This window comes from Ursus arctos, unplaced genomic scaffold (genome assembly GCF_023065955.2).
Source record: "Ursus arctos isolate Adak ecotype North America unplaced genomic scaffold, UrsArc2.0 scaffold_15, whole genome shotgun sequence".
NCBI classification, from domain to species: Eukaryota; Metazoa; Chordata; class Mammalia; order Carnivora; family Ursidae; genus Ursus; species Ursus arctos.
In genome coordinates this window covers 22092329-22236507 of record NW_026622819.1, presented here as the reverse complement: position 1 = coordinate 22236507, position 144179 = coordinate 22092329, and the positions used below count along the sequence as shown (strand labels likewise).

General features: G+C 34.6%; 2 pseudogenes; both read right to left on the bottom strand.

The window, feature by feature from the left end:
* Positions 1 to 1174: 1174 nt before the first annotated feature.
* LOC113260722 (ectonucleoside triphosphate diphosphohydrolase 6-like) lies at positions 1175 to 1970 on the bottom strand (annotated as a pseudogene).
* Positions 1971 to 76578: 74608 nt separating this feature from the next.
* On the bottom strand, positions 76579 to 142583 carry LOC125283373 (phosphatidylethanolamine-binding protein 1-like; annotated as a pseudogene).
* Between the last annotated feature and the right edge of the window lie 1596 nt (positions 142584 to 144179).

The following is a 144179-nucleotide window of genomic DNA, read 5'->3' as shown; positions in this document are numbered from 1 at the left end:
TCAGAGAATGTAGAGGTCTACTCCTCCAGGAAAAAACCAGGCAGGGAGAACCAGGTAGAAGGGAGAACAATAAAAGACTCCTTCCTCACAGGGATGCCCTGTCACAGCAGCAACAACCCTGGAGACAGAGGGGGCAGTGTGGAGGGAGAAGCTGAGTGTCACTGGTCTGAACTTATCTTGCCCCAGTCTGGTCCACGGCTCACTTCCAGCCAACTGATAGACAGAGGCTCTGAGACCTGCACCTGCATTTTACCCCTTCCTCTGGAACCTCTCCCAAGCACTGGTCTTCAGGTCACATGAGACAAAGCTGCCATTCCAAAGCGAGGCTGCTGTGCTGTCCAGGTGAAGAAATAAAGCGCAACCCAAGAACCATCACACGGCGAACTCTGAAAGTCCCTGGGGCAAGTCTGCACAGAAGTGCCCCCACCCAAAGTTAGAAGGGAGGACGGTGTGAGGCTATGTTGTGGGCCCTTCCAATATCTCAACAGTTAAGTAAAGGACAAAATCACATTGGCTGATGTCTAGTCAGCTGACAGACCAGGCTAGGGAGTTCCTCAAAGGTATACTGTTTTTCTCTGTTTGTTTATTTTAAAGAATTAAAGTCGGGGGGGAGATTGCCAAAACCATTTGCCCACGCTTCAAAATCCATTCTAAGGAATATAGTCAGCATAATAAAAAATTATCTTTTTTTTTTTTTTTAAAAAAGGAATATAGTCGGCAGATAGAGGCAAACTGTGGTATAAACCTCACAGATAGGTGTCCCAACAAATGTGTCCTCATTCCTTTCTTGTGTGCAATATCTGTTTCTGGTTTTGACTTTTTTCAGCTTTACCGAGGTATAACTAACTAGTAAAATCAGAATAAATGTAAAGAATACAAGATGATGATTTGATATATGTAATCCTTGTGAAAGGATTCCCACAATCTAGTTAATTAACACTTTTGTGTGTGTGAAAGCACTTAAGTTCTACTCTCCGTAAATTTTAATTATACAATACAGAATTATCAATTTTGGTCAAGATGTTTATACATTAGATCCTTAGAACTTATTCATCTTAAAATATTTGTTGTTCTCATGGAGACTGTCACCACTTTGGGGAGGATGTCCCAAGGTAAATCTGAGTGTTGACTGAGAGATGGGGGGAATAGGGCAGCTTGGCAGTAGGAAGCTGGGCTACCAAGAGGCTTGACTTTTCTGTCGGTTCAGTGAGTTGATGTAATGAAAAATGGCTCCCAGAGCATAGCTAGTCTTAACATTGTCAATTTTCTGAGTCAGCTTTAGCACTTTGTTCCCCAGAAACATGAATTCTTGCAGTAGCAAGCTGACATAGGTGAAATCCATGTGTACATACAAAAGGGTTGTTCTGTGGATGAGTCTCCATTGTCTAACACACACACTTGACTGAAGTTTCAAAGTCTACAACCGCAAGACTGACTCCTTTCTCTGCATCTATAAGTCCAAATTTTGCTGCAAAATCATGGTGGTAGGAAAATACAGAAAAAATCAAGTTCTTCACTTCTTCCATTTTGTTCACTGTGTTTTGAAGGATTTCTGCCCCTCTGCCAACAAACAACTCTTAGAGGCTAACCCTTTGGCTGTCCTGACAGCCTGTATATTATTTCAACATGTTCTTGTTCTCCTTTGAAACTGGGAGACAAACCAGGGCTGATCAATTCCTTTCTACCTTTAGCAGACTCTTTCTATACCATCCCAACCCACGAGTCTTACCAACATCAATACAAGACCCAGTAGATGTAGAAATGGAGACTATAGTTTCTGTTAAACATCTAGAATGATGTTATGCTACCAACTGGGGATGTCAGAAGGGTGCTCTCAACTCTTAGAAGACCTGAGTGGCTCTTGCCCCCAAATCCAGCATGTCTATGCTGTTTCTTCCTGGGGGCCTTCAGCTGCCTGTTAGGAAGCTGACTGTGAGCCATGTTGAAATATCTTCATCTATTCCATTCATGATAGAAACATAGCCATCTTCCACAGTGAAGGAGATGCTTTCAATGCTTCTTTCTCCTTGTGTCTCTTGCAGTTGCTTCTGAGCTTTTTCTCCTAATAATAGGTTTAAATTTGCTCTTCCCATGAAGACCAAAGAAGTGACCTTCCAGAAGACAAAAGGAGTTTCTTGTTTAACATCATCTCTTATTGCTCTCCCAAGATCATGTGAATAAGCAGAAAGGCCTGACTTCAGTGCTTTGAAGTTTTTTGGGTCAAATTGGGAGTTTCTCTGGGCTACTGTGCAAACTAGAAGATGAACATGTGGGTACCAGTTATTCCTATGCCAGACATGACACTGTAGAAGACCTCATGACCACTTTCAGCTGTGGGGAGATCAGTGCAGGCCCACTGAACCCTCCCTGCCCCTGCAGCCACCTCCATGATGCTGAAGAAGTCCTGAATGACAGAGACCACTGCCCCCTGGTATACACCACATCAATAAACAGACACACAAACAGGCCCAGAGGTGATGCTTTCTTCAGCATCTTCAGGCTCCCATTATCTTGCATGCTCTCATTTCTTTGTCTGAGGACTGTGACTTAGTTAAGATGGCATAGCTAGTACATGGCAGAGCACAACCATGAGTCACCAGCTTCTCTCTCTAATTCAATGCACTTTATCATTTCATTTTTTCTATTGTTTCCAAAGCCTTTTACAGAATTCAGTGGTAGCAGAGGCACTACCAAACTTCTTTACCCAATGGTTGTTCAGATCTCTGGTTTCCCACATGAGTCCTGCATGGTCTCCTTTGTGCCATCCATGGATGCCAGTGTCATTCCTTTGGTGCAAGTAGGTGCAAGTAAGTGGAAGTTCCTGCCAGTTCTCCTGCCACATTCCCTCAGTACACTTAATTTTAAATTAAGCAAATTATACTTGTTTTAAATTAAAGATAAATCATGACAACACTTAGCTTGAACACATGCAAATATTTTAATCTAATAGACACATTTTTGTGTATAATGTTAATACAATTCTAATATTTAAACACCATACACAAACTCATAGTAGATAGTATACCATAGTTGAGTGATCTTAAATATCTCACAATGTTTTATTGACATATTTTTAAATTATGAAGTAAAATCATATGTTTAAATTCACTGTTCTTCTGTTGCAAAGACTTCTAACTCCAACTATCCAGACTTAGGCCAGGCTTCAGAGATTAAGAATGTGGTCCTCCATAAGCCCTCTCTTTAGACAGCAGCTGCAAGTCTGAGGGTCCTTGGGCAACAACCAGTTCTGACCAGCTGGCTATAAATTGGGGAGTTTTCACCACCTCTTCATGTTGGATAATTTGCTGGAACAATTTACAGAACTCAGGAAGAGCTATACTTATGATTACAGTTTTATTATAGCAAAAGGATACAAATCAGAACCAGTTGAAGGCAGAGAATATAGTTCAAGGTCCTAGAGGATTCCAAACACAAAACTTCTGTTGCCCTCCTCCTGTGGAGTCGGGTAACAACCTCTCAGCACATCATTATGTGATAACACACAGCAGAGCCAACCGAGACATTTACCCAGGTTGTGTTGTCTAAGGTTTTTGCTGGAGTTGCAATAGTTGTAGATTGTTGATGGCATCAACATGGTCATGTTAGTGAACTGAAATTCCAGCTCTTCTCCACTCTCTAGGATCTGGCTGGTACCATGTGATGCAAAGCCCTAAGCCTCATATGATTGGTCTTCCTTTCTGGCATGGCCAACCTCTGTCCTGAGTCATCTTCTTAGCACAAACTATGCTAGGGCCCACCCTGAGCCACCTCAGCATAAATCATAAGGTGTGCTTGAAGTCCACCGTAAATAACAAAGACACTCCTATCACTGAGGAAGTTCCAAGGATTTAGAGGTACTTCTCAGGAACTGAGACGAAGGGCAGCCAAACTTGTTATTATACAACCACTTAATCATAACCAAAAATGAATTAAAGAATACTTTTGTAGTGCATGTGATCTTCTACTATAAAAATTGAGAAAAAATAGTATTCGCACTCATGCGGTAAGCCATCCAACACTACAGAAAAGTTGGCTCCAACACTCTCTGCCAGAATTGTCTTCTGGAAATATTTTTGGAAACACTGTAGCACATGGAAAAAACGGAAATATTTTCCTGCAGAGTTCCATACAATAGCAGGTGTCAGAAACAATCACGTTTCGAAATGCATTCCTGAACATTAGGTAGGACTCCCTGTTTGGAGGTAGAGGTAAATACTCAGGAATGACTCCATGGGCCAGCAAATTCTAAAGAGAATCACTTCTATGTATGTCTACTAAAGAAATTCAGACCAAAATCACACCTTAGATACTTGAGAAGCTTGTAATAATATGTAATATTGGATTATCTGTGACCTAGATATAGAGGAATTATGCTCTATATTATGGAATCCAATATAACAAAGTGCTTTAGAGTGCCAATTCTGAAAGCAGCTTGCCTGGGTTCAAATACTTAGTCACTTACCAGGTGTGTACCTCAGGAAAGTCAGTTAACTTATGGTGTTGATATTAACAATAATCTCTCAAAAAATTGTGAAATATTGTTAAAGGGAGTTCACCTGAAGTGATTAAACAATTTTCAGCTCACTGCAAATATTAAATTAATGGGAGCTAATAGTAGTAATAGCAGTAGTGGTAACTCTGATATTGGAGATTTTAGCGTAATTTCTTTTATCTAAAATATAGGATTCTTTCACCTAAAATGTAGGATTATCTTTATTCAAAATTAAACATCTAAAATATGCCTTTAAAATAGAGGAAACAATAATCTTGGTTGGAAGACATTTTAAAAAATATGTTTAGAGGGAATAAAACTCCAGCTTATGCCATTGGTGTACAGTTTTTGATAGTTCAACAATTGTCCCACAGACGGCAATGAGAAAGGAGACAGGGCACACGCTTGATAGTGAGGTTTTGAGAAAGGGATTCCTTCTCCCTTTCCCCTCTTCGTAGGGCCTGAATGCCTCTATTAAGGCTCATCTAATGTAGCTAAGAGATCACTTCCAAGTAGTGAATAACAGCCTTCGCTTCTTTATTCCTGGGTGCTGTTGAATTTGTAAGGATTTTGTTTTGATGAATACAGGTTTGTCCCACTTTGCAACCCCCTCTTCATAATACGGGGCCCAGAGTAGGGCTTCTTTCATCCTCTAGTCATCTAGAGTTCATTTTCCTGACCATATCACCAGTCCATTAGCTACTAAGGAGCTCTATAAATCCATACCTTACCATTGTCATTATTATTTATCTTCTGATGAATGAGAAATTATCATCTTAATTCTGCTCATTTAGGGAGCATACTTTTTCTTTTTCAGCCAAATAAACCTATCACAGGTCACAATGTAGCTGCCTTCCAGATTGCATGTTGGTTCTCTGCCTTTAGCCATGATAGTTGCTGGGAGTCCTCTAATAACTGATTATAGAGAAGAGGTTTTTTTAACTCCTTTTGGGATGTTTATGGGATCAGGTAACTTCTAAGAGGGAATTAATGTAGGGCCCAAAGGCATATCAGCTGCCTATTTCCTTATGTGACCCCTAATGCTAGTGGTCACCCCTGATGCCCATTCTTAAATATGTCATTTCCACTTGATGAGGTGAATCCTCTCTATTGCAATACTATTCTGACATAAACCCTGAGGTGATGAGTATTTCAGACACTACTTAAGCCCTTAAGAAGGGTTATAATTTGCCTTTCAAAAGGGTACTCCTGGAGGCAGCCTCGGATAATTTTTCGAGTTTTAAATCCCAGCCATCACAACTAGATGGTGCTTATAGGCTTTTGCCAAAGGCTCCAGTCAGCGTAAGCGCGTATTGCTGATACTTCTAATATCTTCTGATTGTCGGACCATATATGGCCTTGTATTATTTATCTGTTACTATGCAACAAATGAGCACACACATAGCTGCTGAAAACAACACACATTTATTATTTCATAGCTTTTGTGGGTCAAGAACCTTGCTATTGCCGGGTTCTCTGTATAGGGTATCTCATAAGACTAATGAAGATGTTGGCCCAGGTGGGAGTCTCAAATGAAGTCTCAACTGGGAAGGATGTGCTTCCATGCTCATGTCATTGTTAGCGAGATTCAAATCCTTGTGAATTATTAGAATCAGGGCTTCAGTCCCCTGTTAGCTGTTGCCTTGCCAACATGACCACTCACCTTGTCAAATCCAACAAAAGAGAGAGAAGAGGCAGAAGTCATGATCTTATATAGCCTAAGTGACAGGATGTCGCTTTTGCCATATTTTATTGATAAGCAAACCACAGTCTCCATTTAAAGGAGAGAGATTATAAAAAGCATAAATACCAGGAGGTGGAAATCCGATGTGAAATAAGATTCTGCCTGCTACAGTTACCAAAAGATCAGTGGAGCGATGGCTCTCTGAAGCTCAAGGGAACCTAGTGTTACTTAACCATTTAAATCCATATGTTTTCACAATTTTGTGGATTGGCCCTAAAACAATACATAGATATGCATCATGATTTCTCTTGAAACCAGACAACTGGACCAATCTTTCTGCATCCTCTTTTGATTTTGGAACTGGGGGGAAAAAAAGCAGTACTTTATTTTTGGATGATTGAAAATCTCTTTGTTTTAGCCCAAGTAATAAATACAATTTTACTGCTTGTCCTGGGTCCTGTACTTTAGTTACATTAATCAACATCTCCCTAGTAGTTATATCAATAATCAGGTATTTTAATTCATTCTCACCCTAATCTTCAGGTTAAGATATCGACATTATATCATCAATATAATGAATAACAAAAGTTTTCAATTAAACAAACCCAAGTCTTAACAGGTGATGTCAACACACACAAAAATTTAAATGTCCCTGTGGGAGAACAATAAATGTGTAGTTCATTCTATCTCAAATCAAAGCAAATTGGCTCTGGTGTGTTTCTGAAATATAAATTGAAAAGAAAGTGTTAGCTAAGGGCATCACAGAAATACCATTCTTCCTTAATGGAGTTAATTAGTATCATACCAGGCACAACTGATGTTATTACAGGCACCTCTTTATTCAATACTTGAGGGTCTGCAGTTAATCTACAGAATCCCTAGCTTTTCTCAAAAATCCTACTGGTCCATTAAATGATAAATTTTTAAGTATTCTTATGTCTGCATCTGGTATATCATTAACTAAAAAGGAAACTTCCAAATGTCTCCCAAGTAACCAACATTGTTTTCAATTAAGCATTTCCGTGGATTTAAATAATTCTAAACTCCTTATAGCATACCTAGCCCAAAGAGGATGGTCAATTTGGATAACATCCCTTCCTTCAACATTTGAGGTAAAGAAGAGTGCCCCATTTAGATATCACATATATCAAATAATACATTCGAGTGGATATGCCAAGCTTTGACGACATCATTCCTTGTCTTAGTATACTTTTATCCTTGGAGAGCTGTTTTATCTATATGGTTGATACAGTATGTGGAATTCAAGAGATTGCCATATTTCACATAAACATATATTTAAAGGGTAAAAACAAATGATCATTTATCTAGTATAATCCTTGATTTTCACTAAAAACTTATTATAAATTTCATAATAAATTTCAGTGTTTCCAATACATTTAAAAAATAGAAATAGGGATGCCTGGGTGGCTCAGTCAGTTAAATGTCTGCTTTTGACTCAGGTCATGGTCCCAGGGTCCTGGAATCCAGTCTTGCTCAGTGGGAAGCCTGCTTCATCCTCTGCCTGCTGCTCCCCCTTTGTGTGCTCTCTCTCTCTTTCTCTGACAAATGAATAAAATCTTAAATAAATAGAAATAAAAAATTAATGTAAATTTCTCTGAATTAATGTATTTACAATTACATTAACAAAACAATGAGATTTATGAATCTGTCTTTCTCAATGCTCAAGCTCAAGAACATCCTAATATCTTACTGATAGCAGTCAATGGTGCTTTTCTCTAATTACAGAATGCCCTCCATTCACCATTTCATGTATTTAGTGATTACATAATATAGATAAATCATTTAACAGCAGCACTGTAAACACCCTACTATGTTTGGTTTTGGAAAACAATATTTGATTTTTCATATCATCTTCATGTGGTCCTCATTACCATGTTTACTCTCAATCACATGGTTTGGTCCAGTTTCTTACCCTATCCAACCAGTGTTTGAATCACACTATATCCATAAGGTCTAATAAGTGTTTTGCATCATATTAAGTGGGTACATAAAAACAACTTTTTCATTTGTACTAACATTATGACAAAGCTTAACACATTTCTTCATATGCTATCATTAATATGACTTTTCTACTAAAATTCAAAGTATCTTTTATTTCCTTCATGTTTTCAAAACTAAAGCTAATAATTACATATGTTAAAGTTTATTCAAAATATCACGACCTATTACAAATGTTACTAGAGACCATTTCATGTTTCAGGAAGACATTTTTGGCTATCAACTTTTAAGACAAGAAAATACTGTATTTGTGAAGATGACTTTTTATAACATTAAAATAAGAATTAGAAGTTCACCTGGGTGGCTCAGTCGCTCAAGCAACAGACTCATGATCCCCCAGTGGTGAGATTGAGCCCCTGTTGGGCTCTGCACTTGGTTGGGAGTCAGCTTGAGATTCTCTCTCTCCCTCTACCCCTCCCCCTACTCTACCCCTGCATGGGTGAGTGAGCATGTGCTTTCTCTCTCTTTCTCAATTAAATAAATAAATAAATAAATATTTAAAATCTTTAAAAATAAAATGAGAATTCGAGTTTCTGGATATATCAATATTATGAAATGTTAATTTTCTACTTTTGGGTAGTAAAACCTTAGTTCATTTCTCAAATATTTGCACATTAATATAAATAATAGCACAGTGATATCACAAAAATGAATAGAATTCTTTGTGTATGCTCATCTATATTAATCCTTTAAAAATTTTTAAATCCTTCAAATACTTTCAAATGTTTAAATATTTTCAAATCCTTTGAATATTTCAAATATTTCAAAATATTTTCAAATGGTGATCTTGTGTCATCAGTGTGAATAAAAATTAGTCTGTGAAAGCAAAATCAGTTTTGCTTATATGTGAAATTTAAGAAACGAAACAAAGGAACAAAGGTGATAAAAAAGAGAGAGAGCGAGAGAGAGGCAAACCAAGAAACCGACTCTTAACAAACTGATCATTACCAGAGGGGAAGTTGGTGGGGGGATGGTGAAATAGGTGATGGGGATTAAGGAGTGCACCTGTGATGATCACTGGTGTTGTATGGAAGTGTTCAATCACTAAATCATACACTTAAAACTAATAATATACTCTATGTTAACTAACTGGAATTTAAATAAAAACTTAAAAAAAAAAGTGAAAAAAATGGAAAAAAATTGTCCATGAAACCATTTATGTATTCTTAAAATTATTGTAATCATACAATGTCACATTATATTAGAATTACTTTTGTACATAAATGGCATCTATTAAACCTGATTTGCATCAAAACTGAACATTTTCCAGTATTTCATTATATAATAAATATGGTAACAAATATGGGAAATATTACCAAATATGGGCAGATGAGTAGTTCATTGTGACAGCTGCTGGCTTGACAAAATCATTATATCTTATACCAATTTTTTTTCCTGTATCTAACTTGCTGTAACTAAACTTCATTAACACTTTAGGAAATATGAGCCTTTTTCCATCTGGCACATGGCTTTTAAAACTCATTTGCTGTAATTTAGAAAATCTGCAAACAGCTGGCAAAAAAATATATTTTTATTAAGTTCTTTAGCATCATATTTGAAAGATCTGTAGCTTGCCTACATTTTGAAACCCAGAACATTTTCTTCATTTTTCAATTCTGTAACCTCCACAATCTCTTTCTAAATTCTGAGATTCTAAGTGGCTTGCTATTTAATTATCAATCAGTATATTGATTTCTTTTATTTAAATTTTATATGTGATAATTCAACTGATCTTTGGCATTGAAAATATTAAAAGCATGAGTGGTTCTCTTTTGTTTGTTTTTACAACAAAGACTTCAGACTGTGCTTCTTAATTCATAAAAATATATTGCATGTTTCTGTTTTTAGGATTCCTTCTTACATGTATTATACACCATATGTATTTTTTCTATTACTAAAAATCAGCTCATATTCATAGTCATATCATTCTGATTTTCTCACAACCTTTCATATTAAACAATAATGTCAGTAATTTATAAGGACTTAGGATGTCCCTAAAAAGTATAAATAGTAGAATATATATGTTTTATATAAACACATGTGGTATCCTAAGCATATGGTTGATAAAGGGAAAAAATTGTAACAAGATATTCAAGAGCTAGTAGTAATAACTATAAATTACTTAAATAAATGAAATTGGCTCAGTTTAAAATAAAGAAGTGGCTAAGTATCCAGAAAACAACTAAAAATGTAGCAGTTAAGAGTACGTAAACTATTTATAAAAGTATTCTTAAGAACATTGATGAGTTGGCTAGAATATCTATATCAAAGTGGGAATCCAGTATCCGAGAGTTTTGTTCTGGAGACATTGCCACAAAATGATGAACTTGACAGGCACTGTCTCTCCAACACTCAGTATACACCAAAGGGATGAGGACACAGTCTCAACACCTGCCCAAATTGAATTCAAGACAATTCTTCCAGAAAACTGCAATCCCACAGGGCTATAATCTTTGTGAAAGTGAGAACTGAATCTACAACTCTTCCTACTTTCTCATCTAAAGAAGATTAAAATAAAAGTTGCTCATTGTAGAGCAGGAGGTCTGATGAGTGAGGAATTCCCCAAAAAGTTGAAATCAGAAGCAAATTCTAACATGGATCTGAAAGCCAAGATCACATCATATTATCAGTCCAAAAGACAATTCACCTAGATATCTACTATACACATAATCTTTGGACTAGTTTTTCTCAATAATTTCACAATAATTTCAAAGGAAAATGAACAAATCATGGTTAAAACCTCAAATGGATTAACAGATGTCCTGTATTCATAGATTAGAAGACCTAAAACTGTTAAGATATTAATTATCTCCAAATTGGGCTATAGATTCAAGAATATATAAATCAAAATCTCATTTTTTTTCAAAATGTCTTTTGTTGATGTTACTTGACAAAATCTTCTAGAATTTTTTTAGAAAAACAAATAACCAAGAGTATTCAAGGTATTATTAAAGAACATTAACAGAGTTGATGGACTTTTCCTAAACACAGGGCTTGTCATAAAGCTGGGTATTTACCCCAAAGATACAGACGTAGTGAAGAGAAGGGCCATATGCACCCCAATGTTCATAGCAGCATTGCCCACAATAGCCGAACTGTGGAAGGAGCCCACATGCCCTTCAACAGATGAATGGATAAAGAAGATGTGGTTCATATATACAATGGAATATTACTCAGCCATCAGAAAGGATGATTACCCAGCATTTGCATCAACATGGATGGGACTGGAGGAGATTATGCTAAGTGAAATAAGTCAAGCAGAGAAAGACAATTATCATATGGTTTCACTCATTTTTGGAACATAAGAAATAGCAGGGAGATCGGTAGGAAAATGAAGGGAAAAAGGAAGGGGGGGGGTAAACAGAGGGAGAAATGAACCACGAGAGACTATGGACTCCGGGAAACAAACTGAGGGTTTTAGAGGGGAGGGAGGTGAGGGATGGGCTAGCCCTGTGGTGGGTATTAAGGAGGGTATGTATTGCATGGAGCACTGTGTGTTATACGCAAACAGTGAATCATGGAACTTTACATCAAAAACTAATGATGTACTGTATGATGACTAACGTATCATAATAATAATAATAATAAAAAGCTACACTAATTAAGGAAGAGTTACACCAGGTAATAGAAATACTACGTCAGTGTAGCAATAAGAAAATATATCATGAAACAGAAAAGAGAGCTCAGAAATAGACCACATTGTATGGACACGATATTTAACTGAGATTGTATTGCAGATCAGCAAACAAGGGACAGACATTTAAAATAAATAGCGCTGGGGGATTGATGATCCAACTCCAAGAGGCTGGATAATAATAGGAAAGACACAAATATGGAGCCAGATGCCTGTATCCAAATCTCAGATTTGTGTTTACTTGGTTTGTAATCTTGAGCAGTCAGTTAATACTTATGTGCCTCAGTTTCCTTACCTGTAAAGTAGGGATAATAATGACATGCTCTGCTCAGAGGATTCTTGTGGAGATTAACTGAATTAATAAAGTATTAAGATGAATAACTGACAATCACTAAACCTAACATGTATTAATTATTATCCATAATTATTAGGATTACCTTCATCATCACCAATATAACCATCATTATGACACGGGAAAACAAACAGATGGCTAAAATAGGTGATGGGGCTTAAGGAGTGCACCTGCTGAGATGAAGCACTGGGTGTTGGACAGAAGTGTTAAATCACTATATCGAACACCTGAAGCTAATACAATACAGTATTTTAACTGGCATTTAAATAAAAACTTAAAAAAAAAGAAAACTGGATTTAACAAAATAGGCTTTAAAAAAAGCCACCTCATGAAATTACTAAATACCAGTATTTAATAAAGAAAGCCAGTGGGTAATTTCAATACTAGCGTGCTAGAATCAAATTATAGACATTTTAATTGTGATTGAACAAGGCTATGATCATTATTGTTTCAAATCCATAGGAACTAATTTAAGTTTTTTGCAAATACAGACCTAGCACTGCATGACTTTGGAAACTATAATGCATCATTTGTAAGAGCCAAAGGTCTATTTTCAAAGAAGGAGGCCTACTTACATTCCAAGGTGTGCATTGTTATTCATATAATGATTCTTGGACCCATGATATAACACCAGCAACATTTAAAATACTCTTTACTTATGTGGGAAAAATAAGAAAAAGTAAACAAACAAATTTGTAATCCTTCCTTGTTACATACACAAAACTATTTCCAGGTAGAATGAAGAGCTGAATGAGAGAGGCAAAACTTTAAAGATATTTTATTTCTATGTTTGAGGAAAGTAGGTGGTTTTGTTGGGTATAGAGATGGAAGCCTTTTCTATTGTGCTGTCTGAGCATTGATGAAAGACTTAATATTTTTCAGTCAGTTTCATGTCTACAATGGTGTTGTGACTGATCTGGCAGATTGTTGTTTTTTGTATATTTGTGTTTCAGTAAATTTTACAAATTCTTAAAATTCCACCCCACTCCTTCTCAGTTCATCTAAATCATTCTCATGTCTCAAAGAGAAAATACTGCTTTCCATTCTGCACGAAAACTTTCTGGCTCATTCACATTCGGAGTTACTTCTCCTCTATATTCCAACACCATTCACAACACTCATTTACCACTCATCACTTCCTCCTTAGAGCACTTTTAATCTGTTCAATGGCTAAAAATTCTAAATCTAGGGTAAGACATATCTAAATTTGAGAAAAAAATTCTAGCAGTTATTAATTGAGGATCTGGATAAATAACACCTCTCTATATCTCAGTTTCTTCATTTGTAATATAGAAATAATTATATCTGGCTTATGAGATTTGATTGGCATTAGCTTTAATGTAAGCGCTGTGCCTATCATAGCAGGTCTGATGATTTTGTCATTTTCTACTTTACTATAAACATATGAGCAGAAAATATTGTGCTATCTCGTTTATATCCAACTGAGCACCATCCAAAATATCTTGTAAGAAAAGATATTGTAAGTATTTACTGTTTGTTATGGGAGCCGGCTGTGTAAGTTAAAATTCAATCTGCCCATTTTACCATGCATTGTCTCTCAAAAGCCCCGAGAACTAAAGATAATTTCTTCTCCCCATACTTTCATTCATTTAATGCTACACAAAGATGTCCAGATTTAGAGTTACTGAAAACGAATTTTTTTCCTTCTATTGTTCCCACATAATTATAAAATAAAAATTGAAGGAGAAAGAATCAATGGCGTAAGAGAATTGTGCTATTGTGTGTGAAACGTATTGTAGCTAATGGTCCTGGGTACTCTAGAGTGTTTTCATTAGGTGTCATTACTTTTTTAAAATAACACCTTTACCTTTCTTTTTTATATTGTTATTATTGTATATTATTTGATTTTCTAAACTCCTAATATGCTTAAAAGACTTTTGTCTACCAAATGGAACACTCCAGAGGAACCTCTTTTTAAAACTGGTTTTTAGCTGATCACTGAGGTTCTCAAGCATATTTAATTATACAAGATTCTGAAAACAAATAACCACCAATCATCACTTTGTTAGTGAGAATGCCTCTTTTTTCCCTCTCTCTGTCTCTGTCCGTCTGTCTCTCTTTCTCTCTCTCTGGGGGAAAGCCTGCTTTATTTGCATTATATCATAAGGGTGGGTGAGATGATCTCTGCCATTATTTGATAAACAATACATTCAAGTTATCTAGGCAAGCTGTTTTTCACAGATCTTCCTCACATTTTATAACATTTTTGTATTCTTTATTTTTTCTGGAAACGTACCCAGTGTCTTTTAAGAGGCTAAATAGCTTTGCTTTGAGGGAATATTTATTTTCATGGAATCCATCTAAAATGTTAAGATAGAGCCAGTTAATTCCACATTGACTTACTGACCAGCTCAGTTAGAAGAAACCTTCACCTGTAATCCAGGAGACTCTCAACTTCACCACCGATGTGTTGGTATCCGGTCTCTACTTCAAAGCATCTTAACAGGGCAATAGCTACTGCTCAATGAGGCTCATTCAACTTCTACCCATATCTAACTTCAGAAAATGTTCTTTTATACTAACCCTGAAGTTTCCTTCTTAAAATTTTCACCCAAACAAATTATTCTTAATGTTGAAGTAGCATAAACAATGTGTTTTTTTTCATCAGAAAGATTAAGATTCTGGTTAATACTCTATTGGAAACTACCAATATTTCCATCATCACTGAAAGTTCTATTGAAGTTACTTCTCTGGATCAAGAGTAGACATTTTTTCCTCTTACTAGTTAAGAAACAAATATTTTAGGTTTTGCAGTCGATGTACAGTCTCTGTTGCATCTTCTTCTTCTTTTAAATAACCTTTTTTAGAACAGTAAAAGCAATTCTTAGTATGTGGGTAGGGTAGTATGAAAATAGGCTGTGTGTTGGATTTGGCCCACAGGCTCTGATTCGTAGATCCTCATGCTAGGTGATAATTTAATAGATAAAACAAATGTTGGATAAGCTTAGAAGAAGAGATACGAAAAGTACCGTGAATTAACTCAAAAGACCTACCAAACAGAGGTGCACCAGGAAAAGAAAAAAAGATGATGATATCAAATTAACTGAAGCAATAGTCCCCTTGATTTGTGGTCCCTCCTTTTTACCTCAGACTACTAGAGAGCATTGAACAATTGTTTCTGTGAGAATCTTGAAATATTTCAGTTGCACCTTGAACAAAAAGCATGCCAGCCCTCATCCCTTATTTACCAGCTGTGTACAAGGAAATTCTGTTTCCTCTGTAACCATAGCCCTAAAGCCACTGCAAAGTGAACCCTTCTTGAAGTTTCATTAAATTAAATTATATTCATTAAATTACAAGGTTTCCCAGGCAATGGAATAGGATTCTTAACATACTTTATGTTTTGCTTAAGGTTTACATGATACAGTAATTTCAGCCCCAATTTGAGCTCAAATTGTGTCAGAAAATTAAAGAAAAGAAAAAGCCAGGGGCAGATACCTGTCTGCAATCTGAATTCTATTTCTAAATTAGAAGTCTCCTCACTGAATAGAGCTCTTAAGGACTAGTCTAATCTCTATGAGTTTCCTTCTGGAAGGGGTCTCTCTTCCTCTACAAAGAGACTTCTATTAAACTACTTATTTTAGTTTCTAAAGTTGCCAAGTAAGTCTGGACTTCAGTACTGATAACAGTCAAGATTCAGTGATCTGCCTGCACGCATGCAGTAAGAAGGAATCAAATAACTTTTAAAATTCTGAAATCTTGACAACTCGCAAAACTAAAAGCAAAATAACTTTTATAAGATATCTCTAATTAGTATGTTAAATACTATATTATGTTATGATAAATATCAAATATATTACAGTTCAAATGATGAAACTGTAAAAATATTTCATTTTGCCATTTTATTGACAATATTATCTAATAGTAAAGAAAGCATTAAATGCTTAAATGCTAAAAAGAAGCTTAAATGCTTAAAATGCATCTTTCTACTTTATTTCCGTTAAATATCTCAGCCTGATTTGTGGTGTTTAAACTATTTTCAGTATTTAAAATTGGCCATTACTTCTACTTGTAAGTAGTCTTTCATTCTATGTAGGAAAAAACTCTCCTATATCAGCCTCATTAAATTATTTGTCTGATTATGTAAATTGTAAACGTTTTAATAATGGAGTTATTTGAAATACGTAATGCTACCAACAGCTAATTATATTGTAAATTGCACTATGGCATGTTTGCTATTTCAATTTTACTCCTCAGCCAGGAGGTATGAAATTTGTAGCTAAGTATTCAGAGTATAATTACTTTAATAAACGTGTCATACCTTGCATATAGTATCAATCTCTTATTCATTACAAGAATTGTAACTATCCTACAACAACAACAAGAAAAACTGATTCTTCCATATCAGAATATAATTGAATTTTAAAACTGTAACACTAAATGTAAAGGTGTTATCAGCTGTGAAAGCCTATTGATATACCTACTGAATACACAGATGTAAGTTAATGAAACTATCTTCATGTTGTATGTTGTTTACTCTAAGATTTCATTAATTAATTTCTCATCAAAAGTATAAACTAAAGAATATGAGAAATAAGTTGCATAAATATATATAGTAGCTATTATATAATACTATATCATATATATATAGTAGCTCTTGGGGCAGAGAACATGAAAAGGAATTAGATTATTCCTGAGGTGACTACAGACACCAACCACTCAGGTCAGAGTGCTAACCAAGGTGAGAATCTATTTTACACATTCACTGTTCGGTTGTTATTAAAGACATCATGCCTTGGCAATAGAGGAGGTCCGTTGCCTAAAGCAGACTCATCAACTGATGGAGCATTCACACTCTACAACTCAGAAAGTTAGCAGAAAATGTGTAACAAATTGATGCCACAGCTAAAAAGCTCAGAGCTTGGGTAGACAAAATAGTGTGCACCACACCCTATTTGAGGATTATTTTTGTTTGTTTTCCGTGTACTGCAACATTTCCACTAGAGTATGTCCTATTAGCTATATGTTACAGAAGAACAAAGCTGATAAAAAAATCCCGCTACAGCCTACTACAAAATCATGCAACATCGAAGTGGTCAGGTAGTCTACATGAACTTCAGGGCACACTTGCGAAGAAAAGAGTTAATGTTGCGATCTGGTGATGCCCATCCTAAGAAAGGTCTTGATGGTTGGTCTTTGGCGGGTACTTAGGAGCATGGTGGATGAACAGCTCCGTATGCTAGTATAAAACTTGCCTCCGTGGAAGACTGGCTGACTTTGCTAGAGCTGTGGTTGATGGTCAACATCAGTTTTCATCTAGGAGTCTGGCATTTTGGCATAGCATTTTGGGATGCCACCTTATTTGGCATTCCAGTAAGCTCCAGTAAGTTATCTAACTCAATATTTTGATGTTTGCAGACAGCTTTTAAACTTACTCTTTTAAGAGTAAGTCCCTCACTCTTACCCTGTTGTCTCACATCTGGGTAAGCTAATAAGAAAGCATGGTGCTCCATTTATTGGTGCTGGCAGGAGACTCAAACTATGCAACCCTCATCCCAGTGCATCCTCTAAACACCATAAAAACCCCAAGCCAGTCTCCTGTACAGGACCTGTCGAGCACCACCCTGCTCCCCTCCCACTTCCTACCCCCAAAATTCTCACTGTGTTAGTATAAACCTCTTCTTACACTCTTGGTGTGTGGGTGTGTGGGTGTGTGGGTTTGTGTGTGCTGCCATCAGTCTCGACATAAAACCCAAATTTTGTGTAAGGTTCATCCTGCTCCATAGGTTCATATCAAACCAGAGAGTGACTACACCAGCCCTTGTAAAAACCTTGGGTGCTGATGAGCTGAGTACACAGAACATGTTATATGTGTTACAGTCTTCCGCTGGAGGACTTAAGTATGTCCTGTGTGACTCTACTAAGAGACAACTCTTGAAATCTGGTACCTCCTTTCTTCCAGACTTTGCCTCATGTGTATTCCTTTTGCTGATTTCTTTAAAGATTTTATTTTATTTATTTGTCAGAGAAAGAGAAAGAGAGCACACAAGCAGGGGGAGTGGCAGGCAGAGGGAAAAGCAGGCTCCCCACTGAGCAGGGAGCCTGATGTGGGACTGGATCCCAGGACCCTGGGACCATGACTCAAGCCAAAGGCAGACACTTAACTGACTGAGCCATCCGGGCATCCCTGATGATTTTGATTTGTATAATTTTGCTATTATAAACGATGACCATATGTATAACCATGTTTTAGAACTGTGAGTCTTTCTACAGAATCACTGGACCTGATGTGGTTCTAGGGAATCTGGACATAACACATTCCTATAATTTCAGATTCAGAAGTGCACACAGGTATCCTCTTTGTGTCACATCCGTCTCCTGATATTGCTTGGCTACATTTCATTTATGTAACTGATCTTGATGCCATGTCTGTTCATTTACAGTCATTTCAGTAATGTATGCAGGAACAAAGAGTGGTTCCTCTATGGTCTTTTCCAACTCTCGCCAACTGATTTACGCTCATAAATTATCATCATGAGAAATGACAACATGCATTTGTCATTATCACTATAAATAGAGTTAAATAGATTTTACTTTTTAAAATATATTTTTTACTTAAAGTAAATACTAGAGTAAAAGTAAATACAGATTTGGAGAAATATTACCTTCCAAAAATAAGTTTTGGAGTAAAAATATATATGTACATTTAGTAGGACTTTGGAATACATAAAATAATTGCATTTATGCCATTATAAATATGGTTTAGAGAATTAGTTTTGATTGATATCTAACAAAATTATAAGCTTCTGTTTCAGTTTGAAACATTGTTCTCGCTATGAAAGCAATTCATATTCATATTAACCACGTAAATTGTGGGGAAAAGTCTTTAAGAACAAAATGATAGGCACTTGTATCTCATTTCCCTTTGATAACTGTTATGTTTTAATTGTGTGTATACTTTGCATGTATATGCCACATCTATTTTACTCTTTCTGTATACAAATTATCTAATTAGTAAAGATTTTAAAACACTTTAAAATGTTTTCACTTAAAAATATGTTCTAAGCATTTTATTGTTTTGCTTGTTTTTGTTTCCAAAGCATGATTTTTATGATCTCACATCATAGTTTTACTAGTACTATTTCTTCTTAGCCTGCAAGAAGTCTGCAAAGATATTCAGAAGATAAATAGAGCATATTAAAAACAACTTTATGCCAATTAAATTTGACAATTTGTGTGAAAGTAGTAATTAAAAAAAATACAATGTACCAAAACAAATAAAGGAAGCAATAGATAATCTGTAAGTCTGATGTCTACTAAAGAAATAGAGTTTATTATTTAAAAAAACCTACAAAATATAGTCTACAAACTTATGCCCATATGGCTTCCTCAGAATTCTTCCAATATTAAAAAAAAAAGGAATTACAGCAATATTATGCAAAATTCTCTAGCTAATAGGGGAAAAAAAGAAACAATAACATTATTTTTATAAGGCCTCAGTAACTTTGTTTTTTGGGAGGTTTTTTGTTTGAGTTTGTTTTTTTAAAGATTTTATTTATTTATTTATTTGAGAGAAAGGGAGCATGACAGGAGGAGGGGCAGTGGGAGAGGAAGAAGCAGACTCCCCACTGAGAGTGAAGCCAAGGGCTCCTAGTAGGGCTCCAAGTTCAGGGCTCCATCCCAAGACCCGAGATCATGACCTGAGCCAAAAGGCAGATGCTTAACCGACTGAGCCACCCAGGCACCCTAGTATAAGACCTCAGTAACTCTGATATCAACATCACACAAATATGTTTCGAGAAAAAAAAATACACAAACATCATCTTTATGAACACAGATTTAATAATTATAAACAAAATATTAGCAAAAGAAATCAGGCAGTAAACAAAGAGATAAATACATTGAACAGAGTAGGATAATTCCTAGAATATGAGTGATTTTAGCATCCACAAAGTATTCAATAAAATTTATAATATTAGCAGAATATAATATTCTACTATTTCTACAGATATGGAAAGTTCAATTGATAAAATAATTAACTCATTCATGATATAAACTCTAGTAAACTAGAAATAGAGTGACCTTTTTATTTCAATAAAGAGCTCTACCCCCAAAATTTACAACTGATAAATAATAGTAAAATGTGAAAATTTTAACCTTGAGTTCTGGGTGAGGCAAGGATGCCTACGTTACTAGTATTATAAAACATTTTACAGGAATGGACCACACCAGAACAATATGGCCAAAACCAAACCAAACCAAACCAAAACAAAACAATACAATGGACTGTCGGATAATGTGATATAATATCACAAGTACATTTAAAAAATTAAAGGCATGTGCTTTGGAAAGGAAGAGATAATTGCTATTATTTGCAGATGACACTATGCACCCATCAGAATGGCTAACATACCAAAGAGAGACAAAATAAGATGTTGGGGGGGGTGGGGAGTGGCCTGGATGGCTCTGTGCTCAGCAGGGAGTCTGCTTCTCGCTCTCCCTCTGCCTACCTTTCCCCCTGCATGCGCTTTCTCTCTCTCTCTCTCTCTCTCTCTGTGTCAAATAAATACATAAAATCTTAAAAAAATACAAGATATTAGAGAGGTCTTGAGCCGCTTGAAATATCATAATATGCTGTTGGAAGTGAAACATGCATGCCTTATAATTAAGCAATTTCATTCCCAGGTAAATAATCTAACGGCGATGATTTAATACTGTTAAAAGAATACTGTTACAAGAACATACAAGAATGTTCCTGAAGGCATTTGTTACAACCCAGAATAGAAACTACTCAAATGCCCATCAACACTAGAATGGAATTTTGTTACATACTAAGATGTTATTTACTAATTAGAATGAACAAGCTTTAAGTATCTACAAAAATATGAAAGTATCACAGTACATGTTGATGAGAGGATCAGACTCAAGTATTTTCGGTACAAACCAAAGGTAGGACAGGAAAAGCCCCCCTTCGTGTTGGGAATTAAGATAGGCCTTATCTTGGGGTAAGTGGTTTAGTGATGGGAAAGTAGCACAAAGAGAATGTCCATAATGCTGATGTTTTTCTAATTCTTGAGTGATTTGTGCATTTTTTCTTTCTCTACAATATTCAACGAAAAATTTATAAATATTTTTATTTGTACTCTATTCCACTCCAATTTTCCCTAAAAATGCATCTTAATTTAATGTTTTATTCTTGAAATATTTTGTATTAACTTCTTAATCAGAGTTTCATACAACAAAATAAATACATAACTTGAAGTCTATTCATAAAATATCCTGTTGTCCGAAGTCTCTAAGTTTTAAACTGTTTTTTCTCAATTGGTTTCATAAAATTATTATCAGTATATGATTATCAAAACAATGTGTATATGTATATATTTTAAATTTGATATTTATTAAAATAACACTTTATGGTTTACATATTCCTTAATTTGATAGAAGATACTTATTAAATTTTTGTATACACACAGAGATACTAATATTTGCTGGAATGAAACATTGTCTGACAATCTTCATTTTTATAGCTTTGGGTTCAGAAAATTTGTTGATATAAAAAAGTAAATGGAAGTGGCAAAGTTTTTTTTTATAGTGATGTCACTCAACTCCTTGTATACCTCCTGACTTACATGACAAAAGTGAGTTATAATCAAAAATTATTTTTAATAAGCTACTAGGTGAGAACTGAATTTTGTTTTCCATCCAATATGTTTAGAACAACAGCAACAAAAATAGACTGGTTTTAAAAGGTTCTATTATTCAGGACTTGGCATTTCCCATTTTTTCAACAACTTCATCCATTAAATACTGTATTTCGAAATGTCCCTTTGTTTGGTATGCTGGCCTTTTTTACCCTCGGGCTATTGTTCATGGTAAGATTCCAAATACAGGAGAAATATGTGAGAAGGGACAGTTGTAAAAGTGTAGGTAGAAACATCAGCAGATGAATTCCCATAAAGGACAGTTTTAAGGAAGACTGTTGAGAATAAGAATCTGAAAATTAGTTTTCTGAAGATTGTTGGTAGTCTCATGAACTTCAGAAAGTTTCATGTTAATTGAGTTGAGAGTACATCCCTACTAAGACTACTGCACTGTTCTGCTTTTCAACTTGATCCCTGTCCGCATCTCCAACACTCTTCAGTAGGCCTGATACACCAGTGAAGAGCATGGCACCAATTGCAGAGGGCTGAAGGACTGGTGAGTCAGAAAGAAGAAATAGTGTGAATTCTTAGAGGAATGGAAATTCAAGTGCAATAAAAAGTGACTTCTCTGGGACCACCCACAAGCTGCTTAACTTTTCTGTGGTTATAAATAAGAAAGAAGGGAGTGAGGTAAACATATATTTAAGTGATTACTTAGAAAATATATTACGTGACTGTTCATTGATTTGTTTAAAGAAAATTCTGATATCATTTGACCACAGCAGGCCACTTATACAGAAATGGGAGAAAATAATTAAAATGGCAAACACGCTCATTTCAAGTTTGTTTCTCCCTACCACAAACTGTTTGCATTCTTAATATAGAGATAATTTTTTGATTTGAGATAATTACTTTAATTATTGTTTTTTATAATGCATTTTTTAAATGTTACTGATATTGAGAGAAGAATCATGAAATACACATACGTAACAAAGTGGTTGTTATTCTATATATGGTTCAAAGAGATCAAAATCAGTTAACTTATTATTCTGTAGTGAAATAAAATTCCATTAATAGAAAGTGACATATTCCTAATTCTGCAGAAATATTTATTCAAATGTAATAAAATGCTTTTTCTGCCATGAGTAATCTTTTTTTTTTTCTTATTTCTGTTGAACTTGACACTTTGGTTTCTTTGAATAACATTTTAATTGGAGCCCATGAACCTTAAAAGCTGAGATTTATTTACTGACACTAGGGAAACTTTCTGAACTTTTTCATATGTCATCATTATTTCATAATATCTCTTTGACAATTTTGAATATTATTATGGATATTTAATGCATGCTAATCTATCTTGTCTTCCAACCATTTTATATGAATTTAACATACACTGTTTAGGAATTAACGAGAATTCGTTACATAATGGAGTCCCTTAGCTCAATCTTTCATAGCACGGGAGCTGTGTATATAAAAGTTTGCTAAAAATTTCCCGTCATTATGGTTCCCAATTTAAAGTCTTGAGATTGTCTAAATAGAAAGTGTGGGTATAGGGAGATATTTCTCACTCATGTTGGTTCTACTGTTGTCTTTGGTGTGTTTTTTGTGTAGCTAGTCTCTAAACTGTTCTGTCTCCAACCCCGTAAACCAATGTTACTTAAGAGACATTATCACGTCTTCCTTGCCCTGACATGGGTGTGGCTAGGATATCCATCCCCTATAAGATGGCAGGGATAAAATTTAAGAGAAAGAAAGAAAAATGGAAACATTTGCTCTTAGCCTCGGTATCAATTTGCAGAGCCACAATCTAAAGTGTTCCACTATGAAGAGGAATAGAAAAGGGACGAAAGTCTATTGTTTAAGAATGAGTAGTTATAAGCAACTAATGAATCATCTAACTTTACATCAGAAACCAGGGATGTACTGTATGGTGACTAACATAATATAATAAAAAAACATTAAAAAAAAAAAAAAAGAATGAGTAGTTTTCCCTGACTTGGAAACATTTGCCTTCTATCCAAATAGGAAAATTTACTTTACTTGTATGTTTCACTCCCCTGAAAAGCCTTCTGTTTACTTTCTTTTTCTTTCTTGTTTTCAGTCATGCCCCAGCTTTGAGCAAGAAAAGATTGTTGGGTAAAGTTATCTAGTGATTTACTAGACCATCCACTCCCTTCATTGTAGAAAATTGCATTCCTTTATTAATGTTATTACTTGCTAAGCAGCAGATGTCAAATGCTGTAGCTGAAACTGCTTAGCTTCCCAAATCAATCCTTTAAAAATCAACTTTATATTTAGTGTAAAATAACTTACAAAACTGGCTTCAAGTGAAGCTATGCTAAAGTCTACAATTGGGTTGTAAAATTATTAACCATTATATCCCCAAGTTCAAACCTAGATTAATATTCTTTTGGCATCTTCCATACCAATTATTTCTGACTTTAAAGTTTATCTTCTGTGGGAACATTCCTTAGTCTCTGTCTCTATCACTTTTAACTTATTTGTACCTACCATTATTCTTTTTCTTGACGATATGAACGTTGGGTTAATTAAAAAAAAAAAAAGCTAAACTGACAAAAACACAACTGAACTACAAATGAATATTTAACTGGAGAATCCAAATAACAATAAAAAGCAATGGTTAACATTGTGAACATTTACAAAGTTTATATTAACTTACTTTTTAAAACTATCACCTCGGTTTCTGTAAGTAAAGAATATGATCTAGGAATGGAATGGTCATCATTGTAAAAAAAGAACAGATAATGCATAACCTTTTTTCATTATATAAAAACAGAACTCTAAGTTATTTAATAATTTATAATTTAATTTTGTGTATATGTTATCATTAGTTTTAAGTAACTTCAATTTTAATTGTATATAAACTCAAATAGTTTCATTATATTTATTATAATAATTAAAATGGCCTGCCCAGTGCCTCTGTTGTTAATGAACTATAAAAGTATCCAAACTTGAAAATAAGGCAAAATAATGTGCAGTATGATTTCGATGTCATAGTAGCTATTGCTCAACAAGAGTCCCTTAGGATTATTTAATTATCTAAGAGAATGAACCTGTGGTGATTCTGCTATTTGTTATTTGGTTAAAGCCCAGAAAGTGTGAAGTGCATGCTAACATGCAGATTTCTAGCAAATATAGAAGACAACCCCAGAATTTATGGTTTTATTGCCCTCAAGGGTGTTTATTAGTTTTCTATCTATCTTGGCCATATTACTTTAACATCTTTTAATATTTTTTCAAAATGACTATTAATGCCCAGTTTCTCAAAATGTTCTTTGAATCAGCTTTATCATCTTATTGATTTCCTCATTGATGAGTTAATAAATATTTGACACATGTTCCTAGCGTACTTGTATAAGTCATGCTTTTAACTTTTTAAAAATTACATTTAAAAATTGCATTCCTCTATATTTTTCTTATGTTTCATTATTAAGTTGAATTTTATGTATTCAGCCACCATAATTAAAGTTGTTAAGTCAAAAAGCCCATTGCAAGTTTAATTTTCTGTGATTGATTAAAAAAAACTTTTTTAGATAAGTTTTGATTGCTATGATTTTACAGCTGACAAAAATGGTGCAAATTAATGTTGAATTCTCTGAAACGCTTATCTTTGATCTCAGTGCAGTTTAGCTCTAGACTTACCACAGCTCAATAACCATTTTAAGAGGCAGATTTTTCTCACTCATTCATGTGTCATTACTTCTTTTTGTAAGTGTATAAACCCTGAACTCATTTTATCCCATCCCTATGGTTGGCTCTTTATACTAATTTATTTCTTCTACTCTCGTCTGTCCTATGCTAGTTTTCCCGTAGAAATTTGCAATCAAGCGTATTTTCCTACTATTTTTACAATTCAACTTAGTTTATAAGAAGGATTTAGTATGAGCTTCTCTTATCTGTCAGGAGCCAAAGTATTGCTCATCACATGTCTCATTGAAACTATACACACACATTTAACTCAAAGGCAATAACAAATGGAAATTTAAAATTTATTTCATCTTGTTTACAACGTACAGTAAGCAGAATATATTTCTTAAAGCCTCCTCTATTGAAAAATGAGTAAAAGTATCAAGGAATAGATATGCAATTTTTAAAATTTGGATTGAGGAATTAGTGCCAGGAAGTAATGTCATTTGCATGGAGTATTCACAGCTTTTAAAGTCAAAGCTGATAAAACAGCAAAATTCCTCCTTCTTCCTCTATTGAGCATATTGCATTTCTGCTGGGGGAAATAAGTTTATTAAATTTCAGGAAAAATTATGTTGAAATTTTCAATTTTCAAAGTACCCTACTTGATAGGTTGATGTATTTCCTTATACACACACACACACACACACACACACACACACACACACTGGCAGCTCTGGGTTTTTCATCAACCCAGAATGGATTACTTATTACCAGTAAAAACATTGCCATACCACAAATCTGTCTTGCTGAAGCACCATCATTGTAAACTAGGGGATCTTATTCCCTACTTTAAAAAAGATAACATTCTAAACCAACCCAAGCCATCTTTTTTCCTTATGCAAATCATCTTACTGAAATGTTCTCTATTCTCTCTTAAGCTCTAGTCAAAACACCAGAAAGACTTCCCCAAGCTCTCCTGGCAGAGTGGATTGTATTTCCTCGGAAACCTTGCATGACTGATGGTTTAGATCATTATTTTTAATATTCCTATTTATATATTATCCTTTCCACATATAAATCAAGGAAATCAATTTATTTTATATCTTACCACAGTATTCTCTCCTGCTGTATGCTTTCTGTTAGCTTATTCTTGGAATTAGGATAGTTTATTATTATTAGTCAAACCATTATTATATTCTTTGTATTCAATGAGATTGCCATTCTACTTTAGAAAAATATATCTTTCAGGGTTTCATCAAAGAAGCAAAGCCACTATGAGTGATAAAGGAGATGTATCATGCTGGTCAGATCTTATACACTTGTGAGAGTGAGTTAGGTCCGCCATGTAAGTCTGTTACCCTGGCATCTGCTACAGGTCCTGAAGCGAGCAGATCTGGCTATCAGGGAGGAAAGATGAATATACAGAGGGGGTAGCCAGGAAACTGGACCCCTCCAGGGTGAGCTGACATCCACCAAAGTAACTGGAACCCAAGTTTTCCTTTGATCACTTCTATCTTTCAAATTCACTGAAGCCTGTAACTTACAGAAGACCTGCTACGCTCTACCACAGAACCGCATACGAACCTTGCCTAGGAGTTGAGGAAGCTGTGCAAGGCGATCTGGTGCTGTGGTAAGGAGATGCAGAATTTGGAGGAGATGCACAATTTGGAGGAGCTGAGATCCCCGAAGTCACCAGACACAAGCAGAGTGAACCAGCTGGGGTATGACAACGAGCTTGAGCCTTTGGAACACTGGAACTTCTGTGATATTTCTGTGCTTCAGTCCCTCTACTAAACCCTATGCACGTTTCTCTTGTAGCCTAAGAAGGCTGCTATCATTGCTTGGTCTCTTTAAATCTAAAGTTTCCCATTTATGATTATTTTTATTCATCTCTAATTTATCCAGATCTGGCTTGATAATATTTTTCAGGAAATCAATAAGAATGGTGAATTTCTACTTGTTGAGCATTTCAGAAATTTGCATTTCTCCTCAAAGTCCTGAGCTTTTCAACAAGTTTTTATTGGTGATGGTGGTATTGTTATTTTTGTTTCTGTTACTGCATTTTATGGCTCTGGTTATTGTTGACTTGAGACCTCTAAGGACATAGCTTCATTTATATTTTCTAAGTATTTGCTTTTGTTTTTTTCTAAAGATGATTGTAAGAGTTTATAGGCATTTTTGAAATTCAGCATTTTCAGCAGTATAGATATTATCTGTTCCCTTTAATTTTCATTATAATTATAAATGAGCTATTTTCATTTTCATATCCAAGTCTATTTCACCTAAGGATATTTGTTTCCATTAGTAAATTATTGAAGTGTCCTGTTAGTGGCTAGGGATTGTTTTTTTGTTTTGTTTTGTTTTGGTTTGGTTTGGTTTTTGGTTTTTATTAGGAGTGAACTATTTGTACATTGAGGTGCTATCCATTTTGACACATTCAGGTGTTAATTAGAAAATTGCAGCTTATATCATTGTAATTATCTATTAAGGAGAATATCTTAGGCTTCAAAGGCTCTTTCACCATATTAAGTTTTTCTTAGTTGAGTTTGTACTTTTCTGTGTTGATAGTTTAAATTTATTTCTGTTATGATTTGCATCATTCTATTTTTTTTTACAAATCTGATGATACCTTTATATAAAAATTCATATACATATTTATACCCTTTTTATACCTTTCCTGATCCTATAATCCCTTATAGGGATATAGGATATAGAGCCACTGGGCTCTAACTTCAATGAATTTTTATTTTTATGATTTCAAAGTTGTTCAGTTTTGCTTTACAAACAAGTCTTCTATTTTTTATTCATCGATGGAAATTAAAAATGTAAACCCATAAACAGTATAATGCCTTGACTTAAAACACACTTTTTCTATGCTGAAAATTATTATATGCTAGAGTTGCATTTTCTCTTGTATGCATCTGGAGTGTGGGTCCGTAGTTGACTAGAAGTTGAATGTCATTTGTAGACATTAATGTCACATATCTATTAACTGTTTAAAGACATGCCCACTTTTGAAATTTATACTTAGACGACTTTATTATGCATTTATTTAGTCTTTCTTTCTTTCTTTCTTTCTTTCTTTCTTTCTTTCTTTCTTCTCTTTCTCTTTCTTTCTTATTTTAAAATGTCTTTCTTACATTTACTATATTGTATTAGAGATATATACTCAATATGATTCAAATTCTGAATATATCTGCTTTCTAGTTTCCATAAATGATTGTCCCAGTTCCTCCTTGTAGAATGGGAAAGAGAACTCCTAACATCAGAGGATATGCAGAAATCATTCATTTTGTTTGTTGGTTGGCTGGTTGGTTTTTCATTTTCTCCATTGTCTGGGACTTCAGCCTCCTAATAAACTTGTAGCTATGTCAGTGGCTTTGGTGGGATCCTGCAGAAAAAAAAATTGAAGGGACTGAAAACATCTTCAATATTTGGGGTGGTAGTTCCAGGAGGATGGGGCCAACCTCTGCTGCTTTTCTTTTTTCACTGACCTTCTATCACTTAACCCTAGATAGAGTCTTAGTTGCTGAGGTGAATGGCAGAGCAAAAGAACTGTAGCTCTACTTTTATGGTTGGAAGAGTAAAATATGGAACCACAGGGAACCAAAAATTACTAGAGAGATCTAAAGAAGGGAAAGTCTCAGAAAAATGATCTCACAAAAATTTTTGTTATGAACTCCTTAGCTCACCACTGATTTGAAGAAGAGTCAAAAATAAAATCTTCTCCCTTTAGGAAGCATAAAAATATGAGCAAAATAAACCAAAGGAGGCAAGATAAAAGATGTAATAAGCATATGCTAATTCAGTAAAATTAGAAAAAAAAACTGCAATAAAGAAAAACAAAATACCCAGTATTTTTCTATTGGAAGAGGTCAGCACAATTGATAATTGCTTAGGAAGACTGACAATAAAAAAAGAGAATACACATATGACCAACATCAGTAATGAAAGGTGGCTGTTACTAAAGACATTATAGACATTAAGAAAATGAGGGAATATTATGAAGAAACCTACACCCATAATTTTGGTATCATAGATGAAACAGACTAGTATCTTCCAATCTACAAAATACTAAAACTTACTCAAGATGAAATAGCTCATTTCTATAGTCTCACAACTATTAAGAAATTGAAATTATAATTTAAAAAAATTTTGTACAAGATATAAGCTCAGGGCCAGATGGTTTTACTGTCAAATTCTACTAAACAGTCAAATAAAAAATAACACTAATTCTATAAAACTCCTTTCACAAAATAGAAGATCAGAACATTTTACAGCACATTTAATGAGGCTGGCATTACCCTAATTCAAAAATCAGAGAAAGCACAAAAAAGAAATAGTAGATTAATGTCTTTCATGAACATGCATACAAAATTCCTCAAAGCATATTAGCAAATTTAATCTAACAGTATATAAAATGAATACACCATAACCTAGAGTGGTTTATTCCAAGAATTTATATCAATTGACACAGAAAAGCATTTTGCAGAAATGCAACATCCAGGGGCGCCTGGGTGGTACAGTGGTTAGGCGTCTGCCTTCGGCTCAGGGCGTGATCCCAGCGTTATGGGATCGAGCCCCACATCAGGCTCCTCCGTTGTGAGCCTGCTTCTTCCTCTCCCACTCCCCCTGCTTGTGTTCCCTTTCTCGCTGGCTGTCTCTTTCTCTGTCAAATAAATAAATAAAATCTTTATTAAAAAAAAAGAAATGCAACATCCATTCTCAATGAAAATATTCACTAAACAAGGATTATAAGGGGATACACTTGACTGTAAAAGAAATCTACTTTTAACATCATGCTTAATGATGAATGACTAAATGTTTTCACTGTACAATTAAAAAAAAAGGCAAAGATGGGTAATCCTATTCAATATTGTACTGGAAGAAGGAAGGAAGGAAGGAAGGAAGGAAGGAAGGAAGGGAGGAAGGAAGGATGATATGATTGTGTAACAAAATCCAAAAGAATCTTCTACATAAAATTATTGTAATTGGTTAGCACATCATTAGATACAAGTTTAGTATTAAAAAATAGAATGGAAATTACCATATGATCCAGCAATTCCATTTCTGAGTATATGCTCAAAAATACCGAAAGCAAGATCTCTTAAGATATTTGTATACCCATGTTCATAGCAGCATTATTCACAATATCCAGTGGAATATTATTCAGCCTTAAAAGAAAAGGACATTCTGACACATGCTATAATATAGATAACTCTTGAGGATATTATGCTAAGTGAAGAGAGACAGTCGTAGAAAGACAAATAGTCCATGATTTCATTTACATGTCAAATTCATAGACAGAACAATAGCGGTTGCCAGATGCTGGGGTGATGGGGGATCAAAAGTTGATATTTATGGGTATCGAGGTTCGGTTTTGCAAGATGAAAAGAGTTCTGGAGATTGATTTCAACAACAATATGTATATACTTAATACTACTGAATTTAAAAATGGTTAAGATTGTAAATTTTGTTGTTTATTTAACCACAATTTTAAAAATTAAGTGCATTTTTATGTACCCTTTATAAGATCCTTTTTTCCTTCCCTTTGCCTTATAAAGTCCAGGGTCTTCTCAACTATGCTAACATTTTCCGACTCATTTTCTCCAGGTAGTACATCTTCTTTCTAACTATCCATCCTCTAAATATCCATAGCAATTTATTAATTTATTCATTCAGGTCACAACTATTAAGTGCCAACAATCTAGCCAAGTCTATATTCATGTATAAATATATATATTTATGTATATTTGAAATTATCCACTTAGATAATTTTAATTTGTGATAAGCACTATTTAAAATAAATGCGTAGAAGATAATGAAGGCGGAGTGCTCAGAGAAAGCTTTGCCTAGGGGGGCATATAGGCATAAATATAAACTACAGGTGGAAGGCTGCTTTGTGAATAACCGGGGAAAGCGTTCATGGGATGTGGAAGAAAAAAATATGGATCCCAGGAAATTGGAACATGTATAGGGTTTTCAAGGACCATAATAAGACCAATGTGAGTGGAATAGTTAATAAGGGATAAGAAAATTAGATTTGGTTGTAGGGAGAAGATAGACCAATCATCATGTGCAGTCTTTGTAAACCCTGATAAAGACTTTAGATATTTATTTATTTATTTATTTATTTATTTATTTATTTACTTATTTATTTGGTAGCAACAGAAGACATCAGAAAATATATTTGAAGAATGATACAATATATGACATAGTATATATTTTTTTTTCAGTGAACAATAGAATGAATGGTTATATAGTAAGATTGGAAGCAATTGAAGAGGCCAGAATTCTAGAGTACATGAAAGAAGATAACTCCATTCTCCATAGGATGAGTTTAGATGAGAGCAGAGATGTTTCTTCCAATGTGTCAGGAAGAAGTAGAAACAGAAAACAGAACAAAACCAGAAAGCAAAACAAAAAAGTTTTACCAGGAAGCTGATGCAATTAAGCTTTAAGACCACTCTTTTGTCTGGGTCCATAAGTGGCACAATAATGTCTTCATATGGGCCTGTGGTTTTTGTAAAATTTTTTAAATGACTTGTTTTAATCTGCAATTAGTTAGCATTGCTATTTCTCCCTGTCAATGTTTTCCCCCATAGTCACTATTGATAGTGTCGCGATGGTCGTAAGCCTTTTTGGTATCTATATAAAGCACAGATGGCTAAAAGACACACTGAGTTTGGATTTAGTTTTATATATTTATGTAGTTCACATTCATTTCTGGCTTCCAGGAATATTTCCACCCACTGTACTGATCTTGTTGCAAAAGTTATTTTACTCAACAAGTACATTATAGAGTAATGAAAATCATTTGTAACTTTGGCATTTATTCTAAACACAGGGTATGGTAGGAAGAGGTACTTAATTGATTTGGAAAACAAAGTAGAGGAAATGTTTAATGTGCTGCTGGAAGTATAAAAGCCCGAACATGTGTATGAGAAAGACTAACATAGTATACAAGAGTAACATGGAACTGAATTATTATTACTAGATTTTTAAAAATTCAGTTTGGATAAGAAATTAGGATTCCCCCTTTTAAATGAGGGAAAAAAACAGTGTACAAATTTACTAAATTATATAAACATTTCAACACATTATATAATTTAACAAATTATATTATTAAACTATTATATTGTGTCTACGAGGATAAATCTATTAAGAAAATATAGTTACAGCCAAATCCTTACCTTTGGATTCCTTTAAAAGGTAGTGCCACATAGGCACTTAATTACTCCTTCCAAAATTCCCCTCAAACTCACCAATCACAGTTATATAGTATACCATCATAAACTACCAAGAGATGCAGAATGGTGTGTCCCTCCTCTGCTTCCAATAAATTACAATCTTTTGACTTCTCTAGTAATTCTCAGGGCAATAAAAGTGAAAGAAAGAAAGTAGCTAGTATCTATTGATCACTGTATGTGTAATCTCATGAAGCTATATGATTTTTTTCTTTTAATGATGGATTACTATCTGTAGCCCACAAATTAGACCAAGTGCCATCTATATATTTTCTAAAAGGCAACAATGACAGAATTATTTTTTGTTCTTTGGAAAGAGAAGTGGTTCTACATTTTGGTAAAGCAGAGTGATGAAGTGGAAAAAGAACATAACCCAGATTCATGAGCTCATATTTTCAGTTACTAACTAGTCTTGCCGCTTTAAGCAAAATAATTCATTTTTGTGAACCTCAGTTTACCAATCTTTGTAATAATGTGGTTAGATTTATGTCCTCTAAATTTGTAGATAGGAGCAAATTATACCCCACTGGTGGTACAGAATTAGTCATTACATTTTATAAATAGAATTTCAATGAACCAAATAGACATTATTTTATATAGATTTACTTTGGGAATACTAGAGAGATTGGATATAGTAGGATAAGGTCAATTCTTAAATCTTTTAATAAAATAACTCAATAAGAAATAATATTGTTTTCATTTCTCAGGAACTGAGATATCTTATTTAAATGCTTTATATATTTATTGGGGACCATTCATATGCTTCATCCTAGGGGTATAGAAAAGTCTGTAGCATTACACTTATCCTTTCACAAACTACTCAAGAGGAAAGCTGAGAATCAAACAGGAAGATAGGTGCCATTTTCTAGGTGAGTCATTTTCTGATCCTCACTCTATGTAGTACAAAATTGGCAGATTACCAGCAACTTGGATGCAACAATTTAAAAAAGTGAAAATCTTGGGGCTCCTGAGTGGCTCAGTTAGTTAACTGTCTGATTCTTGGTTTTGGTTTAGGTCATGATGTCATGAGTTCTGAGATCAAGCCCAGCATCGGACTCTGCCTCTCATCAGGGAGTTTACTTGGGATTCTCTCTCTCCCTCTTCACCTCCCCCAACTCTCTCTCTGTCAAATAAATGAATAAATCTTTTTTTAAAGTGAAAATCTAGTTTTATATGATGTTTGAAAATCAGTAAATACCCTTCACTCAAGTAAACTGTTTTAACACACTTTTAAATCTTATGAAAGCTGCACACGTATTTTTGGAATGATGGCATAAAAATTTCTGTAGATGCACTCCCTAAACAACTATAATTGGTGAAAATCATAAATTGCCACAACTTTTAAGTCACTGGAAATTATCCAAAGGGAATACAGTAAATGAAAAAGCTTATCAAGTAAATCTACCAAATTTGTTAAGAACGGTGAAAATCTATGGCATTTGAGCCACGACTCTCTCCCTCTACCCACAAACTCAGAATGACAGAAGTTTCTATTCTTGCATGTACAACCAAGATCACAGGGCTTCCTATTCCTCAAGGAACGGGTCAAGGTCTATAGGAACTTCCCAGAGGAACGTGCCAGCAGCATTTTTCATCCACTCCCACTTCACACTGCAGAAGCTCTGTGCCAGCCAAGAACAGTTGAGAAAGCTGGAGTCTTCTTCTATCTAGCCCCAGTTGTAAAGTTGAAGCTTCACCTCCCCTATGTCAGGCTGAGAGTATGAGGGCCCCAATTCTCTGCAGCGCAAAGTAGGGTTTGTGGTATCGTGGGTGGAGAGGCAAGCCCAAAGACCATAAGCTACTGCCCTTGCTGATTAGTCCCACTTTTATGGAAGGGGTGTCGTTCAAGAAAAGTAGGCCACTGTATCCATGTTTGGGTCTGAGGCACTGGTACAGGATTTTTGCCCAGGGGGATCCTCTGAAGAAATCTCTGAAGAGCTGACCTTATTTGGAACAGTTTGGGCAAGATCAAGCTCAAGAGTACTTTAGAACGCGATGGAGATGTTGGTGGTAAGAAATTATAGAAGGCTGGTAACTCCACGAGGCAACAAGCCAACTCTACGTTAACTATATAAAGTTACCAGCGAGAACTAGGGAAAGAGATTGCTAATGACAGCCCTTCTTGGGAATACCCTTGAAAAGAGAGCCTAATTTAATTTGATCAGACTGTGCAACAATGTATACCTGAGGGCTTTGCCAAAAACAATAGAGGAATCAGCGGGCAATTAGTGGAGGCTAATAGCTGGATGTGTTAGCAACAGGAATAGGTCCATTAACAGATATATTAGAGATGGATACATTCAAAGGCAACGTTAGGGAAATCGGGGCCATCCCAGATTGACTATGTGCAAGTTCAAGGTTGTGACCTCTAAAGACTGAAATTTGAGTTTGCATCCTGCTAAGAAAATAAAAGGACATAAAATAGTACACCTATGCGCTAAACAAATAAACAGACAACATCAACAAGCTCTTAGTGGAGGGGGGCATGGAAGAGTGGGGTGGAGTAGTAGTGGACATATCAGAAATCAGAATTACTACAATATATTATCAAAACATTCTATCTCTAATAAAAAGTTATGAAAGAATAAATAAGCAAATTAACGACAAAAAAGCACTGCATATACAGAAAATAAAGCAGAAATTGCCCATGAAGGGACCTAGCAAAGACTCCGAAATAGTTTCAATTTAGCAAAGACTTCAACGTAGTTACTGTAAAATTTCAAAGAAAAAAAATGCTTAAAAAAGTTAAGGAAGGTTTAATGGCAGTGTCTCATCAAATAGAGCATATCAATAAAATACATAGAATAATAAAATGGATCAAATGGCAATTTTGCAGTTGAAAGTCATAATAATTGAAATGAAAAATTAACTAGAGGGGTTCAACTGACAGATGTGAACCGGCATAGACATAATAAGCAAAAGAACAGGGAAACCTGTAGATAGATCCGCAGAGATTATGCAGTCTGAAGAAGAGATGAGAAAAAAATGAAGATAAATAAACATCCCCAGAAAAATGTGGGACACTTATTCACAGCAACTTACTAATAATGGAGGCACAAAGTAAGAGGAGAGAGAGAGTAGATGAAGCATTAAAAAAAAACGGTAGGTAAAATTTTCCAAATTATGATAAAAACTTTGAGTTTTACACTTAAGAAACTCAGTAAATGGTAATTAGGATTAATTTAAGGATATTCTTATCCAGTCACATTATAGCAACTATACTGAAAACTAAAGACAGAGAGAACATCGTGAAAGCAGCAAGCAAAAATATACTATTCATATATTTGGAAACTTCAGTAATATTAACAGCTAACTTCTCATCAGAAAAAACAAAAAAAAATGAGATGCAGAAGTCAGTGGGATCATATATATATATATATATATATATATATATATATATATATATAATGGAATATTATTCAGTTATAAAAAAGAAGGAAATCTTGCCATTTCCAACAATATGGATAAAGCCAGAGAGTATAGTGCTAAGCAAAATAAGTCCATCAGAGAGAAAAACGCTATATGATCTCACTCATATGTAGAATTTAAGAAACAAAATAAGCAAGCAAAGGTATAAAGCAGGGGGGAAAAGAGAAAAAAAACAAGAAACAGACTTTTTAAAAAGATTTTATTCATTTATTTCAGAGAGAGAGAGAGTGGAGGGAGGAGCAGAGGAAGAGGGGAAGGAGCAGAGGGAGAGGGACAAGCTGACTCTGTGCTGAGCATGGGGCCCAATGCGGGGCTTGACTCAGGGCTCCATCTCACAGCCCATGATCTGAGCTAAAATCAAGGGTTGGAAGCCTAAGCAACCAGGTGCCCCAAGAAACAGACTCTTAACTATACAGAACAAACTGATGGTTACCAGGGGGGAAGTTGTTGGGGGCATGGGGGAAATAGGAGATGGGGATTGAAGAGTACACTTAAATTATTTAAAATTCAAATATAAAAAGAAAGAAAGAAAGAAAGAAAGAAAGAAAGAAAGAAAGAAAGAAAGAAAGAAAGAAAGAAAGAAAAACTATGACAAAGGATGCAAAATCTCTGGATCCGAGAGATAGACCATTTATTACAGAGAGAAGAACATCCAGAGCAGTGTCTTGCACGGGTTCCCCACACCCAAAGGGCTAAGTGATGAAGGCCAAGTGTTGCTTGTGCACACAGTGGTTGCAGCCCAGGAGAGGAACCCCAACATTCGGAGGCTGAGCTTTCATGGGGCCCTTCTCAGATCTTGAGAGAGAATATTCATCACCCTCGAATGAAAACAAATGTCTTTGGGAAGGGGAAAGAGGGGGCACTATAATTATTATCATGGGATGTTTCTGGGGAGGTGTGTCCTCACATTCCTCTGAATGAACCTCTGGTTTCCGAAGCTGTTATTTAAACACATCTTTGCTGAGGAGGCCCTAACCGAGCAGGTATGTGAAAAGTCCGTGGAGAATTATTTCCCAGCAGTTACCTACTGGTAAATTGGGGAAGAATATTTTGCCATGTTGGAGTCAGCTCTGTCTTTTTCTCCAGTGTCTTTTCCACTGGGAGCATTGAAACTTTACAGAAAACACTAGCTGAGAGGGTTAATAAGCGTGCCTGATTCTGGGGTTCTGAGAGCAGGTCCAACCGGCTCTCGCACAAATTGACATCAGATATTTTAGCAATGATTCATCATAAGGTTGATATTTCAGCCTTTCTTTTGTGTCTCTGGTTTCTTAATCAATTGTTTAGGGCCTTGTTAAGGAGGAAGGGTGCTAGCTCTTGGAGGGTCCCTAAAAGAATCTACCGATTCTTAGTTTCATTCTATATAACGGTTTAAACTGAAGCACCAAGTCACTGATGCAATTTTGTTCAATATGATTTATTTTAGAAGACAGGGAAGTGTAATTTAGTTTAGAAACTCTTCCATCCCAAATTATAAGAATAAAAGTTTCTATCATGTAAATCAGCAAGTTTTAGAGGTGTAGAATGTTTGCTTATGGGTTATTTCGACTAATTCCCAGAGGCTGCTGATTTTAAAAAGGGCTTCTGTATTATATAACTCTCATACTAATGTTGAAATCCATGTCCCCTTCTTAACTAAACTTTTCCAGTCACTTGGATGGTGGTTGTAGGGCCTATTAAAAAAAAAAAAAAAAAAAAAAGCCAATAACTTTACATGTGAATGGATTAAACAACCCAATCGAAGGACACCTTGGATAATAAAAACAGGATTGAACTGTATGCTTTCTACTGGAGACACAAACCAATGATACAAATAAATTAAAAGTAAAAGGACAGAAAAATCTTCATCATGTAAACAGCAAAAATAAGGAAGCTGAAATGAAGATAATACCTGGCAAAACACACTTTCTAAAATTAAAAAAAATGTTATAGGTGTAATATAGTATAAGCAATAAAAATGAATGAAATATGATGTATTCTACAATATGGATGAAGCTTGAAAACAGCATGGATGTTGGGGTTCATGGGGTTCATGGATGTTGGGGTTCATGTAGAGCATGAAATCGGCCGTAATCCGGACTTGCTACAATGTAACACGGAGGCCGCCGAGGGCAGGGAAAGTTTCAGAGAAGGGCATAGCCTTTTGGAATGCGGAGGCCTACGTGACCACTCTGCCGTTGCAGTGCCACAAGGAGTTGCCTTCCCGAAACTCTCCTAGCCCAAACAGTCGCGCTGTGATCCAAGAAATGTAGTCATTGTCCCTTGGGCTATGTTGAGCAGAACTCCTAGAATACGCTCAAATTAGCGTATCTTCCCGGTAAACAGATCTCCCAGCTTCAGTAAGACCGCTCGTCACACATCCTGTGCTTGAGGAACCGTGATAAGAATTTGTGATTATCCTGAAGGACCAATAAAAGCGGGAGCAAAGAAGCGCAAAGGGTCTTCGCCTCCGAGCATTGACCTCCCTGCTTTCTCCTCTCTTTCACCGCAAAGTTTGGAGTCATCCTTCATCCATTAGTACAGGGATTGCTGGCCATTCCCGGCACATGTTAAGTGAAAAAAGTCAGCCCCCAAACAACCACATTAGTACATTTCCATTTATATGACTTAACTAATGGTGAAATGATTTTCTTACGCTATAGCATACGCACTTCAGAACCTAGCACAGCTTTGTCATAGAGCGCCCCGCATCAACTGAACCAGCACCCGAGGAGCTATAGAAAAATGCCGCTCATACCGAGCATAGCTCTGTACCAAGCTCCGAATATTGTTAGTATATTGCCATCTAAAATGGTAAGAAACATTAATACCAATTTTAACAAAATTAAGAAGGCTTTCTTTTCTATCCTCTCATGGAACTTTGAAATTTTCCCAAATTAACTGGTATTTAAAAAAAAAAAAAACTTTCTAATATATGAAATATCAAATTACAGATAACTTAACACATAGATTCTGCTCAACGTTAGCCGAGTACCGGAGCTGCTCTGAACCACCGATGTGTTGCCAAAGCCTTTCAATTAATTAAGTCACTCTATTTGGCTCCGTCTCTGGTGGGTTTACTGCTTATCCCAAGCAGGTGTTGATGGATTAGGACATTTCTTTCTGGCTGATTCCTGATTAAATTTGAACAAAGAACTTGACAGCTGTCGTGTCTCTGTTTCCATAACTCTTTCCTCAAATCGGAAAGTACCCAGCCTACCACATGAGGAAAGTGTGGAGAGCCATCTTGTGCAGATAACTTCAAAGTTAGCAAGAGGTGTGAATAAAATACATTATTTTATTCACTTTCTCCTCAGGCATACGGTCCATTTAAGGTGAAGGAGAGTAGGAAAATTTTAAGAGTCTGATTTATCATGGCATTTAAAAATAAGGATGTAAATAATAATGCTTGTTTCCCCTTCTCCCAATTCTTTTACTGTATTAAAAGGACAAAATATTCTCCTCATCCCAGATTCTCACCTCCAAGATAAATGTGGGTGAGGGTGACTGTATATCTAATTTTCACTCATAAATTGTGACTTGTGACTTGGTGGCATTAAATTCCTTCTGAGGTTTTTTTGGTCCAGAGAACATTGATTGGCCTTCTATCTCTTTGTAGTATTTAAATTGTTGACACATACTTTGCTTTTTCAAAGGAAAATTATTTCAGAATAAAATTCTTATGTAATCTTTATGTTTTATACAGATCTGTTTCTCCTTTTTTAATAGGCAAGCATAAAATAATACCTTATAAACTAATTGCATCTGTTTATTGCTTTGGTTTTCTAGAAAGTGATAGCATACTTTCGTTTGCGTCAAGAAGTCTATTCATCTGCCTGTCTCCCTCATATTTCCTCTGACCAGAGAAAAACACAGTACAACTGCTGATGAAACACATGAGACATATTATATTTTAAGTATTTTATGCTTTTTCCTCTTTTTCACTCCCCTCCTGTGTGTCCTGCCTCCTCGTTGCTTTCTCTCTCTTCATTGAATGAGCAGTGCCGGTCACTGTGCACGCCACACGATCCCACCATTTGAGGCCAATAGAATAAAGGTCTGGGCTGGAGTTTAGTTAAAACATTACTCAGTACATGGGATCTGGCTTCCCCAGAAGCCGCAAAAGTAACCAGGTAATAATGCCCTCTGGTGGGTGTGGTCATGGCAGTGGCAATTAACTCCTCATGGAGAATCACGGAATTTCTCCATGAGAGGTAAGGGAAATGGGAAACAGCCTATTCTCCTTTATTTCCTACAGTGGTCAGTTTGGAGGTAGTTTTTGGTATGACCTCTTGGAAGACATCGCATGATGGAAAGACACAGATGTACCGCAGCTTTCTGAAACTCTCCATAGGTTGTGGTGAAATCCTGGCGGGTGCATTTGCTTCTCATCTTTCTCTACCTCAGTCTCTGTTCTCCTCACTCTCTCTGCTCTGCAAATACTTCAGCCAAGAAATCATTTGTACTTAAGCTTTGCTTTGGCTCAGTCTTCAAGAAAACTGAATATAAGACACAAGGGCAAGGAGTCACTTTTTTTCCCCCATCTGAGACAATCCTTCCATGAAATTGTGCTATGGAGTATGTAAGAGTCACCTACCCTATTGTGATGGTCAGAGAAAGCTTCTCAAAGGAAGTGAGAGATAGGCCATTATTTAAAGCAGGTTACTCAATAGCATTTAACCTATATGCCAATGTAATGATATATGATAACCTCAAAACCAGAACAAATGTTGGCACAATTATAATTTGATTTTACTCCATTAACAATAACAATACATTTTGTATTTTCACTCCAAAAAGAATGAAGGAAAACAGTAGAGAACATTTTATAGAGCATACATGAATCATCTGTTCCACAGACCATGAAATCAGAATGACTTGGATTCAAATTTTGGATTCTCTAGCTTGTGAAATTCTCTAAACCTCAGTTTTAGGTTTTGTGATTAGAAAAAAATAATAATTAAATAAAATGACTTTGCAAGAGCCAAATTAAATGAGAAGATATGTCAGAATATAGCAAGTGGGTAAACACTAAAAACACCATTTTCACTCTAATTTCTTATCTGGGTGGTGGTTGTCTTCTTTCATGAGGACCATGAGAATTATCTCCCACTAGCCATTTTTGGGGTTGGGAGCTTAGTCCCTCCTACTTTTTATGGGTTTGTTTAATTCATTCATTCTTCTGCAACTGTTTTTGATTACTGCACATATGATATGGCAGTAAACTACATAATGGAAAGTCTTTGTCCTTTTGGAGCTATGTTCTAGAAGATGGATGCTTTTCTGTTCCTTTAATCTTTTCCAAACCACAGGATTATTTTTCCCTACCCTAAAATGTGCTAAATTACCATTCATAAACAAAACAAAAATACTCCGTGTCTCTGTTCTTCTCTAACAATCTAATATATTTTATTTCAAGCCAAGATTCCACAGTCTGCAGATATTAGTCATTTTTCTGACCTCCATTAACTCCTCAACCTACTATAATAGAGCTTCTACCCTTCACATTTCTAATAAAACTGTGTTTTCCCCAGTTTACAAATTACCACTTAGTTTCAAAACATAATGAATCCTTTTCAGTTCTTGTCTCACTTGACCTCACTGCACTATTTAATTTGTGGTCCATTAATTTATTCTTGAAAATGGCATCCTTAGTTTCTGTGACACTACTCTCTACTAGTTTTCTCTCCATTCTTTTGGGCATTCAAGTTAAATATTGAATTTCAATTTCTTTGATTTTGTCTATCTGCTTAAGAATGTTTCTGCCCCAGGCCCTATTATCTTTTTCAGTGCACTACTCTTTTGGTCCCTGCACACAGGCATCTCTCCCCCACGCCGATACCACTTCAGGCGTATCTCCATCAGTGCATTTTTCTCTCTACGTGTTTAGCACCTCTGCACTGTGAGGTCCTGTGGGCAAGAGCAGAATTTTCATAAAGTTAGTATTATTAATTTCCTCGTTTTAAATATATTCTAGGCACTCCAGAAATGTGATTTTATATAACCTTAATTAAGTGAAATGAATAATGAGTGATTTTACTTACTCCCACGGCATATACTTTAACGAGTGATGTTACTCACTCCTGGATGCATACACCTCCTACCACTTCTGGTGCCTCCCTTACCCGTGTATCGTAAGATTCTTTCCTAAGGGAGCCACATGTCATACTCACAATGGGCTCAAAGTTATCATTGTAAAACAAGCTCAAATGTTGATAATTTTTTTTTGATTAAAATTTTTCATCTCCTCTTTTTCTAGGCTAAAACCTATACTCCTTAGCGGGAAATACAAATTTCTTCATTTTCTGACCTATGCCTAGAGGCTACATGTAATTTTTGTTTGTTGTTGTGATGTCCATTTTGAAGCATCTGCCTACGGAGGCTGTAATTCCCAGTTGTTCAGACACAAGCTTGGTGTTTTTGTGAGTTATTTTCTAGAAGTGATTAAACTCCATAATCAGCTCATTATAATCGGTTTGAGTAAGGTATGTTATTCTGTATAATATAAGTGAAACTGATTCATTTGATTAAAAGGCCTTACAAGTGAGGTTGAAGCTTCCTTGAAGAAGGAGAAATTCTGCCTACAGGCAGCACTTTCAACCTATGTCCCAAGCTCAAGCATGGCCTCCTGATGGCATGCCCTGTGGTCTTTGACACCTAGCTCCCTCAGTTGTGTAAACTAATTCCGTACAATAAATATCTTAGTATGTATTATTTAGTCATTCTGGTTCCCCAGAGAACCTTGACTGAAACAGATTTTGGTACTAAAGGTAGGTCTAGAGGAATAGAATCTTAATAATGAGTTTTCTGAATTGGCTTTGTGGGACACAAAATTAGTTCTTTAATTTCATTAGATTTAGAGATGCTGATTACTGTATTTATAGTGGGGAAGAGCGTACGGGTACCCGTGGCATAATAAGGCAATATATACACAAAATATCACCATTGGGTACTCCTAACTAAACACTTACATGACACAAAATTCTGGGTCACCCTGTATTTGATACCTTAAAACATTTTTTAATTGATTTATTTGAAAGGGGTGGGAAGGGCAGAGGGAGAGAATCTTCAAGCAGACTCTGCTGAATGTGGAGCCCCATGAGGGGTTCTTTTTTTTTTTTTTAAGATTTTATTTATTTATTCGACAGAGATAGAGACAGCCAGCGAGAGGGGGAACACAAGCAGGGGGAGTGGGAGAGGAAGAAACAGGCTCATAGTGGAAGAGACTGATGTGGGGCTCGATCCCATAACGCCAGGATCACACCCTGAGCCGAAGGCAGACGCTTAACCGCTGTGCCACCCAGGCGCCCCCCCATGAGGGGTTCTATCCAACCACCTTGGGATCATGACCTGAGCCGAAACCAAGAGTTGGATGCTTAGCCAACTGAGCCACCCAGGCACCCAAAAACATTTTTATCAAACTAATAATGAACATGATGAGGTTTGCTGGTTGCTACTAATTGAGCTGGACAATGTGGAAAAAGAAAATGAGCTCAGAGATTCAAATCCTTACTCAAGTTCTACATGCCTGGCCTAAAAAATTCCATATCTTCCCTGAAAGAAACCCTTTTATCCTTTAGCCACAGGACTGAGATTTCTTAAAATTAGAGTCTAATCTTACAAGTGGCTGAATTACAATACAAATTCTATTTTGCTTTGCAGGGTGTCTTCTGTTAAAGCAAGGACACTGATCGAGAAAGAAGGAGATCCTAAAAATTGTAATTGGACAAATGGACAGATCATGATAAAGCTGGGGACACTGCAGAAATGTATGGCAATGGCTGGTTGATGATGTTGTATCTAGGAAAATGAAAGATGGATGTATACGAAATTCTATAACCAGAAAATTAGGTCTGTTCTAGAACAGAAGACTAACTTAAATACTCCAAACAAATTTATAGTGATAATCTTTCCCAGCCTCTCCAAAGGGAACCATGGCCATTAATCGGATGACTGTGCATTGGGGAAAGTAAAATCATCAGATCTTTCAGTGATTATTGGATGGTGGCTCTGAACTGACATTAGTTCAGAAGACCCAAAACATTACTCTGGTGCACCAGAGTAAAGGCTTATAGAAGTCAGATGATTAATGGAGTTTCAGCTTAGGTCCCCCAGCCCATTGCATGATTATTTCCCCAGTTTCGGAATACATAACTGGAATGCATATACTCAGCAACTGGCCAGATCCCCACATTGGTTCCCTGATCCAAAGAAAGTATGGTATGGAAGGAAATGCCAAGTAGAAGTCCTTAAGACTGTATCTATATACAATAGTTAACCCAAAGCAGCACTATCTCTTTTAATGCAAAGGAAAAACTGTCGCACTCCTAGTGTAAAATCTTTGGATTTGGGAGGCAACATATTCCTCATTTGGATGTTCCATTCTGCTCGATTTATCGAGTGACCTGAAAAGCTGTTAGCTTTGAGTGGTGCCCAGAGAGAGAATGATCTGCAACAGGCTTAGGCTGGCTGGTCTGCAAAATATTTTACTCCTTGGCTCTATGTTACAGCAGATCCAAAGATGCTTGCAGTATCAGTGGTAGGGACGCTGTGGGGAGCCCATAGCAGGCCCTGGTGGTTGCATCACAGTTGAGAAACAGGTTTTAGTTTGCTACTGGGCCCTAGCAGAGACTGAAAGTTCAGTTGCTTATTATGAACAGCATGTTGTCTGATGAAACAAGTCATAAATATGAACGTGCACAGCAATACTTCATTATTAAATGGAAGTGCTAGATAAGAGATAAGCCTCCAGCTGGCCTCAAAGGCACAAATAACTAGCAATTGCAAGTGGAAAAAAATATCAGTGTCTCCCACTTCTGCTATGTTACCTTATCTCTCCAGACTGTACCTGTGGATTCATTAGGGATTCCCTGTGGCAGAGAAAACTTGAGCCCGGTTTACAGGGAGTTCTGAGTGGTATTCAGGTACCCTCTGGAAGTGGACAGCTAAGCACCACAGCCTCTTTATGGATTGTCCCCAGAGGACCCAGGTGAAGGGAAATCCTCACTGTGGGCAGAACTACCTGTATAACTGAAGAAATCCCTAATGCCTCATGCACGTTTCCTCATCTGTGAAGAGAATAAAAATAATACCCATGGCATGAATATTTTTAGAAAATTATTTGAGATGATACATATAAGGCATTTAGGACATGTGTTACATTGTAACCACGTAATATTTTTGCTATTATTATGTATTATTATTTCATAAAGTTCTTTGTTTCTTCTTAAATATTGTATATTAATATTGTCAAAAATTTCTAGTTTAAGAATTACTTAGATTTTGACAGAAGGAGCTTGTGAATTGGTAGACAGAACTGACCTCTCAGATTTCACACGAGGGCCTGGTAAATTGAAAGTTACCTAAATGTTAGCCAGACATATATGATTGATAAAATTGAACTATATCATTGAATGAAAAATGCACTGTTATGTAAGTTCACTTAAAAATTAAATATACAGAGTCTAATTGGATTGGATATTTATAATAATAAATGACTCACCAACTTTTTGTTTTGTTTTGGATGCGCAGAGTATGTTATCTATAGCAGCATAAGGGTCAGACATAAAAAGAGAACAACAAATATAAAAAATAAATGCTTGAAGGTTTGAATTAAATCAATAAAAGATAACTTAAAACTGACATCCTTTTAAAATACCATTATGAAACAAGAATTCACAACAGGAGTTAAAAATGTCAACCGCAAAGAATGAATTTCTTTGCTCTTGTCGATGTAACAAAAGGCCTAAAATATTGTTTTGAGTACATTCAATCTTTTCATATTTAAAAATATCTCAATGGTTGAAAAATTACTATTATCCTAATTTAAAAGCATATTACACATACACTCTTTATGCTTTCATATTATGGGCATTTTGCATATCTCCGTAGATTTTGACAGGCATTGTTAAGAGCTGAAATTATCTGCTGGGGTGTAAAGAACTTCTAAAAAACTTTTCTCTGAAAGAGGGCATGTTCTCTTCTCCTGTGGATTTAGATTTTCGTGTGTGAGGCTGAGTTTTTAAACGTTTTTTTCCATTTTGTAAACATGAGAAGTCAAACCTGGGAACAGAAGTCAGCGTGCTGAGGTTGGCAGAGGGGAAGAATTAGTATAATCTGTTCCTCGATGATATTTTTGAGCTCCTTAGCTAATTAACCCTAAAATTGCCTTCTCTCTCAATCTTTTTTAATTGAATTAACACATTTGCCTTATTTTAATACATTTCTAGTTATTTTCATTTACCTGTTAATTGGCCAAAATATCCTAAATGATACATATTCCAGAAGACATCCAAATCTGAATATTCTAACCCATCTCCAAGCTGTTATTATGCTTGTTATCTAGAACACTTGGTAATCCATAAGCTAAATCCTGAGGGCAGAATTGCACAAGTACCTGAGACCTGCATGGAAGATATTTGGGGGCATTGGCCGGCAACCTTACAGGAGTCAGGTAAGGAGAAAAGACAGTATTTCTGTGTGGGAGTCCATAATACCAAATTCCGCGGAGCTTGCTGGGATTTGGTGACTGGATTCAGAATTTTTGCTTTCAGAAATGTACCAATGGAGACCAATGAGGCAAAGCTGATAAATCTTGCTTATTTAAAAATTAAGATGTCCTAGGAAGGAAGTACAATTATGAGGTGGGTACGGCTAACTGTTAGAAAATGATGTCATAGTTTTCCTGATCAGACATGCATATCTTGGTATCCTATTCATACATAAAAATATAACTATTATATGTAACTTAATATATGACCTAATACAGCCAAATATAACTTCTATGAGACCACTTGAATGTTGACTGTATGGAACTTTTGTTTCACGTATGGTATTTTGGGGGCAATTGTTTATTCAACCTCAGAATCACTGTAACTGTGAATCTCCTTATCAGATATTTACATATTTGATTTCGTTTTGCTAGAATACTAAAATTATTAATTATATATACTATAACAATAAATATATATAATATACTTATTATATGTAATATATAAACATAATATAATTATATATAATATAAAATTTATATAATTATATAATATGTGAAAATAAATTAATATTTGTATATTAACTTCATATTATATAAGGTAATTAATTCACTTATTAGTTCTAGAAAATGGTTAAGGGAAAAATTTTTCTCTTGTTTCCTCACAGCTTAAAGTACTAAGGAAAACTTTGAAAAAAAGGGTTAAGGAAAAATTTATTTTCTTTACCTGAATTCTAGCAGGGGTGGATTATTGTATTTGGTATTCACTATAGCTTTATTAGGTTAGTCTCATGATCAGTTTTTTTTTTTTAAATGATGATTCAACCTACACTTAAAATGTTCCTTTATTTTCTTTTCAATTCTTTCATTAACTCTGCCAAATCACCTTTCCCCATCATTTATGTGTTTTGTTATATATATTTTCAGTTTCATACTGAGGAAGCCAAATAATAATGAAACTAGTTTAAGAACATAAAATGAATAAATAAAAGATATCTGGTTAACTTTATAGTGGAATTTTCAGAAGAAAGAAAGAGAAAAAGAAAATCACAAAAAGATTCAACTTGAGCTAAAATTAATTCACTTGGCCAGTTACTGTGTTTTTAATTTGTTCTCTATGCCAATTAGAAAGCTATAGGATATGTTTCAGGCATCTGAACAAAAATTCTATTTTTTTAAAAAATAGGTAAGTAGAGGTAAAGATTTAAAGAAATTTAAATGTAATTTTGCTGTTTTTTTCTACTGTGAGTAAAAGAGGTTTTGTTGCATTTGTGGCATTCAATTATAATGGGCTCTGGATCATGTCAAATAATTTTGTGACATAGCCTATCTTTACAAATATGAAACTTTACCCTATCTTGTATAGATGCTATCATTTCTGAACATATTTAAGGTAATTGTAGGAAGTCATAAATCATGATGATAATATTTCACAGATTTCACCTATTGTTAGTCATTTTAGATTTAGCTGAATTTACTTGTTGAATAATTTTTTCTATTTATTTGTCCCCACTCAACTTTTTTATTACACACGATAAAAAATAAATACACATTTGAGACTAGTATACTTAATGTTATTATATGCCAATTGTCCTTCAATTAAAAAAAACTCGTATAATTTTTTGGTATTTGAGAGAAGTTGTTTTTTTCTGCTGTAGCATTTTACAACAGAACTGAATCAAATTAAAAGTACTTCTTGTAAGTTTTTCAATCTAGAACACACCATAAAACTTTGTTCCTTTCACTCTACTTCCAGTATTTACTTCACTTTCCTTGAAAGTATAAAGGTTTTTTTCCCCCTGAATATCTTCTTTCAAAGTATACATTTCTGCTATCTCTAATACACTGCTTTTCTGACCAACTATGTAAAGTTAACATGTTTCCTTTTTGTAGGTTGATTCATGTCCTTGGTTTACTCATCCTTAAGCACAGACAGCTCTTCCAGGTTTGCAATCATGAAATAGTAACATGAATAAGTTTTTTCTAATCTCTTCTCATTTCCTTTGACATGTGGCAAGACCAGACAATAAGTCCAAATCCTTCCAGCACAGGCACAAATAACAGAACATTTCAAAATTTTTCTTTGAATTCTACATCATGTTAAACATTAAATGTGATATAATAGTTAAATTTTCATGTCATCTTTAAATTTTATTTGAGTTATTCTGTCTAAATTCTAATATTCATTTACATATGACGTTGTTGCCATTCCCTATCTTCATGTAGTTGAACATTTGTTTTTGTTTTGAGGATGTGTTTCAGAAAAGTGCGTTTAACAAATTTTCATTATTGTCCTATTTTTCCTAAAAATATGTCTTGATGTAGATAAAAGTCTAACTTCTTTAAAATATGTTGTGGTCTTTTTGGCAATTTAAACATAGGACATATACTTTCTTGTTCTGTGCATATGCTGCAAATAATAAAATACTTGTATATATACAGTATGTGTCTGGTGTAATTGAATACTAAAAATAGATTCAATGTAATTTTGGCTATAATGTATATTTAACCAACATATTATACAGAAACATAATCCTACTGTATTTTTTCTGAAGTCATATCAGAAATCATTGAAATTTAAATGTTTAATAGATGTAAGGTCAACATGTGATTATAAAGGGGATGTATAACTACAGAGAGAAAATATTGCTTGGGAAGATAATGAAAATTTTACATTATAGAAGAATAACATCTTATTTTGAGAATTTACTCTACTTTGCACAATTATCTGAAAAACTGAAATGTCAGTGTATCAATGGAAATAGAATACAACTACAAATAATTTTGTATAATATAAATGTATAATCATACAAATCAACATAGCCTGTTTTGTCATTTTAAATTCTTATTTGTATTTTCATTCACTATGTAACATATGAGACAGAGAAATGGACAGTAAACATAAATAATTTTATCCATTGAATTATGTCTGTCTTTGATTTATGTAGTAGTAGTATTTGATATCGCTAGAGATAAGTATATACTCTCCAGAATGAAAAGTTAGCAATAGCTACCATTGTGCATGGTAATAATTTCTAATTATTCCTTTCAAACGACTTGAATTTTTGTCTAAATAATGAGGTGGGGAAAAATTATTGAGTTCTCTAGCCAACGAGATGTCAATAGCAGGTTTATCATATGAAAAAGAGAGTGGAGAATAAGAGTAGATGTCCTAAAACAGATTGTTTCAATAACTTTTTCTTCTCCTCTATATTGCAGTGAAACTCGATAATAATGTGTATCAATTTAAACAACACACACACACGCACACACACTTCCACCTAGAAACTGGCTTTCAAAATGTTCTCACTGAATCAAACTTACTCAAATCTGTTTATTTAAGTAATCATAAACTACCTGATTTCTTCTGTTAAACAAAAAATACAACTTACAGATTTCATTTCTCTGTTATTTTGAAAGTAATTTGAACATCTTAATTTCTTCAGTGAGGAGATATATGTTTGGAATTCCAAGTGAGCTCAGTAAGTACCACATAGGAAATAGTTTATTATTCAATATCTACGGCAATCATAATTTACATGTGCAATGACACTTAAGTATTGTAAATATTATACTTAAGTCCTATAATGAATTGTGTGTTCTAATTTGTTATTTTGCTTTCACTGATTGTTAGAAACATATAATACAGCAAAAGAAATTATTCTTGCAATCTGCTTTTGTTGGAAACAAATATTTATACAGCACCCACTTATAATTCATCCTTTTCACAAGAGCACAATGCTTCATTATTATACTAAACTAATGTACTAAGTGTTTAAATAATACTGTTCAACAGGTATATTAACATAATACTTTTTGAAGGGTTTCTCTATGTTGTGTTTTATTAAAATGTGTACATATGTTCAAAGTATTTTAATGTATTCATTAAAAGTAGTTATATTTTCCTAGCAAATATTTCCCCAAGTTTAATGGTTTCATTTATATATGAGATTATTTTATCAATGTACTTATGGTCTGTAACAAATATTTTTTCTTTTCTATTCTTGTGAATTTTATTTTATTGTGTCTCTTCCTCGCAGTCCTTCATGCCATAAAAACGGTAATTATTCTTGGAATTCTTCTTTACCTTCCATCGTTCAATTACCAAAATTGCCAGTTCTAACTCCCAAATTATCTAGGATACTTCCTTTTCTCCAATTCCTCTACTATTACACTAGTCAAAGAAACCATTATCTCTCACTTAGGCAAGTTTAAAACCCATTTTTCTCCCTTCTTGTAATCATCCAAACTTATTGTATAAACTTTCTATCCTTCAGCCAAAACTCGATATAGTTTCCTAGTCAGGTTTAGCCCTTCTTAGGGGTTAATCTTCTCTCTCACTGATACATATAATAGCACAGTATTTCAGAAAAGTAATCATGTATCCAGTAAGATACAAGTATGTAAGTAAGCATGTCTACTGTATGAGTCATTTGTGAATAGAATTCATTTACTTTATGATAATGTAACCACTCCATGTAGACCTCCCCAATATAATGATGTATTTATTTTTGGAGGGTGGTCGATGGGAAATATACGTTTTTATGTTGGGGCTTGGGGAAAGAAAGAAAGTTAAGTCTTCAGCTTCTATGGTGGGAAGTCAATAGAAAATGCCTGAAGGATCAATCAAGCACAGTCTCTGGAGATATGGAAGTAAATCACAAAAACTCAGCTAACAGATTTGAAAATAGTTACCTGGGGAAGAAAAAAATAAGAAGCGAAATGAAGGAAACCTATTGACTGTCTTTTTTCTTAACAAACCTTATAAAACTGGTTGTCTCTTTACATGGGTGTATAACTTTGACAAATTTAATAATTATAATGATTGAAATCACAAGGTGCAGAAAATAACATCACCATCTCTATAAAAACCTTGAGGTATATATCACTTTCCAGAGCAGATGTGTCATAGGCAATCAAAGTAACAATTATTAGGACACTAATTGGAATAAAAGACGAATAAACTTTAACTTGCAACCAATTCATATGTGTAATGAAAAAATGATTATTCAGTGGGAAATGTGGTTGATAAATCAGAGAACTGAATATGCTTGTAAATTCTTTGATGATGCATGTATATTGTATTTGGCCTGAAGTGGTGTTAATAAGACCACTGGAGAAATGTGGTGGAGAGAATTCCTTTTAAGTATCAAGTGAATTAACATTTAATCTTCTTGATTTAGTCGATTCTCTCCTTTGTTCTTTTCACAAAATAAATTAATTTGTCTCAAATAAAGCTTAATGTATTTTTATAGAGTGAAGATTTGTTTTTGGAATATGTGTTCTCCTGCTCTGTCCTTTGGAATACATCAGATGGAAATTTTCATTTGACATTCTAACATCAAAGAATGTGTGCTAAAAGCATTTGGGGAACTATATACTAATCAGGAACTTAATAAGAGAATGATAAGATTGCTTTGTTGAATGCAAAACTGACTAATACCTCATAGGGCAATAAACTTGGGGAGTTATCCTTTCACCAGAAAGAAATAACTTGCACCTTTACCAGATAGAAATATACAAAGTAATATGTGATTTACTTAATTAATTATTTTACATTCATTGAATGGAATTTCTACTATTAAAGAGGAGGGAGCTTAGACATCTGATGCCTGGCCCCTTTGATTCACATGTATTTCTATTTTCTATCAGAAAGCCCCTTTGCATCCACCTTAGATTGGATGCATTTCCTGTTTGCCATATTCTGAATTTATTTATGCTCTACAGTTAGGAAATCCAGAAAGCTTTTCCAGACTAAGAAAGCCTTAACTCTCAGAATATGACTCAACTTCATCTACATCTTTTTTTCTTTTTGCATTTCTGTACTCCTAATCTTCCCTCATACAAAATGAAAGTGTCACACTCATTAAGACAAGGGATACATACAAGAATATATAAAAAATAAAACCATGTGATAGGACATATTAAATGTCCTACATAATTTTAGTTCCACGTATGTAATCCGTAGTATTTTCAAGAGTTAAGAGTTATTATCCCATTTCACATATGAGGAAACATGGGAAAATAAGGTTGAAGTACTTGGCCCAAATCATAAAGAAAGTAAAAGTGCAGCAATGTCTCTGATAAAAAGCTCCTGCCCCCAACAGGCTACGCTGATTTTCAAAGGATCTCTTGATTCAGATCTTAAATGCGACGCGTAGTTGACAGAAAACATGTCTAGTCTTCTTTTAATTTTCTAATTATCCTTTCTGACCTCGAAGATACACATGCTTTATTAAAAAGACTAAATCAACAACTCCATCAACCAAGCCAAGGGCAACAAAATAAAAACTTCACAAAGAGTGGAAAACCTTGTACCTATTATCACTTATTTCTGAGTGTATATTCTAGTAAGATATTCAATAATCATATTCTCACCAGACAGCATTGTTGATGTTTTTAGAAAATTTAAGTTACAAAGGTAAATTCATTAGCTTATTTTCATTATTTGCAGTTATCATATGAATTATTTAAACTGAAGTTTCTCTTAAGCTGATAATAAAAAATATGGCATTTGCTATTTAAATACTTGATCAATGATCTCAATTTGCCTGTAAAATGAATTGCAGATTTAAAAACTGTTTATTAAACCACACTATAATATATACACTGACAATTTGATGGATAATCTATCTTAAGTATAGATAAGTCTATACATAGTAAAAAATAATAAATTCAATTCAGTATAATAAATTCAATTTAACACCTTTTTAATACTGTTTCGATGCTAATAATGTTATTGTTGTCTCTGAGGGGTCCTTTAATTAATAGAATTCCTCCTCTGCACCTGGTGTCTAAGTAACCAAGGATGCAAATAAATAACAGATGGAAGTCCACACATCAGTTTTGGAGAGCATGGTTTAGTTTGGAACCAAATGGGTCAGCTAAGTGAACTCCAGAATTGGCAGATAAACCTCATTCCTAGACTGTACTGTACTTAGACTAACCCCTTGTGTAAACAATGTGAAGAATGGAACTAGTAAAGGAGAATAAATCCTAATTGCATACAAACCAACCCCACATTTCCAAATTTGTCAATAAATTCTGTCTGTGCACTCCCAAAGGAGCCTAGGGAGCTTGTATTAGGTTTAGGAAAGGTTTCTTTTCATGGATGGAAATCAGGAGATTTGATTTAGATTATTATAATTATAAGCATCATTACCTGCATGCAATATTCCTTACCAAGACTGGAGATTTGGGAAGACTCTGGTAAGAGATGTAGGCAAAGCCAGACTTTATTTAAAAAATAATAGAAGGTAAACCAATGAATGAAACTTTCACCCCCCACCTTAAAAAATCAAGTATATTTGCAAAGAGATATGAATTGTGAATTAAAATAGTATCCTGATATCCATGATATGAATTTCTCTTGTTATAAAAGAAATTTTTGCTTGAGATATTTTTCTCCAAATTGATTGAAGACTGTGTGGAAAAATCAAATTTTTTAAATAAATGGGTTGATACGTTTAATAGAACTGTCAGGAAGTACTAAAACAATCAATGTAAAAATTATTCAATTTTTTTAAACAAAGACGAATATATTGAAAAGTCATTGTTACTTATTTTTTCATCTCTGATGTATTTTCTTTAATTTGATGTTAGTTATTCCCGTTCCATAGAGATTCCTTTCACTCACTCAAATAGTCCAGAGTTGTTATGATGTGCACAGTAGTGACTTTACTATGTAGGTATTGATACTCTTTCTGATTTTCCAGGGAGTAAATTCAAATTTAGATGTAAACTTGTCTTATAAATATTACATTTAAAATACTTGATTATAAATTATCAAGGAGATACTATTTTATTATCACTTACTACCACGATTGCTGACCAGGGGTTTTTCCTGCAATTCCTTGGTGTTGTGATAAATTTGTATACTGAAGGGTTGGTATGATAAGTATATCCATTCTTCTCCATATATTTCGTTGGTTCCATATCTTTAAACTTCTTGATTATTACATAATATTCACGAGTAGTACTGATTACTACTAAGTGGAGCAGATATAATGCTTCTTTAGTTATAAATATAAATTAAAATTTCTCCTTTTTGTTATTGATTCATTCTTTTTTATTTTCCCTAACACTCCTTCCAACTTTCTATCCCATCTCTATACGGAAAATAATACATAGATTGATGCTTCATTGGAGGAAGAATTTTATATTGATTTTGCATTTTATTGCAAAAGTTTTCTTGTCACTAGGCATTATAATTCCCTCATTTTTTTTCTTTTTTTATTCTGTTCACATAAGCCATATCACAATTTCCTATGTGGTAAAACGTTCAGTACTTAAAACCACATGCTCTCATATTCATTAGCATTCAATTAAACCATACCTAGGGCACATTACCAAAGATAACTATTCTTTTTCTTTTCTTTCTTTTTTTTTTTTTTTTTTGGTCACATGTTTCCATTACTGAAAATAATTTCTTTGGTTTTAAACTTGATATCCAGCTGTGCCTAACTTCAGTAATTCTCTATTATAGAAGACATTACTGGGAGCCATTTGATTTATTTCTATCAGGTGGCAAAAGATGAATTAACAATGTCATAACACCCAATTTGTGGTATTAAATTGTTGAGGAACAAATGCATCCCTCAACCGGAAATTGACAGCTTTAGCATTAAATTGAACTAATCATTACTCAAATTCACAATAGCCTCCATTTCCTCAAGCTCTATTAAGTCATTAAGATGCCATGACAATTTTCTCCATAGGTGTGGAAAACCAGATCCTTGCCTATGGCAGACTTAATTAAGATAACAGCTGGATAGTACATTTAAAAGGGAGAAATCCAAGACATGATAATGTTTCCCAAGTGCCCCAAAGTAGTTGGGGAGTGGCCTAGTTTTTGTTATCTTATTCCAATTTTGTTGCTTGGAGGTTATCTATTTTATAGGTGCTTGCTAAATATGTAACCAAATTCTGATTGAAAGAAGTTAATCATAACTTTAAATGACATACATATTTATCTGTATTCAAATTATTTTAAACTTAGAGTTTATGGTTTTACTGAGAGCTATCAATACATGTATATACCTTTGCTATTGCATTTGTTTTTCCCCACTAAATGGTCTACTTTTCTCTCTTCCTCCCATGGTTCGACATAATCATTCCCAGAACAGTTTCTTAGACTTTCTGGCAAGGGGAAAGGAAGAACAACTAAGCCATTTAAATTGTATTGTGATGTTGAAACTATTGCTGGCTTACAATAGTTTTGGGTGTTCACAACAGCACCTCTCCCTTCAGGAAGTAAACTGCCTTGACTTTTTTTTTTTTTTTTTAGATTTGATTTATTTGACAGAGAGAGAAAGAGAGAGAGAGAGAGAGAGCACAAGCAGGAGGGGCAGCAGGCAGAGGGAGAGAGAGAAGCAGGCCCCCTGCTGAGCGGAGAGCCTGATGCAGGGCTCTATCCCAGGACCCCAAGATGATGACCTAAGCTAAAGGCAGATGGTTTTTTGTTTTTTTAAATAATATTTTGTATTATATTATGTTAGTCACCATACAGTACATCCCTAGTTTTAGATATAAAGTTCCATGATTCATTACTTGCGTATAACACGCAGTGCACCATGTAATACGTGCCCTCCTTACTACCCATCACCAAACTGAGGGCTTCAGAGGGGAGGGAGGTGGGGGAATGGGATAGGCTGATGATGGGTAAAGGCAGATGGTTAATCGACTGAGCCACCCAGGTGCCCCAAAGTTTCTGAATAGGGGTGCCTGGGTGGTTCAGTGGGTAGAACGTGTGACTCTTTTTAAAAATTTTTTATATATATTTTTAAAGATAGATTGATTGATTTGAGAAAGAGAGAGCATGAGCGGGATGGGGAGGGGCAGAGAAAGAAGCAGACTTCCTGCTGAGCAAGGACCCTTATGTGAAGCCCAGGACCCTGAGATCATAACCTGAGCCAAAGGCAGATGCTTAACCGAGCTACCCAGTTTCTCCAGCCTTGACATTTTTTTGAACAGCAAGATATAATAGAGAGTTTTCTGAACCTATGAAGTACAAGAAACTTGATCTTTTGCAAACAATTCAAAGTTCTTCATTTGAGTCTAGAATTGGCGTTTAGGGCAGAGTATTTTTTATTCATAATCTCAATTTAAATCTGACCTTATTAAAATTCTTCCTTTCTATAACATACAAAAACATTACAAAATCAGTGTTTCTGACTCTTTCCAGAATTCTCTTAGACAAAATCCAAGAGAATTAGAAAATCATATTTTTTTCCAAATATTTCCAATACTTGCAACTCTTCCTAACCAGTCCCTCTCTGTGTATAAGAATTAGGTTCTGAATTGCCTAGTCAATAAATCTGCCTTCTGGGAAATTGTTAATGATTCTATTTGGGAATTTCAGATATGCCCTGCTTTGGAATAGAGCTTTCATCAGGTGTTTGGATATCTTGTTGTTGTTTTTTTTTATATATACTATTAAATAATTGCTCTAGTGTCCATCTTATTATGCTTTTACATTTACCATTTTTACTAATAAATTGTTTTTGAAAGAGAGAGAGAGAGAGAGTTTATTCTTATTTATTCTTCTATGAGTTAAGTCCTTATTTTATGGAATCTAACACGTTGAGTGAATATATTAAAAATACATGAATTGATTATATTTGTTCAGTTAAAAAGAGTCATAAATATATTGTGTTACACAACAAATTGCCCCCCAAAATCTCTTTAGGTTAGATCAACTGATTGTTTCGCAAACTGTATTGTATTGGTGGAGGTTTCTGTGAACTGTCCTGCATAAACAACCACCCCGACCTACATGCACGCAGGTAGACTAAAGAATGTTCTTGTGAGCCTTATGCTGCATAAGTGACCTTGGGAGCCTGATTACTTGACACTAGCTGGCCTCCAGGTCAGAATTGGCCCTTCTGGTCTGGTTGCCAAGAGCTGTCGCCTTGCATCCCCTCTGGCTCCAGGTTGGGCTGGCTCCCCAGAATGGAATCTGGGAGGGGAGGCAAACACACCTAGCCCAGGCTCCTTGAAAATGTAAAGACATGATAACACAGAAATGCAGCTCCCTCCAACCTGCATGTAGGCAAACAAATGTTTAACTTTCGTCCTATAAAGACAGCCCTTATGGGGATGGTCAGTTGGAAGTCTTACCTCAGGGGAGGACGCTTCTCCCAGTCCTCTCAATCGGGACTCCAGCTTGGCCGTCTCCACGGGGCTTCCCAGCTAATGAGGTTGGACGTTCTAAGTACCTGGTCTGATATAACTTCATCTTATTCTCTTTTACTGCTTACTATTGCCCTCATCTATGCATAGATTTCCCTTTTCTCCTTCCTCTTTCTATCAGTTTTGTGTGTGTGTGTGTGTGTGTGTTTTAATAATATCCATAAAGTGTTTTTTTTTTTTTTGAAACTGAGAGTACCGGTTAGGGCTGCTGTGAATCTTTTCTTCAGAACACAAGCATGGCCTAAAATCTTTGTTCACCATCCGCTGAGTAGATACAGTCACCCTTTTGTGACAGATAGCCAGAATAAATGAGAACTCAAACCAGTCTAAGGAGATTGCCTAAGAGTCTTAATTGTTGTGAGGGTATATTCCAAATTCCAAAACTATTAATCATGAATTAAATGCTTTATCATACTACAAAATATGTTTTCCACTCCACCCAAATCCAAATATTTCCAGAGAGGCAAGATAAGTGGGAATAACATGGGCTCCAAAATTAAGCATATCTTATTCAAATTCCTATTTTGTCACTCAATGATTTTATGATCTTAAGCAAATTATTTAACTACTGGCTAACTTTCAGTATCTTCAAGATCACTGTGAGGATTGAGGAAGATAGACTAGTAACTAATAATACAAGGTAACTAATTCCTCTTGTGTTGATGCTAATATTAGTAAAAGATTATCCATATATGCATGCACTTCATTATTTTATTCTCTGTGACAGCCCTCTTCATATTGTTTATGTACAAATACACTAAGAATATAAGGGCATGGGTAGTTTTAAGTCAATCAATGCCAAATTCATAACTGTCATGTCAGATCAATTTTCCAAAATTGATCTGTGTGATAAATGCCCATTGCATGACAATTTTTCTTTCTCTACTCTTCATTGCATGGAAAGCATACCTCTCATCCATCCAGAATTTTATTTGTGATGCAAGTCAAGAATAATCCTGACCATAACCAAGTAAATGCAATTCTAAGTATCATGTTTGTGTAGATAAGGGGAATTATACTAATGACTAGATAAAAAATCATTTTGCATGACCCCATATGGGTTTCGTGAAATTTCTTTGCATTATTTTCCATCAGTTGTGTCTTGTTTTGTCACTACATATATGTGTTTTACTTTATTGGCCTCGGTCCTTCACACTTGCTTCAAGAGCAGCCCGAATTATAGATGAATATAATAAAGCCCTGGGGAGTCATGTGCCCACCTTACATCCTCAGGAAACAGTGATAAGCCAAGGTAGGTGGTATAGGCATGGAAGAAACATTAGCCATCATGTAGTCAAAATTCCCTCTAACATAGACAGGGACACTCAGACCAGAAGAGAAAAACCATCTGCCTGGGCACTACAGAGCGTTCCACTTGTCCAAAACCATCTTGGCCCACCAATATTATGGTGATTTAGCACAACTTCTTTGGCCCTCCAGAGTTCTTGCTAAACAAAATGTGCTACTTGGGGAAAGCTAATTGCTACTGGAATCCCTTAAACTCTTTGCTTCCCATGCTCATTTTAGGGTATGAGTTTTTAATGATTGGCATTATGAATAAGCTATCCAATGAACTAGGAATGGGATGCAGGACAAATTAGTTCTAAATGGGTGTAGAAAAGTCTTAATTCATTGTACAGGAAAAGAGAAACTTAATAATCATTTTGGAGAGGCAACGTACCATAGAGAATAATGAGGCTGGAGACGGACAGCCTGAGTTCAAATCCCAGTCTTGCCACTCACTAGCTTGGGATAGTTACTCACTGGTGCTTTGTCTCAGTTCTTCCATCTGTCCTCTTCTGTATATAGGAGGCAGTAATAGTGGAGTCTGTCTTTTTACAAAGAATTCAGTGTAGCACCTGATACATACTAGTGCTCAATATATGGAGGCCATTGTTTTCTTTCCAGGTCTCTTCAGGTAAAACTTTGCTTACATTTGTCACTCATTTGTAGAATAAAGCACATCCAGATCCGTGGTGAATGAAAAAAAAATCATTTTGCAAATCAAACGATTTTAAAAATTGTACCTCCCACAAATAGAAACAAACTTTAAATTTTAATCTGTTATTAACTATTATTAAATAATTTGATTATATGTAAAAAATTATATTTTTGGAAGAGAACTTAAGAAAACTAGTCATCTATTTGTTTAAGATTTCCCTGGTCTTAATTCTATATATAAAATCAAAAGGCATACACATGCAGAAAACTGTCAGATTCTAGAAATACACATTTTTCCCAGAAATACAAATTAATATTTCAAAAATTATTTTTATTTCATTCAGTCGAATTTTCAATATACTGTAATATATATTTGATACTATAAAAGTATAAAATTAAATTTCAGTTTATATCTGTTTGTCTTTCTATACTTACATCTATATCTCTCTGTATCTATCTGTCTCATCTATCTATCTGTTATGGGCTACACTGTGTCCCTCAAAAATTCCTATGTTGAAACCTTGACCTCGAATACCTCAGACCTTGATTGTATTTAGAGACTGAGTCCTTTAAAAGATGATTAAGTTAAAATGAGGTAATTAATATAAATGCTTTCCTGATTCAAAAAAGAAAATTTGGACATAGATGCATAGAGAAAATTCCAACTTGAGACTATCTTCAGACACAAGCTGCACCATTACCTCAGCTCTGGGTCTCCAGCCTGCTGGTCTACCCTGCAAATTCTGGGCATAGCTTCCATAATTGCGGAGCCAACTCCTTAAAAGAAATCTCTCTCTCACTTTTTCTCTAAAGGCATTACACAAAACCTGTTGGTTCTCTTTCTCTGGAGAAGCTTGGCTAATACACTATCTATATAGAGAGAGAAAGGGGAAGAAAAGAGTTTTTTAAAAGAGAAGTGATAAATTGAATACTTTTAAATATACATGGCATTTTAAGTATGAAAATGCATTATATTAGGCAAAAATTGTGTAATAGAGCTAAAATGGAAATGTTATTTTTATGAAGATAAATAAAATATACAAGCTGTCCATAGATTAAAGAATAGTTTTGGCAGATAAGTAGGTGTGGTGATAGAAAATAATGGTGATTATCCAATTATAAATGTAATTTCTACTGGTAATTTAAAAAGTAATATACCTATTAAAAAACCTCAAATATCACAAAAAATCAACAATTACATCATTTGGACTTTTTAATTTCATACAGAAAGAAAATTAAAATTTGTGAAGTTATAGGGATGACTGTGTCCCAAAAAATAATAATTAGGGGATAATAAAACTAAAATGCTTTCAGGTTTTGTTTACTTAATTAATACACAATGGTTTAAAAGGAATGACAATGAAAATGAAAGTGTATTAAGTTTTCAGCAGCTAGATTTTATGTGTGACAAAAACAGTCTGTGATTTATATTTTGAATAAATTTACCAATACTTCATATATCATATCATGATTATTTATCCAATGTGTTGCTTCATTTTAAATCTAGTGACATTGGAAGGTGAGAAGATTATTACTTTTAACAATGTGGGGAAATACTAGATTAAAGAAAGACTTTGATTTGTCTTCAATAATTATGTTTAACTACCTTAAACATGTTTTAAAGTATATAAGGAAATTTTGACATGCCCTTGCAAGTAGTCAAAGATAGGCCCTGACTCACCTATATAAATCATATAAGCTCTGAGAGCTCACCTATATGTCATAAATTAAAATGCAGTTTAATATGGTGCTATGCCACATAATAGAGGTAACAATACAAGATGCTAAGACAGAGAAAGGATATCCAAAACGCTTCTCAGAGAAAATAAGTCTTGAACTTAAAGAAAAAGCAAGTAGATAAGATTTAACCAATAGAAGAGATTGGTTTAAACAGATTTTCAGAAACACATAGAGAGTTCTGAACTGATATATTTGGGGTGATGGGTATATATGGTGAATAGCTGAAGCCTAGAATTAGAGTAATACCAATTACTCATTAGTTGGATTAAGGCCAATTAATCTAAGAATTTTTTTCCTGATAACTATGAGAGGCTTTTTGATAAATTTATGACATTATCAGATGTGAGTTTTTGGAAATTTTCCCTAGACCTAATTTGGAGGATGGATTACTTGGATTAAAACTACTGTAACAATCTATCACTTTGAAGCAATTACTATTTAGGAGATCAAATAAATTGATCGGACAGGCATTGTGATCACATTCTCCTAAAGAAACATCTAAAATAGAAAGTTAGACAACATGTATATTTTTATAAATATGTATATAAATGTGTAAATTTTAACCCAGAAGTCCTAAATCATCCCTTTTCAATTTTAGGAGTTTGATATTATTGGGATAATATTGCAAAAATTAAGAATTATAGCTTTAGAACTTTGAAACTATTTTCACAAAATTGTTATTTATTCTATCAGTGCTGCACTCAGTTCTGCAATTCAATACACCTTACAATTAGTACTGAAGTCTGAGTATAACCTTTTTTCAGGTGTAGTTCAACCACAGCAGGTGATTAAAAGCATCAGCTAGATGTAATTATAAAGTGTGTGGCAATATAATTATAACCATGAATTTTTCTTTGTGGTTTTGTAATACTGATAGCTATTTAATACACCATTATCTAAAGATATATACAATTTTTCAAGACAGCCTCTTACATCTCTGAAAGAACATTACCACCACATAAATTTTTCAATAATAAGTGTTTCATTTTTCTTATCTTTCTGGGTCTTTTTTTGTTTTGTTTTTTAGTTCTTTTACTATGACTTTTTCTATTCGTGTATTGGAAATACCAAATCTTTTAAATTTTATGCATAATATAAAATCCTACTTTGGTTTCATGCCATTTTTTTTGAGAACTGACACTAAATATTGTTTTGAAAAACAGTTAAATGTTTGTCATTCATTATAGTGAGATTAAGAACTCAGTGAAAACTAATTTTAGTAATGAAGATTTTTTTTAAAATATGGATTTATAGTGTTTTCAGCACTTAATTTTTACAGATCTATGCTTCAGGTGACATTCATTGGCATTTTTTGGGTCTTGGGAAAGAATGTCCAGTAAAAATATAATGGTTGTATTTTATATTATCAAGAGAACATTTGATAAATGTCACTGCTCATGTCCAGACCATCCACGCTCAAAGAACAGTTAAGATATGTGTAGATTACTTTTATTTAGCAAAAACGGAAAATGCAAGAAATTGCTAAGTATATGAAAAAAAATAGATCTTTGGGGATAAAGAGATCCATTCTATTCCATTTTGTTTTTATAAATTGTCCAAATCTGAGATTTAATGGCATTTTCTCATTGTCTTTTTAAATCCAAAATGTTTTGCTCTTTAAAATACAAACAAACAAGCAAACATTCTCATGTAAGGTTATTCTAGACAAATTGCAAAACAGAGCAAAATTAACTTTTTGGTGATCTTCCCAAAGAATACTATCAAACATATAGGCATATTTCATCCAATCATAAAATCATATATGTGTGAATGTAGTTATGTCACAATATATTGCAAAACAGAGAGACAGGAAGAGAGACAGCAGTAAAATTAAGGCCCAAAATAAATTTGGATTATGTATATGCATATATTAATCAACAAAATAAACAAGAATGCTATATTTTTTAAGTTGCTGACAAAATTTTACAATTTGCTTCATCATTATTAAACCCATACATGTAATAATTTAACATGCTTACCCTATGTTTTAAAGACTTACAACTAGGGTTGCCTGGGTGGCTCCGTCAGTTAAGCTAAGCGTCTACCTTTGGCTCAGGTTCATGATCTCAGGGTCCTGGGTTGGAGACCCACTTAGTAGGAAGTCTGCTTCTCCCTCTCCCTCTGCCCCTCCCCACTCCCAGCTTGAGCACTCTCTCTCACTCTGTCTCAAATTAATAAAATCTAAAAAAAAAACAAAAACAAAATCAAACATCTAGATTAACATGCTTTAAGCTTACTATATAATGATAAGTGTATTAGAAATACTTGTTTCTTCTTGTACAGAGAGAACACGTTATTAAGAAAAAATGTTTAAAATCCGAATTTACTCATGTGTCTTAATTTCTTTTCTTCTTAGGTAGGAGAACTTTAGTCACTCATACTTGTAGACTTGACATAAAACAACAATTAGGGGACAATGACTTAAAGCAAGCATTCGTTTCCAACACCAAAAATTGAATAAGTATATACTCTCAGAGTTGTTTTCATGGTCTATATAAACATGGGTCTTTTCTATTCTTGTTTTATGTACTGGTTCATAAATAATAACAATTCTACATATTTCAGGAACAGCTCATGAATCATATGATAACCCAAAACATAAAGTCAGTTTCTGTTAATAAGAGAAGGGAATATAGCTGTCAGTTAAGTATTAATAGTATCTGCAATATACACTGGTATGAAGAGTCAGCACATCATTTGTTAGGCTTTGGATACTTATGAAACATTAAACACATTCACAATTTTTGAGACCGTTTAAATAATGTTAGGGTCAGCTTCCTCAGTCTTGTTCCTCTTTACACCTTTTCTTTTCAACATCTGCATAACTCTTCTTTCACCAATAATAAATTTCCTTTATAATGATTAGTGCTGTATTTGGCAACAAGTTACAGAGTAGTTAAGTTAGCTTTTTAAATTAGATCATTGATGAGATTTAAGTCAAGAGTTTAGCTGCATAGTAGATTATTTAACATTAATTTGCTCCTCATTCTAGAAAACTCTCCTGCATATTCATTTTATTCATCAAAAGAAAGTTGATAATAATAAAAGAATGTACTTAATATCAGTTCAGATTAGTTAATACATTCAAAGCACCTCTTCAAATAACTCCAGGTGAATAGTATCATTTTTGGATACACGTTTGTGCAAAATATTGTACACAAAAGAAAATCAGAACAGAAAAATGATTCATTCCCACAGAGATCAGCTAAGAAAAATTAAACATAATATTATATACAGCCTGAGACAGAAGACAGTGCATATCAAATTTGTCTCTAATTGAAGTTGTAAGGAAGGAGGAAAATTATCTATCATCTATCTATCTATCATCTGTCTATCTATTCAGCCATTTAGTAGAAAAGCAGAACTATAAAATATCTCTTTTCACCATACCATTCTTTCCCTTCATTTTACCTAGTTTTGGACCTCATTAAGGTAATTTTTTTCTTATAAATTTATAAGGTCTTGGTGTATGTCATATGTTTATAGTGAGGGAAGATATTTATTTTTAATTATGTGTATGAAATTACAAATTGTCTGTGTGAAAGGTGTTTTTATTTAAAGAAGGTAATACTAATGAATCTCCCCTAACATACCTGTGCTATCATCATGACTAATAACTACTAGTATATAATTATTCCACTTACAGGTGTCTAAATCATCATACTCTAATTATATAATACCTTATTTATTATAGTCGTTTGCTATTATTTCTGTTATTTTTCTTCTCCCATTTTACTATTTATCTGCTTCCTGAAGACTTGTGATGTATTTATTTTCAGTGATCAATATACAACATTCCATTTATAATAAAACTTCAATATTTCTGCCCATGTGGAAATATCATTAATACTTAGCCAAGGATTCTGATTATCTTGAAACTCTATTGGCTTTTACATAAAATATAAGTCTGTACTCCACAAGGGTTGAGCTGTGGGATGTTTTCAAAAGTATCTCTAATCTCCACTCATCTTGCATTCTCTCCAACAGAAAGCCAAGCAGCCTATTTTTTATAAAATTCTGATTGAAGTCATATCTATCTAAGAAGGTTTAATATGTTAAAATATGCTAAGAGTTTGGAAACTTCTGATCAAAGTAGCTATCAAAATGCAAAATATTATTGTCATTGTTCTGAAAAGGTAAACAGCAATCATTCATGGGCTTGGTATGCTGCCCTCCAGTCACTGTGATCTGATCTGCTCCATGAAGCTAGTTTTCCATTGATTAAATGCTCTTATCTCTATTGCCAAGTTAATCTTGTGTGGCATCCCGAGCTTTTATTTTATCTTCTTTACACAGTCTCCTTCAGGCTCTACAAATGTGAGTAAACTTTAAAGGAATCACAAACTAGCAGTCATCTTTTCATTCTCAACAAGTTGTTTTTCATAAAAACATTCTGTATGTCACTAAGTTCTCTTTAGACACAGACTTCCTTTTCTTCAAGAAATGAAAATAACTTTAATGTAATAGAGGATTTTGCTCTCCCCTAAGAACGACTTTTATAAAGATATAATCAGCCAAGGCATTTATGTGATAAGCTAAGACCCTCCTGGGAGGAAGGAGTGGGGAGAGGAGGAGGGGTTAGAAGAGTTCAATTGCTAGTCATGAATTTGGGTAATTTGTGTTACTTAATGACGGGTATTGCAAGGAAGATGGTTTTATTTAACATTAATGCATATCCATATAAATATATATTACTTAGCTAATGTTCATTTATCAGAAATATTAAAAATATTAAAAATATATTAAAAATAAAATAGTTCCTTACAGGATAACCTTTGACTTTGGCAAAGGTTCATACTCCACCATGTAAATGGTGTGAAAGTTATAGTTTACTGTGACAAGTACAGTGAATACAGCCTCCTTCTTGGATACCAGTATCAGGCTGGAGAAGTTCAGTGAACTTGACTTCTTGAGTCTACCAGGTTACTAATACAGGAGATGTGTTTTGGATTATATCAATAGCAATTTCTATTCTGTTTGAGGTTCTGCCAATTTGTGGGAAATCCCAGATAGATTTTACTGTGTCTCTTACATACTAAGCATATATCTTAAATATCCAGCCTAATTTCCTAGTAATGGTAAGAGACATCTTAGTAAGAGACATCACCTGAATCTAACTTCGAGCTCCTAAGGGGTGGGGGTGGGTAGCGGTTCTTTAAAAATGACCAGTTCTGTCAATAGTAAGCAGCAAAGAGTGGAGAACAAGGAACAGTTGCCACAACTAAAAGTACGAAAACTTTAGGTTAGATATTAAGAATTAGCTTTCCACACAAAGGGCCATGGAGTTTGAATTATACTTTCTAAAAGCTATTCCAAGGGCTATATTACTTCATATATTAAAAAAGTAGAAATATTGAAAGTAATCATATAATGAATAGATTTCACAGTAGCCAATGTCAGAATGAATGACTTTCTACCTGTGACTTTATAGTGATGACAGAAGTACCATATTTACCTAAAAGTCCATAAGAGCTATGCTGTGGTATATAATGTGCTAGGATGTTATCTAAAATCCATTATATCATATCATATCATATCATATCATATCACCATATCCTATCATATTCACATTTTCTTGAAAGTCTTTCTACAAGAAAAATATTTACACAGAATTGTGTTTTACAGAATACCATGAGGTTGGTATGTACAGAATACCATGAGGTTGGTATATATATATATATATATATATATATATATATACACATATACATATATATATATATATATACACATAAAATTATGATAAGTTAGTCACCATACAGTACATCCTTAGGTTTTGATGTAGTGTTCCATGATTCATTGTTTGCATATAACCCCAGTGTTCCATACTATATGTGCCCTCCTTAATACCCATCACCGGGCCACAGCTAATTCTTTCATGACACGTCTCCAAAGGCAAGGGAAACAAAAGAAAAAATGAACTTTTGGGACTTCATCAAGATTAAAAGCTTCTGCACAGCAAAGGAAACAGTCAACAAAACAAAGAGGCAACCCACGGAATGGGAGAAGATATTTGCAAGTGACAATACAGATAAAAGGCTGGTATCCAAGATCTACAAAGAACTTCTCAAACTCAATACATGAGAAACAAATAATCAAATCAAAAAATGGGCAGAAGATATGAACAGACACTTTTCCAATGAAGACATACAAATGACTAACAGACACATGAAAAAATATTCAACATCATTTGCCATCAGGGAAATTCAAATCAAAACTGCATTGAGATACCACCTTACACCAGTGAGAATGGCAAAAATGAACAAGGCAAGAAACAACAAATATTGGAGAGGATGTGGAGAAAGGGGAACACTCTTACACTGTTGGTGGGAATGCAAGTTGGTACAGCCACTTTGGAAAGCAGTGTGGAGGTCCCTCAAAATTTAAAAATAGAGCTACCCTATGACCCAGCAATTGCACTACTGGGTATTTACCCCAAGATACAGATGTAGTGAAGAGAGGGACATTTGCACCCCACTGTTCATAGCAGCATTGTCCACAATAGCCAAACTGTGGAAGGAGCCGAGATGCCCTTCAACAGAAGAATGGATAAAGAAGATGTGGTCCATATATACAATGGAATATTAGCCATCAGAAAGAATGATTACCCAACATTTGCATCAACATGGAAGGGACTGGAGGAGATCATGCTAAGTGAAATAAGTCAAGCAAAGGTTGGTATATTTTTAAATTGTCCTCTAATGGGCACCTGGGTGGCTCAGTTGGTTAAGGGACAGACTTGATTTGAGCTCAGGGTCCTAGGATTGGCCTTATGTCAGGCTCCCTGCTCAGTGGAGAGTCTGGTCCTCCCTCTCCTTCTGCCCCTCTGCCTGCCAGCACTCTCTCTATCTCTCTCAAATAAATAAATCTTTAAAAAAATAAATAAAATAAAATTGTCCTCAAAAACAAATATTTTACTAATCATATATTGATCATAAAAAGATGATAGATAGACTATTTTGATCTATATATTTATTTACCAGAGTTTTATTTTTTATATATAAAATATATTTACATATATTTATTTCCCAGAGTTGAAGCACTGCATGACTAGGAAACAATACAAAATGACTGAATAAAATGATTTTCTGTCTGCTATAATCTACCATATCTATGTATGCTTCTATCCATCATCTACCTATCATCTAAATATCTTAGTCATGAATACTTTTATGTGTCCAATAGTAAAAGAAAACGTCTGCATAATTTGTGACTTATCTTTAGCTTAGCATTTAATCCTTTTTGATGTTTTGGTGGCAGAAAAAAATTTTTTAGCTGTTTGTTTTGTTTTCTGTGTATGCTGGTTTAGAATGTAATTTTCTGTTCTTAAAAATATTAGAACTGAAAACAACTTTGGCTTCATGTGATTTTCTCAGCTAACGCCCTTTGTTCTCTATCTTTCAGTGTGTCCAGACAAACAAGTACAGAAAGAGGTGATGTGACATTAGGGGCATCCATGTACACTAACAGTGGAGGATCAGAAGGAATCACAAATCATTTATACTTGGTTACTGCTTTTATGATTCAGTTTGAAAAACCAGTTCTGGAAATGCTAGAGTTCCTAACAACCTCTAGCCCATTTTCCTGAACTTTAGGAACAGTGGTTTTCCATATTACCACATTTGAAAGTATTATTTGCTATTTTATACAACCCAGTATATATGTGTATATAGGTATATATATACATATATATATACATATATATATACATATATATATATACATATATATATACATATATATATTTCCTATTTTATACAACCCAGTATACATTTGAGTGTGTGTGTATGTGTGTGTGTGTATATATATAAATATATAGCACCTCAAAGAGACCCATATAGACATGGCACCTCAAAGAGATATGTGTATAATTTGACTTTCATTGAGAAACTGAATGATATTGTTGAGTATTTTAGGCAAATAAATGGACATTTTCTTGCTATTTTTTCTTTTCTTCTCCTACTTTATTATTTTGTTTGTTTGTTTATTTGTTTGTTTATTTATTTATTTTTCAGCAGAATTATTTGCCAGCAAGTTCTAACCAAAAATATGCTGGATTTTGAGTTGCTCTTTGATAATAAGGGAATCCAAAATAAGTCTCTGGTTTTGGTGGCAAAATCATGCAACTTTATCTTTATGGACTCAATTATATCTCCCCAAAAGTCATATGTGGAAACCCTAACCTCCAATGTGACTATATTCAGAGATAGGACTTTCAAAGAGGTAGTTAAGGTTAAGGGTTGGGACTCAATCCAACAGGTGTCCTTATAAGAAGAGAAAAAGATACCAGGGGTGGGTGTGAGCAGAAGACAGAGAGAAGGTGGCCATCTGCAAGACAAGGAGCAAAGACACAATAGGAACCAAAGCTGTGGGCACTTTGATGTTGGGCTTCCAGCCTCCAGAAGTATGAGAAAATAAATATCTTTTGTTTAAGTCAACCATTCTTTGACATTTTATTATGGCAGCCCTGCCAGACTAATACTGATACATAGATGATATGCAAATCAGACTCTGGAAAGATTGGGGTCACGGCAGAACTGTGTCTTGTCATCAGACTATATATTCAATCCTCACCACGGTGTGCAACACAAACCTAGTTTAAGATCCATGTACAGCTCCAGCCATTCTAGTCACCACCTGATTAGAATAAAAACAATGACTGAGTAATGCAATTTTTAGGTTCTTAGCTTAAAAGTCAAGGGGGCATTAATCATTTAGAACCCTGTTCTGAGATTCGAGTATAGGTGTCGTCCGCTCTGACCCTGTAGCATCTCTCCTCTAAAAGCGGTGCATATTTGTCACATGTATTAGGAAAACAGAATACTTCGCGTTGACCGAGGATGAAGGACACAAGGGATTCAGGAACTCCAGCAATACTTGCATTAATCCATTAACCTCTGTACAAAAACTAGGAAAAAATTCAGATTAGGAAAAAGAATAATGGTGGTTTTCTTCTGGACTTTATATTGTACTGTCTGTGTGGAATGTTCAGGAGGTCTTTAGAGGCAAGCACAACAACTATTGTACATTCTCTTAGTGAAAACTACTCAGACACATCCATTACAAAAATCATTTTTGCTTTTTAGGTATAAATATTTTGTTTCTCCTGATAGATTTTCATCTCCTTGAAATCAAAGGCCATGTTTGATATTTTTACTTTAACTCTTACAAGTGTAAAATATGTATTCTTTAACTGAGACATTTATTTGATTTTTTTTCACCAAGAAATGTTCTTGTTTCTGATGATCTGACTAAGAAGGAAGTTAGAAGGAAGGCCACTGGCCAAATGAAAGGGCTTGTTCTCAGTAAGCAATATAAACAAAACAGAAAACAGGAAAATCAATTTCATAGTAAACTGATCAAATAATGCATTTGTGGTCTAAAACTGTTCGGATTTGCAGTTTTTTCATAGATATAAACTATAATTTATTGTCTGTTTTTGATCTGTTTTGCTATAACATTTAAGGAAAGACCAGATTTTTTTTTAAGTTTATTTAGAAAGTATCTTAGTGTAAACAAATGATGCCACTTTTATTTACTTTCAATACAAGACTCATGATGCAAAGCTGAAGCCGCTCATGAGGATTGTATTTCTCTAGAAGTCGGTTAAGTGTCTCCCTTCGGCTCAGGTCATGATCCCAGGGTCCTGGGATCGAGCCCCATATCGAGCTCCTTGTTCAGCGGGGAGTCTGCTTCTCCCTCTGCCTCTCCCCCTGCTTGTGTACACACTCTCTCTCTGTCAAATAAATAAAATCCTTATTAAAAAAAAGATTAATAAAGGCAAAAAATAGCCTTGAAATATAGTCTTACTCTCAAAAATATTCAGGATATATATGAAATTATGATTCTCTTTGGGATGAGTGATTGGATAAGGGCTTAGTTAATATACATTTGCTGTGTAATAAAAATATGCAATATTAGGTATTTCATGCCTCTTTATCCTGTATTGAGTAAAGAGTAACGATCAAGTATGATATACAATGATATGCCTCAATGCCCGTGACAAAGGAAAAGGAAAAAAAAAATTTTCAAATTTCCAAACTACTTTCAGTCAGATAGGCATCAGCAAAAGATCTATAACAAATATATATTCAGCTCACACTTTTCCTGCCGTGTATCTTAGGAATGTGTCTTGGGATGTTTTTAATGTAAAAAAAGATAGCTGTCCATATGAGCCTAAAATTATGTTTAGTACTTAAAGACTAAGACCATAAAAATAAAAAAAGAAAAGTAAGATTTTGAACAAAAATTTTAAAAATGATTCTTAATATCCTACTTTCAAAGATAAAAAATAAAAAAATCTGTAAGATAAGCAGTTAAAAAAAACATTGTTTCAACCTTCTATTTAGCAAATATAGCATGTGAAATAATTTTTAAAGAATACTGTATAAAAGCCTTGTTTCTAGATCATTTATACTACTTACTAATCTGTCTTGTGAAATAGATTTTTAAGACTGAAATATAGACTATTTGTGTTTACTCAGTGATTAAACTGATTTGTAATTACAGAAAAATGTAGGCAAAGTGATCATTGACATTAATACTTTCCATATATTTTATTACCTTTGCAATATCAACATTTTGCGTGATGCAAACTTAATTAGATGCTCTTATTGGAGTCAGAATGATTGCAGAATTTTAAAAATAATAAGATACAAAATATAACTTTAGATGCTGTAGTTGCTACCATTTGTATGCTTTCATCTAAATATATAACATATAAAAGACTTGATAATAAAAAATTTTGCTGCATTGCTTGTTGTTTAGGTAAAATGTGGATAATTGGAGTAAATAGTAGATTTTGAAAATTGAGGTACATTCACATTTACCACTGTTTTAGACTGTATCTAAGAAGTTAAAATTACTTTTTCTTGTTTATTTTATAAAGACTAATTTTCCTCAATGTATTTATCAATGTAAGGCATTATTTTCAGAGAAAATCAATGCTCTCTCATATGAGACCTCTGGACATACTGACCTAACAGTTTCAATCTTCTCTCTATCTAAAACCAACTTCGGATCTTCCTGCTGTGTCTCTGAGGAAAGGCATCCCTGCCTTGCTTGGAGGTTAATCCTACCATCTGTGCTCAAACCTCTGTGCCGTCTCCTCTCTCAGGCTTTCTTTTTCCTGCATCTTTAACTTTTTCTTTTTTCTATCAGCAAATTTTCCTCAAAGTAATTGCATATTCAAATTTCTTCTATTTTAAAACAAATAAAATATGATGTAATTGCCTTTCACCACCAAGTACTTGCAATGACAATTACTCATTGACTGCTCTTACTTCCCTACTTGCAGATCCCCCTTCCGTCTGCTGGAAATGCAAAGGCCTATATGACCTATTCTAGCAAGCCTGCGTCCTCCCCAAGTACCTCTCTTAGGTCAAACAGAAACATGAGTTATATTAGTTTCCTTCCTTTTCCCCAGGGATTACATCCAATTATTTATCTCTCAAGGTTTGTTGGTCATACTTTATTATCACCATGAAAGTCTGTCTCTCTTTTATACAGACATTTTCATTGTTACTTTATATCGGTTTTCACCTGCCTATGTAAAGAGTTCTCTCTATTGTGTCCTTTTCCCAAGCTTGTTTCATTTTAGACTTCAATAAGAGAGACCTTGTTAAAATGTATATTTTACCGTGTTCTTCCTGCTTAAAACACTTTAGTGCCTCTTTTGGTACTGATCAAAGTGTTACATCAATGTTTGGACACATCTTGCCTGACAAAAAGCCCTTTGATACCCATACAGAGGTCATTGAGGTTAACAGTGAACTTAACAAAGACCACGTTCTTACAGAGTTTACATTCCAGAGCAGGAAAATCAATATTAAACAAATAAAAGTTAAATCACGGTGAAAGATGGTGCATTTGGAAGTACGGTAGGTAGGGCTTCAAGAGATCTCTCTGTTGAACACAAACTTGCATGCAATAGGCAATAAGCCCTGCTATGGCTGGGGGGAGAATAATGTGTGGGACTGTGTTTAGTGTGAGCCTAGAGGAAGTCTTGTTGTGTACTAGGCTTTTAAGGATATTGTAGAGGGTTTTGTTGTTGTTGTTGTTTAAATTATTATTGTATGTTTGTTTTTGTTTTTACTCCTAGATTCTATTTACAACATCGGAGGATTTTGATAGAAGAATAATATACCTAGTTTATGTTTTTTTGTGCAATCAATTTGGAGACTGTATTTAAGATTACAGAGGAGGCTGACCAAGGTGACGCCTAGGTGACGTCTGAGCTCTTCGGCTCCCACAGATGCACTGAATACAAGGCAATCCATGGAGCAATTCTCTCTGAAAGAAATCCAGAACCTCCCGAGCGATTTCTACACATGGGATGAATGAGAAAATACCCACTTTGAGAAGGGTAGGAAAGGATGTCTCCATAAACCCATAAATGCCACCGCTGACACGGTTCCATTGAACTGTTAGGGAACGGAACTCCCAGGTTCTTTTTGAGAAGTGAGGCGTTTGGACCCCACGTCTAGCACCCCAAATCCCAGAATATCTAGCTCTAAATGCCAGTGAACCTTGCATCCATGAGACCCACAAGATCATAGAAAACACAGAAACAGTTTTTAACAGGTATGCCAAGTGTTGAGAGGATTTCTTTTCCTTTAGTGCCCGCAGTTCTTGGTCACGCCACTTGGAAGAACGAAGAGGTAGACCAGAGGAAAGAGTGGTGCCCCGCAAATCCAAGTTTAGTCAAGTTTATTGAGTGATAGTACAAAGATCCCAAAGAGGGAGGGGACCCGAGAGGGTTGCTGATTTGGCATTTAAATCTAGGGGTTTTTAGGGGCTTGTTGGTGGGCTGTTTTAATCTGATTAACCCTCTATGAGCCTGTCATCCAATGAGGTTTTTGTCATCTACGTATCAGTGGGAAAGGGTGGAGGGCTCCTTATAAAATCCTTTGAAGGGTAGTTTCCTCTTGTGGGGTGGGGGAGAGGGGCCTTGTACCAGCATGCCTTTCTTCTTCTTTTTTTTAATATGTTATGTTAGTCACCATACAGTACATCCTTAGTTTTTGATGTAGTGTTCCATGATTCATTGTTTGCGTATAACACCCAGTGCTCCATGCAATATGTGCCCTCCTTATTACCCATCACTGGCCTATCCCAATCCCCCACCCCACCCCCCTCTGAAGCCCTCAGTTTGTTTCCCAGAGTCCTTAGTCTCTCGTGGTTCATTCTCCCTTCTGTTTACCCCTCCCCCTTCATTCTTCCCTTCCTTCTCCTACCGTTCTCCCTGCTTTCTTGCCCTTCTTCCAACCGTCTGTCATCACAAGGGCTAGCCATGGCTATACCCCCAGGGCTTAGCACAGATGGAGCAGGCAGAACAACCATCTCCCAGTCCTTCCCTGAAAGCGGTTTATCTGCATACTTTAAAAACTGCTAGCTGGATGCCTGGGTGGATCAGTTGGTTAAGTGTCTGCTTTTGGCTCCAATCATGATCCCTGAGTCCTGGGATTGAGTTCCTTGTCAGGCTCCCTGTGCAGCAAGGAATCTCTTTCTTCTTCTACCCTTCCCTCTGCTCCTGTGTGCTCTCTCTCTCAAATAAATATATAAATCTTTAATAAAATATAAAATAAAGATTGCTGCCTGAGCCCCACAGGCTTTTTTCTTTTAAATTAACATATAATGTGTTATTTGTTTCGAGGGTACAGGTCTGTGATTCATGGCCCACATGGCTTTTAATTTAGCAGTCATCTAGGGTCTGGCTTGAATCCTCCCCAGGGAAGGAAAGTCAGCAAACACCTCCCCACCATCTCCTTCTAAGCCAGATTGCTCATATTTTTCCGGAAGAAGCTTGTATATCTGTCTGCACAGTAGCTTTTACACACCCGTGCCCTAGGAATGGGTTCCCGGGTAGTACGGCTCTGATAGCTAATGGAGCTTTCATTTACAAGTTCTATAATGACTAAGACAAAGAAGCGGTTGTGAACAGGCTATCCACCCAGGTCTCAGCACTGAGGGAACAGGCGAAAGCCCCACCTCCCAGTAATTCCCTTAAGAAGGTTTATCTCAATACTTGAAAAGCTTGCAACCTGAGCCCCAGGCTTCTAATTAGAGCACATTTAGGGACTGGCTATAAAGCCATTGGAATTTTTAAGAGAGAAGTAACATGAATTTGGTGGAAAATGTTTTGGGAAGGAGAGTTGAACAAGAGATACTTGTAGCTGTTTGTTAAGTACAGGCACAAAATAATGGTAGATTTGACCAGAGTGGCACAAGTAGATCATATAAGATTTGACAACTTTTTTTTAAGTTCAGAATTTACCAATAAATTGGTTATATTGTATAAGTGCAAGAAAGACGAAAGAAGTTTAAACAAAAGACACTCAGAAGGCGAGATCAGTAGTGAAGAGAGAATATCTACTCTGTAGAGAATCACAGAAGTCAAGATAGGATAGAATCTTAAGGAGATATAATCAACTATGACTAACACTTTTGGTAAGTTGACTGAAAGAAGTTTGAGGATCAACTGTTAGATCTCAGTACTTACCCAGCATTGGTGACCTTGTTACAGGCAACTTGAGGGATAACGGGGCATTTCTTATGCATATCTCCAAATTCTGTTCTTCTGTTTGACAGAGTGTATGGATTGATAATTAATCTTGACAAGAATTTATTTAAATGTTCGTTTCCATAGAATAAAAATTGTAAGGTGTTTTAAAACAGAACTCTTGTAAAATCTGCTTTTTGAAGTTAGATTGTGCTTTAGCTATGTTATTTTTCTCTTAATGATTTTTTCTTCTTGAAATATTTGATAATCATTAATATGTCTAGATGAAAGATGATTTTTCCTGAATATTATTGAAGATGATTTTTCATGAATGTTATTGAAGATGATTTGTGGATTTCAGGATAGTACACCTTTAATTTCCCAAGAGTTGAAAAAATTCCAAATTTTCTTTAAGACCCATGTTCTAAATGGAATTAAATAACTAAACTTTAAATGTAGTTTTAGCTATTGACTATTTTGATAAGCATTATTAATGCTAGCATACCAAACAAGTCTATAAAGATTAAAATTATGATGCTATACAACTGATATTATTTTGGCTTGTGATATTATTTAAATTTTTATAAATTGTTTACAGTTGTTCTAATTGTTACAGGATTTTTGTCCCCTTAGTGCCCACGGTTCTTGGTCACGCCGCTTCGAAGAATGAAGAGGTAGCCCAGATGAAGAGTGGTGCGCAGCAAAGCGGAGTTTGTTGAGTGATAGTACAAAGCTCCTGGGGAGGGAGGGGGCCCGAGAGGGTTGCCACCGGAGTTTGTAAGTTTAGGGGTTTTTGTGAGCTCTTTTGCGGAACTATCTTCAGCAATCAGGGTGTGCTGAGTAGTGCCGATCAGGGCTTTGGTCACAGATCTGTCTACCTATTAGGTTAATGTCTACATGCTGATGGTCTTTTTACTTACAGCTGGCGGCCTATGTCTTAACTGCCCCTTGCCCATGATATGAACAAATGCTTTTGTGGTTAATTGTCTTATTTTAGGACATTTTGCAGAAGTCATTTCTGCAAAGGCTGCAAGGCAGAATGTCAGTGTAGTCCTGTCTAAGCTGCAAAACAGAATGTTAGTGCTGTGTTTAGCTGTCCTGACTCCTTATTTTCTTGTTGGGGACCCTGGCCCCTAACTGTCTAACTAACTCCTAACATTATTAGCTCTAAAATATCCCCTCATCTACAAAAATTGAATTGAAATTTTCTATTTATTTACCTATTTGAAATTATTTTTTCACTGGTTTTATAATTAAATGCATTAAAACCATCATTTATTATTGCAATATTATTTCCTATTGATAATATCTACAATTTATAAGCAATTGGTGCATGGCATTTAAAATGTAAATCAGAAACTTTTCTAGAAAATTGTTAAATTTGGGGCGCCTGGGTGGCACAGCAGTTAAAGCGTCTGCCTTCGGCTCAGGGTGTGATCCCGGCGTTGTGGGATCGAGCCCCACATCAGGCTCTTCTGCTGTAAGCCTGCTTCTTTCTCTTCCACTCCCCCTGCTTGTGTTCCCTCTCTCGCTGGCTGTCTCTATCCTGTCGAATAAATAAATAAAATCTTTTAAAAAAAATTGTTAAATTTAACCAGAATATACAAATATTATTTATAAGTCAGAATTTCATTTGTTGTTATGCTGATTAGATATGATGGTATTCTACACGGCCAATGGATAATTGATCATGCCACAAATACATCCACTGACATTGTAGTAAATGGTTATTGAATATTTCAAATTCAAACCTGAAGAAAAAGCTAAATAGTTGTTTTTTATGAATATCTAGGCAAATTTAATTTCAATTTAATCCTCTGTGTGTGTGTGTGTAGTATTAAAATTGAAAAAAATCAGTATTTTATACTATGAGATACATTCTGAAATATTGTTTTACGGCCAATTTATTTCATTTTTTAAAATCGCTTTGTCAACTCATTAAATTGATTTTATTTTTACTTAATGGCTTCCAATCTGCCTCTCAAAGATGCTAACCTGACGTATAAATTGTTGGTGATTTAGATAATTACTGAGAGATCAGGTTTTAATACCAAAAGAGAAGGAAATATTTTTAGTTCCTTGTTACCAGGATACTTTTAAGAAGAGACTGAAATTTTGCATCATAGGAGAATGCCATTGGGTATTTGTGAATGAGACTTTATCTTGAAATTCTTCTGAACATCTTTGACTAATGAAACAGTCCTGTTCCACCACATCTGAGGGAACCAGCCCTCCATTTACTATATAAATTATTTTCAAAACTGTGTCATCAATATTAGATACGTATTCTCCTCCAGATTCTCTTCCCTCTTATCACCACATCTTATTGCCTACAAGTACAAAATTAAGTAGATTCCCCATAATCTTGAACATAGATATTCAGATTTATTTTAGAGATAGCCTATATACTGAAATTCCAAACCCACAACTTATTTATATTATTAGGATTCTGAAGAGCTTATGAGGAAGTCAATTTCAAGAGTGTGAAGCCAAATAAGAAGAAATATTAGGCTTAGTGCTGTTAATTTCTTTAATATGGATACAGTTACCTAGAATATCAGATTTACTGTGTTGATTCATGCACATGGACACAGAGTTACTATGCTAGTATTTTTGTCTATTTATAATTTGGACTAACTAGTGGCCTACGGTTAATATCCTTTAGTTTCATCACTCAGATTCCTAAATAGTTAATTTCTTCTTTCTTCTTTCTTCTTTCCTATCCTTTCCTTTTCCTGTCAAAGTGAAAAATAACAGTCTACCACTAGACAAACATTGTACCCATTGCCTGCTGGGAGAGGACTGTGGGTTTCTGGGCTACGACCATGTTTGCATTCAATGCAGTGTAGGTATATTTTGAAATAAAACAGATCATTGAAATTTTTTATAAGGTCAGAAGGTGGGATCTTTGTTTGAAGGTGACCAAATCTCACAGTTTGCCAGCAAACTTCACTATTTCATTATGTTTTTAAGATTTGTATCACTTTCCAAAATTATCTATTTTGTTTTTATTTTCACTGTATTTTTACTCATTAAAACATCGTTCACATGAGACCAAGAACTATGGTGCTTGCTCATGCTATATCATCCCTAGACTTATAACAGTGGATGACCAAAAATTGGTGGTCTATAAATATGGATGGATGAGTAAATGAAGGGATGGAGGAATGCTGCATTAAGAGAATGAGGCAAGAGATGTGTTGTCAGACCCCCAAGGACCTATCATTGATAAATGGCTTTAAAGTTGAAGGATATCAGAATTTATTAAACAATTTGAGAAGTAGCATGTCCTATTTGTGTTTTTAGAAACACTACTTGACAACTGAGGAAAACCTGTCCCAAAGAATGAGGGCAGGCTAAGAACAGGATGGCTAAGAGGAGGATAGAATCCTAAACTAAATTGTACGTGAGATGCAGAAAAAAAATAATAAATAAGATAACTATTGAGAGGAGAGATGTATTGAACCTAATATGAAATGAATATTGAAGATAATTAACAGGGTGGAGAAAATAATTATATTAAGTATACTACAGGTTTCTGTGCTTATTATCTTACTTTCAAAGCACTTGAGATTTTATGTTTTGCAGTGGTTTATATTTCCATAGCAATAGTGAAGTATTTATTCAGTATAGTGGTATCTTTCCCACTTAACAGTTCTCAGTATGAATGCATATAAAGACCTTAAATATTTTTAAGAAGTTACGTACTTGTCCATATTATAATAGTTCTTATTTTTATCTTCAAATTCCTTCAAATATTTTATCTTCACATATTTTGATGGAATGGAAATATATTCTCCTAAATATATAATTGATGGATAAACTACCTAAAATTCAAGTCATACCTACTTAATATTGGAGATTAATAATTATTCTTAAAAATAATATTTTAAGTGGACTGTTTTTCTATAATTTAATTGTAAAAATGTGTTTTAAAAACTACTGTATTATTGGAATGGTCCTAATGGGATTTAGATACTTTCAGGTTATACTTCACTATCACCTTTAATTATCTGAAAGTTCTTTCAGGCTAAGAGATTTTGAATGGTTTATTACTCAATGATTTCATTTACAAAGGAGAACTTTATAAATTATTCTATATGGAAATAAGTCAGGGTTTGTGAGGTGCCGGCTCACTTTCTTCTTTTGAACCTCCTGGGCTTGGACAAATAGAAAACCCAGACAAGCCCCATGCTTCATGGACACTTGGCTTAGAAGGGCCTTCTCACAAAGTTCTAACTCCATCTCTAGTGTTTGAAATCAATCAAAGACCACAGAGACGCCCCAGTGAGACAATGTCAGCATAGACTTTGATCCGTTTGGCCCTAAATTCACCCTTCTTCATTTTGGAGCTTTCACTGACACCACTATCATAGCACGTTTCATTTCCCTGCCATTCCATGAAATTATTCAGACAAGCCAGTCATATCCTCCAGTGGAACCAGGGGTCACTCACTCCCTTCATGCGACAAAGCCTGCCTCCCGCAGCTCCTGCTCCTTCACTGTGTATGTAAGTACAACTCCTGCGTGGCCTTATGTGGCATGCTGTGTTTTCCTTGCTGCACTGAAGGTACATGATTAATAAATTGCTACTGGCCTCATTTGTCTGGTGTTAAGTATCATGTGTTTGGCCATCCCCCATAACTCTAGGTGGGAGTCTCTGCCTCATTGTAAAATAGTCACAGAAGCTATTTCAGTGCAGCTGCTTAGAAGTCAGGAACCTTCGTTTCTTGAAATTTATTAGTATTTCAGTATGAAAGATCTGCTTTTGCTCTTGTCTTTGTGCACATCAACTTCACTATACTTGTGAGAATTTTATTGCAAATTGCCAAATGGTGGTTTAAAAAACCATTTCAAAGGTTTCTACTATTCACAGAGGCATGTGTATACAAAAACATACAACAGAAGTGTGATAGATTAAAGACATAGCTGCTTAAAGATTATAAGAGTGGATGATCTGTCAGCCAGGCAAGTAATTCTTATTTTCTAGAATGAATTCTTAATTTCTTTAAAATCATAAAAAAAAACCTTCAGCATTTTAATAAGAATTCTTTCTACTCTCCAGAAGAAGCTATACATTACATCAAACCAAAAAAAAAAAAAAAAAAAAAAAAAAAAAAAATTAGTCCCAGACAAGGTTTGAGATGAGAGATTTTCTTCCTTCAGTCTAGATTGCATTCAATATAGGCACATATTTTAAAATTAGATACTGTTTCTTCTTAATTTTCTGCTCATGTGCTATTCACATAACTCCTTTTTTTTTTTTTTTTCTTTTTCAAAATCCTCACATTCACGACCGGACCAGACACAAGCCTTAGGATATTTTAATTCTGGTATTGCTAGGTAGCAGCTGTGATTAAGCACCTTTTTTTTTTTTTCCTGTCACAGGTAATCTACATTTTTGTCTTTGTCTTCTTTGTACCAAGAAACTGATATTCTGACTACTTTGTCTAAATATTTACAAAGTAAAAAATAATGAAGGAATTTCTGAAGAAATGAACTCAAATTCTTACACTATTTCAAAGGCAAAACATTCACAAATCTGCTTGATTTTCCTGAGAAAATCTGCATATATTTATTATTGTTTTGACATAAACAATTTTGATATCTTGAGAATATCTGTTATGTATTACAAAAGTTATATATTACAAAATTCAAGAGTCTTATGCTTAAGATTTATTCAGTTGACATTTTTAGATTCATTAGTTAAATGTTTCATTTACTAAAGCGTTACCTGAGCCATATGGTGTGTAAGATAAAATGCAAGGAAGTGACTTAAGAAAAAAAAAATCCAATAGGAAAATTACTAAAAATAGTGTTAGAGATGGTGTTTCTCATCAGAGCATTTGGCATTTGGGGAGAGACAAATTTCCCTTCTGCTGGAGACTCTCATGCACTGGCAGGGTGTACAGCGTCTCTGGCCCTTTGTCACAGTGGAATTCCCAATCATTGGACCACCAATAATTCTGTCAGTTGATTACAACTACATCTGGTTGGTATAACTTCTCATAAAGACAGTTGGAACCTCTATATAATCTATTCTAGAGTATATCGTCTAGCAGAGTCCTTTTCAATACTGATGAGCGCCCAAGCTATTTCTATGATTTTCCTTTTGTCCCACTAAAAGTGATGAGTCTTTCTAAAAGAGTAGAATTTCTCTCTCTTTGTTTCTCTTTTTCCTTTTCCCCTGTTCTTGCTGCTATGGCCTATCCTCCAATGACAACATACAGCAAGCAACCACATTCTCAGGGACTTCAGGAAAACTCTTGACTACTTGGAATTCTATTTAACACATTGGCCAATATACCTATAACTCTTCTGGCATTATTTCTTCATCAGCTTCCCCTCTTCCTCTTCTGGCTCTAGTCAGGAAAGCAAATTGCACTAGTTGTTTTAACAAAGTTCAGATAAAGAATTTTTTGAACAGATAATGGAGGAATGAAAGAAAAAACAAAACAAGGTGGGCACTAAGATATCAGAGAGACAATAAATGCAGGAAACAGCTACCACCTATGGAATCAGAAGGAACAAATGGATGAAGTTTAGGACTGTATATTTAAAAAGACCCCGAAGAGCTGAGACTCAGAACCAAAAGACAAGGCACTGCCAAACTGGTATTAGTGTCAGTGTTAAGTTGAGCATTGAGACAATCTCTTCAAGTTCAGCTAAATCACCACATAGGGTATGAAACACATATTGTTGGAGTAGTATGTAAGACATGATATGGTATAGATGTTAAACTAATGGTAATTATATCTTGCTGAGAAGACTTGCATCCAGAAATCAAGATGTGATAGGAAGGTTGACTTCTATTACTATCACTCTATGTAATCAATTGAAGAGTTTGTTTCCCATCCCTTCTAGTCTATAAAGAATTGATTATGCTGGTCTCCATGAAGTGGAGGAAGGGAATAATTTCCATTAATTAAAGTTAGGAATACTATCATTTCATTTGGGCTCTTAATGCAGATGGATCAGCACGCAAGAAAAGACATTACGACTGGGTAAACTTTCTGGATTATAGTGAGGTGCTAGAAATGTTGTTACATAATGAGGATAGGAAAGAGTAAGTTTGGAACTAACAGAATTCACTGAGTTGCCTGTGGGTCCTTCCAAACTTGTGACAGCTATCAACTGGCAGTTGCAATGACCATGAACTGACAAGGGCTAGGTAAGCAGGTCGTCAGAACCATCAGGGATCCCTGTCTGCACCACTCTACTCAACAAGAAACCAGCCAGCTGAAGTGCTAGCCTGGGGCAAGGGTTACTAGAGAAAGGAAATGGATATTGCCTATAGCCTTGGGAGTAGTTGTTACAGCAGGTACCAGAGCTTCTTCTACTTCCAGTGTCACATCATTCTAGATATTATGTTTAGCTGTTAACTTTAAAGCATCCATAACAGAAGGAACTCAGTGTAAAACATAGGCAGATTTGAATAGAAGTCAATGTGGAGGCACTTCTCCCTATCTTCTTGGTCTCCTCTCAGGCCAGTTGCAGCTATAGACGACATTTTCTATGCATACTGACAGCATTCCATCTCAAGCTCTTGTGTCATTCTGTTTATCGAATGGCGAATTTTCTACAGTGCCACAGGAGCTAGCTAGATCTATAAATGCTGGGATTCAAATCATGAGACTGGGCCCCCGCCACCTGGTGTTGATGCCTCTGATGAAGTTTAATGGGACTGGTTATAGCCCTGTGGAATCGGTTTTAACCAGAACCTACTGGTAGGGTCATTGCTGAAGTGGTGTTGACATGATTAAGCAGGAGAACATAAAGGAGCATGTGGTTATTCCTCCTGTAGCATGCAGCTGGCTCCCTAGGTGTTCCCATTAGAAGAGTTAAAATGGTAGGTAACCAGCTGACAAAAGAAAGAGATGTTGGCAGAGTCCCCATGCTAGCAGACAAAAAGAGTAGAGAAGGGTCAGTTTCAAGACACAATATCCTAAAATTATCATATTTTTGAATAGTCTCCTGATTTATTTCCTAGGACTCTGATTTTATTCTTTAACACTAAAGTAGTTTGTTAATGTATGGTAAATTTTTAGCTGATGAGAACGCCTTGAGAAATGTTTGTGAGTTTTCCTGGAAGAGAGAATCCTGTTTTAGTCTGCTGAGGCTGCTATAACCAAGTAACATGGACTGGGTCGCTTAAGCTAACCTCCTGACAGAGAGCGCTCTGGTGTCTCTTTCTCCCTTATGAGGTCACTAATCCCGTCATAGTGGCTCCACACTCATCATCTCACCTAAACCTAATTACTTCCCAAAAGTCTCACCTCCAAAAACTGTCATATTGGGGTGAGGCCTTCAACATAAGAATTGGAGGGTGGGGCATAAACATTTGGTCCACAAAAAAATAGCATAAAGCAAAGAAGAGATAGCGCTGGGATTTTTTTTTAATATATATATATTGTAGAATGCTGACATGACAAATATCCCCGGAAGTGGACTTTTCTTGTTCTCCTTAGCAACTCATAGCAGTACATAATATTGGCACCTAGTAAGACTTCTCATTTCAAATTCATGCAGACTTAGCTGTAAGTAAATTTAAAATCTGTTTTATTTGCTAGTTTGTTTGTATAGTGGTAAGTCTTCTCTAATCAATTCATCTCATTTCAGAAGAAAGTCTCTCTAGGTTCTGTGATAAATCAATATATAGAATCCTTTATATACAGCGTTAATAAATATAGTGCTACTAACAGTTTACAATGCAATTCGCTGTAGTAGATGGTGGCAGGGGACATCTTGTGGTCAAAATAGCAAGTGAACCTCTTTGAACAAAATTAAGAAATATCAAAAGACAATCACTATATATGAAAAAAGAAAATAGAGGAAAGACAGATACAAGACACAACAGACCTAAAACTAAAGGAAGTAACAATGTAACTATCACCTACAAGAATACCTATCAGAATTGACTTACACGATTGAAAAAAAAACACAATTATAAAAAATGAAACAAAGACTTCTAATCTAAAATATCCCACTTTCGGGTCAATGTAAAATTATTCAAGTGCACTGCTTTCTATTATCTGAGTTCTAATTTTTAATCTTTCATTGAATCTGGTCACTTTTCATATTCTCTTCCAAGACTGTACTTTAAGATTACAAAATAGCCAACTGGGGATGTACTGTATGGTGACTAATATAACAAAATAAAAATTATAAGAAAAATAAAAAATAAAAAGTAAAAAAAAAAAAAGATTACAAAATAGCCAGAAATTAAGAGAGAGAGAGAGAGAGAAATAGAATGATTATGATTTTTAACTTACCACATAGGTTAAATAATTTTTTTGTTATATTTACTTCTGTCCATTTTTATCTATCCGTATCCTCTATTTACTTATGTAATTGCATTGCTGAACAATTTCACATTTTTTGCACATTGTACATATAAAACTTCACTCTAGTAATATATCTTTAAGTATATTTCCTATCTGAAAGTGATGTTATTATTACATGTAAAATATTTTAAAATGGTATCGTTTAAACCCCATTCCATACTTAAATGTTCCCAACTTTCTCGAAAATTTTCTTCAGAATTGATTTGTTTTCAAATCAGGGTTCTATCAAAACAAAGGTATTGCAAGTGTTTTTGTTTGTTTGTTTGTTTTTTCTTTAGTCTACATCTTTCTCTTCTCCTTTCTGTAGTTTTTTGGAGTATTTCTCTACAATATTTGTTGTGAAAATTTTCAAACATACAGCAATATTAGATGTATCTTCATAGTGAATATTCTTATCCTTTTCACCTACATTGTATCATGAATATTCAACCTAATTTTATCACATATCTACTTACAACTTCAGTCCTATATCTATCCTTCATTCCACCATAATTGGCATTGGCCAGTTACTTTACCACTGAGAATGGCCCAAAAGTCTGTAAAAATGTGCAAATGGCACTGATGGTTGGCCAGAGCATCCACTGCTAGGATTACCAACTGAAGTTTAATTAAGTGTTATGATTGATTAAATCTGATTGCCAAGAGGTCTGGAAAAGGGGTGACTTCTTCCAGCAACATGACATCTGGCAACAGATGTGGAACAACCACCTCTTATAGGTGGAAAGTACAAGAGGTTCCATTTTTTTCTCTATCCTGTGGCAAGGAGGCTTCAGTGGCCATGCTGAATTTGTGAATAAGTATGGCTTCCATGACCCAAGATACAGTGGGTAACTTGGTATAAAAGTTCAGGAATTGTCACTTCAATGACATGTTGTGGGACCAAGAGCCAAAAGGTGCAGTTTCTTCCATCACAAATCCATGGCATCTTAAGGCAATAATGTTACAGGCTAAAGACTCTAATAGCCAGGATATAGAGTTTTTAAAGCCTCTACAGTGAAAGAGTATCTGCTAGCATAATGGGAGTGTCTGCCAAATTGAAATTTACACAGATGCTATACTTTTGGTGGAAGGGAATCTCATTCAGTATGGGCTAATTTGCAAGCAAGAGACTAAGTTATCTTAAGTAAAATTTGTACCTCCCCCAAAAAATCCTAAAAGATGGTGGGCTTGTTTTAACATAGTGAGTATTGAGGTCAAAAGCTGTTTCTTGGCAATGTCAGGGAGGAAGTGGTCCTCGGTTTATCACATAGTTTTCAGAAATTTTAAATGAGGTAGTGGGTCTTTGCTTTGTGGAAGACAATGTTCATCTCTTTTTGGGTGAGCCCTTTCATGAATATTTTTATGTTCTGAATGAGTATATCAAATTAACTTCCTCAGAGGAGAATGTCTTCAGTACACGTTTGTGATTGTACTCCTGGATAGGAATTAGATACAGTTAAGAAATTGCCTGGAAAAGTTGCAAGAACTGTCAAAGCTATTGGGCCACCCTATGTATAGTCAGATAAGGTATATGCTATCTCTTCATCTGAGTAGATGTTGAAAGAGGTATCGAAGAGAATATATTAGTCCAAACTATAACAGCAAAATTGGATATAGTCAGTAGTCCCATAATATCAGTTATGGGAACCTCAATGGGTGGGGCCAGGACATTAAGTGGCATTAAGGTTGTAGTGATCTATGTGAGGTCCCACTCATTCTCTCCAAGTTTAAGAACAAGCCAGTTTGGACCTCAAGTGGAGAAATGGGAATAATTACTCCTTTATCGAATAGGTCTTCTATGATGATTTTAAATCTTTGATTGGATTTACATTGTTTTGTATTAATTATTTTGTCTGTGGGGAAAGGTCCATGGGTTTTTATTTTGTCAAGCCAATTTGCAAGGGCCCAAGACTTAATTTAATTAATTTATTACTCATTACATCAGAGTTTCCAAGTGCACTATGGGATATTTTAGGGCAATGGGTTCTATGACTATGGGTATGACTCTGGGGAATTCAGGCAAGGTAATAGTTACATTAGTTAATATGAGGCGTGCCCATTTGTCTATTTTATGTTCAGCACCTTGTTTAAATTTAGTGGGCTTCCCAAGTATAAATTAAATTTGAACCCCTGTATTTTTTTAGGTTTTTTAAAAAATATTTTATTTATTGATTTGAGGGGAGAGAGAGAGATCACACAGAGAGTGAGAGGGAGAAGGAGACACTCGCTGAGCAGGGAGCCCGACATGGGACTCTATCCGAGGACCCTGGGATCATGACCTGACCTGAAGGCAGTCGCTTAACTGACTGAACCACCCAGACGTCCCTGAACACCTGTATTGATTAAGGCCATGAGGGCTTGACAATTATGCATTTCAGCAAGTGTTAAAGTTAAATCAGAATCTATGTTTTAAAAGTGGGAAAACCAATTTATGCCTTTTAATCTGTTTGTTGTATAAATTACTTTAGTAAGTCTTGTCTTTCTTTGGGTCACATTGGGTCATATTGCTTTCTTCTTTCCTCCCTCCCCCTTTCTTTCTCTCTTTCTTTTCTTTCTCTTTCTTTCTTTCTTTCTTTCTTTCTTTCTTTCTTTCTTTCTTTCTTCCTTTTTCTTTTCTTCCTTTTTTCCTTCCTCTCTCTTCTTTCTTTCCTATTACTCACTCAAACTTATGTTTCTTCTTCCAGAGAGCCTCAAATCAGGATCATCAAAGTTAAATGCTTCCCTCATGGTAATGACTGAATTAACTACTTAGCTCTGACATAGGGGTGCCTTGAGTGTTTTTCTTTATAACTTTGAGGATCAGTTTATTTTTTGGTGACAAAGGCATAGGTAGCAGTGGCAGTAACAAAGTTCTGAATGATCTTAGTGAGCCATCTACCTTTAGAAATGTGGATCTTAGCAGTTTGAATAGTGGCTGCTTTTTCCTCCACAAAAGCAACTATCTAATGGGTCCGTATATCACACATGATAAACTCTTTTATCTGAGTGCTCTGTAGAATGACAGCCAATATCAGATTGAGGCATGCAAACATTTGGCATAGGGTAAGAATCATTCCTCTGCATCTAATGTTATCCATAGCATATGCTGGAATTGAGACACACAATTCCAACTAACACACACAGATAGTTATGGGACAAAGCATATGACCCAGGACCACTGTAAGGAGGGCCTCTCAATCCAGTACACCTGTCTCTAAATACCAATTATCAAAAATGTGACTTAGGTGGGCAATATCTATAACAGAGGCTGGAAGTACTCAGCAAATATAGTAGAGAGAAGTACATGTCAGAGCGCAAGCTAGCCAGCAAGCGGCAGCTCAAAGCCACCTTGTTTAATCTTTGAGCGGGCATCAAAGCCAGTTAGCAAGTCACACAAGAGAGGGAAGATCGCGGGGGATGGTGGTCATCATCTGTACACCCTGATCACTGTGTGTGCTTGTATCTCAACATGGACGACACCACACACACACCAAGAGAATATAAAATATTTATAACTCGCATACTGAGACTTTTTGAAGAGGGCAGATCTGTGGGATCTACCCACAAGTAGATCCAAAAATGGATTGAGAGCAGATAAAGAAGATTGGTTTGGGCTTTTTACTTAGAGAATGGGCCTAGAGTGAGGGTTCTCTTGTGGGCAGGGATTTGCAATGTTTGAATCCCCCACCAAAGTAGGGAACATCCGGGCTTTTTTGTCTCCCTCAGCTATGGGACAGAAGAGAAAGAGAGAGAGGTGGGCTTAAAATATATCAGCAATCAAACATCAAAAAATATAGTCAGACTCTATATAACAACTGTGGCTGGAAAATAAATACTGCCAAAATGTTCCAGGAAGCACCCAGAGTTACCAGTGATGTTTCATTTATTAGTACTCCTGGGGAAATTTAATTTGTTTTAAAGAGATAATATTAGACTAGAATAAGAGAACCAGATTGGTGCATTCTTGTGATATAAGAAAGTAAATACATGTACTGCTGTAATATTGTCTGTTTATGTGCCTAGGGCATGTTTTTTCTCAAAATTAAATTTATTCTTGTGAATACATATACAGATAAATAGTACATAAGGTTATTGTTAATATTATTAAAATTTATTCAATCTTTATGCCCTTTGAAGCTAGATAAAAATGAATTTTAGTTATTATCTAATTAATGTTTTTGAAAGCACTTTTAAAGTGATTTAAGTGTGTAAGTGACTTATTTAATGTTACCAAATAGTACTTAGAATATGATATTCTTTTTTTTTTTTAAAGATTTTATTTATTTATTCGACAGAGAGAGAGACAGCCAGAGAGAGAGGGAACACAAGCAGGGGGAGTGGGAGAGGAAGAAGCAGGCTCATAGCAGAAGAGCCTGATGTGGGGCTCGATCCCAGAATGCCGGGATCACGCCCTGAGCCGAAGGCAGACGCTTAACCTCTGTGCCACCCAGGCACCCCAATATATTCCTCTTCTAATTCAATGTTTGGAAAGTTACAATGACCTTACTCCACTAGGGTCATCAAATCCTTCATTTTTGTGATGAATATGGTAAGGTATATCTATATAGTTTGTATATATAATTTTAAAAATTCTATAGTATTACCTTACTAAAGGGATTAATTATACTCAAACATATGCAAACATTTTATATCTGTGCATGATATATTTAGAAAGAAAAAACCATATACTAAACATATTTAGGAGAATTTAACATTCACACACATATATATAAAACTTACTGGCTCATTCTAATCAGCAATAACGATCATTTTACCTTGTAATACATGTATTCTTGTTCTAAAGTACTCAATATTAAATTAAATTATTCATTCACTTCCTCTAAGCATACAATGACATATTGCCTACCTTAATATTAGTCTTTTTATTAGTTCAATGAAATAGTTCAATATCCTAACATGTTCAATTAAGAAATAGTTGCATTCATTCACAAAGGTACATTAAGTTTAATTGTGAATTCAAACCCTACTTGATCTTCCAACCACAAAACATAAAAGTAAAATCCACAGACCTACAGTACATATTTAATTTCCATTAAGTGATTCTTTAGTAGTCAAACCTGTTGATGAAATACACCACAAAAATAATGAAATCTAAACTGAGTCAGTTAAATAGCCTTTGTATTTTCTGGGCTCAGGGCATTTTCATATTTAAACAGATCATCTTCCACTTTTTAAATTTTAATTCGAATTCGAATTCAAAGTTAGTATTTGCACTTGTTACTTTAACTTGTATAGAACTATGTTGTCTAGTATGGTGGCCATTAGCCACATGCGGTCCCAGATTCAATTAATAAAATTTTAAACAGTCATCTTTAGTTAACACTAGTCACATATAAAAGGCTCACAAGTGGCTAGTAACTACCTTATTGGACAGAATAAAAAAAAAGTTGAAATTAGAACATCATTTCAGAAAGTGTTATTGCACATTAATCCTGCAAGAGATGCAAGGTATAAAATGGGGACATGTGCAAGGAACTGTACATAATGTTTTAGAACAATTGTTAAATATTCAAAAGCTTAGTTGGTAGATTAAATAGCTCTTCAACCATGTGTACCCCAAAATTGTTAAAACAGTATCACATACTCCTTACAGTTTACTTTTTTCTTCTTTTTCTAAAATTTAAATTCATTTAGCCAATATATAGTACATCATTAGTTTTTGGTGTGGTGTTCCATGATTCATTAGTTGCACGTAACACCCAGTGCTCATCACATCACATGGCCTCCTTAATGCCCATCATATTTTTTAATAGTATCTGACATATCTGACATCTTTTTAAATAGCATTTTGGATATTTCATTGATTAATTTGCATTCAGTAAGAAAGTTCAGAAAATATGAAACACTAAAAGAAATTATCCCCAAAGCCCAATAATGAAAACAGTCAGTATTAATTTGTTGAGGTATTTTTTCTCAAACTTTGTTTTTTCTAGACATAATTTAATAATAATTACTAATTTGTATCTTACTGAATGCAAACTTTCAAATATTTTGTTTACACAGCTATATATAAATCACAGGTTACCCCACATTTTCTTAAAAGAAAGTTACTCTTACCTAATGATGGTCACACCGTATATATAAAAATTCAAAGCATATTTACTTATAATTTTAATATAATAATTTTCTATCAAAATTAATTTTATAACCCCCCAATTAAGCTATGATCATTTCTATGATCATAAAATAATAGAATATTAGAAGATGCTAACATTTACACTGAGAAACATCATTCAGAGTCTGATTTTATCTGTTCATGTATCCTTGGAGGGATGTTTTTTCAAAGCAATGGACTTCTCTCTTTAAATCTGTTCTTCTTGAGAGATTAGTTCCTGGTCTTAACATGTGATTTGTTCTTCGCCTTTAAGAATGTGTTAAAAGTTAAAAGCAGCAATTTTAACAATATGTCCCCAAAGCAAGAGGGATTACTACTTTTATATGAAAGGATGAAATGTTACAACAGGATTACTATAACCATTAGTAAGAGATAAATTCTAGATGTGGCTGAATAGGACTTTAAACATTCTTTCATCTTTCACTGATTAACTATTTTGGGAAGCTCTGACATGAGACATATGAACTGCAGAGAAGAAAGCACAATCAAGGACCAATACTATGTTTGCAAGGTAAAGTGCAGCTATATATATATATATATTTCTAGAACCAAAACCAATATCATAATGCAGGTCTGTTATATTTTCTATAAAACTGGAGACACATTAGTTCGATTTTCCTGAGAAGCAGTCCTGAAACAAAGATTATGTTATAGGTGGATTTGGGAGATATAGGTGAGGGAATAGAAAAAAATGACAGAGGAAAAAGAAAAGAGCCAATAAAGTATGGTTTTATGAGTAGGTTATGAGATGGGCAATTGAAACTCAATCGTCTTGGAAGTACCAGAGAAACCATGTAGATGGCATCTCAGAATTGCTCTAAGGAAATATGAGAAGATAAGGATATTTAATTTCTGGCTTCTGTTCCTCATGAATTGAGAGCTGGGTACAAGAGCCTTAAATCTCAGACATTCTACTGCTGTTCAACTGGTGAACTTAGCTAGCTCCCATGGTGCTATAAAGAAGCCCTCAGTCAGAGAAGCAGGGAGACACATCTGTTAAGGTGGAAAGCTGTCAGTGTTGATGGGAAATGTCTTCAACTGGACTCAGAAGTGGCTGAGAAAATACAAAGCATTACATCTACGTTGACTTTGGTACTCCACCCGTTGACCAACCTGAGTTCTCTCCATAATATGGCCTTTAAAGTGATGTCTAGCCATAGTGACACTGGAAAGTAAATCCATAATCTAGAATCCCTGTGCAGCAACTACATCCAAAGCTTTAATTAATTTTATATCATTTCTCAGTCAACGGTAGCCCTTACCTTTGGCTAGAACTTCAGCAGGTCGATTTTTGTTATTAAGTTTAGAAGCACCCAGAGGTACTCCAGTGAATCCTGGGAGTTCCAGACTTACTCTTCCCCTTCTCCATTATATAACAACACCCACAGAGTCTCAATAACCATGAAATTCACTTACCAATACAGTAGTGCCTTTCTTTAGCTCGCTGATGTGCCAGCATTTGGAGACCAAAATGACCTGGAAACATCCATAAATTTAGTTCACTAGAAGGGATTTTCTCCCGTTAGCCAACCTACACATAAGTGCTGCAATCATTATTCCCTCAGACTAGAAGGAATGGGAATAAACTTTTGCAATTGGTCCGTGACAGTGATGGTAATAAGAGTATACAAGCATCACCCCCTGATTACTGGATGCAAGTGTTCCAGCTATTGAGATCTCAGCAAGATATAATGATAACTGTGTATGCAAATATAACATCACTTCATCCACACAGTATGTCATTCCCATCCTGTGGGATTAGGTGAACTTTTAAAAGAACATACCAATGCTCTGTGGGCTTACAGGTGATGCAGTTTTCAGCAGAATCAGAGAACCCCATAGTCCAATTCAATTATTGGTGATCTATAGAATAGATCATTTGTTCTAAAGGGATGTTATATGAGATCTCATGTTGTTATAGCAGACACTTTGTCATCTCTCTGATAGCAGTTCTGCAGAAGCACTGAGTGTGAAATTACCAAGAGCAGGAAGACAATTCCATGTACAAAATGTCAATCTAAGTGAAAAAAACTTGCTACCTCCTCTTTGTTGTAAGGTGTCTGATGTAACCCACTTGACAAGTGGTTGACTGGTCTCCTAAAAGAATCATGTATCAAGTGCTCATTGCTGGCTTTTGAAGCTGATAGAACCAAACATTAACAGCTGCCATCTGTAAGATAAGCCATAATAAGAAAGAACCCATGTGGTTATACTTGTCTAGTTTACATTCATGTTAGTTACCATGGCTACACTATGCATGAGACTATTTTTCAAACACTGCAGTAGCTTAAGTTAAAAACTAGTTAACATCCCCCCGAAGGATCATGCTGTCTACCTGGTTCTTCTGCATCACCACTGCAGTGGATGCCTTTCTGTGGGTACAGCCACTATAGCAAAGATCTTCACGCTCTCTACGTACTCTTATAGTTCCATGCATATGCTTCTTTCCCCAACACACTGATTAGGTTATTCAGTTGTGTTTCCTTGAAGCCACCGACCACTAGTAAAATCATTGACCATTGCCCAAGTATCTATGTAAGCCTTATAGAGTACTTCTACCATACAAAGTTGTTGACTAAGTGGACTGTTTATGGCACTGAGAAGATTTCTCCTCACTTTTTCCTTCAGGTTGACAGCAGTGAATTTTCAGCTTTTAATAACATACCAAGCCAACTAATTTGCAAACTAAATTTTTCTTCTCCACTTCTCTTATTCCTGCTTGGGCCAAATACTGAAATGTATCATTTCCATTTTATGAAGGATCCCCAACTGCCTAATAGTAGGTCTTATAGAATCTTACAACAGTCAACTCATGATGGAAATATCTGATTTTTTAGTTACTTGGTGCTCCATAATTGGGGTCTCAGACTCTACTAGGGTCCAGATACACATCAAGAGTTTATTTTCCAATATTGAGTAGTTCTCTTCTGCAGAAAGCAGGGATTTATTCTGGAATTATAAGGGTCTGCACCATGATTCACCGTGATTCATCACCTCACAGATATCTTTATTTACCTTGGCTACCTATAGTATACTTACCCTTGCTAGGTCATGTGGCCTGAGTGGAATGACAGCTTATACCAGAGCCTGGCTCTGCTTGAGAGACATCTTTTATTTTGAGATCTATTTAAATATGGAAGACTTCCCAGTGATTTGTTAAATTGTTTGGAGCAATATTTCCAAGTGTGCTACATAATACTTTCAAAATTTGCAGGTCTCACCAATTCTGAGTCCCTTTCTTAAACGTAAGATGTACAAGATGGGGTATTTTCAGGATACACATGACGCTGGACCCCAAAAACATTTATCAATGTAGCAGACTGCTTATTTCTTATGACCCAGCATGCTTGTGTTTAAATAAGACACCTAGATACTTGCCACTCCCTGTTTTTCATGCCTGATTAACAAAGCAAATTTAATAAAATGGACTTTCTTGATGTTTCACAGAATATCAGATGGCCATGGTCCCTTCAGATTGTATATTAAGAAGGAGATTATGGCAAATAACTTCGGGCTGGGCCAGGAAATCCCTTGTGAATGTGAACTTTTTTGATTGACTTTTCTGAAGGGGATAGAAAAGGAAAAAAAAATTACCAAATCAATATCTGACTACCAAATGCTGGAAACTGTGTTAATCTGTCTATGAAAGATACCACATTTGATGTAGCAGCTACAATTGGGGCTAGCAATTAGACAAATTTAGAGTGGTCCACTGTCATTCAACATGACCCATATTATTTCTCCAGGAGCCACTCTGGTGAGCTGAATGTTAATGACATGTAAACTATCAGCCCTATACCTTTTAAATATTTGGAAGTAGCAATACTTGTTGCTATCCCATCTAGCATATGGCTGAGTTAAGGTGATTTCAGGAACTTTCAATTAACCTTCTTACCATAATGACACTTCCTCCACAGTTAGAGAACTAATGTGATGGTGCTATGACCTACCGCCAATTATGACTCAACACAGAGATTGAAGAAATGACCATAGAATGAACCCGTGAATCCACTGGACTCGTTATGAGATGACATAAGGTTTTTTATTTTTTATTTTTTTATTTTACTTTTTATTGTCTTTAAGATAGGTTTTTTAACCAATTATTTATTAAGCCCCCACTATAAATGGAAATAATCACATTTTGAATTCCTTTAATTCTGAGTCAGGTCAAAACTTACATTCATTAGATATTGACAGATACGGGTATTTGTTTTCCGATTGTGTAGTTGTGCTGATAAATATTCTTAGGTTTCTTTGGCGAAAAGATTAGGGTAACATTTATAATATGTGCATGTAGTAGTGTTACAGAGTCTTTTCTGAAAGGAAACAGATCTCCCTTTCAATTGTTCTGTTCTGGGTCTGAAAATTCCAATTCTGAAGACTAAGCCAAGGATCATAACTTTCGGTTAAATCAGCTGACACCTGCTTTGTCCTCTCTGGGTTTTGCTATGTTTTGGTTATGTAAGATAAGGAAAACCACGTTGCCAACTCATAATATTGACTTAAAAATCCCATGGTCTATTTGCCTGTACCACAGATTCTTACCTGTCAAAGCTCCCATTTTTTTCAAGTGCTGGAAACCGTGAATAAGTCAATTAATTCTATTTTTCTTCTACTTTATTCTAATACACCACAGGTGGGAGATTCAGTAATTGTTATTCCACAGAATGCCATTGACTGTCACCAAGTCACCCAACACCAATAGTAGGGTCCTTGTTGCTGTCTGTATGTGGAGTGATTCAATTTCTGAATGTCATTCTGAACCTTTAAAATCTAAAGCTATTTTTGGTACCCATTCCCTTGGTTTTGGTTCCTTTAAGAGCAGAATCTGAAACAGGGAATTAAGTATAGGTAGTTTATTTGAGAGGTAAACTTAAAAACCTCCTATGAGAGAGGAAGTTTGACAGGCATGCAAGAATTTCATATATTTATACCTTAATACATTGACAACTGTTGCTAAATCCGTTGCGAGCCTTATAAGGAATGATGAAAATAAACCTCAAGATTGTTTCAATAATAGGTTCATTGAGATTTTTATTTATTATTTTGTATCCCCTAGTGATTGATGGTTGTCTGGGTGTTAAATCTCTGACATTTATGGAATAGCCTACACAAAGGATGAGCAAACTCCAAGAGGCAGAAACTAGAGGTGGTAAACCGTCAGCATCAATAGAAATTCTCCATCACAGATGAGCTGGGAGGGGACTATACGGGGAGACAGCACTTGCAATGAGGAATTAGGAAAAATCGAGCATTGTCTATAGTTATTATAATTTCATGCACATACAATACTCATAAATCTCTGTTTGCTGAAATAAGAAATTACTCTAGTTAATTTCCACAAAAATAGGAATTTGACTGTTTAACTCAAACCACTGAGGTGGAGGAACAAACAGGCTTAGTCAGTGGGATGTATATTTCCCAGAACCTTTTCCACTCTTGTCTCTCTCCTTCACTTTGTATCATAATAGAATAAATCCTACTGACTACAATAACCAGGACTCCTTCCACTCTGGCTTCTGGTTTAGTTAGAGGGTAGAGAGAGTAAAAAAAATGATATTTATTTTCCTTTTTATCTCACAGCTCTCCTAAGGGTTGGTCTTGCCTGTGTTCCTCTTCCTGAGGTCACAGCTTGGGTTGAACAGCACCTTGCACCCCTAATCTATAACTCTCCTGGTGTTCAGAAAAAAACCTTCCTCCCTATATAAGCCAGGTTCTCCAGAGAAGCAGAACCAACAGTACAGGGAGATAGATGATACATGATAGATAGTGAGATGATAGATAGATAGATAGATAGATAGATAGATAGATAGATAGATGATAGATAAAAACAGTTCTACCTATATATCTATATCTATATATGTATATATGTACCTATTTATCTATCTATCCCTATTTGTACATTTAAAAATGGAGAAAAATGGGAAAATGAAATAAAAGTTCATTTTAGTCAAAAAATGAAAACAACTCAAATGTCTATCAAACTAGAATGGATAGATGGATTTCATGTCAGTTATTATTTCTTATGTTCCAAAGTCCAATTTGTCAAATGTTCTCCCAGCCACTGAATACTACTTCTGTTTCATCTGGGGGAAAGTAATGTTTCTTGAAACTCATAGGTAGTAGGAGAGGTAACTTCTTTACACATACCCTGATGGATAGATCCTGACTAATGACCCAGTTCTATTCCATCAGCTGCCTCCTTTGAATCTGTGCATTTTAAGGTAATGAAAAGACTTGTCATTTAGAATTTATTCCAAACACTTATTGAAAGTTTTTTTCCAAATTCTTTTCATGTAAATATGCACTCAGATGAGTGTAGGAAAGAGTGACTAGCAATGAACATTGATGCAAAAATACTTATTGTATCAATCTGAGCCCAATCAAGAGAGAGAAACAATACAGTAATTTGAAGAGGAAAAGTCTAATATAAATAACTATAATCTAACAAGAGATTAAAATAATAAAGGAATTGGCTAGTAAGAAGTAAAGGGAACTCTAAAGAATATAAGAACAATAGAAAAAAAGAACAGTCACTACACCAAGGAAAAGCCTCATTTCTAGGAATGAGATTCAGACCTTTTGGAAAGGACACACCTGAGGCTCTGGGCAGACAAAGAAGCTCCTGTAGGGCCATGCCAATAGAAGTTGCTGGAAGTTTTTCCTCTGGAACTTGTCAGAAATCTGCTCTCAAGTGTACTAGGAAAAGCTGTTCCTGAGAGGCTCTTCTGGTGGTAATCTGCTATAATACCACCCAAATTGAGGTGTCAGGGGGATGCTGCTATGCAATGGAGAAGCCGACCCCTGGAGAAGTTGCTGTCACTGCAGGAGCTGGCTGGAGGCACTCTGCTATCAAACTGTCCTAATCAGGGTGCCGGAGTTTACTGCTGGTCACTGGTGTGCTGTCGGTGCAAAACGCTCCAGGACTCATGCACTGGGGGAGCTGCAGGCATTTAAAGGGAAGCCATGCATGCTGTGGAATCTTGCCAAGTGAGCCCACCAGAGCCAGAAGGAAACATCTTTTCTTCTAGGCCTCATAGCTCACAAGCGCTCTCCACTGACACAATTTCACTGTCAGCTGGCAAAGAAAAAATGCTTAAAGGGTCAAATACATTTTAACAGAGCCGGCAGAAAGAGTAAATTTGGAGCAGAGAAGCAATAAATTGATAACCAACACGCATCTGCCTAAAAAGTGAAATTAGATACTTTTAGCTGTTTTTGAAATATTTTATATTAACATAGATTATCCATATGGTCTTTCCTAAAAACTAAAACTTTTCAATGTATTGTAAAATCATGGTTAATTTTATGCATCTAAATGAGAAAAAAAAAACCCTAACAGAAATGAAATGGAATACCTTTTCAAATAGGACAATGGTAGTATTTAATTTTAAGAGGTATTAATGAATTCCACCTAAAGATATACTCCTACTGATTTTAAAATTGAACAAGTGAAGACAATTTGTTATATAACTTCAAGAATTGCATCTCCTTAACCAGTGCATTCTTAGTCCTTGACAGAAGTTTTGTATTTGAAAAGATTGATATATTTTGACACCTTTCAAATAGTTGAAGGCGTTTACTAAATATAATGTGGCAAAGGGTACTTGTCACAATTATTCCTGAGTTACATCAGGAACACTGACTCTCCTTCAATCGAATTAGATTAACAAAGACTACTAAATCCAACAGTTAGCAAGGCCAATAGTTGGGCACGATCACTAACAAATAATCTCCATAAGAGCAGAAAGTACTGACAAACATTTCTATAGGAGGGATGCTAGTTTTTCATTTTTTATTTATTTATTTTTTTGGCATGTATAGAAGGTAAGTTTTATCTTTTAAATATATAGTGGTGTTGAAGCATGTGATTATTTTATAAATGGGTGTAAGCTTTTAAATCTGTGCATATTTTAGTATGAGACACAGAACAAGCACAATATTATTTTATATTCACTAAAAATGCATGCCCTTTCTACTGTATCCTCAGAAATTTTACTGCACACTTTTAAATTTTCCATTACAATTTACCTTTTTATGAAATTAGCAGTCAGTGGCTCACACACTTTGGCATTCATCACAATTTATGCATGCCTCAGAAGGCTACAGAATCGGGTTTCAAGAAATGGATATTAGCAGAATAGAGATATTAACATATATCTTTGTAGATGTTTCGCCCTGAGTTATAGACTCATACATGTTGAACGTGAATTTAAATATAATCTAGAACAACTTTCCTTACAAGTTCCTTAGTTGAACAAATCCAACTTTTGACTTCAACAACTACCTTAGCCTGAAAATGCTCTAAATTATATAAACATTTCTCATATTACCTAACAAATTAGAATAATATTGTGATATACCTAGAGTGCCCATGTAACAGATTGTCCAAATGAGTTTTTATTGTTCTCTGTGTGTGTGTGTGTGTGTGTGTGTACATGTGTATGGGGATACTATAATTTAATCTTGACACTGAGTGTAAATTAGGACTTCCTTAGACATCCTAGATGTACAATCATTCTGGCTCTTAATTCTACTGATCTGAACCCTCTTTTTGTGTGTGTGTGTGTGTGTGTGTGTGTGTGTGTGTTGTTTTTGTTTGGCTACTTTTTGTTATTCATTGTTTTTAAAATTAGCTATGTTCCATTTTAGATTCAATGTAATTTAAAAGTTAAAACTTCCAGATTGTCTTAAGGCTGTGGATTACAGAAAATGTTTCCATATTAAAAATTTAAAATTTTCTACTTTTTAAAAAAATAAAACAATTATTTGTTTATAGGATGAGGACATCATAATTTTTTTATTAATTTGTAACTGAATCAGATGCTGAATCAGTCAAAATCCTGGCAAGAACGAGATGACACACACAAATTTGTAATTGAATAGTCTTTATTGAAGACATGGTTACAAAGGTACGGGTAGAGGTAAGGGAACCAGGGAAAGATGGTGAAGCTGCCAACATCCATCTTTAGGACTGAGAGGTGAAAGGAAAGGAGCAATAAGAATAAATACCCTGAGCTATCTTTTCTCATTCCTTCTCATCTCTCATTGCTACTATTTATTAACCAACATCAACTAGAAATTACAGGGCAAGGGAGCCTAGATGGGACACTATGATGATATCAGCTATGACATCGCTACTCAGGGTACAGAGAAAGATAAAAAAGGGTGAAAGTCATATTTGCAGGACAAAAGAGAAAATTTCAACACACACCTTGTCCACAAAAAATGGACAAATAATCAAAAAACCCTGGATCTAATTGTCCTGATTCAGATTTATAAGCTGTGATAATCCTTTAACCTAAAATATCAAGATGGCATATCTATTTTCCAGTGTTTTGGGGTTGGCATGTAAAATTATCTACTTTGGATATTTGCTTAACTAATTTCACTTTATTTTATAATCTATCACAGTTTTCTCAAGTTGCTGCAACAGTAAAGCTTCATCAGAAAAGGATTGCCCATGAAACAGGAGAATTGATGAAAATCAAATAAACAAACTTCCGTTCTTCCAAAGTTGCAGATAAGGAAAGGGAAACCTAACAAAAGATATCAAAATATTTAGTCCTAGCAACTAGAGAAGCAGAGGGAAGTGAAGGGAGTGGTCACATAACCTGGGAAGGGCTGCTGTATGGGAAGGGCCATCTGACAAGAGATGTCACCTCCAGTAGAGGGATGCAGAAACCCATGGTGACAGGTGGAGAAAAATTCTGGCTAATGAGTGCCTCGGCTGTACTCTAATTTTGTAATCTACTGGTTCTTCCAACTGACCGACTCTAATGAGACTCAGACAGCAGAAAGCTCAGGGATGCCTTGCATTCATTAAGGTCATTGGCCCAGGTCACTGGAAAGATGAAGTATAAAGAAGAGATCAGGAAAGACAAGCAGAAAATATCCAGCAGCCAGGATAATATGTGTTACAACTTCCATTTCAGAATTCCTATTAATAAAGAGATATTGAAATTTTGTGATTTTATTTAAAAATGTCATAATTTTCCAGGGAAAGAAATCTGCTGGGGAGACTAATAATACTCTCACATTAGACCATGACAAAACCATGTGCCCTCAAAAATAGAAGGGAGAGAAATCTGATATGGTGTGATGTGGAAACATTGGAAGTTGGAGACAAAGAATAAATCTAAAATTAAAGAAGCTATCCAAATTCATTTTAATAAATACCCATTATTATGACAGGTAATTTCAAGTCATGTCTCTTGTAAAAATTTGATGGACACTCAAAGTTATCAGAGTTAGTTTCAACTATGTTCATGAATGAAATTCTAGACCTTGACAAAGTTAAATGACCTCTAACTTCTGGCCTAAGATTTCTTTTTAAAGTGCTGTGAAAATCTTGTGCATTTCTGTGCTGTAAAACTGGAACTCTTCATTTTTTAACTGGCTTAAAAAATTATACTAACTTAATACTTTATTTAGAAGCATATTTTCTTTACCAATGAGGAACTTAATATCCATCTTATTTTAGGAGCAATGTGAATAAACACTTATAAGTTATTATTAAGATGTAAAGAATGCAAAGCAGAAAGCCATGTAATGTTTAATAGGAAGTGAAGAAGAATATCAGGAAAATAAAACTTCTATCACACCGGGTTTTGTCAAGGCATTAGTCTTAAAAACATTACCAGTAGTTGGAAACCATAGTTAAAAGTCTGAAATTAAAATGAGACTAGGGATGTTTATTTCATTACATTAGATCCTCTCTACTCTTTTGTTGACTTAACATCTGGATTTATATGATTATTATATATTTTATGCAGAATTTCTTTGCATATATTTATATTTAGTAATGCAAAACAGATTTATTTGCATACACAATGAGGATTGGGATACTAGATAAAAAGGAAAGCAGTCTTCTGTAAAATGGAGATCAAGATTTTGAAGTAGCTGACACTGAACTACAATGGGAAGACTTGCTGTGTTGCCTACCAAGGTTAAGTCTCTTTACCTGACGCTTGAGTAGGCTTTTCAAACATATATGTGTGGATATCCTATATATATATATAATATATATCATGTATATATTATATATATATATATTCCATATATAGTCCATGTATATATGTATATATCTCATTAAAAACAACTACTTGATATTATAGACCCAAGACTAGTTATTTAGTTTATTAGCACATTATAAAATTCAGAATTATTTGGCACTCTATGAAAAAATAAAAATCAACAAATACAATGATGAGGGGATAATATACTAGTTTCTAAATTGTTTCAAGAATATACATATCTGTTTCAATTATGTTTGCATAAGTAAAAAATAAACTTAAAAAAGTCTTAGATCTATTTTCTCCACAGATAACTATATTAACTAAAAAAATTAAAAAATCACAGTTAATGGGAGCCTGGGTGGCTCAGTTGGTTGAGCATTCCACTCGACTCTTGATTTCGGCTCAGGTCATGGTATCAGGGTTGTAGGATCAAGCTCCGGGTTGGACTCCAAGCTCAGTGGGGATCCTGCTTGTGATTCTCTCCCTCACTCTCTTTTTGCCCCTCTCCCGCCTGCTCTCTCCTTAAAATAATAAGTAATTTTTTTAAGAAAAAGCTTTAAAAAAATAATCACAGTTAATCCGGAGAACCTTCCATGATTGAAGTGTTCTGCAATGACATTTCAATATCCCACTAATATCAGAATTAATATTTCTATTTAAATGTCAGAAACTTTTGTAATAAAATGTTTAATATTAAAAAGGTGGTTTGAAAACATTTCTCTGACCTCAGTTTGATTGATCTGATCTGCAAAGAAAGGAGTGTGTAGTAATGAGACAAAGCAAAAATATAATTAAAATACAAACAAGATGATACAATCATTTTCCCCCAAAATGACAAAACAAAAAATTAGTATATATATTTTTAAATGCTTTTATTTGGTTTTTAATATTCTGTTAATTACAGTGGAAGAATTCATTAAATTGAATATTCTTGTTCCATTGAGTGAATTTCTTTTAGGAAAAATAAAACCTTTTGTAAAAACATTTTAAATAAAAAATTGTTAAAAACCGAAAGAAATAAGCCTTTTATAAAAAACACTACATAGTGAGAAAATAATAAAAACATAATTAGATATAATGTTCAAAAGCAGGTAACCTGGAATTTTATGTCTTTGAATACACATCACATCAAAAGTCTTTGCACTCTCATCCTCACAGATTTAGTTGCTTAACTGTAGTCTATTCCCTTCTCAGATATAAAAATGACCACATACACACACATTCAAGAATATTTACGTTAAATTATATATGTTACATATAATAAGTACATGAGTACTTATTTATCGTTTAATTAAAAATAAGTACACGAGTAAGAACAACTAAGCAAATAAAATTGAGGAACATTTATACCATTCAGCTTAATATACTACTTTCTAAACCAAACATGAAGTCTACAGTAATTTTATTTCACATTCTTTTTTTGAATAATGCCTAAATTACATCATTTTTGGTGAATTTGCGAGGGGAAAGAATATTTTAAACAGATTCCCACGTTTAGCAAGCTCACATAGGTAGTTTAACTCATTTCTTTATTTGTCCCATCCTGGAGACAACATGACTTGGGAGAACGTGAAATTTGGGTCAGATAGATCTCAGTACTGTTACATGTGATGGTGGGCAATTATTATGCTCTGAATCCCAGAGTTCCTGTCCTTAAAATTGGAACAAATAATAGCAATCATATTAATAATCCTGCAGTGAAACATGAATTGTCACACCAAGTGGCATAAATTAAGATTCTCAACAGGCCCTGATTAAATTGGGTGAGGCGTTGCTGACAAACAGAAATTCAGGTTGGGTCCCTTTTAGCTACCGAATGAGTTGTGAAAAGGATTTTGGTTTGCAGGCTTATTTGGATTTTGGAATTGCAGAGGAAGAATAATGGACTTGAACCACAGTACTCACTAGCTGGGTGAGGAAATGCCTGCAGAGAGGTCAACTAAATGGACCCACATAACACACCAAAACAGTGAAGTCAGGAATAAAACAAGACAGTAGTTTTCAAAGGCCAAGCTCTTAGCCAATTTACTGTGCCACCATCATATGATTATTATGAAGATGAAGTGAAATGATCCATTTGAATCTCTTATAGTTACTTCTGTGTGGAAAGTTCTGGATAGATATACATTTTTCTTTCCTTCTCAGCTCCTTTCTCTTCCCTCACAGCTGCCCAAGCCACCACCATCTGTGTTCAATGAATTACTTCTCCAGGAACGTGACCTGTACTCTATCACTTTGTTGTGGTCCCGGTTAAAGATTTCTACAGTTTGATTCTGCAGGTCATATTAAACATGTGATTTCTGTGACTTTGGAATCACCAAGTTCCACTTATAAACATTTGTCATCTGACCACTGCTCTAATACTCCATCAACTTCTAAGTGTAAATGCAATCAATAATTTTAATTAAAATCATTGTTGGTCTTCTCTAGTATGCTGATTAAAATGTCTAAAATGTTTGGTTTATTTATTTATTAAAGAGGGCAAGGGCGAGGGACAGAGGGAGAGGGAGAGTCTCAAGCAGATTCCCCACTGAGCATGGAGCCTGATGCAGGGTTTGATCTCAAAACCCTGAGATCATGACCTGAACCAAAGTCAAGAGTCAGATGTTTAACCGACTGAGTCACTCAGGTGCCCCAAAATGTCTAAAAGTTTTAGAGAATTGAGGGATACATGTGAATATTTTCATTCCATCAAATACTCATTGTAGTTATAAAACAACCATGACCAGAATGGGAAGTTTAGAAAACTTAAATGGGTAAAATCACCCATATTTTATCTAAAACCCATTAAATTTTAGTCTATTTGTCTTTGTTTCCAATTATATAATTTACAATGTAGTCACAAATATATGCATAGATTTGGCTCAAAATAAACCTTTGATGTTTAAAAAAAAGTAATTTTCTCTAGTCCATGCCTTCTATTGATTTAAACTTTTAATAAGTTATTTCAACTCCAAGCTAAAAAAATTGTTTATTTAATAAATAACTAATTCCTCTGTTTCTCAAGTGTGTAACATTTATTTTTTTAGGCAGAGACTTATATTCTAGAGGTCCATAATAAGCTACACTATTTCCCCAATTTTAGATTGTACATAGTATAGAAATCATGATCAATAATATCTGTATTGAAAGCATCGTATCATCACTACTTGATATCAGCTAGACAATTTTGTACATTGTTAGTGCTATTCTAAGCCATTTATGAGTTAACAGTCAATAGAAAATATTTATCCGGTAATGAGATAGCAATAAAAATTTAATAGTGACAAATAATAATTAGAAAGGCATAGAAAAGGGACCGTTGATTTGGACATGACTTTTCATGTCTAGTCAAAAATAAAATACCTAAATTTTAATTGGATACAACAAGTATATAGAAATCAATCTAAGAGGCTATAATTTCCTCTTTAAACCCAGAAAAGTTAGAAATAGAGCTTCTTCTCCTTCATTGAGCTTTCTCTTGTGACTAGATTATATTTGAGTAATGAGAGGGCAGCACTGGGGTCCATGTAGTTATGGCAGAAATATGTACTTCAAGTTCAATGGTTAGTTGTATTAATGAAGATATTATTAGAATACGTTATCATGAATAAAATCCCAGTTAAAATTGGGTTTAAGATATCATGTAAAGAGGATTCTCTAATACATCAAAAACTAATTGTAAATCATTTAATCTAGGATATAATTGTTCATTATAAGGAAGTGAAAATTAGAGTAGCTATGCCCAGCAATTATCAGATTTTTGGATAAATAATAATTACGATTTTTAAATTTTCAGTGGATACTGGAAGAAGATAGTGTTATAAGATGGTATAGAAAAGTAAGCTTCGGATTTTAAAAAAAGGAATTTTATTTATGTGTGTGTGTCACATGTATATATATGCGTGTCATATATATATCACACACACACACACACAACTGGAGTTTTAAATTCAGGACTGTCATTTACATCTTCTTACATAACAGTACTAGCATGCTTTCACCCTGTTAGATACTAATTAATAGGTGGGAACAATTAGCCTTAGAGATATTTAGTAACCTAACAAGTTTTTCCAAGTCTTTGTGCTTGATATGAAGTTTTATTTTTGCTTAAAATACATGGTTTCTAACTTGTTTCTCTCCCAAATATGTAATTATTTTAGTTAATCCACAGTCCCTTTAGAAGTTGTGACTTCCTCTGAATCATTTTTTTCTTTTTTTTAAAGAATGCTTATAATTTTGTTGTTATCCTCACGTACTCCCAACTGCATAAATGGTTCTTTTTTTAAAAATATATGTAAATTGTCCTAAACACGTGTTTCCTACCAGAACCATGACTCATACATAGCCCATTATTTGGCCAAAATAATGCAAAATAATTATAAAAAGTAGTATTTTCTTTCTCAATTTAAATCATCAATAAGTCATCAAAGCACTTGCTCTTCCAAATGAGCAAATGGATAATTGTTGCTTGCATGGGAAATGATTTATTAATGGTGGAAGAATATTAAGCAGGAAAATTGGCACAATGGTACACTGGATTTATTTGAGAAAGTGCATAGAAACTATTTAGCTACTCAGGCAAAATGTTTTGATAGTAATTAGACATTCACATTCCCGGAGGTTTTCTTTGCCACTCTCCTGGCTTTTTTTAGAATTAGATCCTAGGCTGTGATCCCAAGAATGTAGAGCATGTGAAAGCGAGAGAAGATTAATCAGAGATCAATTTATGTGAATAATCACCTTGAGATTCAAATGATAAATGAAGGATCTCTACTTGTACAATGAAACCCTTAGTCTTTTGAAACCATTTTAGAAGGATTCCTTAAAACTGTTTTAAACTAACAGTTGATATTCTACACACAACTATAAACATAAAAACTAACATTTGTCAGAAAAGTAAACCAATACGTATGTGTGATCTTGTTTCATTTGTGTTAATTGCCTTTATAAGAGCTAAATGTAAATGGTCTACTTTGGGCACTAAATATAACTGATTCACTCTTCACTACCTGAAGCACAATTGTGAGGCCCTCTGACTGACATGTTGATTTCCTCTCGGTGCGGGTGATATAATTAATGTGACCTTTTGATAAGGTGGGAGATACAGGGTGAGACAAGTGCTCTCTGGAGAGCTATTAGCAGCTTCTGAGCAATTTGCTAATAGTAGAGCTACCTGTATTAAAATCACACAGTTAAGATAATTGACGACCATAATAATGAGTATGTACAGGGAAAGGAGAGATATAAAGTGAAATAAAACTGTTAATTACTTTAGAAATGATGAATTTTAGTGCTAAGTAAACTGTGATTTGGGCACTCTGGCTTGGAAAACACAATAAATAACTTTAACAAGCCTGAAGGTAATCATGGGTCTATCCTGTGTAGAAAATTACATGGCTTTATTCTTACTGTCAGATAGCATTGTTACTGTTCCCTTAAGTTTCCGTCAACACCCCAATCCCAGGTAGAGTGAAACATAAATGTGGTGGAAGCATGACAAGTTCATACTAATACACAAACTCTCTATACTCTAATTTTAAGTAAACCTCCTTATATTCTAGATTTTAAAATCTACCAATGGTATACTTACAAGTTAATCTATTATGATTAACAGACTCGTGAAACCACAGGCATCCTTGAAGAGTTTTTTTTTTTCCCCACAAACTAAAAATAAGACATAAAAATGGCTTACTCATGTTTTTTCTAGCTATCAGAATTTACCAACATGACCACTGGATCGTCGGCACGCTCTGTTCACCCAGACCCTATATTTAGTTGTTTTCAATTAGTTGTGGTTATTTAACAACGTCAATTTGTTTTTATAAATTGCAGATTGCACTGGGAAGATGTTGTTTTAGAAAAATGGGAAATTAGAGAGGAAGATACCAGAGTGAAACACTGGCATCATTATACTTGTGTTTCTTCAAATGTACTTCTTTTTTTAAAAATAATTTTTATTTTGTTATATTAGTCACCATACAGTACATCCCCAGTTTTTGATGCCATGTTCCATGATTCATTATTTGCGTTTAACACCCAGTGCACCATGCAATATGTGCCCTCCTTAATACCCATCACTGGCCTATCCCAATCCCCCCCCTTCCCTCCGAAGCCCTCAGTTTGTTTCCCAGAGTCCACAGTGTCTCATGGTTCATTCCCCCTTCTGTTTACCCCCCTTCATTCTTCCCTTCCTTCTCCTACCGATCTTCCTATTTCTTATGTTCCATAAATGAGTGAAACCATATGATAATTGTCTTCTCTGCTTCACTTATTTCACTTAGCATAATCTCCTCCAGTCCCGTCCATGTTGCTGCAAATGTTGTGTAATCACCTTGATCCTCAAACCAGGCAAAGACCCCATCACAAAGGAGAATTACAGACTGATTTCCCTGACGAATATGAACACCAAAATTCTCAACAAGATCCTAGCTAACAGGATCCAACAGTACATTAAAAGGATTATCCATCATGACCAAGTGGGATTCATCCCTGGATGCCAGGGTGGTTGAACATTCAAATGTACTTCTAATCAAAGTTTATATTTTGACAGTTGAGGAGAACAAAGTCCCTACATTTTGGTTTAATAATAACAATAACCCTAAAGTAACCTGTTACCAGGTCATGTGGCTGAATATTCATTTTGAGTGACTATCCTTAGCAACTGATGATATTTCTGATTCTCAAGCATATGCACTCTCAATATTTGGCTAAGCTTTGCTAACAAGGGGATTCATTTTTGTAGGTGTAGACATGTTCTTATGGGATTTGCCAGATAACTGAGCAACTTGACTAGAACTATGGATCAATTTCGTGTTACACATTAACAAAGCCACCAGATAATGTTCACTGATGATTCTCTGGACAGAAGCTAATGGTTACTGCATCTGAATGATTATTTTATATGACCTACAATGGTAACAAATATATAATTATATTTCACAAGTAAAGAAAAAATAATATGCCCTTAGTAGGGTTCCTGAATGTAGAATTTAGCAAGTTGATGAATGTATTTAAATTTGAGGGTAAACCCAGGGATGGGGTTGTAAAATCAACAAAATTAGGAGGATTTGAGGAATTTATGATTTAATAGGATAAAGGATTGCTCAAAGTTTCCCAGGGGCACCAAGTTACTTGAAAGTGATACACAGTTAGAACATAGAAACAGTATGGCTTAGTATGTATCTTCTCACAGAATGTTAAATGACAAAGTAGGGGATGTTCCAGAAAGACTTTAAAATCTTCAAATATTCTATGACTTGGCCTGGTTTAGATATACCAAGAATTCAGGATATACACCACAAAGTTATGGTTGTTGTCACATTTTATACTATTTTCTATTACTTTAAAGCAAAATTCCTTACTCAACAAGTTTAAAATGACCTTCAGGGCAGGATCCATGTGATATATCACTTTAATACACCATATTATCATAAAATTATTTAGGGGGATAAATTGATATGACAAGAAAAAATAGTGTTCCTTTTCCATATTTTTAAAATCTCTTTTATGGCGTTAGAAAAAGGGAATATGTTCTAAGCATATTAATGCACTTGAAATATAATTAAATATTGATAGTCCATAGTTTAGGGTATATAAAAACTCCTTGTTTAGACAAATAGTTTTCTTGTCCCATTTAAAAATTATTTCAGAAATATTGTGCAATGCCGATGAACTTATTTTAGAATTTTCTGTAATGATTATTACTGTTTAATATGGAATTCAAAGTCCCTCGGTTTCCTCATTTTTCCTGTTCCTTTTGATTCAGTCCTAACTTATCAAAAATGGCTATCCTACTGTAATGTACAACAACCAGGCCACCCAATAATGTTCTCTAAAGATGCCCTGGTCAGAATTGGAAGACTGCTACATCTGAAACATTTAATTCCTTCCAAGTTTGTGTATATTTATGTCATCAAGAAGAGCAAAAAGGAGAGAAGTAAAGTAATAGTTTACCATCCGGTTAAATTCACATTTCATTATTGGTATTCAGTTTTAACCCCACTTGGAAACAGATATAATTGGGTGTGTGATATAAAGTTTTTATGGCAATGGACAATTAAAACCAAATAAATTCCTCACCTACTCTATGCATAAAAACAAATTGTGGTTTCTCAAGTATATCATATTGTACATGGAATAAATACCTCGATGGATTATGACATTTTGATATTTCATTAAGTTGTTGATTCATCCAAAACTGAATTTACTTTTAACTGATCATTTAATTGTAGGTTTTCATAATAAACAACAAGAACCACCACATACTAAAAGGTCAATGTTCTGACACCCACAGATGTTGGTGCAAACAAACAACAAAAATCCCATATTTTTTAAAGCTGGATTCAGTACAAAATAGCATTTTCCTTGAATATGAAAACTTCTATAAACACTTCACTCAGACAGCTTTAAAAAGATTCTTAAAAAAAAAAAATTAAAAGCAGCACCTGGTGAGCAGTCAAGACATACATGATATGTGCAGAGAATGAAGAAAGCCAACAATATAAAAATACTTATTAACATAGCATCTGCTACATGTCAATGTTTCAAGTACTGAGAATACGTGATAATTAAGACTTATTTTCTAATCAAGAGGAGGTAAATGCTTTGTTGGGATAGATATATTTAACCAAATGATAGTATACAATGCGTTAGGGGTATATAGATGGAGTAATTAAAGTACGATTTCATTGATTTGGGAAATTAGTAAGCTGAAGAAATTCAACAATTTTTTTATTTTTATTTTTTTAAATGAGAACTATAGGGTCCAAATTTAGTATTTAGTGTTGACTTCTTGTTTGGAAAAAAAGGAAAAATGCCTTCATATAATATGGTTCAGTATGAAATAACTATATTGAGAAGCCAATACAGAATGGAGATAGAGAGCAATGAAACTAATGGTTGCTAGTTTAAAAACAATTAAGATAAATACTGAAGTCATTGAAAATGATTTTAAGAAATTACATAAAGTGAACAATATGAGCTGTGGCTGATCTATACTTTGTAAGAGCCATGGTACAAAGAAAGTTGAAAGTTACAGGGACTTTCAATAATTAGACAATGATAGATGAGTTATATTTATAGTAAAATATATAGACAAAGATAGATTATGTATTTTTCCCTGTGTGCCTATGTGTACTTGGTTCTTGAAGCCACAATATCCCTAATAGATGTACTAACATTTTTTTTTTCTGTGACAGTTAGTTAAGTTGAGCAGCTTTTCATGTAGCTGTTGTATGCCTTTCTTTGAAAAAATATCTATTCACATTCTTTGCTCATTTTGAAGAAAGGGTTATTTGTTTCTTAGCTATTGAGCTTTAGGAGTTCATTATATAGTTTGGATATTAATCTCTTATCAGATATATGGTTTGCAAATGATTTCTTCCATTCTGTATGTTGCTTTTTCATTTTGTTGATTGTTTCGTTTGCCATGCAGATGCTTTTTATTTAGGCACACCTGGGTGGCTCAGTCTGTTAAGCATCCAGCTCTTGGTTTCCAGTCAGTTCATGATCTCAAGGTTCTGAGATCAAGTCTCCCGTCAGGCTCTGTGTTCAGCGGGGTGTCTGCTTGAGAGTCTCCTTCTCCCTCTGCCCCTCCCCTACGCTCCACTCTCTATCTCTTTCTCTAAAATAAATAAATAAATCTTTTTAAAAAAAGACATATAACAGCTACATGAAACCTGCTCACCTTAACTAACCATCACAGGGAAAAAGAAAAGTACGTACCTATCACTAATTACTTTGGATGTAAGTGGACTAAATACTTCAAGCAAAAAACATGGGGTGACGGAATGGTTAAAAAAGCAAGATCCAGGAGCGCCTGGGTGGCTCAGTCCTTAAGCCTTCCACTCAGGTCATGATCCCAGGATACTGGGATCAAGCCCCACATCGGGCTCCCTGCTGAGGGAGAGCTTCTCCCTCTCCTCTCTGCTTGTGCTATCACTATTTCTCACTTTCTCTCAAATAAATAAATAATCTTTCAAAAAAAAAAAAAAGCAAGATCCATCTATATGCTGCCTACAAGAGACTCACTTCAGATCTAAAGACACATGCAGATTGAAAGGGAAGGGATGGAAAAGCATTTATGATGTAAATGGAAGTGAAAAGAAAGCCAGGATAACAATACCTATATTGGACAAAATAGACTTTAAAACGGACTGTATAGCAAGAGACAAAGAAGACATAACATAATCATAAAGGAAGCAATACAACAAGAAGATATAACAATTGTAAATATATGCATCCAACATGGGGGCGCACAAATACATTAAATAGCTTATGACGAACATAAAGGAAGTAATTGATAGTAATATAATAATAGTAGGGGACTTTAACACCCTACTTACATCAATGAATAGGTCCATATACACAATGGAATATTACTCAGCCATCAGAAAGAACGATTACCCAACATTTGCAGCAACATGGATGGGACTGGAGGAGATTATGCTAAGTGAAATAAGTGAAGCAGAGAAAGACAATTATCATATGGTTTCACCCATTTATGGAACATAAGAAATAAGAAGATTGGTAGGAGAAGGAAGGGAAGAATGAAGGGAGGGGTAAGCAGAAGGGGGAATGAACCATGAGACACTGTGGACTCCGGGAAACAAACTGAGGGCTTCAGTGGGGAGAGGGCTGGGGGATTGGGATAGGCTGGTGATGGGTATTAAGGAGGGCACATATAGCATGGTGCACTAGGTGTTAAATGCAAATAATGAATCATGGAACATTGCATCAAAAACTGGGGATGTACTGTATGGTGACTAATACAACAAAATAAAAAGTATATAAAAAAAAGAACATCTAAACAGAAAATCAACAAGGAAACAATGGCTAGGACTTCCAGTACTATGCTGAATAGTGGTGGTGAGTGTCGATATCTTTGTTTCTGATCTTGGGGGAAAATCTCTCAGGTTTTCCCCATTGAGTATGACGTTGGCTGTGGGTTTTTTATATATGACCTTTATTATGTTGAAGTATGTTCCCTGTAAACCCACTTTGTAGAAGGTTTTTATCATGTCTTTACTATTATTATCTCTTCTCCATTCTTTATGCCTCCATTTAAATTTATTTTAGATGTGTTGCTATAATCTCTAGGTCTCCTACACTCCATCTATATTTCCTCTTTTGTGTCTTATTCTTCACTTTTCAGGAATTGCATCTGAACTATATTTTAGTTTATTAATTATTTGCATCTGTGTTTAACCACTTTTAATACCCATCTTTGAATTTCAAAGTTTGTGTTCTAAATTAAGTTCTAGAACTACTTGCATGTGTGTGTATTTAATCTGCTATAATAGAATTTGGAAAAGATTAGTTCTCTGAGAAATACCTTAACAATCATTTTAAATGTAGGAAGTACCCTTGGACTTATATAAAATATTTTTATAAAACTATGGATCTTTAGATCTACTTCTGTTTTATTTCTGTTTAGTCACTTATAGTGTTTGTGTTGTGCACTAATTATTTTTCTGTGTTCAGGCCATTTAAATATTTAATATTTAAAATATTAAAATATTTTAGGGAATTATTTTTAACTAAGAGGACCATAACTTGCTATAAGGATTTTTTTGGGGGGGAAGCCATTTGTTTCTGTCAAGTTCCTTGCAGGGATATTAGCTTCTTAGAGTGTTTTAAAGTTTTAATTTTCTTGAATAATCAACAAAATATGAAAATAAGCTAAACATTTACAGAAGATCTGGCTCTCTTCCAATGTATTATTCTTTGGGTTTGTTACATTTCCAGTCTTTGTCAGGCCCTATGCCTTATCTTTAAGATTACTGTCTTGATGTTCAGAGAGGTTTTCAAAAGAACAACTCAGTGCCATAACTGTTACTTCTACGAATACAAATGTCCTCGGAGGTTAAAAATGGCTTTTTAAGCAAGAGAGTTCTTATCTTGATGCTGGCCTGATATTTCCTCACTGTCTTGTTGACTCTGATAATATTTTAAATGATCTTTTAAATTTGTATCTTATCTCTTTAATTGTCATTAGCAAAAATGATTTAAGCTAGTTTTTGTTAAAAAAAATTTTAGTTATGAAAGTCCAATTTTCTTCGCATGTATACTTAGTAAATGTTATGAGGTGAATTTTGTTCCCCCCAAATTACTATGTTAAAGCTTTAAACCCCAGTGCCTCAGGATGTGACTGTAATAGAGATAGGGTCATTAAAAAGTTAATTCAGTTAAAATTAGGCTATTAGGGTGGACCTTAATTCAATCTGACTGGGAACTTTATAAGATCCTGAAAGCAGCAAGAGAAGAATGACTCATCATGTACAAAGGATTTTAAATAGAGTAACAGATACTTTTCATAAAAAATCATGGAAGCCAGAGACAATAGGATGTCATATTCAAAATATGGGAGAAAAAGAAGGACAACCAAGAATCCTATATCCAGTAAAATTATCCCTCAATAATGAGGAAAAATTTAGGCCAAAAGAACAGTGACAGAGAATATTTGACACTATACAAGCAGACTTACAACAAATATTAAGTGAGGTTTTCGGGGTGAAAGGCCATTAGACAGTAACTGATACCCACATAAATAAAAAATTATACCAGTAAGTATAATTACATATGCAAGTTGAAATACAGAATAAGTGTAATTGTAACTCTTTTCTTCTCCTATTTTATTTAAAAAATAACTGTATAAGGAAATATTATAATTTGTATGGTGTTAATAGTATAATGGAGAAGATGGAGTAATAATGAAGCAATTTGTGTGTACCATTGAAATTAAGCTAAAGTTAACCCAAACCAAACAATTTGAAAATTAAGATACTTTGTAATCTCCAGAGAAATCACTAAAAAATTTACTCAAAAAAGGTTGCCTTCTTTATCCCCTTTTTGTAGAACATATAACTAAATAATAGGAGTATCTGTAATTACTAAATCAGTTAGTATTTTAACATTTTTATAAGTAGTGATTCAATCTATTTTCTTCATGTTTTTGGTCTGAACAAAGTAAAAAATAATTTTTGTTGTTTTCAGCAATTTTCCACTGACCTAAAGCATTAATAAATTTTAGACTTTGTTGTGCCAGATTTACAGGTTGATAATATTCATGGATAATTGTAAAATTTTCCCGACTCTGCTTCTTTGAAAATATTTAATTAATTTGTAGTCTATCTGTGTAACGCCATTGTTGTTCTTATAACATGTTTTTTCTTTTTTTCCACTAAATTTCATTCATTTGTCCAATTCATTCATATTAAAATCTCTCCTGTTCCCTTAGATCAGGACTCAAAAGAACATTTTCAATCAATACTAGTTAATAATTTTAAAATATATTTTCTGAAATTCTAGGACAAAAATTTGATTGTTTTCAAAATTAATTTTTCCGGCTACTTATAATTTTGTTTATTCTAAATCATCTTTTAGATATTCCGTGTTAATCAAATATTTAAAAAACTACATAAAAATTATCCTCCTTACGCTTTTTGCTATATAATGTCAATATATCAATATAACAATACTGAAAATGTGCTGATTTTAGCAGAATTAAACATGAAGAAAATAATTGAAATTACCTTAGCATGACATATGGAATAAATCTGGAATTTTAAAATTTATTTTAACATAAAAAGTCACTTTATTTTGTACATTTATATACTACAGTTTTAGCAAATGCAGTGTTTCTTGAAACTTTTAATGTTTTTAGTACATGCTATCTTGGAAAATACACAGATGGTAATAAGTAACATATTTTGTTTACTTTTTGCAAAGTATCTAATAAGGAAAAATTACTTTATCTTTTTCTATAACTTTTATTTTATAACCATTTATTTGTCATTTGAAATTCTGATTTGGGAAATAGGTCACATCAAATTCCAGGGGATTTCACTTTAAGAAATAGTTTTCTTTTAAGGAGATACAAGTCTTAATGAAGAGAATCAAAACCTCTTTATAAGAGGTCTATTACAGATTTATCAGTTCATTATCTTCCTAATTTCCCCATTTATAAATCTGAGACATCTGATTAACTTTCTGGTGCTAATTAAAGTATCACCCATGTATGATGCATCAAATACATTGAGGACATATTAAAATTATTTGACTGTTTAATAAATGATACTGGTGTTTTCCACCCTGCTGAAGGAAATAAAGCAGAAGTGTAGAACCCAGCAAGTGGAAACAGATGGTCAACTTTATAGTAAGGAACAATTATACTTTGTCTCTCTTCTGGTTCCTATCTTTTATATTTTGCTGTGATCGTAATTTTCCCCACCCAGGGAAGTATAAAATGCTGCATTTTTCAGAATCATTTATAACAAAGTTACTTATGAAAGTTCATAAAATAAATAAAATTAATCTATGAGGTATTTGGTTTTATATTAGTTTTTCAATAAGTGTTTATGTGCGTAGTATTTTTCCAAGTATTGTGGAAATATTGTATAAGGCAGTATTTGGGTCTTCATTGAGAATGTAATGTAATTAGCTAGATAGATTTACCCAAGTGCAATACCTAAATAAGCATACACTGCACTAGTCAACACTAACTGACAGACAATAAGCACTGTGAAATATCAGACAAGAGATCAAGGCAAATTCTTTCATTGATGTTTTTTCCTTTACTCAATCATATATGTATTAATGTATTTATTCATTCAGTTGATATCAGAATTTCAGTCATTCAAATTAATACTTGTGTGAATACCAGGAAGTATGCATTCATCCATTTTTCAACCAATGATAAAACTTTATATTTCAGTAACTGGGCTAGGTGCCGTTAGAACAAGAATAATTATAATCCAGCTCTATCACTTCAGATCATTAGAGCCCAGACAAGTAAACAGTATATAACATTTCAGTAAGTGAGCATCAGGACAGCTTAATGGTGAATTGTATCTGTGTGTGCGAGCGTGCATGTGAGTGTGTGTGTGTGTGTGTGTGTTTTGGTCAGAGGCCCAAATTTGAAAACTGTTCCCAAAGAGTTATTTGCTGTTTGCACTCAAGACTTAATTTCTACATGCGAATCACTGCTTGATAAATGTCATTTGAAATTGCTTTAATAGAGAAAAATATGATGCCTTGGGAGTATAGGGAAAGGACTCCTTTGCTTGAAAGGCCAGTGGAAGCTTCTCCTTGAGGTTGCCTTTTGGACTGACTCTGAAAGGATGGTTGCATTTGTTAGGCTCAAAAGGGAAGAAAAGACATTTCAAGCATGTGCAAATTCACTCAAGTAGCCTACATACATTTCTATAACAATTGTGAAGAGTATGGAAGTCATCAGAGATTGAGTGGGATGATAGAAATAATTCAGATCAAGAAAAGGGCTTGCATGTTATGTAAAGAAAGAACTTATTGCAAAATCATTGGAAACCATTATAGAACACTGAATATGAAGATTTGCATATTTACTTTAGAAGAGGGTTAAGACTGAGTAAGTGGATGAAATTAGGAGGATATTACAAAAGATGAGAAATAATGACTTCATGAATTTAGGTAGAGGAAATGTGATGGGAAACTGGAAATTTTCTAGAGAAAATTGTGACTACTCATATAGGTGAGACATAGAAAATACTTACAGCTTAGGATATGTAATAGCTTTCTATTTCTAAGGACTACATTTATGGTGGTCATATTAAGAATACCCAAGGGGGACAGGTTTGGGAGAAAAGTTAGTGGATTCAGACTTTTTACAAAAATGAGTTGAAAGTGGTTAGAAAAATTATTAACAGGGAAATATGACTAGATAAGAAGGTAATTAAACAGACAAGTAAGATTTAAAATGAGATCCATGTAGGTGGCCATTGAAAACTGACATCTAGAAAAGACCACTTACCGAAAACATTTAGAATAAAATGATTAAATGATTGGGGTGTTGATGGGATTCTATGCAAGAGTACAGAGTCTATATAGGAGTAAGAAGAAGAAGACTCTTAAAAAGAGAAGGCAAATCATAAAAAAAAAAAAAAAAAGAAAAACAGGAGAGAAGGAAGTGTATCATTAGTATCATGGAAAGGACAATGGAATTTAAAACAATGTCAAATGGTGATCAAAGTTCCAATGAAAATAATATTTGAAAGCTCTCCTTTTGTTGTTTTTGTTGTTTTTAACTTGATAATTAGTTTAGATTTAGTTTGGAAGTAGTGAACCAGACTGCAATGTGTTACATACATATGATGGGTAAGGAAATAGGGACATATAGCATATTTTATTTTATTTTTTAGAGAATGTAGCTACATATGCTTAGAAAGATACAGGCAATGAAAAGATATACAGAGACTTTATGGCATACAATGAAAAAAAATTTATTGTTTTAAATTATTTTTTTCAGTTTATGTAATGTTCTTATTACTATTGTTATTTTAAGTCACTGGCTTTACCATATTAATGGTTTAAGATACATAATCTAGAAAAAGAGAGAGAAACATTGAGTATACAAGAGTTAGGAAGAAAAATTAATGGATCAAGATGTTAACAAAGGTAGGAAGAGATCACATCTGGAGAGTGGCTAAAAGAAATAAATTGTTTCTGGTATGTTAGACACATTCCCAATCTAATGAACTGCAGAAAGAGGGCTGTAGTCAGGAATCCTCCATCCTCTGGGATAACAATATTTGTTATAATGAAAGTGTAAGTACAGTATATAGATGGATGGATACTATTTATATATACAGGGGTAAAGATTCTGGGTTTAATCAAAGAGGAGAATCATAAGCAAAATTGTGAAAAGTGAGACTGAGTGCGGTATAAGGAAACTCTTAGAATATATTGCATTTATGAGAAAGAATCACAAAAGTTTAAATGGTATATTTGAGATATTGGAATACTATGTTAAGGTCCTTGAATATTTTCTCTCTTTTTAAAAGATTTTATTTATTTGAGAGTGAGAGACAGCACAGCTGGGAGAGAGAGGGAGTGAAGCAAGCTCCCCGTGAGAAGGGAGTCTGACGTGGGGCTCGATCCCAGGACCCTGGATCATGACCTGAGCCAAAGGCAGATGCTTACTGACTGAGCCACCCATGCTCCCCAAATATTTTCTCTTAAACAATTTGTATGTACACTTATTTTAATATGCAGTCACTTAAAGCAAATGACTAGTTACATAGTTATTGCAATAATACAATTACGTTCTGCTTAAGTTTTTCAGGCATCATGTTAGCAATATCAATAAATAATTGCCATATGTAGGAAAATAGGTAAGAATGGTTTGACAAAATTTAGTGACTCATTGGTCTGATGAAAAGAGTCAAAATGATTTTAAGTAATATTACAAACATCTAATTTTTAACTGTCCAGAGATATCATATGGTGAAACAAGAGAACAAAAGATAGACATGAATTATAATGGATAAAATGTTAATGAGAAAAATAAAATAATAATAAAAGAAAGTGAATCCCATAGAAACGTATTTAAATATGTATATGCCATGTGAGTCTACTTCTAGACAGCAGAGTCTAGTTTCACTAATTTACTTCACTTTATTAGGAGTGTGGCAAAGTACTTTGCCAATGTTACCATTTAATCCATATGAATAATTTATTATTTTAAATGACATGTTTATTTATGATGTATTATATTTTAAAATTCATAAATAATAGGCATTCATGAATTGAAATCCAATTATTTAAAAAATGACTTTTCTAAATGCTCTCTAATGCATTCTTAATGTATTGCTAGTCAATAATTTTAAGTAAATAGCTTTATAATTTTATTTTGTAATGAAAGTTCATATTTCAATTTTATATCCAATCTATGTTTACTAACGTAAAGAAGTAAGTTATTTAGGAATATTGATGTGCTGTCTCAGATATTTATGTAAAGGAACTCCTGACAAAAATTCTACCCAAGTACAGTTTCAATAGGATTTTGATTAAAGATAGTCTAAAACAGATATTAAATTAAGATACAGTTATAGTAAGATTCAATTAGTTATATTTAAATTGAAATTCTGTGGCTTTCCTGAATAAAATGAACCATGCTATTTCTTGCCATAAATTTCTATATACTTTACTTGTCAGATATATTACTGTATAAAGTAAAATTAAAAAAATGCGTGGACTTAATATTCTTAATAATTAAAATTCAAATAAAAGTAATTATTTTTAAAAAGCTGGAGAAGAACAAAATATCAGCTTTATTTCAACTATATATCTGGAAATGTCTCTTTCAATATGTTTTCCTCAATCATATTTCTATAGTTTCCAGTGAATACAAATGCAAACAGGTGAAATAATATGAGAAATATAAAGGAAAATGAGCCAAATTCAAGAGAAAATCTCAGTAAAGTGGAAATAAAGTATGTTTCATAAAACATAATTTAATCTCCTCTCTGAAATAAAGCTGCTGATTGCTACTGCTTCATGACATTATTTTCCCACAAATTCATCCTAGGCAGTAACTAACTTATCTTCTCGCATTTAAGCATATTGAATTTCTTTCTGGAAATGGTTGTCCAATAAGCTTTTATCAATCATCTAATAACATAAAAAAGTTCATGGAAAAGTAAATATTTGTAAACAGGAAACAACAAAATTCCACTACTCTACTATAAATATTTAAGATACAGCTATTATAAAATTTCTAATTTATAGGTACATAGTATGTTGTATATATGCATATATACCTACATATTTACATTTCTAAATTATACTGCTCATATATAGATGATATAGATATAGATATATTTAAGGAAAAAGCAAATGCTCATAATATATTGTCTCTTTTTATCACATAGATATTTATCTTCTTTAAAGCCAAAATGCAGAGCAAACAAAAAAGCTATCTAGGGTACCCAGAATTGAAAACATCATAACAGATTTATGTAGTATTTTGTAAAAAATGCAAGTTTTGTATTGATTTACTTTTAGTTTGAAAAGATGTACAATGAAAAGCTGTGCTTTAGTATGTTACCAATTTTGCTTTTCTTTTCTTTTTTTTTTATTTTTATTTTATTTATTGATTTGACAGAGAGAGAGTGAGAAAGCTCAAGCAGGGGGAGTGGCAAAGGGAGAGGGAGAAGCAGGCTCCCCGCTGAGCAGGGAGACTGACACTGGGCTACATCCCAGGACCCTGGGATCATGACCTGAGCCAAAGGCAGACGCTTAACACACTGAGCCACCCAGGCACCCCTCCAATTTTGCTTTTCTAATCGAAAGTCTGGAAAACAGAGGAGAAAATTAATAGTTTCCTAGTATTAAGGAATCAGATTCTTTTAGAATAATGTATTGAAGGAAAATGGATTCAATGCCCTTTCATTTCTTTCAATTTAATAGGCTAGTATGGAGTGAGTACCTGAATCTCTCAAGAAACATGCTTCCCATTCATTCTATTTGTTTAAATCATAATTATTAAACAAACCAAATTGTTGTGTAAACTAATGATTCAGTGATAATGACTAACATATCATTCAGTAGTGTATCAGCTCAGATTAAAGGAACTAGCTATCAAAATGACCGGATTAAGGAAGCTAGACTAGGACGAATAAGAAAATTTCCTCATGGGGCGCCTGGGTGGCTCAGTTGTTAAGCGTCTGCCTTCGGCTCAGGGCGTGATCCTGGCGTTATGGGATCGAGCCCTGCATCAGGCTTCTTGGCTATGAGCCTGCTTCTTCCTCTCCCACTCCCCCTGCTTGTGTTCCCTCTCTTGCTGGCTGTCTCTATCTCTGTCAAATAAATAAATAAAATCTTAAAAAGAAAGAAAGAAAGAAAATTTCCTCATATTCCATAAACTATAGCCACATATTTAGTGATTTGTGTTAGAATCATGAAACCAACATTAAAAAGTACATTATAATCAAAAAGGATTATTTAGGTATCTTTTTTCCTTTGTGGTTTCATTCACATATAATGTTTCAAATGATTAATTTAAATAAATTTTCCATAACAATTTGTTGTGAACTAAGGAGTTATGTTGGTGTTTTGTAAGACTCCAAATTTTGTTCAATTTCCTTTTGAATTCTTAAAACTATTATTTTTTCAATTCATCAGACCTCATCAAAATGGAAAGATTATAGTTAAAATCTAATATACGAGGCAACCTGTTTTTAAAACAAATTATTCTCTATAGCACCATTTAAATCAAATAGAAGAATTTGGACTAATGAGAATATGTATGTAAACAAATGTTTATTTCTTCTTAATAGCATTTTTCTAGAAAATCATGACCGTTACATCAATGTTCAGAATACAGGACATTTTTTATCCTTCCATGGGCTAATGATAACTTGATATCATAGTAATGTGGCATTATGATTACACATTTATCATACACAAGGATGCATGAATAACTTACACTACAAGGTAGCCAAATTACAATCCAAAAGTTCAAAAATTCCAATAATAGTGAACACATTATATGAAGAAAATATTTCTCTTTAACTGAGTGAACACCAGATTCATGTTAAATGTATTTGTCAGAAATAGATTGATTCATAGATATAAAAATAGCTTTTTATCTTATGAACTACCTAATGGATTCTTATTAAGGATATGAAATAAAATTTTCTGGGCCTTTTGTTCTTTTACGTCAAAGAACATTTAGGAGTCATTCATTTATTTGTGGTTAAAGCTAAATTTAACACTCCCATAACCATGCTCTTATAGAAAAAGAAAAGTGTTAAATCAACTTTAAAACAGCATTATAAACCTTCAAACAGTGCAATTGTAAACTGACCTGGTTGTTCTTGTCTTCTGGTATACAAATATTTCTATGATTCTTATTTAATATACAGAGAATATGCTTACAATTTTCCTTTAGAACACAATGGCATCATTTCCAGAAATTCAATATTTTAAGGTAGTAGTTGTTTATTACCAACAAAACTGAAACCTGAGTAGACGTTACAATTATTTTGACCATGATGAATGAGGTTTAGACCATAAAAAAAAAAAAATGAAATAAAGAATGACTTGAAATTTCTAGAATATTCAGAATTCAGGATGGCATTTTCTTCAAGTGTATTTATTATTTGTATTTAACCCAGTTAATTCTGTTTCTTTCCTAAATACAATTCCAGGGTAATCTCTCTTAGGAATCACCCTCTGATTTTTTTTTTTTAATTTAGATTTCTTTCTTTAGTACTCCCCTACTTTTTAATTTAAGAGGCAAACTTATGAGGATAGAAACATTGCCCAATGAGTGGACAGTTCAAGAGGTACACAGATCCTGGAATCTGAATTTTCTTTATGATAATTAACTATATCCACTATTAAAGTAATTGCCTTTTGAAAAAAAATGTTTAACATAGGTATTCATTGGGAATAGTCTAACATGTTCAAGGGGTTTTCATCAAATTCAAAGAGGGCTAGCTACAAAATCAGGAATTTATTAAAATAAAAAATACAATTTTCAAGCAGATTCGTGAACTGTGATCCACAAATTATCTCATGTTAAGCTAATCTAAATAAAAAGCCAAATTAAAATCATGAGGCTGTTTGGCGTATAGACAGGAACTTGGAACAAAAAGAGTAGAAGAGTTATCTGCAGAGCTACTGTTGTCATGTAAAATTATCCTGATGTATCCTGCTTCTCCAGGGATATACACTTTCCACTGCTCCATATAGACCACTGTTCTGTCTTTATGGGTCAGGAAACCACTCCTCTACTGTGAAATCACACACACACACACACACACTCTCTCTCTCTCTCTCTCTTTCACACACACTTTAAATTCTCAGCATTTTCTCTCTTTTTATTCTTAGTCAACCCACATTCTGGCCAGTGTGCCTGTAAGAGGATATAGAAGAGGACTGCCTGTACTTTTAAAATTTTAGAAAACCTGGAGAAATGAGTGGTAAGTGCTTTACCTTTTAAAGAGTTACGCAATCTGTGCAAGACTTACCCAAACAGCAAAAGCAGAGTGGCAACTATCTCCGGAACAGTCTATGTAAGGGAAGACTCTCTAAAAATAAATTGGGGAGATTGTTTGAAGAGATTAATCTCAGCAAAGAGAGGAGTGCTATGACCCTTCTACTCCCCTGAGGGCAAGAGAATGTTCTCAACTTCAAGCTAAAGGAAGGTCAAGGGAAATCCTACAGAGAAAACAGGGATGAGTCTCAGAAGCGGAGACTAACCTCACCTGCATTTCTATGGGAGGGAAACTAGGGAAGCCTAAGAGCGTTGTACCTGTTTTCGCTTTTTAAATCAGAAAGGTCTTAAGATGAGAGGCTAATTAGAATTGCTAGTGATTTCAGGGCAAAGCCAAAGGGCAGGAATCACTTAACTTCTGCTTTTATCCTTTGGGTTGGCAAGGATTCACGATGCTACTTTACAGCCTAGTGTGGACTCCACTGGGATTTGTAAATGGAAAGTCATTTGAAAAGATCTGGCCAGCAGATATCTGCTTTGGTGTAGAAAACTTGGAAGCAAAACAGCTGCATGTGCACTATGTAGAGGCTAGAAACAGACACAGCAGTAGTACCTGCGAACCAATCACATCCGTAATTGCAACAGAGAAAGAGGCCGCATTTTCACACCTACCATCAAAGAGTTCTGATGGCAGATGATGATGGCACCAGTCATTTCTTAAATGACCTCTAATCCATTGCCCTGGAAGATCTTGCTACAGAGCAAGGCTGATGAAATGAAAGGGGCAGGTAGAAAAGTGCCAGATAAAACCAAATGCAGGTCTCCAATCCAAAGGGTAAAGAGAGACTAATGGCTTAAAGAACTTGAAATTGGTTGTAAGGGTGATGAATTAAACGGGACCAATTTTTTTTTTTTTTTTTTTTTTTTTTTTTTTAAGAAACTTTGAGTAACCAAACAGCTACAGGATCTTCCGGGCAACTGCAATATACTGCATTTGAAAAAAAAAAAAAATCTGATATACTGCAACAAATTCTGCCCATTTGCTAAAATGGCTTTATTTTTTTAATAGTTATATTAATCTGTGCTTTAATGCATATCTTCTGGTTTTTCTGTGTTTCCCATTTCTCCTATGTGATTTTTCCTCTGAGGCATACAATAACCTGGTAATGTGCAATTATTATAATTCATTTGTAAATAGCGGATTTTCCCTTACGGACTACAACAAGCCACGAGGAAGATGGAAAAGTGCAAAAATCCTCCTCTATTTTTTTATTAAAGTTGTATTTATTCATTTGACAGAGAGAGAGAGCACAAGCAGGGGGAGCATCCGGCAGAGGGAGAGGGAGAAGTAGGCTTCCTGCAGAGCAAGGAGCCAGATGCCGGACTCGATTCCAGGCCCCTGGGATCATGACCTGAACTGAAGGCAGATGCTTAACCGACTGAGCCATCCAGGTATCCCCAAAACCTCCTTTATTTTGAAATAATTTCCTTGGAGGATATCAGGCACTTTGACATATACCACCTTTCTGGAGTTATAAAATAGTAAGATAAACCTTGCATACTGCAAAATGTCCAAAATGTGAGGTACGATCAGACCAATATTACAGCACCTCCATTGTTACTTCAAAGCTAAATTATGATGATAATTACGAAAATTATTGTAATCTCTATCAGTGTCATCTTTCTCTATGCAGAGAAAATCACACAAATCGTAGTCATGCCGATGGCCCCATTCTGTGTAGTTTCTTGCCCACGGATTACCGCACTTGTCAGGTGATCATCTCTAATAAAGGCAACAGGAATTGGCATGATACAAGACAAATAATTATTCACATTGGCCAGCATCCAGAAGGAAGGACACATGTGAGGAGAAGCACATTTCCCAATGGGGTGCTCTACAATGAATGACACCCAGCTCACCTGACGAGAAGGCAGAACCACAAAACACAAAACTGACAAAATATTGAATAGTAGAAATCATATGGAAGCAAGGGCCTGGAGCGATCAAAAAAACCCTGAAGATAGAGACAAAAGAAAGTCTTTCAGTTGGTAACAGATGAGAGAGATAAAACGGTGTAGAGTCCAGAGCATTATTGGTCATGAGAGCTGCTTTGTAACAATGATTTCTATGTTTATAACCAGCATCTTGATGCATAATCCCTCTCTCCCTCCCTCCCTCCCTCCTTCTTTCCCTCTCTCGCCCTTCCTTCCTCCAGCCTTCCTCCATCTCTCTTTCTCTCTCTCCTTTCTTCCTTCCCTCCTCCCTTCCTGCTTCTTTCCACCTTTTCTCCTCTCTTCCTCCTTCCCTCTGTCCTTCTCTCCTTCCCTCCCTCCCTCTCTTCCTACCTCCCTCTTTCTTTTCTTTTTTTTTTTTCTTTTGGGTAAAAGAGAAACACATAATGAAACATTAGAAAACATATTATTTTGACATAGTTAAACCAATTATTTCAAAGGAGTAAACTACCGAAAAGAAAGTGCAATATCTGAAATACAGTCATATAGAGAACTGTCCCCAGAGTGAATAAATAAAGTATAAACTGTTGGGACTTATAGATAATTTTTTTAAAAAATTCAGCTAGAAAAGAAAAGCTGTCAAAGTTAGAGTGATCTCAACTTTACACTTCCATTGTCTTCTTTCCCTTCCCTTTGCAAACACATTTTTCCTAAAATCGCACTACCAGAGATGTTATTTATTCCAGCACAAGTTAGGTCCTTAGTTAATTTTATTTACTCACAGCAAATGGGGGAGGCTGTGATCAGATGAATGATAGAAGTGTTTCTTTCTTTGTAAAAGTAAGTAGATAATACAGTTAACAGGTGAAGGGCCTTTTAAAAACAGAAATTCTTTATGTAAAGTATTTTATTCCATAAAACATGTTAACTTATTATTCTTTGCTGTAGGGATAGCAGCCAAAGTTTGAGTAGGAAAAGAGAACTTCTGATTTGATGTCATGACTGTTATATTCCTATGGACTAATCATAGTTTCAGATTTACTAAATTGAGCCACAGGAAATCAACACTTATTTTTTGTTAAAAACTGTCAAAACTCAGCCATTTCTTGTGGTTCAATGCAAAGGAGATCTTGACACAAGGACCCAGGTGCAGGAGTGTGGCACAGCCAGGGTGAGGGTGACCATCTTTATTGTCTGCACTTATTAGGACGCTTTTGTCCAATTTGATCTCTATTTAGATATATATTGTAGTGTAATCTCTGACCGTCGGTTTTTCTTTTTTTAATGCAAGTGTCTGACTTAATCTTTGATTGCTGGGGCATCCATTTCTAAGACGGCTAGCTAGAACAAACACACTGCCAGCCACATAACCAGATAAAGAACCAGGCAGCCCACTACCTTCCCAGGCTCCCTTCCCACATCCCCCTTGTTTTAGAATTTCCAAAAAAGATTGTTTGGGCTACTTGCTGTTTCTCTTCTTGTGTTTTAAATTCCTCTTCTCCCTTTTGGGCGCCTGGGTGGCTCAGTCCATTAAGCTTCTGCCTTCGGCTCAGGTCCCAGGACCCTGGGATCCAGCCCTTCATTGGGCTCCCCGCTCAGCAGGGACTCTGCTTCTCCCTCTGCCCCTCCCCCTGCTCTCTCTCTCTTTCTCTTTTGAGCACTCGTGCATGCGCACATGCAGAAGTAAATAAATAAAATCTTAAAAATAATAAATTCCTATTCTCATTTTAAATTCACCAGTAATGAGTGAGCCCAGGAAGCCCTAGGTTGCACCCCAGACTCTGATAAAAACAGAATCCCAGGCATGCATTCTTTCTGACTCTCCCGCCTGCCCCCAGCCCTCACTGTGTGCCCCTAGGTGGGCCTTGTGTGCTCTACAGCTTGTTAGGCAATAGACCTATCTGATGGTTATTGCTGAAGGGCATCTTGCATTCATAATAAGAACCTCAAGGGCGAATCCAGCCACAACACTGGTTATCAATTGGACAAGACATATATATATATATATATATATATATATATATATATATTCTTCTATTTTTAAATATATTGATTTGATAAAATGTCTTATAATGATAAAATATTTTAACATTTGTTTCAAGTGTAACCAATCACACTTACCCTATAATTAGTACTGTTTTACATTATTTGGAATTGTAGTTTCTTTGTCAGGCAAAAAATAAGGGCATGAGATACGGAAATATACTTTACAGAGAAATATTTATTTAAGAAACAAAAGCCATATATCTTTGTCCTGTTCCACTCATAGATCAGAGCTAAAATTCTAAGCTGAGGCCCATAGCATGCTTAATGAAAAATACATATCTAAAATTGCAACTGAAAACTTAGTTTTGTTTTCTAAAATGAATTACTTTACTAATAAAATATCACTATATGCCGATGAGTTAATTAACTACTCCTAGAATCTATGAGATACTGACATACACACCAAATTATTAAGGGAAATAGACAGTAATCTAAGAATGAGTCAAAGATGGCTGAATTTTTTAGGTTCTGTTTTGCAAGAAACCCATCACAAGAAGAATGTTTCTTAAGAAGAAAATATTTTCCTTCTGACTTGACTAGTCTCATCTCCAGTTCTTTTGTTTAGTAATTATGTTCTCCATTACAGCTGATTAAAACCTGAAATCAAATGTTAAGTATTTTTATTATTAGCACATAATTTATCAGGCCATGAGAAGAATATATATATATATATATATATATATATATATATATATATATATATATATATATAAATATATATATGTATATACACATATATTTCTCAATAAAATGAGAGACAATGAGATAATATTAGGGAATTTGTTGTGAATTAAGCAGCTTTGCTTTAGATTTACACAAAAGCTTTTTAATTAGTACTTAAGCCATATGGATGTAAACACTACCTGTTACTGAAATTAGAAATATAGTACCTATTCGTAATCAATGTGAAATCAAATTAAGTGACTCCACAACACAGACATAGACATTCAGTACCTTTTGCATTACAATATGTTCACTGATGTTTTAAAGAACAACAATCACTACACAAAAATTACTGAGCCAGATCATGTCAAGTTCTTTAAGGAACAGATGTGCAGTTTTTATGGTTCACTCAAGAGTAGCAAACACATTATTGTTTCTAGAGTGCATACACTAAAACAATTATAAAGATGTCAAAATTATGTTTCATTGCTTCATCTTTTTCTAATAGGTGTGGTGAAAATTTGTCATGTTTCTCATCACATAGCAAGTTTTGCATACCCTTGATTTATGTTTAAGTAAATTCTCATACCATTACTTACTTCTCACCAAGGTACAAGTAAAAAAAAATAAAAATTAAAAAAAAATTGTTTTCCTAGTCTCTCTGACAACCAGAATAATTCCCAATGATTCCATTTCAATTTTATTTATTTATTTATTTATTTATTTATTTATTTATTTATTTTTAAAGATTTTATTTATTTATTCGACAGAGAGAGAGACAGCCAGCGAGAGAGGGAACACAAGCAAGGGGAGTGGGAGAGGAAAAAGCAGGCTCCCAGCAGAAGAGCCTGATGTGAGGCTCGATCCCAGAACGCCGGGATCACGCCCTGAGCCGAAGGCAGACGCTTAACCGCTGTGCCACCCAGGCGCCCCATCCATCTCAATTTTAAATATGAGATTCTCATCCAGAAAAAAAGCAATAAAGGCAGCAAACACCATACATTGTGCATGCCTGGAAAATAATGACCAAATCACCTGGATTTCGGCCCCAAATTAAAAAAAATAATAATAAGTTTCTGGGATTCAGTGCCCACATCAACAGTGTCAGATGTGGTGACTCTAGCTGGCCCTGCCAGTTGTGGTCTTTGCTATAATCTTCCCAGATTGGCTATATGGCCATATAGTAATCTCTATGCCTAACTTCACAACCCACCCAAAGATCCAAGTAACTTTCAGTAAATTTGGCTAGTTTCTTTCTTTTTTCTTCTCCTTTTCTCTTTTTTTCATCTAAGAATCCTCATTATATCAGAAATTGATGACAAATGTAGTTACAAACAATAGAACCTCAAGGAAATGAAAACTCATGTCTGGTTATTTGGCCTCACTGGATTACCAGGCAGGAAGGATCCAGCTGATATTGAAAAATGAGACTGGCAATCTTTGCTAGTTAGTAGCAAAAGAGTTATTTAAATTTTCAACCATGGTTACTGATATAATCTACCTATACTTAGTGTGTCTAGTGAGATGCTGTTGGCATGAGGAGTATAAAGACTATAGGATAGGCTGGTAGTTTCTAATCTTACTGTAGTCTTATAGAAAAATGATGACTCTTGATTTCCCAACCTGGGGACTGATTAGATAAATACGAGTTGTCTTTGGCTGTGCTGAAAGAATTTATCTCTAAGTCACTGCAGAACTAAAGTAACCAAGAATCAAACTCAAAAACTGCAGAATTGTAATGTCATTTGAGTCATCAGCTTCACTAGCTCTTTTACTTGAAACTCAGGGAATTTTTGTTAAAGTGTGAGACCTTGAGGATTGAAATGGAGCAATACGGGAGGTATAGATCATTTAGGTTATAGCAACTTCCCAAACCCTACTGAATTTCCTTTGCCAGCATTATTTACTCTACCTTTCTTTCACATCTATTTCTATTTTGCTTAAATGTCTTACAGTAAACTGTCATCTGTTTTAGGCAGGTGCCTTGGTGGGTATGTAGATATTTTTCAACCTCCACCCTGACCTCACTTCATTGCCTCCAATTTTATAGTCAAGTCAATTCCTGTTTGTTTGGGAGTGGATGAGGTTGGACAAAGCTGGAGTAAAGTTTTCATAGCAGAATAACTTCAAGATTTTGTGAGAAGATATTACTAAAAATGTAAAGAAGGTATGTCGAGGTGGATTTTGATGATTTTAGGTCCTTAAAATCATAGTATGAGAACTAATAAGCATATACATACCAGAGATTCTGAATTCAATGCACTAGTTAAGCAGTGGACAAACTCTTTCTGCAAAAGGTCAGATAGCAAATATTTTAAACTTTACAGACCGCATTATTTCCGTCATGACTGCTCAAGTTTCCCATTGCATCAAGAAGATAGTTACAGTTGATACATAAATGAATAGACACAACTGTATTCCAGTAAAAAACTATTTACAAAAATTGGTAGTATGTTGGGTTTGACCTGTAAGCTGTAGTTCACTGACTCTTGTGCTAGCTCACACATTACTAATAATCGTGAATGTTCGTTCATGCGGTTGACGGAAATCTCTGCTTCAGAGTAAACAGAAGCTTAAATGAATTAAAAATGACAAAAGAAGAAATTAAAAAACTTTAGTTAACACCAATATAGGGGAACCAAAGCATGCCACTTGTCAATCAGTCAATATACAAGTTGACTAGGGTCTAGGCATTTAAGTTTTGGTTTAGTCCAACTCAAGGTGCGTCCGCCTCGACCATGAACATTGTCTGTAGTTATTTGCCCAGTTCCTGAATGTAGAGCTAGAATTATGTGCTCAGCAACTGACAGAAGCCCCACATTTTATTCCCAATTCCTGGTTAGGAAGACTCAAGTGGAAACCCTGGGATCTCTCCCTTTCTTTTCTTTTTTCTTTTCTTTTCTTTTCTTTTCTTTTCTTTTCTTTTCTTTTTTTCAATAATAATTTTTTATTATGTTATGTTAGTCACCATATAGTATATATTTAGTTTTTGATGTAGTGTTCCATGATTCATTATTTGCATATAACACCCAGTGCATCATGCAATACATGCCCTCCTTAATACCCATCACCGGCCTATCCCAATCCCCCACCCCCCTCCCCTCTGAAGCCCTCAGTTTGTTTCCCAGAGTCCATAGTCTTTCGTGGTTCATTCCCCCTTCTGTTTACCCCCCCTTCATTCTTCCCTTCCTTCTCCTACCGATCTTCCTGCTATTTTTTATGTTCCGTAAATGAGTGAAACCATATGATGATTGTCTCCCCCTTTCTTTCTATCGAAATAGTAAATCAAAACTCCTACTGCATTTCTCATAAAATTGTAGAGATGAGTGCCATCAAAGATGTGAAAAATGCATGCCATTTGCTATTACATTTCTTTCATCTTTGCAAAAGACAGGTCAAGATAATTTCAATGAACTTTCATAAACATATTTAGTTGCACCTCCAAATGTGTTTGAGTATACATATGTTTGAGTATGTTTAACTTGAGCAAATATACTTGGGATGTGATATACAGCTATTGATCTAACATTTGTTTTTATCAAGTTTCAAATAATCAAAATACTAAAAATGATTGCGTTCATGTGGCAAGGACTTTGAGACTTTTTGACACCTAATCACAGAAACAGAGAGATTCTAAAACATGGTGCCAGTTTTGTGTATAAGAACTTAAATATTTTTTACATGTAGATTTTAAGGCACTGTGCTAGTTTTGTTTTATTTTGTTTTGTTTTCATTTGATGCAATACCATGATGACCTATTATTATGATTGTGTCTTGCTAATAAGAAAATGAACATGAGATGTAGCAGACACATTATATTTTGGTAAAGTTTACATATGACAGAAAATGACAAGTGTTGTGCTGTTAACTTTCTTGGTGTCCAAGCACTGGGGTTTTTAGGTTATCATCTCCCCATAAAAGGTAATTGATTGCTTCTTTTAGTTCCTATCCCTGACAGAATAAGAGCAATGTTCCTGCCATTGACTACAATATGGATGAACTTAGAAGACATTATGCTAAGTGAATTATGCCAGATACAGAAGAACAAATAGTTCATGATAATCACTTATATCAAGAATCTAATGTAGTCAAACTTGCAGAAGCAGGGAGTAGAATGGTGGTTACCAAGGGTTGGGACAATAAAGAATCAGGGAGGTGTTGATCAGAGTGCATAGTTTCACTTATGCAAGATGACTGAGTCCTAGAGATCTACTGTATGAAGCATATCGCATACAGTTAATATTACTATGTCGTACACTTAAACATTTGTTGAAGGTAGATCTTACAGTAAATGTTTTTATCAAAAAAAAGGACAAGATAAAACTTCTAGAGGTGATAGATAAGTTTAGGACATTATATATGGTGACATTTTCATGAGTGTATACTTATCTTCAAGCTCATCAAGATGTACACATTTAATATGTAAAATTTTGTATGTCAATCATATCTTAGTAAAATAAAATAAAATAAAATAAAATAAAATAAAATAAAATACATAAAAATTTTAAAGTCCACTGCTTGATGGACTTCTTTGGATGTTTGAAATAATACAAACCACATTGGGATGTGCTGCTGTGATCCATCTCCTGCGTGACTCAAAAGTTTGTCACTTTGAGTGGACTCCAAAGCAGACAAAGTCAATCAAACAAACTCAAATAGTACATCACGCAAGCAACTCTGTGATCTGGCCCCAGAGACCCAGTAAGTCTAAGAAACTTGACATTTCCATTCACATCATGTATGTTAATTGCCTTCACGGAGCTTATATTCTGATGGCACAGATAAAAATAATTTTACTTCTAATATGACATAAATTTTACATTTTTTCCCACTTATTTGTCTTCTCTTGGAGACTAGAATGTATGTTTCATAAAGGTAGAGTTTTGTGCTCTGATAGGCAGCTCATTTGTTCATTGCTATATCTCCAGAGCCTAAGATACTGCTTGGTGCACAGTAGTAACTCGTAACTCAGTTATTCAAATCATGGTATTACAAGTGCTTTGAAGAAAATTAAAGCAGATCAAGGATTAAGGGGAAGGAGGATGATGTGTTCTAAAACAATGGCATCATTTAGTCCTTGTTTGGGGAAACTTTTGTCAAAAGTTAGTCTTTGACAGGCCCCTGGATAAAGTGAGGAAATGAGTCATGGAAAACTGGGGAGAAATTATTCTAGGCAGAAGCAATATCACTTAAAAAGTTCTTGAGATAAGTGAACTTTGTGTATTAAGAAAAAAGCAGAAAAACCAAATTATTTAAGATAAAGGAAGCAGGAGATTATAGGTTTTACTTTTAAAAAGATGAGCAGAAGCTCAATCCTCCAGAGTGCTGCAGGCATGCTAAAGGATTTGGACTGCTGTTGATGAAGAAGACACTAGATTTTTAAAGAAGGATGTTATAAGGCCAGATTTATATTTTAAAAGCTTTCTCTGACTTCTGTATAGCAAATAGACTTGTAGGTGTGTGTTGGTAACAGCGAAGGACCAACGAGGCTAAGGTTGCTGTAACAAAATGAAGAGTGGAGGATGGCTTGGGTTGGACTCACGGCCGTGGTGGGCCAGGCTGGAGGTGGAAGTCACAGTGGTAACAGTATTGAACAGAGTAACTGTGGATGTGTTTGTGGTGGTAGTGGCCATGGTGGTGGTGGTGGTGGGAGTGATAACAGTGGTAGTAGTGAGAGTAATGGTGGTTGTCTGTCCTTCCTTCTTGTGAAATGGGGTTATTTCACAGAGTGTGGCTATAAGAATTCAATTAGCTGAAACAATAAAAGAATCAGAAATGTGCTGCCGAGCAAAGTGAGCATCCAGTAAATGCTAACTGAATATATTATTTTGTTTCCTTAGCCATCAACCTAACTTACTGTTCCTCCTTCTAACTCAGTGTGGCATGCTGACTCATACCAAGTGAAAATCTCTTCTCCAGGAACAGTGGCTCATACATCTTCCATTGATCATGTTTTATATTCTTTTCTGAATGTCACACTTTAAATGAGTAATTCACCTTGCTAAGACATTCTAGTTTCTCATCTTCAACTTACTGATTAATATATGTCTTTTGAAGTACGTTAAAAATTTATTACTTTTGAAGCTTTCTCCATCCTTCAAAAAAAGGAAGTTTTTTGTGAACACTTACGCAATAGACTTTTGTAATCATTTAACATTTCACCATTCATTAAGTTATGAAAATAAACCAAAAATGTATTAAAAATATATCAATAGATGCATGCACAATATAATACATTCACATAGGTAAATCTTACGATTTTGTGATAATAAGAAGTATGTATAGTTTTATTCTTTCAAGTAATAAACTAAAGAGTCAGAAGAGTATTGCCATGCCATTGTCAATACTGTTACAAAGAAACCTCACAGATATTTCACACCCCCCCCCACTTAGGGATTTCCAAAATGCTTACAATATTTAAGGCACAGGGATTTTTTTTACTCCTTATAGTTTTTTGGCTGAGACAAAACTATAAAAGGGAAAATAGAAAAAAAGGAACTAAACACCTTTGTGGAATTTAAAGATTTCCATAATTTTAGTCACAGGAAAATAATTACATTCATCATTGTTACATGTGTAATGTGTCTTTATTAGGATGAATAGGACTTTACTACGTATGTGTTGTTCTATCAAGGGCAAATGTGCTAATGTCAATTTCTCCTCATTGAAAGAACATCATCAGATTCCTTCATTTTGACAGGTAGAACATTCTGGAATAAATAGAAAGTAGACATATATGTCAAGTTCATCTCAAGTAAATTTAAAGTTGAAGGAATTAATCAATAATGAGCTAATGGAATTTTAGATGAGTTGCAGGGCTGATATGGATTTTGTCATGTTAATATCATCATGCATAACTGGAAACATCTGCCATCTGCTTTATTCTGTATGGTAATGTGGAGCTTCATATATCTATTTAATAACACAGTATGTCTTGTTACTCAAAAGATCTTATCAATAGTCAAGTGAATGCTCTAAGACAATGAATGATTGGTGAGCCTTAGTTAATCTTTGTAATATAATTTATAATCCTGTCTAATATCATTAGACATAACATCCTTAGGAATGTAAGATGGAAGGAATATAGCTAAATTTCATTTTAACTTTTTGATACCTTTCCTAATTTGATATAAAAATTTTAAAGTATCATTCCGCCTTTAAAAAAATCTGTATGATTTCAAGTATATTATAATCCTGCAGTAATGAAATAAGCTCTCATAGAAAAAGTCAATGTATGTGAAAGACTTATAGCATCATTTCAAGGACAAGACTTGAGGTTATACAAACCTGATTTAGTACGCTGCTTTAGTAAACTACCAAACTCTTCCCCTTGGGTGGATTATATAATCTCAAACTCAGGGTCCTCAATCCAGAGAGGTGTTATAAGGTCTTATTGAGAAAACACGTGTAATGTGCTTAGTGTAGAAAACATGTAGTAAATAATTCAATAAACTGTACCCACTATCGTTACTTAAATACCAAAACCTAAAGGTTGACTTCATAACTGAATGGAAATTTATGTGCATTCTCTATGAAAAAATGAACATTTCCTTGCATAAACGTTGTATCTTATTATGAGGTATTATAATCTAAGTATCAACTCTTTAGGAATGTTTAATCAGTGCTTATTTCAAATAGAAATACAAAAAAGTGGAAAAATTACCAAAATGCTTAATTATATATGTTTAATAAACATTCACTTGTTATATCACTCTTGAGAGGTTCGCGTATATATTAAGCATTTCAAGTTATTTCTTGATAGGATAATCCAGTTGCTCAAATCTCTAACCCTCGACCCTTATGACAGTGGTTGCCTGTACAGTGCATTGATAATGGTTATTTTGGTTTGAGGCAATTCTCTTTAAAGCTTCTTTCTTTTAAGATTTTAACTTACTTGGAGGTGAAAACATTCTTCATGTTGTATCTCTTTAACACTTATTCATAATAGAGCTTACACTAATGGCCAGTAAAGAATACCAACATATTTTCTTTTTATCATTCCATTAAAATGGAAAAAGTAAATTGGGAAAGTTGTTTCATATGTTTTGATAATTAAAAATCTCTGATTTTTCTCAAATGATCTTAATTATTTTGTTCAATTCTGAACCCCAAACACCTGTGATGGTGTAAATTTCATTCATTTTAACCAAATAATTTAGAAAAGGGGCCAGATCTTGACTCAGTTACTCAGTTTGACATAAAAAAAAAAAAGTGTTGAAAGCTTTAGAACCCTCAGTCTGGACAAATACAGTTCACCTGTGTTCTGCCATCACCTGAGCTGTGGGAATGTGCTCATTTGAGTGACACGAATTCAGTCACTCAATCAATGAAGAGGTTGAATCCAGAGCATAAACAAGTTATACTAAAATACCAGCTTTTTAGAACTGGAAATGCTGTTTAGCAGACTCATTGAGTAAAAGCAGAGACCCAGAATGCCAGCATTAACTATTTTTATCTTCACTTGAACAACTGTCCTAATCGCTCTGCTCTTTTTTCATTGTATATAAAAGTAAATTATTGTCAGTTTTTGTTCTCAAATTCAAATACAAAATTGTATATATTTAATATTATTTAATTTTATTTCTTAATTTTATTAATATTTTGCATATTATATAGATAGTTGGAGTTTATGATTTCACCATAAACACATTAGTGGTGAATAAAGGAACAGGTAACCATATTTTCTTAATTCTACTTATAGATATGAGTATTTGAATATTATAGCGTATGAGCTTTAATCCTAGTAGGAGATTCATTTATGAACTTTATTATTGGTTCAGAAATTATTCCATTATTATGAAAATACTAATGATGATAGTGATGACAGTGAAGTGAAGGAGAGAGAGGAGAAGGAGGACAGTAAAGGAACACTCCATTTTGGCTGTTCAGTTATCCAAGCTAGTGAACAACGAAATGATTATCCTCCAGGAGAAAAATAAAAACACTTATGTTTTTGTTATGATTATCAATAGAAAAGCATATTAATTAAGAAATGTAAAATAAAATGGTAATCCATGATAGAAAGTGCCTATATTCTAGATCTTTGTCTCCAACTAAATTCAAACGAATTATGAAACAAAGCCTGAAGGAAGAACAGAGAATTTATTTTTTTAAAAGATTTTATTTGTTTATTTGAGAGAGAGAGAGAGCACAGGAGCAGGAGGGAAGGGCAAAGGGAGAGGGAGAAGCACACTCCCCACTGAGCAGGGAGCCCAATGTAGGACTCTGTCTCAGGACCCTGAGATCATGACCTGAGCCGAAGGCAGAGGCTTAACGGACTGAGCCACCCAGGAGCCCAAGAACAGATAATTTAAAAAGACAACTCATCATGACATGTATGTTTCTGCAAGAACAACCATTATGAATAGCTTTTCCTTTATGTTTTATTTTGTTTTTGTTTTTATGTTTTCTCTAATGGTATTAAATTATGTGAAAATCAAATGGGAAGTCCAGCCATACTATTTTAATGAGGTAACTATTATGTTAACAGAGATTTTTTTCTTATATATTTTAAGGAAATAATCTCAGAGATGGTCAAAACATGGGCCTGTGAATTATTTTTAAATAATTTATTTGAACGATGTATTTCTTTAAAGATTTATTTATTTATTTATTTATTTATTTATTTATTTATTTGAGAGAGAGACAGGGTGAGCAGAAGAAGGAGACAATCAGACTCCCTGATGAGCGGGGGGTCAGATGGGAGCTTGATCCCACAACCCTGAGATCATGACCTGAACCGAAATCAGGAGTTGGGTGCTCAGCATACTGAACCACCCAGGCACCCCTTGAATATTTTTAAAATTATTAAATATATGTTATTTTAAACAACCATGTATTTTATTTCTCAGATGTTGTACAGCTAATATTGGCAAGAGCTATATTTAAAGATGTTATTTAGAGCTTCTTACATTATTGTGAGATTAATCACTTTTTTCTATATTATGAAATACCAGGGATGGCAGTTAAAATTATATATATATATATATGTCTGTTAATTTATCAACATTTTTAGAGAATGTTTTTACTCTTTATACACTACTTTAACATGATTCAATAACAAAGATTTTATTACTAAAAAATCAAATCACTTGTAATTTCAGACACATGAATTTGAATCTAAATATGATTAATTTGACTTTCTAGAGATATGGCAAAGCAAAAAGTTTCTTCCTATTAATTTATCAGAGTAGTGTTTAAACATGGATAGGGATTAATTGAACAAGCTAAATGATTTGAATTAATTTTTTGATACTGTTTATCAAAAGTCTGAGGTAAAGATAAAAAAAAAGAAATACCTCATACTTAAGTCTATTAGTGGCATATTTTAATTCTATATAAACCCACAAAAATAAACCCTGAATCAATGGGACATTTAGTAATTAAACACATTTCAGAACTTACAAAATAACGTAACATAGGAAAAAAAATAGAAAGTCTGCAAGTCCAAATAAATCATTCTATAATTCTATAATTGAATATAATACAATTAAGTGATCTTTAAATATAATCAATATATGAGAATGATTTATTGTTAGTGACATTTTGTAAATTAGAAAGAACGTAAAAGCATGATGCCAACTTACACTTTTCTAATTTTGTTTAAAAAGTGTGTGTGCATATGTATGTGTGTATAAGCGAAGCAGATATAAATACATATGTATTTTATGTAAAGCACATTACCTTTTATAGATATCTATGCGTACATACATACAACCTCTGTATATCTGATATGTATAATATAATCACACTGTATGCACACAATATAGAGTTATGGGGGAGAGGGAGAGAGAGAAAACATACATTGAAATATTAATTATTATTAAATTTAATTTGTGTGTCTGGCAGAAAATAATTTTGACATAATGTTACATCATCGATAAGGTGCAGTGAAAATAAAGAGAGAAAAATTCCCTGGCTAAAATGAATAAATATTATTTATGGTGTCAATGTCAATTGTGGTTTTATATAACTCAAATATTTGATCTACATTTTATTCATTCATTATTCATGTATTTATTCAGCACTAAACTCAATTTGACTATTTGTCATAGCTACAGTTTAATAGTATAAGATGAACAAGAGGAGAAAGATAAATAAGAAATACAACAACATTCATCAAATAAATGAGTTAGAGGGTACAATATGGGGGCGCCTGGGTGGCTCAGTTGGTTAAGTGTCACTCTTGGTTTTGGCTCAGGTCATGATCTCAGGGTCAGGAGATCAAGCCCCACATTGGGCTCAGTGCTGGGCAGGGAGTCTGCCTGAGATTCTCTGTCTCCCTCTCCCTCTACACTCAGTCCGCCATCACTTGCTCTCTCTCTCTCTCTCAAACAAAAACAAGACAAAGCAAAACATGTACAAAATGATGACAAGTATATATTTACGTGTATGTATTTTTTCCTGGAGATGCAATAGGCAGAAAATAAATAAATAAATAAATAAATAAATAAATAAATAAATAATAAATAGGTGGTTTTCTCAAAAGAAATTTTCTTTTTTTTTTTTTAAGATTTTATTTATTTTATTCGACAGAGATAGAGACAGCCAGCGAGAGAGGGAACACAAGCAGGGGGAGTGGGAGAGGAAGAAGCAGGCTCATAGCCAGGAGCCTGATGTGGGGCTCGATCCCATAACGCTGGGATCACGCCCTGAGCTGAAGGCAGACGCTTAACCGCTGTGCCATCCAGGCGCCCCTCGAAAGAAATTTTCAATAAGCTTTTCACAGAAATTGGTGGTGTAGTGGAAATGGCACTTACCGAAATCATTCTGTACAAGGCAGAGCTTCTTTTATATTTAACTTGCTTTCTTTTTGAAATTTAATCTTTTAATTTACGTACAGTGAAGTCAAGTTTTTGTTTCCATTTTTATAATTTTGGGATGTTCTCTGATCCTTTATTTTTGTAATTTTTCAGAATGTCTTATAAGTGTAATTATGCAGCATATAACCTTGATAAGATCGGCTTTTTTTTTCACTCAACACAAGGATTTTGTGATTCATTCAAGTTGTTGCCTGTATTTGCAGTTATTTCTTATTACTGAGTATCTTTCTGTTGTGTGAATATGACATATTTTGTATAATTGATTTACTCAACAGCAATAAATTTGGGCTATTTCCATTGTTTAAGCCATTATGAATAAAACTGCTATCAATATTTGTGTACACATTTTAGTGGGAACATAAGTTTTAATTTCTCTAGGGAGAATACCCAGGGGGAGATCGCTGGTTTTAAGGTAGTGTATGTTTAACTTTACAAGGAATTGCCAAACTGTTTTTTCAAAGTGGCTGTACCATTTTGCACTCCTGCTGGAAATATAGGACAGTTCTATTGTTCCACGTATTGGTCAAGATTTGGTATTGTCAGTTTATTTTTAATTTTACTCACTCTAATAGGTATATAATGGTGTCTTACTGTTTTTTTTTTTTCTCATTCACATCATGTATAAGCAAACGGTAGAATTAACACAACATTCCGAAACTCCAGATTGATTGTCTTTTCTTACACAGACAGAGTGACCAGTTCAACAGGTACAGGCTTAGGATTTTCTGACAACATCTCACTCAGCCCTGCAGTTCATCTAAATGGCTGTGCCTTTACCACAAAACGACTTTCCCTATTGCTTTTTCCAGTACTGCTCTTTAAAGCAGCCAAAGCGTGACACTAACCCCTAAGAACCAGTCTAAGGTGTATCATGTTAGTGGTTAGTGGACATTCCAGCCTCTGGCTGTCTTGGTGAGAGACACAGCCTTGAAAACACAACCCAGGAGTGCCAGCAAGCATAATTCCAGACTCAGGCTCAAAAAGGCAGAGACAACGAATCTTTCTCTTTTTTTCTTTTTTTCCTTTTTTTTTTTTTTTTTTTTTTGGTAAATCTCCCTTAAAGATTCTTTGATGCTCTGCTCCGTTATTGCAGACCTGGTCTTTTTACCTGAATTTTTTCTTCCTTAAATTCTAGGTTGTTATATTAACAACTTGATGACCCTATCCTACTACTAAAATATGTCCCCCGAATGCAGTTCAAATTTGACCAAACATACATCAGGGTGTGACCCTCTAGAATGGTAGAGGATGGGCAGAAGGAAAAGTCACCTGAAACCATTATCTGTTCAGGCCCTGCCTGTGAGAATGGGAATGGGCAAGCGAGAGAAATCTACATGCATCGCTGAACTCAAGAGCACCGCTGGAGACCTCTGGAAGATTTCTGTCTCCCAGCATTCCCTCACTTCTCAGGCCACAGCTCATAGAGTTTGGGCACATAGTCAGCCCATTTGACCTGGTAACACGTGCTGGCCACCTGAGGCCTGAGCTATACTTTAGCAGAAAGATGCTAATTTGAATTGGCCACGGGGGTCTGCAGATCTGTTGCTAAGAATGGGCCCGTCACACTTCAGTGGCCCATTCTGATCTTAAACCAGGCAGATGTGTGGTAAAGGCTGTCTCATTGGGAGGCCCAGAACTGACATTACCAGAGAGGACTGTGCCACTACTGATGTCATTGCCCTTCTGTTGACCACCAGGAAATGGTGCCATTCTCTGTATTTGGGGTCCTTCCTGTGAGCATCCAGATCTGTCAAGACCAAGGTGTAGAATTTACGTGCATCAAGGCCACCCCATGCAATACACGCTGGCCACTTCTTTACCTGGGTGGGCATCAGCACTTTGCCCAGATGGTTGACCTCTGGCCCAGTGTATTTGACCTGCAGCGGATGCTGCAGCTGCTTGTCTGCCTCTTGTAGGATCAAAGGCCCTGGGCCACTTGCTGAAGTCCACGGCATCACGTCTGAGTTCGGTAGACAGCTGGAAGGAGTCGCAGGAGGCAGGGGACAAGCCTGCAGCACCAACTCCCAGTGGGACCACTAATGGTGTCTTATTGTGATTTTAATTTGAATTTCTTTAATGTAATGATAGTTGAGCATTTTTTCTTGTTCTCATTTGCCAGCTATACATCTTCTTTGGTGAAGTATATGCTCAAGGACATTACTCATTTTAAAAATTGGATTGTACATTTTTGTATTTTTGATTTTGACAGGACTTTACATATTCTGTATACCTGTCCTTTGCTGCATGTGCAGTTTTCTCTGAATATGTAGCTTATTCTTTCATTATCTTGTCAGTGTCTTTCACAGAGCAAAAATTTAGATTTTGATTAAATCCAAATTATAAGATTTTTTTTGTGTGTGTATTTTAACAATATGCTTTTTTTATAATGATTTTTATTATATTATGTTAGTCACCATACAATATGCTTTTGATATCATGTCTAAAAATTCTTTGCCTAAGCCAACATCCTGGGGATTTGTGTGTGTGTGTGTTTTCTTCCAAATTTTTTTTTTAAGATTTTATTTATTTATTTGATGGATAGAGAGACAGCCAGCGAGAGAGGGAACACAGGCAGGGGGAGTGGGAGAGGAAGAAGCAGGCTCATAGCAGAAGAGCCTGATGTGGGGCTCGATCCCATAATGCCGGGATCACGCCCTGAGCTGAAGGCAGACGCTTAATGTCTGAGCCACCCAGGCGCCCCTAAATTTTTATTTTACATTTTATATTTAGATCTATAATCAGTTTTCAATGAATTTTTATAAGGGGTGAAGTTTAAGTCAAGTTTTTTTTTTAATTGCATATTGATGTTCAATTGTCCCAGCACCATTTGTTGAAGAAAAACCATACTTTCTCTATTGAATTATGTCTGTAAATTTGTCAAAAATTAATTATCCATAATTGTATAAGTCTATTTCTAGACTCTATTTTGCTTTATTAATGAATTTGGGAATATCCTTGTGTATTTTTACAATAAATTCTGCCAGAATTTGATTCAGATTTTGCTAAATCTATAGATCAATCTATGGAAAAGTTATATCTTAATAATATTGAACTTCCCAACCCATGTACCTGCTACATCTCCCCAATTTTTTATGATAAATTTTTATTACATTTTTTTCATTTTCAGTATACATATCACATGTATGTTTTGCTTGGTTTACACTTAAGTATTTCATTGGTTATATATGTTTTCATTCTTTCTCTCTATCTATATATGTAAATATTTCATTTTTAAATGATTTATTGTTAGCATATGGAATCATGATTGATTTTTGTGCAGTGCTCTTACGTCGTGTGTCCTTACTAACTGTGTGAGTTAGGTCTAGAAGTTTCTTTTCAGAAATCCTTACAGCTTTTAGATGGGTAGTTACATAATATCTTTACTGAGCTGGTATAAGAGGGTTTTTTTGTGGGTTTTTTTTTTTTTGGTATAAGAGGTTTTACAATGTTTATTAAAGCTGAACATTCACATAATCTATGCTTTGTAATTCTACCTCTGTGTATATATTTCAAAGAAAAATTGTAAAAATGTAAAAAAAAAGCATGGAAGA